Source organism: Haliotis cracherodii, unplaced genomic scaffold, assembly GCF_022045235.1.
Source record: "Haliotis cracherodii isolate W230 unplaced genomic scaffold, xgHalCrac1.p SCAF_8, whole genome shotgun sequence".
Lineage (NCBI taxonomy): Eukaryota > Metazoa > Mollusca > Gastropoda > Lepetellida > Haliotidae > Haliotis > Haliotis cracherodii.
Genome location: NW_027266341.1, coordinates 34,706,393 through 34,850,571, shown reverse-complemented (window position 1 = coordinate 34,850,571; position 144,179 = coordinate 34,706,393). Strand labels below are relative to the sequence as shown.

The 144,179-nt window shown below is 40.0% G+C and overlaps 1 protein-coding gene across 3 annotated transcripts; it reads right to left on the bottom strand.

The window, feature by feature from the left end:
* Positions 1 to 55,338: 55,338 nt before the first annotated feature.
* On the bottom strand, positions 55,339 to 142,287 carry LOC139450057 (cholecystokinin receptor type A-like). Of its 3 annotated transcripts, XM_071231696.1 has the most exons (5): positions 142,175 to 142,287; positions 98,390 to 98,457; positions 81,949 to 82,686; positions 56,436 to 56,819; positions 55,339 to 55,921 (listed from the first exon to the last, which is right to left on the bottom strand). In XM_071231696.1, exons 3-5 carry the CDS (start codon positions 82,337 to 82,339, stop codon positions 55,380 to 55,382), a joined length of 1,317 nt encoding a protein of 438 aa, XP_071087797.1. In that variant the 5' UTR covers positions 82,340 to 82,686; positions 98,390 to 98,457; positions 142,175 to 142,287; the 3' UTR covers positions 55,339 to 55,379. The 3 variants fall into 3 exon arrangements, with proteins under 3 accessions (XP_071087797.1, XP_071087798.1, XP_071087796.1); XM_071231697.1 differs by lacking the exon at positions 98,390 to 98,457; XM_071231695.1 differs by lacking the exons at positions 98,390 to 98,457; positions 142,175 to 142,287 and adding an exon at positions 83,035 to 83,151.
* Positions 142,288 to 144,179: the final 1,892 nt, after the last annotated feature.

The following is a 144,179-nucleotide window of genomic DNA, read 5'->3' as shown; positions in this document are numbered from 1 at the left end:
CATCAAGCTGATACGCCAGGATATAAATGAAATATTCTTCAACGCTGCGTTAAACCAACTCATTCACTCAATGCAATAGCTGCATTCAGATTATTAACTGGTGTCAACTGTTTCACAATTCTAGACGTCGAAATGTCGAGTCAGTGTGTCATGTTCTCACTTGTATTGATTCGCATCATCTCCTCTTGGCGATGTCCGGAGACTGTTTGACAAAATCAGTCTGCAAGCATATATGGTACTGTGGTCTTTGAGGCTCCCCCATGAATATGCTCGGACAAATGGAACCGTTTGTCTGCGTTACTGATACATATGTGCGTCAGACTGTCTCGGTGAACGTCTTTTATTAATAAAGTAAGTACCCATCACTTTAGATTTTGTTTGGGGTCCTGTAATATGTATGTCCGTCAATTATTGCGCGACAATTCTTGTTCTTTCTGCTTTGCATTATATGTTCCAATAATGTTTTGTGTTCACATGTCAAAACAGTACCATTTCTCAGGATGCTACACGTTACATTGTACAGGAATAATTGGTTAGTTTGACTGGTTTGTTGTTTAACGCCGCACTCACCAATATCCCAGCTATATGACAGCGGTCTGTAAATAATCGAGTCTGGACCAGACACTCCGTTTTTAATGTGCTATTTGAGAATATATAAATATACCGTGTTTTTTAGAATTTCGATTCGATTCCTGTAAATTCTTCAAATTCAAAGCTTTACAACCTTTTTGGCTGCATTATTTTCTTCTGTTATGCTCAGAAACCCCAATTTCTGTGAGTGAGTGAATTAGATTTTACACTCATCGGTACTATTGCAGTCACATAGCGATGATAATTGTTTGTTGTTAAACGCCGCACTCAGCAGTATTTCAGCTTTATGACGGCGGTCTGTAAATAATCGAGTCTGGACCAGACAATCCAGTGATTGATATCATGGGCATCGATCCAGGCAATTGGGATATGATGACATGCTACAACCAAGTCAACGAGCCTGGCCACCCGATCCCGTTAGTCGCCTTTTACGACAAGCATAGTCGCCTTTTACGGCAAGCATTGGTTGCTGTAGACCTATTCTACCCCGGGTCTTCACGGGTCGTTTAGGAATAGGGATTATTGTAACCATACATGTGGGATCATCGTTAATAAGTCATCGTTTCCGTTCAACTTAATTATGCTTACTTCTATTGGCAGTCCGCCGTTATTGCGCAGAGTCAGTCGAAGTTTCAATTGGCCTACGATTATTATATTCTACTCAAAATAAGTTAAAGAACACCCACAATTAGAAGGTTGTGTGTTGCAGTAACCTACATCCATGACATATTACCTATAGTCGTATGAAAACATAGGCTGTTCTTTAAATATATTTGAGTAGTATATACAGTCACTGGACATGACATTATCGGTTATAGAGGGCTTTCGTCTACAATAAAACCTGTGTCAATCCCCGTGAATTGAGAATTACACATGTACAATGAAGTTCTGAATAAGAATATTGATTATCTGAATCGTTATAAGACCCCGAAAATGTGTGTTTCCACAGCTGGCAGCAAAGAAACAAATGTTTAAAGTTAGCGTATTTATACAGAAAGTTTGTAACCCTGAATGTAACGTTATAGAGATGTTTTGCAGCAGAGGAATATACTTTAATCAGGCTATAGGACGGAATAATGTGTTGATAATAAACGAGTGTCCTCGGTGTCTTGCATGGAAACAGTACATCCGCCTTGCAGGCAGGTTTTAATCATGGTAATTCCTGTAGTCACATTCGCCAAAGTGATCCTATAAATTCTAAAACAGGTGGAAGCTGTCTGGGTAACGAGGTGCATCAAACTCTTAAATTGCAAAAGTGGCAAGGTGACCTTGTCGTTTATGCTAAGGAAAAGGTTTTGTGTAATTACTATTCTGAAGCAGGTTATAAACGTTTTTAAATCACAGCTAAATCTGACAGCATCCTCGTGCCTCAAACTGGTATTGCAATCCGGATAGTAAACTTTCTTACGTCTTTATAGCTCGATGCATGCCAATCTGGACAATGTTAAGGGATTTCATTCTAGCTGGGCTTCACAGTACCAAAAATGCAAATAATTTATATCTCAACAGTACACAGACATGGTATTATAAGTTGCAGCAGGATCACGAGGAGAACGTGTGGTGCTATGCCACGTGGCCTATATTGACTCGGAAAAAGCGCGAGGCTTTTTGCATTTGCTTCGAAGCGGGGTGTAAGGGATTTATTTTGCCTCTCAGAAATCTGACTTGCTCGTGGCGGGGTATAATGGATTTATTATCCCGCTGAGAAGTGCATTTACCTCCAAGGCAGTATTTGCTCAAGATCACCTCGACCAATCAGATCTCATCGTTCTGACATGAACGTATGTGAACCAATACGATATCATTATTCGGACATGAAGGTATTAAAATATGTTTTTCTACAATATGTGGAATGGACGTTTGACAATGCGATCCGCTTTTTTATATTTAGTCACTAAGTGGCGCGCGTGTACTAGCGGTTACATCAAAGTTACAAACCAACCTCTGAGATGTTGGTCAAAATACTTGAGCATCAGTAACTGACAGATATATGCGAAGGAAATTGCATGTAAGTATCGGAAAAGGTTAACGCAGATGTACATTTTAACTGTTATATGGTGATTATTTGTTTTTAATACTGTATATTAACGCATAAACTGTATTAACCTCAAAATGAATTTAAACATTATATTCTCATGGACTGTCATGTGTGACAGCGTGTATCCAAAATACAATATGTCAGATATTACAGGTACAATTGGAGCGATTGAAAGGCGAAACAGTCCACTCTCCCATTCAAGTTCAATTAACAGTCACCAAGTTGTCAGAGAGCCCCGAGATTGGCACCTGCTGAGGGAAATCAATACAGAAAACGTGTGGTCAGAAGCTACGGACAACCCAGACTACCTAAACACACACTCTGTGTACATTGGGAAATTGTTACATTTCACTTCAAGGAATAATCCAATAAAGCCAGGACAAAACTAGTTTTGTATCCTTGATGGCTTCTTGCCTATTTCTTGCTGGTGACATCGGCTTGTCCTGAATGACACAATAGGTTACGTAGATCAAATGCTGATATGAAATATAATCGTCAACGCCAGAGAATACCCAGTCTCGATTATCTGCCGAAACAGATGCCTTCAGGTTTAAAGGTAAAATAGTGGTGACACATATGTGAATGGATCACTGAAATTTAGGGATGACACCAGGTGATCGCACAAAGCGTAAGCATGTCCTACTCTATCGATGTTAATATCATCCAATGCTATCCAAATTAGAAAACTCATTTGAGTAATTACTTTTTACAGTTTTATTCTTTGTAATATCACCTAAAAGTACTGCCAAACGAATTACTCCTGATAATTCGATTATCATGAATGCAAGCGCAATAGATTTTGGGTTAGTTTTGATAATAATGGGAGGAGTTAAGTCACTTAAAACTGCACATTGTGTATGATGTGCCATCAGACGTCTCAGACCGAAGTAAATATGTAATATTAAAGAAAGCCAATTTGATATTTAATTGTCCCCCGCCGCGCGAATGCGCGAAGCGGGGGACGTTGTTTTCACGACCGTCCGTCCGTACGTCCTACCTGATTGTTGCCGCGATATCTCAAGAACTAAACACTGGATTGTCTTCATATTTGGAACTATGGTGTATACACAGACACCGCAGACACCAGTCGGTTTTGGTGACCTTGACCCCATTTTCAAGGTCACAGCTGGCAAATCTGCTTTTGGAGTTGGAAAACGGTGTTGCCGCAATATCTCAAGAACTAATCGCTGGATTGTCTTCATATTTGGTACTATGGTGTATATATATATGTGAGTGATATTTATGTGAGTGAGTGAGTGAGTGAGTGAGAAAGCGGGTGAGAAAGCGTGTGATCGAGTGAGTGAGTGAGTGAGTGAATTTATGCTTTACGTCACATCGGCAGTATTTCAGCCATATCGTGACGAGAAGTTATACATTATTTATACATATATTTAAACGAAATAAAAACCTGTCACCGATGGACAGTAAGAATACCAGAACATCACACATTATTATCAAAACACACTACACATGATAATACTGATTTTCATTTGATAAACGTTTTGTTACTCACCAACCATCACACGAATGGGTAAAAAGTCTTAACTTTCATCAAATTCTCATTACCAGTTGATATAACATTCGGTCTATGATTTAGAAAGTCATTTTGAGCTTTTGAAATTGAAACACTAATTTGACCGCAGTGATTACCTTCAAAATGGAATTTAAGAATTCAAAAACATATTTAGGAAATGATACTCAATAAACTTAATTGCTATATTTAAAAAGAAATTTCATGATATTTGCATTTACATTCAGGGGTAAAATAAAGATTTAAGTTTATCAGCACAATTAGCCTCCACTGAATTCCAAGAATTGATCAATGGACCAGAGATTATTGCTGACACATGATGTCACTGATTTTTAATGGAGAATATTTTATATAACTTACTTTGGAGAGAGTTAATAAAAACAACAACCGATTTCCATAATAATAAGATGTGTTTGGTTTTTGTTAAACGCCGAACTCGGCAATATTCCAGCTACATGACGGCGGTCTGTAAATAATCACGGAATGGAATAGGTTTTCAGCAACCCATGCATGCCATAAAAGGAGACTATTCACGGACCGCCGTCATATAGCTGGAATATTGCTGAGTGCGACGTTAAACAACAAACAAACAAAATGTATTTCATATTGATGAGCCTGTTGTACAATCGAAACACCGGAAGTTCTTTTTTTTTAATTTCACGTTAGTGCACTTGAACAGATGATCGATCATTCTTTCAATAAGATATGTAACTGCATACCACACCTTGAAGTGACATCAAATTACGACTGCCTGCGTTCCAATAAGCTACACTGACAACGTTTCCCACAAAGCCGCCTCGGCAACGTGTATCGCCGCCAATACACCGCTATCTTGCGGGTTAGTTTGACGGAGCACCTCTTTGCAATTGGGCTGACATGTCTGTACTAGTTTATCTATTTAACAGAAACTTAGAGATGCCTCATGGTAGGCGACTAGGAGAGGGACGACATTAACAGGGAAAACTCTGAGGGAAACACACGATACATGTGACTCATGACTTGGAATGTCATCTTGGTTAATTTTCCTCCCCGTTGCTTTGAGTAGGTGCTTGTTCTATATTTGAACATATAACCAAAATATTACACGTTAGATGCAGACATCGCAACATTGATTTGATGGAACCCTAACTGGATCCCGAATTGACAATCTGAAAAACAAACACCGGAATGAGAAAATGTCATATCCTCTGTTCAATTTTTCAACTTCATCGGACCGCAATTTTACAGAATAAAAAGGCATTAAGTCATTTATATGTCGGTGTTGCCATGGCAATAAAAACACCAAGGGACTTAAAGTGTCAGAATCTATATGTAATGCTTCACCAAATACCAGTTACACAAAAATGTCCCGAGATCATCTTCGTTGAAAGCGGAGTACCCAGTGAGGCCGAATGACGAACTGGAAATCAAATTAAACGCCGTTAGATGAGATTTGAAGATATGTTTTAATCACCAATAGAATGGTACAGCGAATATGAGTTTCAGTTTCATGTTGTTTAACGCAGCACTCAGCAATATCCCAGCTATATGACGGAGGTCTGTGAATAATCGAGTCTGAACCAGACAATCCAGTGATTGACATCATGAACATCGATCCACGCAATTGGGATACGATGACATGCATCAACCAAGTCAGCGAGCCTGACCACCGGATCCCGTTAGTCGCCTGTTTCAACAAGCATAGTCGCCTTTTACGGCAAGCATGGGTTGCTGAAGACCTATTCTATCCTGGGTCTTCACGGTTAACAGCGAATATGAAGTCAATGTGAACACGCACGTAAAATGTCGTTGTTTCTGCTGAAACGGTATCGTTGATATGTCACTCACAAGTGAGTTATGGCTGTATTGTGAACTTCCTTCTATTATTTCCCCCGGTATCCCTGTATCCCTGATCAGTAACCCAAGTCGAAATTAACTTCCCTGGAATACGTAGTACATAAGTCTCTCGAGTCAATTGTCAACATAAGAACATAGCGCCATGCCCTGGGTGATACTAAAGCTGCAGCTGATGGTCTGTGGAGAAGTTCATTCTGCTGCTGTAACCCATAGTGGCGGCAGTGGTTCATGTTTTTGTCTAGATAAATGCTTCCACTGAGTGTTCATGACGACATTATCGTTCTCTTGCCTCTAGCTTATCATATTTTATCGAATTATGGGAGAAAATAGGTGCTTTCTGTCCACAGATTGATTTGCATCTGATAAATGAAGTCCGTAATCCATTCCAATTACAAAATCGATAACATTCGTTCATTTATTGAATTTTCCATTTTGAAAGGATCTTGCCGTTCTAAGCATCGCATGGTTTTCAAGTAGAAAATGTAACGATCCTTTATGGTCTTTAAAGGGCAAATTCACTAAAAATTAAACTAATTTTCTGGCTACATTTGACGATAAAGCTAATCTGTAATTATATAAAAATGCAAAACGAAAAATATATTAGCACATCAAATATTGGAGGATTTATACATTGATTTAATAAATTACTTGGGAAATTCGATATCAGGCATAAAGAAGACCATCGAAAGAACTAGTGTTTGTAGTTATCGGATATGTGATAGTGTATACAGTTGTGTCAGTAACAAAGATAAAATAGAATAGAATGGAATACAGTATATAAAATATATCATAATAAAATATAAAATTATCATTGTGACCGTGTCAGCATGAACGCCTCTCTGGTCTAGTGGATAGAGCGTGGAGAGCGTGGAGAGCGTAAGTTTGGAGGTTGATCCCGGGCTACGTCATATCAAAAGACGTTAAACTATGGTACTTGTTATTACCCTGCCTGGCGCTCGGTATTAAGGGGATAAAACAGGGACTGCCCGGCTTGGAGTCAGTGTACTGTGTATGATGGGGTATTCATGTAAAACTGTGGCATGTCATCTCATAACATGTATGTTAGCACCATAAAACCGGCCTTAGTATGACGAAAAGAGAAAGCTAAAGTAACATTTCTTAAAATGCATACTTTTAAGATACTGCCTTGTCGTCTCGAATATATACATGCATATATTCGTTTGGATGGTCTAAACATGCCTATACGCGCTTGCACATTGACGACCGCCTCCGTGGTCTAGTGGTAGAGCGTCCGCCCGCCGCGTCATACCAAAAGACGATAAAAGATGGTACTTGTTGTTACCCTGTCTGGCGCTCGGCATTAAGGGGCTAAAACAAGGACTGGGTGGCTCGGAGTCAGTATACTGTTTCTGAGTGGGGTATTCATGTTAAACTGCGGCATGGTATCTCAGTGGGCTAGCACTATCAATCGGCATCAGTCCGGACTAGTACACGCAGCCACACACACACACACACACACACACACACACACACACACACACGTGCATGGACGCGACGTTAAACCCAATTCACCCCACCACCTCACACATTGACAGTACATAGAACCAAATTTACAGGCGGTTAGGACGTCAAGTGGAGTAAAAAGTATTCGAGCTATAATCCGACCCACCAGTGGCTTGGCACACTATGCAATATGTTGGAATACTGGTCAGTATGTTTAATGTATCAGCAGTTAAAACCCCTTGCGTAAAAAACCCAAGATGATGCACATAGAGAATACAGATGAATCAAAAGTTAATAATGTTTTTGACTGAATGCTTTGTGGGACTGACATGTGCCCTTCTATCTCGAACCCCCCGTGTTATCACTGAATTCAGTGGTACTGTATTTTCAGTGATTCATTCATATAAAGTTCATGCCTATTTTGCCTTTTAGGCCCAATGGGATATGTTTCGGCTGATAACCGAGACTGAAATGATAATACACTGTTGTCTCGTGACGTGATATGACCCTAGGGCACATGTGAGTTTTATGAACCCCGATGTGTTTGCTCTGGTCGGTAATAAATACATTTAATCACTACCGTATTCGACGTAATAAGCGCCCGCTCTGATAAGCGCCCACGGCGATATTTGCTAATGTATTGGCTAGTGAACAATCCCAATTAGCACCCCTTCGGATTGATCAATGTACATAAGACTTATTTATTCGCGTATAATACGCATCAGTGTGTTATATGCACCTTTAATTATAGGAAATTAAATTCTGGAAAGACATATATGTCGTATATAAACCACGAAATTTATCTTTCAACTCTGTTTTGTCCACCAAAATAATATTCTTATAAGAGCCCCCTATTTCTAATTTTGAGAACGCCCTGGGCGCTTATTACCCAGTAGAATCTGAATGAGCAGATAATCGAGACTCTGGCGCTGACGTCTTGAATCATTGACTATCATGCCTATCTGTGAAATTGTCTCTATGCTTGTTCAGACAGATTGTCTTAAAGTATATGCGCTTATCTATTGAAAACACTGTCCATACTATGTCCAATGATTTTGTTGGTTTAATTTGTTGTGTAAAGCCGCACACATGTACAGCAGTATATACACATGGTAATTAAATAAGCTTTGTTTGTTTGTTACGATGTTACTCAGCAATATTCAAGGTAAACGACTGCGGTCTGTAAATAATCGAGTCTGGACCAGACAATCCAGTGATTGACATCATGAACATCGATCAACGCAATTGGGATACGGTTGGTTGGTTGGTTGGTTGGTTTGTTGTCTTACGCCGCACTCAGCAATATTCCAGCTATATGACGGCGGTCTGTAAATAATCGAGTCTGGACCAGACAATCCAGTGATTAATATCGTGAGCATCCATCCACGCATTTGGGATCGATGACATGTATCAACCAATCAGCAAGCCTGACCACCCTATCCCGTTAGTCGCCTTTTACGACAAGCATAGTCGCCTTTTATGGCAAGCATGGGTTGCTGAAGACCTATTCTGCCTTATTCTACGCATCTTCACGGGTCACTTAAATAAGCACCCTAGCTTTTTGCAACTATATATGTATAACATCATGGTATCATTCTCTTCCAGAAAAAAATCTTTTGACTAACGGAAACACAGATAATGATAACAATGTTCAAATATGTTCATTGCGTGAATAACGTGTGCCGACGGTATTGCAATTGAGTCAAAATGGCAACCACAACAACTATGGACCGGGAAAGATGTATGATCAGTTATAAATGACCATTCCCGTCCGAAAACGTTCATATAGTGATCTCATGAAGACAATATAAATCCTTAAACCCAGTAGCGTGTGTAATCGCCACTAAAAGCGAGTCCATTGTACGATTCCGACTGTATGATGAGCATGTGTCACTTGAGACATCTATTTTGTTATCGATGCGTTAAATTTAGAAATATACTTCTAAAGTCTACCATAATGCATTTTGAAGGCTTTCTGGGGCCTTGAATGTTGTAACCCCCATCGAACAACGTTCAAGCAAGAGTCGTGCGAAGCTCTTTGAAGTCCTCGTGGAAAGAGAATTCTCGATTGTAGCTAATACGTTGTGGAATGTAGACACCAAAAGATGTAACTGCTGGAATATTGCTCGACACAAAGTTGACTATTGGAACGTGGAAGTCATTCCTCTTGTCATAGTCTTGTGGAGTGTTTTTCTCACTCTTTGTCTTTGTTGTTCAACGCCGAATCCAGCTATATGACAGCGGTCTGTAAATAATCGAGTCAGGGCCTGACAACCCAGTGATTAACATCATAAGAATCGATCTACGCAATTGTGATACGATGACAAGCATTAACCAAGTCAGTGAGCCTGGCCACCCGATCCCGTTAGTCCCCTTTAACGCCAAGGGTAGTCGCATCTTAGGGCAAGCATGGGTTGCTGAAGACCTTTAATAATTCTACTCCGGATCTTCACGGGCTGGTGACGTAATGGATAGCATCAGACAACAACTTAGGGCTAGTACAAAATATAATTATAACAATAGTATTACAAATACATTTTGTAAACGATTTCGTTTATTTCACCTTTCGGCATGACCTACAGTGCCAAAATGCAATATTTCACAAATTTCCATTTTCGACATCGATACTTTCCTTAAGTCATTTTCCAACGATTATCTCTTGCGGCTCCTTCAGAAATAGTTTCATGCTTCGCGCTTTTTTCGGTTCTGTAGTTATCCTTAAATTATTATTTTAGACTTTTCCTGTGATTGATGTGCATCTAATACACCCATTATGTAATTATACCTCTAAGATAGTTAACAAATAGTTCAGAAAACAAAGTGCACTTAATGCCTCTTGGATATGGATTTGTATCGGCTGCTTGGCACCCTCAATCTTTTCTGAGGTCAGTTAACTAGCTAAACAATCTCATAAATCACCATTTGATTAGCTAAGTCATGCTACAAGCAACTCAGCGTTCAAACCAATTTCGACAGGACTTCGTCTCTTCTAATTCAACTGAAAACCACCGAATATCAGTAGTGTAATCATACATAATACCATATTAACATGCGTGTATATCATGACATTTAAACCAAGTTAACGCATGTGTTTTCGTCTTGTGTATTTTCATTAGGGACAGCGGGCCAAGGGCAAAAACTAGTCTCTCATATCAATACTGAATCAAAGAAATATCAAGCAGGTGTTAAATCCTTTGGCAGTACTTTCTTCTATTTCTGAAATTGAAAAGAATCTGGGCTCATTGCTATCATATATGAAAAGACAATTAAAAAGCAATCGTAAACAGTAAAATTGTTAGAAAGATTTCATTTCATAAACTAATTTAAATGTTAGTCTCGTGAAAGATGGACACCTCCCGAACGCTCACCTTTTCACGAACTCTGTTATAATCACCACAGATTTATAAACAGGTGCTTGTGATATAGTACAACGGATATCAAATAAATATGGAAATGTTTTTGTCGCTTTTAATTAAACTACAACAGAAATCGTAGTTGTGGTATTGGAACAATTGTTGGGACATGGAGAAAGAAAACTACCTGTTATACTATTTTTGAGATGACTGAGCCTAGGGTTTTGGCAAATAGAGATTTCTGAAATAATATTTTAGGAGTAACTTGGCCATAGAAACATGGCAATCTATGGAATTCGACTTGAGGGATAACTAAGGCTTGTGGTATGTTGACTATTACTTCAAAAATTTTAATGGATGACCAGGTCAATGGAAAATTTGATATCGCAATAGTAATATGGGACATGGATCAACATATCTTCTTTTAATATTACTTCAGGTCATGGGTAACTGGTAATGTGTCAATATTATCCATGAACAAATTTTCATTCAGAATGAGAACATTTATCATTGCATATATATCATACTGAAATGGTACGGGCTAGAACGTCTGAAAACAATACTACACGTACACATTGTTACATAAATTTGCACCAGTTAAAATAGACTTATCACTTTCATCTTGACCTTGACTGGCGTGGAGAAAACGGAAATTTCTGCAATATAATTTTAGGTATATCTCAGAAATGGCAATATATTCATTCATTGAATATAACTTCAGATATTGCAATAAAGTGAGAAAACTAGAATGTTGAAATACTTCTTTAGGGATACGATGGCTGGGCAAAAAGTTCTAAGCCTGACTAACTTTCGACTATGGTCTATCACAAAGTGAACTAGTCAATGTAGTACATTGTTTGAGTAGTTCATTGCAAGAGTATTTGGTTTGTTGAGGCCGCTTGTATATTAGTGACAGCCAGATGAACGTGATGGGGGTCCCAGTGGACACAGACATGGAAAAGAACGAGTATCGAGCAGTCATCAAGGTTTTGACTTTGGAGAAATGTACTCCCCAAGAAATTCATGACCGTACGTCACAAGTGTATGGGGATAATTGGCCTATCTATTCAATTGCCAAACGTTGGACAGCTACGTTTAAGGCTGGAAGAACAAGCCTTGATGATGATCCTAGGTCTGGACGTCCCTCAATGAAGATTCAATCAAGGAGATAGAAAAACTTATACTGTCAGATAGACGTATTACCATTGCTGCACTTGAGGAAGACACAGGCCTAGGTCTAAGCTGTGGATCAATTGGAACTATTATTCATGAACATTTACAGATGAATAAGATATCTGCTCGTTTGGTGCCGAAGTTTCTCAATACTAATCTCAAGGAAAAAAGAACTGACATTGTCAGAGAAAATGTAGAGCTAATTGAGGAGGATTTCGTCAAATAAAAAAAAAAGACTAGTAAGGGGTGCTGAAACATGGGTCTACCAACGTCAACGTCAATCCATAGAATGGCACCATTCCACTTCTCCGGCACCAAAGAAATTCATGTCTTCAAGTTCAGAGAAGAAAGTTATGGCCACTGTAATCTGGGATGCAAGAAGTGTGCTTCTTTTTGATTATTTAGAAAGTCAAAAGACGATGACCGGTGCCTACTATGCTGATTTGCTTCATCGCCTGAGAGATTCAAAGAAAAGCGGCGAGGAATGCTGACTGTTGGAGTTGTACTACTTCATGACAATGCCACTTCTCACACTTCTCGACTTGCAAAGGCCGTTGTGCGACAATGTGGGCCGAAGAGATTCCTCATCCTCCATACTCGCCAGGCCTGGCACCAAGTGATTTCAACCTAAACTGAAAGAACACCTTCGTGGAAAGCGCTATGACGACAACGATGACCTCAAAGTTGCTGTAAATGAGATTTTCAGGGTGGCTTCAGAAAACTTCTTCCTGACTGGAATTGAAAAGCTTCACTATCGATATAAGAAATGAATTAAAAAGCAGGGAGATTATGTTGAAAAATAGAATTAAAAACACTTTTACAATTGTTGGCCTTGTTTGTTAGAATTAGAACTGTTTGACCAGCCCTCACTCACTCACTGCCTCACTCACTCATCAAGAACCATAATACTATTTATTGTAGGGTTATCAGATGTATAATTATCTAACAGAAGACATACACTGCCATTACCCTTGGGTTGCATATTATAAAGAATAGTCTCCTGATAAACTGTTTCTGCCCGACAATGAATATCTGAGCCAAACGTAGGCCCTTCTTAAGTCCTCATATACAGATAAACGACTTTCGTGCCTCAAGTGACTCGATCCCCAAACCAAAAATTGGCTGTTAGTGGTGGTAATCAGAGACTATTAAACAAACGGCCAAGAGATTCACCGACCTAGTATAATTAAATATTGCTTACAGACTCTCTGAGGACATATATGTTATGATAGGATTAAGAGCTCTAAACATAGACCCTATGATGAAAATACCCTCTTCTTGGCTAATATGTTAACTGACAAGACACATGACCTCATTTAGTTGACTGTCCCGCTAGACAAATAGATAGACGTTAGATTGTCCACTTGCTGCGCAGCCTCTGCAGATGATATGATATGGGCTTCATCACCAATCATCTTAGCGTAAATAGCCTCCTAATTTCCTGTACTCTCGCTTTCATCTCGCGCAGTGACGCGCTAGCTGTAATCTCGTTATCATCTCATCATCAAAGACCGAGAAGTGTCTAAGATGGCTGCTTTAATGACTGTAAACAAAGCCTTGGGTGTTATTTCGCTTATTGTGAAACTTTACATTTTGCCCGATGGAAGGTTTGCGTAGTTTTTTTCACAGTTTGAATAACATAAATATTTAAAAAAATTAATTTTAGTCAAGGGAGAGAGTTCTATTATTTATAAGGTAGATTTAGACAGAAACGCCATTTAAGTGAATGCATTCGAGTACAAATCATTGTAATTATTATCACGGTACTTACGGTGGATTGTAATGATGAAACTGAATAGCACTGATAACTGTTACAGATATGTGCATTTGATTTAAGTATTATGCATTTAAAATATTCTGAATCGATTCTACATTCTTTGATGTTACAAGATATCCGAGTGTATCTTCATGTCAAACACAACAACACGCGTCGATAAATATTTATAAGTTGTATTGACGTGTGGTGATATATTTGATATCAAAAGACACGAGGTTGAGATTCCATTGATCATCCAACATTCTTCCAACGTTTTCAGTTTGTAAACAGCGTCTTGAGTGTACAAATTACAGCTCACCAGCTTCAGTGGCAAAATGATTAGTGATGCAATTTGATTATGACGTCATGGTAACCGATGACGCCACAAGGGTCTCAAAAGCATTGTAATGTAATTGCTACTACAAGGAGACATCCCTTGATCTCAGACAAACGCTCTTTTTAGTGGAAGCCAGATTTGGATGATAAATTATGATTCATTCAACGTTTTCATAAGGTAGCGCAGAAAAGACAGATTGGAAGAAGCAAATTTCAGGTATTTGAACAATTGCAGTATATCGTTGTTTGAGATGACAGGGGATGTATGGTCATCACCATAAACGTAAGATATATATGTTATTATGACCATAGTATAACGGCCACAACATCAAATTCGAATTAACGGAAAGTGCATATCCGGAAAGAGTTGAGCACTGATATGTAGCAGGAACATCTCACGGCCAAAACAAGCAAAACCTTCGTCCATTTATTATGAATCTATCCAATTTCTCTCCGGCTATTTTTGGTCATTATCGTCATTTGATGGAGAAGAAATATTGGGGATAAATCATGGCCCAGGGGAAAAGTACTCGGTTCAGACCAGTATATCACTGCAAACTAATAACACTCGCGTGATGGTTTATTAGCCGCAGTTGAATCCAAGGCTTCGAATGCATGGGCAGTTCAATGAGGATAGACGGTTGACAAATATCATTACTAACACAATGACGTCAATCAGGGGCATTTTGTTTTTATGAACCATGTGTCAGTCACCTTGTAGTCATTAGATAATATTGACAGACATTGGGACATAACCATTTGCACGTACATTTATCTGGATGTTTGCTTCATGACGGTAGAGATATGGTGTTAACTAGCCCCAAATCGCGTAATAATAAGATATTAATCGCTTTATGACTGTTATCCACTTAATGAATTGTTTTGACCATATAAAAATGAAACGAATAATAGTTAAAATCGAAAAATGCGGCGTGCCTCTTCAACTGATCCACATTTTGATAAGGGATTTTTTGTACATGTGTATGTTCTTTAGATAGACTCAAGATTACAATTCTTCCATGAAAACCACCTGACTATCAAATTAGCGAACGCTCAATTGTACGTCCAATCTGATTAATACAGATGTTTTGAGGAGAGACGGCCAACGTTGCAAGTTTTATCTCTGTCGAACTCCGCAGCAACACAACCAACGAAGGTCGTACCAAAGAACGTCCTCCATGAAAGAAGCAAATTCCTCTTAAATTAGATTTATTTGTCAAGTCTTTGAAAGGCATTTGGAAGTGAAACACATAAGGAAGAGAATTTATGGATGTCAACTTCTTTATTCTGAAAGTAATTCATCAGGTGAATGATTAAGGAGTAAGTATAAACTCCGAAACGTTGTGGTTCTCTTAGTTGACATCAATAAATGTTCTTCCTTAGGTTAATTAATGTTCAAAGTTTTGACGGATGGATACACCCAACATGATGATATATCCCGAACATGATAAGTCAGGAAACAACACTTTCCCCATTGATGAGGGATCACCTGTTTCCTCTGAAATATTGAAATTAAAGTATCGATTCGGAATAGCTTGGTGTATACTAATAAAAACATTAAGGGCCACCCGAATATGTCATGACAGGTTAATAATAGAAATGGGAAGGAATCCTCTTGTTCTTAACTGATTTTACAAGTATATATGCAAAATTACATTTACCGTAAACTAATCATTGTTTGTACTGTCAGGAAATAACATTATTATGTTCTTTTCAATAAAGCGACAAACCATTCCATGTCCAATAGAAATTGTTTGTACGATTCCGACTACACATGTATATCATGATCATGTGTTTATGAATCACTATCAAATAGTATCGATACCTGGTGCTCGCGATTGTGATGACTATCGAACACATGATACTACTTGTGATAATATATAAAATACAATTATATGTGAGATAATCTGCAAATAGATGATCTGAATCATCACGTGGGTCACATCATACATTCAGTATGACGTCTTCAGACACGGGAGCGGCGGTGTGTCGCGGCAAGGAATCACCAGTACCATTAATCGATGGACAACAGATAGATGTTTAAAGCAGAAGGTTCCCGTCCTTGTTTTCTTGGTTGTGATATCTGAACCCATCCCATCACAGCCATAACGATTTGATGTAATCATTAATCAAATGACAAGATATACAATAGAAGTAATATATTTGAGATTTTTAATTCATGATTAACATCTTCGAAGTTTAAAGTACCGAAGTTGCAAACTTCAGAAAAAATTAAAACAGGCTTTGAGTAAGTGAGTGAGTTAAAATTTAACGTCGCATCGGCATTATTTCAGCCATATAGCGACGAGACCAAGTTAATATATTCACAGTTGATTTTTTACACAAAATGATATGGTATATTCAATTTGAGTTTATGGATAATGTTCTGTGGTCTTTTCTTTCAACTCTTACCAGTAACCAGTTATTCATAACAAGGGGGTTTGAACACATCTAATTGTTTCTGTCAATGCCCGTCAGAGTACAGAAGACGACTAATGTCTCAATTTATGCCCTCAATGACCATTCCGCATGCTCGGGAAGAAATAACTAATACTTGGACATTAAGGATGTAACATTTAATGAACCAACGACAGTATCATTTGTCTGAGGTGGACCTTGGGATTGGTGCCCCTGGCAGCCCGGGGCATCCACTGGCCGCGATAATTAGGATACCCCCGTATTAGTCTTTTAATGAGACAAGAGCTGGTCAGTTTCTATGGAAACTTGTTTTGACCTTTCAACATGACTACTAGGTGTTTTTCATAAGGCAGTATCCGAAGGCGTGAACGTTAGTGGACATTTGTACGTCTAGTATGGTTTCAATGACTGCTCTAGGCACAGATCAGACATCTCTAAGAAGGGTGAAAGGCGATGAGCTTTGACAAGAACCTAGATGAATAGATGGCTCGATATATTAACGCCAAACCCTGACATACATGTTTATGGCAGTCAACATCAGCTATTTTTAAACAATGGACATACTTTCATCCTAACGAAAAGGAAACCACCAAAGGTCAGAGAAGCTCATCCAGAGATGGTTTTTCACTCCGACATGATCCTCTTGTTTCAAATGTCTTCGCCGTAGAATCCGTGTTTAGTCAGACGCAACCAATGCCTTCAAAACAATCATTTAAGCATTTAGAACTACCCCTTTTGTATGGTGGTTGTTTCCAATAACCTGTTTCAATCCATCGCCAATCTGTAATGAATGGGCATCATGATCACAGACCGTGGGACAGAATAAAATGTTGATTTGACTAAATCGATGGCGCCGTTTCCGATGCTAGGAACCCCCCGGTTATGACCCGAACTGTGAAATCAGGCTCGGAGATGGACTTTTCCTTTATGAATTATCACCCCGTGTAAATGTCCCGGCGTCTATCTATCCGGATGTGTGTAACTGTGCAATGTAAGAATCATTACAGCGGATCCATGTGTATCCAGATGCTACAACTTTCTGGTATATATCAGTGAGATTGTTTGTCATACTAAAAACATGGTCATAACGACATTTCGCGTTTTGCGAGGTATGTACTCCACGGTATTTGCGTCTCCATGAAATCGACTTTCTAAAGTAAACAAGAGGATGTAGCTATAGGCGTCTATAATGTGTACTGCAATATAGAAGTACGGTGATAACTCACTGTGACGAACTTACAAAAACCCTTTGGACGATATTGCTCCATATTAGGATGCGTTTCTGTCTGCGGAACCCCAGCCAAAAAAAACATAGTGACTTTATGCCATATTTACCTAGGTTTGAGGATGTGTCCAAATATAAGCATATAGTCCATAAGGTTTTATTTTTTATATTGCTAGATACAGTTTGTATTTATATATTCCGACACAGTGGTGCTGTAATAAAAGATATTTGACAGGTACATTTCCTTCGGTTGCTATATTAAGTTGATTGTGGTATTAGTGATATTATGGAGGTACATACATGTACTTTGTGTTCGGTGTGCAGAGATGCAACTCCTGTCTGTGAAGGTGTGATATTTCTGAGTTTGAATAAATCCGATTGTGATGGTTACTCAGCACCACACCTTTGGGATTTCCTCCAACATTAAAATAACTCTGCGGTATCTGAATAGTGCCCCAACGAGCTTTAAACTCAACTCGCTCACACACTGACGCTGTATGACAATTACCTAAACTCATGACACGAAAATCCATTCCCTGTCTCGAAAGCCAAATACAGCACAAACGCGTTAACGCGTACATATAACGGTTTTTGGTATGAATTATACAATCTTATATTTTGCATACATGTAGGTCTTCAGCAACCCATACTTGCCGTAAGAGGCGACTGTGCTTGTCGTAAAAGGCGACTACCGGGATCGGGTGGTCAGGCTCGCTGACTTGGTTGATACATGTTATCGTATCCCAACTGCGTGGATCGATGTTCATGATATTAATCACTGGATTGTCTGGTTCAGACTCGATTATTTTACAGACCGCCGTCATATAGCTGGCATATCGCTGAGTGCGGCGTTAAACAAACAAACAAACAAACAAATAAAATGTACAAAATACATAAACACGAAGTTGATATGAGATGATTCGAGGAAATGACATTGGAATTCTGAACAACATTATTTTACGACGCAGTGGACAATAATCCAGGCTAGGTCAGTCCAACATCATTTAGTATCTTTGGAATCCATGGACAATTAATTTTGTATTCAGCTGGCTTTGAGATGATGTAGAGGTACCAAAAATGTGATACTTTGGGCCATTTTGGCAAGTCAATTTATCCCAAAAGTAACGATACGTTAACTGATTTGATATAAATTAACTCCCTATGAGAAATGAGAAAGTCAGCATTTCACATGGTATTGTCTTCTCACTAAACTTCAGATGACATTTGCTTTCATCTTACAGGTTTGATTTTTCGCACATTTGTGACCACCTAATTCTAGGTTTAGTCATCCCTTACAACAATCTTAAGAAGTCTATCTTGCGTGGCATTAATTTTAATTGAAGTGTTATAAAAACGAAAAGACACAAAGGTTCATAATGTCATTGAGAGAAACAGATTGGTCTTTAGACTTTTGATAATGTGACACACACACATGTTCTTCGCTGCATTGCTATGATCAATATCTATGTCACACTTAATTTAAATATGTCGTCAGGGTTGGCAGATGCATGACAGATGCGATACTTCAGTATCATATGTGGGTGAATGAGAGGACAGTTTTTCTCCTTCAATCTTCGTTTGGACCAAGTTCCCACTGTGGTACAAGGGTCCTGCATGCAATCTTAACACGGCCTCCTTTTCAATGGGAATAACTCAATCTGTTATTCATTCTTGTTTTAATTCATAATATACTACAGCCATGTTTTACTTGGGAACAACGATACATCTTGTCTTATAATTTCATGCTTTGTTAAATGCCCAAGCATCGCGTATATCACCACTGTGATTGACTGAATCATATCGTATGTACAATGACGATCGATGTGCTTGAACCCAACATACTCATACAAGCCACTCTTCACCCGCCTACACCCTCTACAAGTGGATAACTTATGTCTTTATCACAACTCCTACAATTATTCATATGGTTCTGTTTGGGCTGAGGATGATGCTCTTCGCATTGAAAAGAAGAGGATCGGGACATCTTCGAAGCTCCTAAAACTCTTTCGATCACGTAGACAAAGAATTATAATGAATAAGTATATTGTAGCATAAAAAAGGAGATTAGAAACGTTTAGAGTGGCACGCACGAGACACAGAAAGTCACAAACATGCACGTAGCTCTACCCTTGAGACCTGTTCAGGGCCTTAAGAGATCATAAGGTATGCGGTGGCAATGAGACGAGCGGTAACGAGACAAAGGTTTACGAGTACATTGTATAAACGTATGTCCTTCATAAGTTCATGTACATATCTTTCATGATGAATAACTTGTTGATTCTTACTTGAACCCTGTTGTACTACTTTGACCCTCTTACAACCTACAATTTTATCCAATCAATATTTTGAAGACTGTCACATTCTTCTCAATGGTAATATCACTGATCATAAGGGGCGGTAACTTAGTCGTAGGGTGAGTGGCCTCTGAAGGAATCAATCACAGCATCAATATATGGGATGTACATGACATGTAATGGATAGACTATGTGACGGCGGTGGCGCAGGCGATGTTACTGTAAATGTAGATATCAGAATCACGTGAAATAATTTTTTATGTGAGGGTACTGATATAATGATTGCCTTTTGAGTAGAATCGTGTATGTTTCGGCGGTGAACCGAGACTGATTATTCTCTGGCATTGATGTCTTGAATCATGGACGAATAGAACATGACTATCATGAGTTTTTATCTGTGAAATCGTCTTTGTGCCTGTTTTGACAGATCGTCTTAAAGTGAATCAGTTCTTTTCAGCGTTTTATATTATTTAGTAGGTTGGGCAAATTAAATGCCCAATGATATTGTTCTATTGTTTAACCCCGCAGACATGTACAACATCAAAATATTCCAAAGAATACAAATAACAGCGACATAAAATATTTCCATAATCACAATAAATATTTGGTAAAAACACGAGTCCATTTTACGATTCCGACTTTTTCACAAGCTGGTGTTTATGAATCACTATCGAGTAGTAATGTTACCAAGAGTTCGCGTCAACATCATTTTTATCCTCAACTATATCAACGTTAGAGTATAGTAGTGGAGTGGAGTATAGTAGTGGAGTGGAGTATAGTTGTGGAGTGGAGTATAGTAGTGGAGTGGAGTATAGTAGTGGAGTGGAGTATAGGAGTGGAGTGGAGTATAGTAGTGGAGTGGAGTAAAGTAGTGGAGTGGAGTGGAGTATAGTAGTGGAGTGGAGTATAGTAGTGGAGTGGAGTGGAGTGGAGTGGAGTATAGTAGTGGAGTGGAGTATAGTAGTGGAGTGGAGTATAGTAGTGGAGTGGAGTGGAGTATAGTAGTGGAGTGGAGTATAGTAGTGGAGTGGAGTGGAGTATAGTAGTGGAGTGGAGTATAGTAGTGGAGTGGAGTATAGTAGTGTAGTGGAGTATAGTAGTGGAGTGGAGTATAGTAGTGGAGTGGAGTGGAGTATAGTAGTTGAGTGGAGTATAGTAGTGGAGTGGAGTGGAGTATAGTAGTGGAGTGGAGTATAGTAGTGGAGTGGAGTGGAGTATAGTAGTTGAGTGGAGTATAGTAGTGGAGTGGAGTATAGTAGTGGAGTGGAGTAAAGTAGTTGAGTGGAGTATAGTAGTGGAGTGGAGTGGAGTATAGTAGTGGAGTGGAGTATAGTAGTGGAGTGGAGTGGAGTATAGTAGTGGAGTATAGTAGTGGAGTGGAGCGGAGTATAGTAGTTGAGTGGAGTATAGTAGTGGAGTGGAGTAGAGTATAGTAGTGGAGAGGAGTATAGTAGTGGAGTGGAGTATAGTAGTGGAGTGGAGTATAGAGTTTGTTTCAACGCAGATACTCAAATTAGAGATATGAGGTCTCAAATGTTTACAACTTTGGAAAAAACAAAGGAGGACGAGTACGGTTATGAGAAACATGGGAACATAATCTGGGCGAACTTCATACTATACCCTCCATCATACTAGTAGGATTGCTCACTCACCCACTAATACACCCACGCATACACTCACTTACTGCAAACACTGATTATAAGGAGAATAACTTCACTGAACTTTCGTCAAAATCACTGTCTGATATAATGGGGCTAGTGACGTAATGTTTGTTTGTTTCGTGTTCAACGCCGCACCCAACACTATTCCAACTATATGATGGCTCTCTGTAAAATAATCGAGTCTGGATCAGACATTCCAGTGATTGACATCATGAGCATCGATCTATGCAATTGGGATGCGATGACTTCTTTCAACGTTCAACGAACCGTTCCCGTTAGTCACCTATTACGACAAGCAAAGTCGTCTTTCACGCCAAGCATGGGTTGCCGAAGACCTATTCCACCCTGGATCTTCACGGGTTTATCCTATATTCAGTAGACTTGAGTATTCCTAGGTTCATTAACCTGCATCCCTATATACACGAGTTTGGGTGTTATTATTGGGAGACACGTGGAGACAAGGGTACAGGTTACTGGGAGTTCCGATATCATTAATCGTAATCGAGTATATTCAGTCTCAGTGTTCCCGGAGGCGCTGATACATATAGATGACCTGCTCCACCAACAGACCTGAGTCCCTGAGAACGCTCTCATCAGGCGAGATGTGAATACTTCATTACATGGATGTAATAGAAACTGCATATTCGTTTTGGGCCATGATGTGCTTCCCAAGTAGGCTGAAGGCAGTCGGGAAAGACAATCTTATCCCACTGCTGAAGTAATACTATTTCGTTTAGTTTGATTATTTATTATTTTCTGTTAAGTAAACTGATAGTGTTAAGGATACACATATATCCACATCTAAATATAGTGATGGTAAAAGTGTGAACTACGCGTTTAGGGTGATTGTGGAAGAGCCATCAGGCAGCGTGAACAAAATGTTTTGATATTATCGGTTACTAAGATTAGAGGCAACATATTAAAATGAACAGATGATAATATGATAGCAGTATGTCTTATAATACACGCTATCCAACCAGGAGATGTACATTTGTGATGGCAGTGGGGTAGTAAGGTGGCTAAAACGTCTGCTCAAGCCGAAGACCTGGGTTCGACACCCCAGATGGGTACAATGTGTGAAGCCCATTTCTGGTGATATTGCTGGAATTGCTTGAAAAGTTCCGTAAAATCATACTCACTTACATTTGTGATGTCTAAGTTCATTTTTATATGTTATAATGATTATGGTACCCAGCCAATACAACACGTACGTGACACCTAAACGTCATCACCTTCCTAAATAGCCTTCACTATCTATCCATTTATTCACCCATCATGTAACATAAAACCCGGAAGTGATTAATACCCACTAAATCCTTTAAAACATGTCTCGCAAGGGTCTTGCTGTCCAACTGTTGACAACACATACGGTGGTTCGGCGCCAAATGTGCAGACAACTTGTGAAGGTACAACTTATCAAGTGAAATAAATAACTTGCGATTTAATTTGGTTGAACTTCAAAGGATTACAAAACTTAATGGAAATGCCAAAAGACTTTGTTGTGGCATATGTTGACTTTATAAATGTTTAATTCTCTCGTGACACTTTCAATAGGCATTTCCTGTTAATATTGTCTTTTCGAGGGGGAGCAAGGGAATATCTCGTGCTTTTGTCTTCACTCGATTCCTACTTGCAGTGTGCCTTGGGCATTTCCAACCACTTCCGACTTCAGACATAAACATGCACGTGACAATTTAACCTTTTTGACCCCTCACTTTGAACATGTGGCAATCCTCAACTTCCTTGTAAATGTTTCACCGACGTTTATGTGACCTTGACCTTTACTGTCACTGATTCTATACGTTTGCGGGATATGCTCACCCGTTCGTCGAACATTTGATGTCATCTATAGTGATTCTTATTGAATTCTTGAATCAGATATCGTCATGTTTCTGAGAAACGAAAATCTTTTTTCATACTGGAGACACCATGACGCCGTTATGAAGTCCGTAGCCATTTTCGCGAAAGAATGTCAGGGAAAATTAACGGACACGCTATCAGTTAACATGAAAAGGAGACATTTCATGTCAGTTCCATAAAGGTTTTTCGTCATATAGTCTGCTTGGTCAAGGAAAAGTCTGACTTTTTAATGGAAGTTGAGCCCCGTGATTTAAGATGAAAGTCAATAAACTAACCGCCAGTTGACTCTCCTCAAGGACCAGTAAATGTCCAACACCTTGATAGATGTTAATTTAAAGCACTCACTGAGTCAGAAATGACCACTTAGGTACCTTCAGTGGTGTAGTTTACGCCGTTTACAACACAAAAAGAATTAGATGAATTTATCATTCAAGTAGATATGAGACAACGTGAATGTTTTTTAACACCGCCGTTCGCAGTATTCTAACGATATCACTGGAACCCGTAGATAATGGGCCACGTCAACCAAATGTCGATAGCATGAACAACGGCCAACCCTGTATCGTTATTATTTCACAATACCAATGAACACAACCAATACACATTTTAGTCATCTGCTGCTACTACTACAACTACTACTGCTGCTGCTGCTACTACTACTGCTGCTGCAATTGCTATTAACACTAGTACACAAAGTGTATCTTGTTTTATCTCATTATTATGTTGTTATATTTCGTTTGGAATAGATGCTTTGTGGCCGCTACGAATTTATGGTAAAATACTCATTGACTTGTGCTGATGACGTCGAGAATGCGCCTAGAAGTATCGTCATGGTGAGAGATTTCAGACGATTCGCGATCGAATCTGGCTACCATGGTTATTATTGGCAATTTTCTTTTGACCACCAGTGCCTTATTTCTTACATCTGACGGTTTGGGAACGCGGGGTATGCATGATAACATTGGTGTACATATATGTGTTCTGGCTGATATAAGAACCACATATGTCTAAGAATTACGTAAAATGAAAGTAACAACCTAATTAAGAAACAAAGTTTGCTCAACCCCCATGTGTAGTGTAAAAAAAGTATTTTTTTCCTCTGAACTATTATTGTTAAAGCAAGAGGAAGCTTGCTTCAACCACAATATATGGGGCTTACATTAAGGGAATGGGTCTTTTACGCTGCAGATAGCTATACTCTGTCACATCATGAATTAAATCCGACAAGCAGGTGGTCGATAGTGTCAGTACATGCCTACAGTTTATCATGGAGATCTCACATCCTATTTCGAAACCACTAAACGATCCCCTTTTGAGGGAACAAACTTAAATTTCCTTCTTCCCCGAAAGACGAAACATGACGTATACGTACACTTAGCTGCAAATATAGCGACAAAAACCTTTCCATATTCAAAAGAAATCTTTGCAAAAAGCAGAGTCGCTTTTACGATTCCGACTATATCATGATCATGCGTTTATGAATCACTATCAAATAGTAATGATACCAGGTGTTCGCGAAAAGGTGAGCATATCCTGCCCCACCGGTGGCACATGTCACAAACACATCCAAGGCAAGACACTTGTTCACCTGAAAAAAGAACAACACGGGAACATATGGTGACAGTCAAAATTGGGAATTCAATCGGACGGCATTTTTTTCACTGATGAGTGAAATTTGGAAATGTCCTCCCCGAGTCTACCTTAAACCATTTTGAAAGCTTAACTGAGGCCTCGAATGTTGTAACCTAGATCAAACAACTTGTGAGCAAGAGTCGTATGACGCTCTTTGAAATCTTGGTAGAAAGAGCATGCTCGATTCTATCTCACAAATAGTGAAATTTAAACACCAAAGGCTGGAGCTGTTGGAAAATTGCTCGACATGAAGGGAAAGTTGACTATTGGAAAGTTGAAGTCATCCCTCTTGTCATACAGTCTTGTTGAGAGAATCAACGGTCTCACTTGTCTCCTTTACTTCTAGTTCAGGTGGGTAAATCAGTGGAAGGGAATTGACTATTTGATTGTTATTGAACGTTATCGGATCAATATACACGCACAAGCAGCCAACGTTTTGTCCAAATTCAGTTGTTCAGATTTTGTCACTCTGAGCAGAAATTCAGATTCATAACATGAAGAAACGTTAACAGATCACCTGAAATCTTACATAAATGGCTTATCCCAACGTTCACTTAGATGTTATCAATGAGGAAGTCCAGCATTTCACATATGGTTGTCTCAGTAAACTTCCGATAGCATTTGCTTTTATTTTTTACAAATTGTCCTGAACATTTAAGGATAGATATGTGACTATATACATGGTTACCACGTTAAGTGACAAATGTCCCATGGACCAACGAATATAATTTGTCGAGTGGGGGATTGGTGTACGAAGTTGATATATCAAAAGCACTGACATAATTGAATCTGGTTCTGAGATTGAAAAAAATAAAGCAAATCCTTTGTGACTTGAGAATCCACAGGGTATATATTCCACTTGTCTAATATAATTTCTGTGAATATAAAGAAAAGCCTTCCTTATATATATTATCCTGTATTATTTCTATTAATGACAGAAAGATTGTGATTAATCTTTGAGAAAGTACACATGGTACTAATGTGTGATTTGGGCAGATTTTGTCCTCACTTATCATACTGGTGTTAAATATTGCATCATTTGATATGTGACGTAAACAAAGTTTTTTTGATCAAACAAATAATGCAGTGGTGCTTACATTTAGTGTTCATGTTGTGTGAGTCATTGTTGATGGAAGCAACAACAAACGTTTCATGAAGGGCAGGCAGACTTTGGATGGCAGTTGGATGGGACAGAATTGATTAAATTGTTTATTCCAAGTCTGTGTCCTCTTTTTCAGTATGTACATTCTATCAATGGCAAGATCACACACTGACTTGATCCACTCTGAAAGACATTCAACAGGTTTATCTTCTCTTTTGGACAATGTTTTTGCATACGTTTCGACCACATCCATGATATAAACGTGTGATCCCAATTGGTGGCAGGCTGCTGACGATATTTTGCGCCATAATTGAAAAACTGACAATAATCAATATCACTATGACCAACAGGTTGGTTACAGTATGACGAGTGTTAACAACCAGAAGCAGTTGAATTTACGTGCCAAGTCCACGTTCAGCAATACGTTCCTATAATTGAACAATTTGGATGATATGCTGTAGGAATAGGAAAATGAAACTGTTGGTGGTTTAACGAGATTTAAAATATAGTGGGACACTTAGAGAAAAGGATTTCTGTCTTACAATGTAACTTAAGTTTAAAGCATCAATTCCCCAGTTTGCAAATTTAGAGTCTATCACATGAGATACATTTGGAGAATAGAGGTTGAATATCAAGCTGAAACTTGAGACACTTTTACACCAGCAAAATGGAAATGAGCATAAAAATACCAATGTTGGTTGTGTAAATGGAAAGACAAGTGTTCCACGAGATATTTCAAAGGGGGTTTGGTTACTCGAAAGCTGCCTTGTCCCCTCAATTTCCGAGTTCAAATGAACTGTCTCGTGGTATCGAAGTGCCTCTAATTTGACTGTCGTCCGTGTCGCACGTCCGAAACATTCAACATGGTGCCTTGATATGTGTGGTGGTGCCGTGAAGAACCTGTATTACAGGTCCTTGCATCAAGGTTGTTGTTCAATGGACTTACTCGCGTTCGAGGTGCGTTACTCGTTCACTACACAATAATGTATCTCTACTGCAGACAATACTGGTGTAGGGATCAATCTTGTAAGGCACTCATTCAAGAAGGAATTCCTATCGCCACGTGTTAGATTTTCGAGCAGAATGTTACGGACATTATGTAACGATATAATCATGGAACCGGATAACAAAAAACTACTTTTGTTCATGTTCTATATGATTCTGTACAGGAGACTTGTTTATTGGATTTCGATGTAACTGACAGTTGAGTGGTTTGCATGCATTCCGTTTAATTTACCTGGAAGATTAGGATCCTCGACATGACTCAGCACATTCTATCATTTATCTTAGTTTAATATAATGTTTTACCGAGTGAATAAAAAAGCGATTTATTTAGAACAAGTTTAAAAGAGGATCCATATTGGCCATGTGGCAGCCCATGTGAAAATTCATATCATTTTTTCATTCTTACTTTACTTCATGTCTGGAGTTTTGTGATGAGTGAATAGTGTTGTATGATAGAACTGATGTGTCATTAAGCGTGTCAGTATACTAGTCGGGACAAGAAGAACACAATGTGGCTGAGAACATCAGCAGTACTCAGTGCACGCCACAAGTATAGCAAAGGCAAAAACACCTTAAAGAGGGGCCTGGCTCCACTATCAGGTGCCAAAGTTTTAGGGATATGTCCACACATTGTAAAGCATTACTTCAGACACACTGAGACATTCCTGTATGTATTCAAAACACGAAAGACAAAATAATACTATTTGAGTTTACAGACAATCTGTGTTTTGAGTAATATCAACCAAATCTCTTCAGCAGGAGTCTTTTTAGATTTTTATTCTCATATCTGTGGACATAATGCAGTTCATTGTTGTGATTGGCAGCAAGCTGAAAATAAAATATACGGTTTTGTCGCTTTTATTAAGGCAAAGAGGCTTCAAATCATTTGGGACTATGTGTCAATTTGAGCGGTTCACCCCTACGCGATTTCTGAACTAACTTAAATGTGGTAAAAATAAGTTTTAAACAGGAATATAAAATATGTATTATGCTCGCCAAAAGCTCGCATAATACTTTTGTGACTCCTAGCATATGATGTTTACTCGGCTAATAATCTCTTTATTCTGTTCTAGATTCTCAATGCTGATTGGTCAGTTGAAGCTATATTCCGTCATAGTGCTTCATTTTTTAGAAAAATGCGATATGACGTCACCCATAGCGATTGTTCATGACGTCACAAATTGATTACATTACGCCATCTGAACAATAGGCTGCTTTCAGTGAAGTTTCTCTGTTGACATTTCATACGTTTCTTCTTCATTTTCGCTCTTAAAATGTCAATGAGTTATGTAGAGATTAACCTACTCGAAACTCGGAATTACGGATTATGTGTCCGTTGTGAATGAATGCTGTAAGGACCTCGCCAAGGCTCGTGATCAACACCATTCATTTATCGGGAATCCGCACTTCCTTATATTACATTAAGAAGTTGTACCTGAAGGCTATATCATCCACATGTCACATACACTACCACTCACTGGTTCCAAATACGATAAATAACTCGTGTTAGTTTCAATGGACGTCATACTATTGGTGCATGTCGTAATGATGACGTCATAGAAAAAGTCACAAGTGCCAAGGTATTTCAGAATATGGTTGTTATGAACTCTGTGTGTGTGTGTGTGTGTGTGTGTGTGTGTCAGAATATAGGACTTTTCGAATCACTTTTCCTAAATCATTCCTGCACCAATCGATTTATATGTAGGTACACGAATGACCATAGAAACAGATAACATGTTCCGTAAGAGAAAAAGAGTTTATTTTGTGTACACACAAGAGACAAAAATATTTTCAGGAATTGACTTTAACTCTGTGTAAGTTCACTGGAGTATGAACCAACATAGAGTGAGGGCCAAATTGTATGAACTTACACAAAGTGAAATCCAATTCGTATGGACTTTAATACAAGTATTTTCTATACCGAATGGCGTGTAGGAAAAAAAACAAGTGTATGCATTATCTAATTCCTGCCATAGATAACATCTTTTATGGCTTGGATACGTCAAATAATATTTTAATTATATCAGTATTAGATCAGGCGAGAAATGTATGTTAAGAACTACCTCAGTAATAATCATAGTGACAATGCGTCGTAATACATTTACTTCAAGCACAGGACGTTAAAATGCCGACACGATCATCGTGACAGGGGAGATTTCCGAGGTTGTCAGTGGACCTGTCATCATTGATCAATGATTTCCGATCATTCAAAGGTGATTATGAAATGCGTAGAAAAGATACTGAAGTAAATTCATCAATTGCTGTAAAATGCTGTTGACTGTCACTGTCAGTCTAGGCACGCATCGACAGGATAGTTTGGGTGTGCAGCACTTCATTTCGTACACTAGGATGGGTCGAGGAGAGACTATTAGATCATGGGCATACAGTCAAACTCTGAACAATAATTGCAAAAACACCGAATTCAAGTATGTGAATGGTAAGAAATAACGTTCTTATATTTGTTCGTGCTAGGGAATTCCGGATCGCGGATGTTTCCCAAGGAGGTATGTGGAGGTATAAAATGTTGTCCGTTTTTTATCAGGAAAAAATCTCATATGAACATCAACATGTGACCGGTGACTCTACCAGTAAACAATCATGTACATATAACGTGCGTCCGTTTATAGCGACCCGTGAAGATTCCGGGGTAGAATAGGTTTTCAGCAACCCATACTTGCCGTAAAAGGTGACTATGCTTGTCGTAAAAGGCGACTAACGGGATCGGGTGGTCAGGCTCGCTGACTTGGTTGATGCATGTCATCAATCCCAATTTGTGTGGATCGATGCTCATGATATTAATCACTGGATTGTCTGGTCCAGACTCGATTATTTACAGACCCCCGTCATATAACTGGAATATTGTTGAGTGCGGCGTTAAACAACAAACCAACCAACCAACCAACCAACCAACCGTGTTTAGCAGTCCCAGATTGCCCCGATTATTACCCTTGATCCGCCATGTCGTGTGCTGCTTTCGCCTCACCGGATATACAGTGATGGGCCACTGTATGCAGGGACATAGATGCACTGGTGTCATCAATATACAGTGATAGGCCCTGTATGCAAGGTACCAGTGCGCTGGTGAGTGTCATCAGTAACTAGTGCTGTGGGGATGGTAGAGTCAGTGTCTCCTTCAAGGTTAACATCATGTTTGTTAGCCAACAATTCCAAGGTCATTGGCGCTGTAGCGAAATTATCATAGGTCAATGTCAGTGGGATTTTCTTAACGAAAACAATTGTCGCAGTTATGCATTATTTTGTTATTTACGCAATAGCAACACCCATTTGTTCATTGACACCATGTTATTGTCGCATGGCGGATATAGAATGTACGTATTAGTACAACTAAAAGTGTGCTTTTCACGTTTGTTATTTCACTTACATGAAATCGCTCCAAGTTTAGAATGAAGCTGTTTGAATATTCCGTATAACATGCTTAAATGTGGCGAATAACATGTTTATAACATCAAATGAATTGAAATAGACATGTTATTTGACAGGAAAATCCAAACATTCTAATAATAGATGTCTTAGTCTGAAAATCATTAACTTAGGCGAATGTTATTTCACTCGAATGAAAATCGATTTTTATGATTAATATCTTCAGATAAATGTAACTTTGTGTCCCTAAATATATGATAATATTCTCATTTTACATCCCTCCATTTCAAGTTGTAAGTGAAAGACAACGAATCTGAGCCATGTTGACAATAATGATCCACAATCAGGAAAATTACGAAATACCATTGCCAATAATCATCAGTAAATAATTATTGTATTCATATAACCCGCGTCTAACGTCAGTTATTATATTCCCTAGCTGATGTGGCGAGACCTTGCTTTGCAACATCCATCAACGATCACGTCCATTTGCATAGATCGATGATCATGATGTCATTCATTGGCTTGTAAACAACAAACAAACAAACAAATTAACGATCACTTCTTTATATAATCGATTCTACATCTACAATAATTGCATTGCTCCCTTGTTGAATATAAAACGTGATTAAGTTGTTTAAAAAGCTCTACAACATCCAAGGTCTTAGTGAAGGTTTCTAAAAGTTAGATGGTAGATTTGTGGAGGACAAAACATTTCCAAATTTGTCGCATCAGTGACAAAACTGATGTCTGATACAATGGTACAATCGAGCATGGTCATTCAATGTTGAATTGTTGTTTGATCAGGGATACAACATTCAAGGCCAAAGTAAAGCTTTCACAGGTTTTTATGGTGGACACACAGAGGTCATTTCCAAAGTTGGAGCATCAATGACCAAAATGATGAAACCAATTTTGACTTGAACCATACGTTCCCATGTTTGTTTGGTTGAACAACTGTTTTTGAAGGGTGCCACTAAGGTGGGGGGGTGGGGGTGGGGTTGGGGGTGGGTGGGTGTCGATGGGTGGTGTGTGTGTGTGGAGGGGGGGGGGGGGAGGGGTTGAGGAGGAGGATACACTCACCTTTTCGCGTACACCTGGTGTCATTATTTCCTGATCGGGATTCAAATTTTATTGTTTTGTTTGTTCTTAAACGCCGCAATATTCCAGCTATGTGATGGCGGTCTGTAAAAAATCGAGTCTTGACCAGGCAATCCAGTGATTGACATCATGAGCATCGATCCACGTAATTTGGATACGATGACATGCAGCAACCAAGTCAGCGAGCCTGGCCACCCGATACCGTTAGTCGCCTCTTACGACAAGCATAGTCGCTTATAACGGCAAGCATGGTTGCTGAAGACAAATGGTTTTGTCGCTTTTGTACACATATATTCATCTGCTATTTTAACGAAAAAGCCGCTTGAGGCACACGAACTACCACGCAACGGTAACACGATGTATCGTAATCTTTTAGGTGTGAACCATCATGTCTTTTACCTTGTTTTTTATTGTCCCTTGTATGTAGCCATGAAATCGATTAGATAAGGACCACTGTCTCTGCCAATCTTTAGAGAAACTGTCATAAGCTATAGGCGCATGCAATTGTCAAACTGGTTTTGTACATTGTATCGTATCGTATCTTGGGATCCAAAATAAACCCGTTGAAATAAGATGTATCATGTATTCGTTATACTCTATAGCGAAGTAAAACACTAAAGTTAAATGTGCCTCGAAGCGTGTAAATTTACAGGCTATTTAATAAGATCACCGGTTTTAGATTATATGCTATTACTGTGGAAAATAAACACTATTTCGTATTGCTAAAATAACACATCGTGCAGTTTGAAAATCTTTTCCTTTTCAATACAAACACATTTTTTTTAAAAAGTATTCTCATATTTATTTAATCGAACTAAGCAGTTTTGATGCAAATGTTTTGTGAGCGTACCAAAATTATAAAATAATGTGTTGTAAGTTATAAGTCTTTTCATCGTTTGTTTATCGTAGTTGATGTTTGTTTTGCATTCTGAGGTCGACAGGTTCTAAAGAGCAATGGACTGTTAAATGTTGAATTCTTAAGGTTTGACATCATCTCCTAATGGTAGGATGAAAAGCACCTCGGAACCAGGTATACAAATATCTATTACAACCTCTTAGAATACTTGAATTATGCCCTGCTGCAAATATAAGAGTCTATAGATTGCCGGTGCCAATCACTGTAGGCACAGAAATGCTACAGCTATTGTAGTTGAATGACGGATAATCTCCAGTCGTCTGCGCCAAAGTGGCCTGTAGTTCTTCCTTACACTGTTCATAAAAGAGTTACTTCCCTTTGATAACGAAATCAGTCGATTTTTCTTTCAGAAGGTGCTTTAGATAATGTCATTAAGGGCGCAGATCACTTCAAAGGATATTCGTGCTCGCTAACCTCAGACAGAGACAAAAGAGCCATGATAATGACAGTGAAATGCAGTTCTAAATAACACATTGGCTGTAAGCGTGTTGTGATATGACTAGACGTTCATGATTTGAATGGATGAATCTGAATTGTTACCTTTTCTACCGGTTGTCCTCACTGATTTTCAGTGATCCATTCAACTACGTTTCATCTTTGTTTTGCCTTTTCGCGCGATGGAATCTGTTTCGGGAGATAATGGACACTTGGTATTCTCTGGGGGTGACGTTTTCTCTTTATTGTCCATTGTTATCAAATTCTGAAGAATTGTATGACAAGAAGAACTACAAGATAGCGAGTTATTCCATCAAAAGACTTATGATTAGTTTATTCCACATTGAACTGCTATGTTTGTTTGTTGTTTAACGCAATATTCACTTGGGGTTAAACGGCTGTGTTTACTGTTTGTCATGAATTGTGGATATGTTGGTTTTTGGGCTGGGACGGGTAACTCAGGTACCCGGGTCGGGTGGTACTGAGTTGGACCCGGGTACCCAAAGGACGACCCGGACCCGTGGTTGGTCATGTGATATATTGTTTAATGACAAAAATATCTAGTAATTGTTAGTGATATATAGTTTCGGTAATTGTATTGAGAAATATATTATTTGATTATTCGGAAAGATGATATACTTATTCATAACTCTTGTTCGATTGCTCTAATTGTCGAAAGTAAATAAAATGACCCATTACAACATAACGTCATACACGTATAATATTTATTCATAAACGTCACGCCAGTAGCCTTCGGTACGTTTTTTTCATAATGCTACAGTGTCTAATATGCGCTTTCTTTGCTTTCGACCCGTGAAGATTCCGGGGTAGAATAGGTCTTCAGCAATCAAGGCTTGCCGTAAAAAGTGACTATGCTTGTCTTAAGAGGCGACTAACGGGATCGGGTGGTCAGGCTCACTGACTTGGTTGATGCATGTCATCGATTCCAATTGCGTGGATCGATGCTCATGTTGTCAGTCACTGGATTGTCTGGTCCAGACTCGATTATTTACAGACCACCGTCATAAGGCTGGAATATTGCTGAGTGCGGCGTTTAACAACAAACAAACAAACAAATACAAACTTTGCGTTCCTTGGTGCGAACAACACAGATCCAAAAGTAATGTTTGTTTAAAAAATGACAATTTGAAAATGCCGAGTGACAATCGGTGGAATTGAACCAATATGCTGTTTGCGAGGCGCCTACAATAAATGAATACAGTTTCCCGATATCATGCAAGACCGTTAGCGTGTGGTATCGCCGTGCCCAGGGTGCCGTTGTACAAAGCGATCTTAGGGCTAAGGTCAGCATAACTCTCATATCTTAACATAGACGTAAAACAGTGGTTTTGCTAAGGTTGTTTTGTACAACGGCGACCTAAAAAAAGTACGAAGATCTTACCGCCGGTCAATGACAGAGGGATATCCATGTGAAATGAACCCTCTCATTATATATAGTAGCGTAATGTCTAATATAAACGCTTCTTATAATAACTATGCTGTATGCACTCCATGTCGACGATACATTTCAGGTTGAAAAGGAAGATAAAAAACACACGCTTCGAATAAATTGAAAACGCATGTATTTTTCCCATTCGCCAACCCATAAGTCCACATTGATTTTTCACAAAGAAAATACAAATGGAGCTGGGCACGAAACGAATTATGATGCGAAGTGATTTCAAATGAGGTACTTGCAATATTAATTTACTTGTTGTTTTGTTCTCGTTTCACTAGCTATGTGCTTTTTAAATTTTATAAATTCTGAAAGGCCTTACCTTCTTTGTGAAAACTGTTGGACGACGTTATTTTTTAGATTGAGGTATACGTATCTAGTGATTTCTTCCCAATAGGGCAACGGAGATATACGCAGTGGCCGAACGATCGAATCCAAAAGTGGGCGAGATATTGCGATCGGTATATTGAGAACAGGTACAGATAATGGACGTGCAAAATATGAGAATATGCGGGAAAGACCAAATTTAGCCCCCTGTTAACCAAATGTACCTGGCCGACATTGCCGAGGTTAGATTCTATTAAGGGAGTCATCGTTATTTATTTTTAAAGGCTGTACACCATTTTAACATCCTTAAAGAGGCTGTACATAACATTGATATCTCATATAAGAAATAAACAACTCTTAAATATATCTCAATACTTACAATGCTTTGTCATATCTTTTTACTTTGACAAATATTATAGAATACAGTGATGTAGTCAGTGCAACTATTAAACGTCAACGCCAGAGAATACCCAGTCTCGATTATCTGCCGAAACAGATGCCATTAGGTTTACAGGCAAAATAGTGGTGACAAATATGTGAATGGATCACTGAAATTTAGGGATGACACCAGGTGATCGCACAAAGCGTAAGCATGTCCTACTCTATCGATGTTAATATCATCCAGTGCTATCCAAATTAGAAAACTCATTTGAGTAATTACTTTTTACAGTTTTATTCTTTGTAATATCACCTAAAAGTACTGCCAATCGAATTACTTCTGATAATTCGATTATCATGAATGCAAGCGCAATAGATATTGGGTTAGTTTTGATAATAATGGGAGGAGTTAAGTCACTTAAAAATTGTGTATGATGTGTGGATGTAAAAGGCATAATAACTATATGAATGGATCACTGAATTGAGTGATGACACCAGGTGTCCGCGATAACAATTCACAGAATTCACGGCCTAAAGGATCGGCTACTTCTTCATGTTGTGCCCCCGAACTCTACAGAAGCAATAAATTCACGATTCTCAGAAGTTATTCATTACCCACGCATCGTCTGTGATGGCAAATGTGCTTGGTTGGTTTGCGCTTCTATAATGCTTGCTTGATATCAACATTTTAGGTCTCTACAAACGACTTAATCAAGCTGGGTCTTTTATTCGTGAGACAGATCGACGCATGAAATCAATACAATTACGTTTCCAGGCAAAATGCAGAAGCTTTGAAGGGAGAAATGATAATCTCGTACCGATGCCCGACCTTTAATTTCAAGTTGTCATCCTATTATTTATCTTCACCAGTTGAAATAGAATCCGAGGCAGTTTAAATTGCCTTTATGCCACACTATGATACAAAAGCATGCGTTTTTAGCGTGGAAACACTATTCAAGCTGTCAATGCCAATACTGGGGTTCTTCATGCGATAGGACATGGATTGAGTGTTGTGTTTCACCTTATGCAATTCACCTCTTCGTACGATGGTAATCACACACGACGTGTTTGGAATTGATATTCTGTCCGAAATTCAGAATCCAAGACTACTGATTTACAGTGACACCTGGTTATCTTGAAATCCCGGAACCTCCCCCAAAATGTTATCGATATTCGAGACAAACGTAGTGCTGAAATCATACCAAACTTTCGTTACGGATTATTCAGTAACAAAGTAACATCGACTTGCGCGACTTTTGTGCCGGTCCACTAACAAGCAATAATTACAGCTGTAATTGTTTTCTTTTTTAAAACGACCGCCTCCGTGGTCTAGTGGTAGAGAGTCCGCCACGAGAGCGGAAGGTCCGAGGTTCGATCCCCGATCGCGTCATACCAAATGACGTCAAAAGATAGTATTTGTTTTTACCCTGTCTGGCGCTCGGCATTTAGTGGCTAAAACAAGGACTGGTCGGCTCGGAGTCAGTATACTGTGTCTGAATGGGGTATTTATGTTAAACTGCGGCATGGTATCTCAGTGAGCTAGCCACACAAACACATACACGTACATGCACGTGCACGTCGCTATATAAGTGCAATAATCTTGGACGTTAAACCCCATTTCACCCCACCTCTTCTTTAAACTGATATTTTCCTTAACAAGCGCCGTCTTCATATTTCATTGGTTTTCCTAACTTCCAAAGTCACCCCACTCTAGAATTGTAACGTTACTGGAACAACTCCTTACATGTTACTCGAGATAATAATCATGATTATCCTTGCATTATATCATAAATATTTTTTAATGATGGAAACTTGCTTCTTAAAAGTATTACTGCTTAATGTAGGTTTTTGTGATATTTCTGAAGCATTAGTCTCCAGTTCCCCAACCAGATATATGGAACTGATACAGGAAGCTTAAGGAGACGAGCCGTAGCAGCAATGAGGACAAGAGTCACCACCAATTCCCAGAGAACCACAGCATTGCTCTTAAAACGGCGCGACTACACGCAGCCACTACATAACCGATATCAGTTGAGACTTTAATTGCATCAGTGATGAGGCTGTCTAAGTGTTATATAGATTCCATGATTGCATCTCCAAAGTAAAATATACGAGTGACATATTTATATCCCAACTCAAATGTAGACATACAAATGATGCAGAATTATGTTCTTAATGTAAACGTCAACGCAAGAGAATAATCATTCTCGATTATCTGCCGAAACAGATTACGCCGGACGTAAACGGTAAAGAAGCCGTGGAACGTATCAAAATGAATTACTGGTTACTGGTTGAAGGTTAATGTCCCGCCCTACCGGTGGCAAAGTTGCCCTGACGGCAATAATAATGATGAAGCACTGAGCAACATATCACTAACACATGTAATATGGTGATCAAATTGAGGTCCCAAGTTCACAAACAAGGCAGAATATATGTCGCAGTTATGAAAGAAAAACGTCAGAGAAAATAGGCCGAGTGACCAATAAATATGATGATTATTTACAGGCCCTGGCCCCGCTATTGTTAGTCCCACACCAAAGCGCACAACATATATACGTTCAAAAGTATCAAACAGTTCTAAAACTGTAAATGTATAGAAGCTCCCGTTAAAGAACTAAATGTTCCTCGCTGTCACTCTTCTCGAATGGATTCCAACATCAATATAAGCAATCATGTATGTGTGTGTCAATCGTGAACATGTAACTCAATGGTTTGAATAAGAAGCAGTCCAGATGAACCCGGCAAACCCCCAACAAATTCTTACCTGACTACTTTAAATATTCACAGGGCTTATAAGTATGGCAGTAGCTGTAACAGTAGCTATGTAAGTTGACCATACAGACGCAAATAGTGACTGAGTTTAGTTTAACGCCGTTTTTAACAGTATTCCAGTTATATCGCGGCGTGTCAGCTTAATGTGGGAGGAAAGCCCAAAGTGATGCAGGTCTCAGACGTTAACCACTTCGGTGAAACCCACGAGCACGTTTATGGTGCTGACAAACCTAGAAATATAATCGGAGCGAAGCGGGATTCGAACCCACCAACATAGATTTCTGGCGCCTTAGACGATTGGGCCATCCGTGCCCCCTGCAAATAGAAAGTTGTACTGCAAATGGACGTTGCGTCATATATTTTTATATTCAGCAATTCTCCCCTCAGCTTGTGTTGTGGCGAATTATATCGTAACGTTATATCCGATTGGCAATACATTACAATTACTCGGGAAATCTGAAATAAATGACAAAGGTTGCTGGCGCCACATGCCCTCCTGATGCAATGAATCACGTAGCTCTTAAGGATGCCACAGTGACATACTTTTTCTAATAATATTGGCAATGGCTTATGTCCTCAGTAAAACATGAGGGCCGAAATGGTTGCTGGGGAAATTAAGTGATGATGAACCTCATCAGGTCGGTAAAACAAGACTCCAGCTCTCTGGAACATAAATATCATTGGCGGTCACCCACAACAACTCCCATGAGGTCAGGGCGTCCATCAGGACTTGCACTTTCTACGAACTATTTATTTGTTGGTATGTTGTTATTGTCTGCGTGTTGTTTAACACCGCAGTCAGCAGTATTCCATCTATTATCCCGACGGCCTATAAGCCATGTCCCTTGTGGAATCCAGTTTTGGATGATAAAATAGAAAATTCCTCGTACGTGCTTCTCCAAATCTGAGCATTAAGTAGTTGTTGCGAATCCAGTGTAGATTCGTCTTATAATTTCACCTGATTCTATTGATTATTACTGTCAATTTTGAAACAATATAATGAGGTTTGAAAGAGTAGACAGATGAATGACTTTCCGATAATAAAGTTGGCATCAATTGCGGAAACGGACCAATTCTGACAGCCATAATGTCTGATTCTCAGTAAATAATGAATATGCTGTAGAATACGATCAAATGAAACCATGATTGTGTCTCTGAAATGACATGCTATTCAGTAAAGAACGTGATTATGTTTGTGATGATGGCAGTGGTTGATTATGGGTTCTACACGTTCGTCAATTAGTGTGTTGCCAGTGTCATTGCAGGCTGTGATATACTTGTCTGTGATGTTTGTTTCGTTATGAATAATCAGACAGTATTAGTCTCATCGATGTTGTTGCCCCATTCCCCACTGATGATTGAGTCGCAGTTGTCTTTCAGAAAGGAAGGCAATGGGTAACCTAGTGGTTAAAGTGTTATCTCATAACACTGGGCATCCATTAGCTGTGCAGTGTTGCGCAAGAAAACTATGATCGTGGATTGAATCCTGGCTCGCCCTGATTATGTTTCGAGATCTGTCACCACCATACCCTTTCTCGTGGGTTTCATCAACTTGATAAACTTTCATGGGCTAATAACTTTCGGATTTCTTCTCACGTCAAGCTGCCAGGCCGTAATATAACAATATTGTTACACCAAACTCAACCAGTCACCCACACGGATGAAGCTGACGTAAAACATCATTCACTCGGTCCAAAAAAGAATGATTATATTTTGTTTGTTGTTTAACGCCGTACTCGGCAATATTTCAGCTATATGACGGCGGTCTGTATATGATCGAGTATGGACGTCGTCTGTTCGATATAATGAGCACCGATCTACGTAATTGGGATACGATGACATACATCGAGCTTGACCACCCGATGCCTCGTAAATTCACATGTAAACCTTTGACGTTAAGTGTGTTCAAACTTATATATTGCACATTCTCCGTGTTTAAACAAATGAATCTTTCTGAGATGAAGCCGCTCCTCCTCTGGGATGCATTCAGATGAAGCGGCTATAATATCCCATCTTTGACCATGGATTGCTGGTTCTCCATCCAGATGAGAAGAAGCAGCTGCCGATTGAAAAGATTGTTCCGCCATCTGTCGGATCGTGTCTTGACCCAGACTGGTTAATACCCGGTTCAATGATGAGCATCTACTTAAATACTCTAACTAAATAAAGATGGTATAACCAATTACCCAAAGGATCAACAAATGGAAATATGCCTTTATTGTAAGTGAATCCTGCTGTGTTACAGTCATAGAATACATTCTAGTGGAAGCCAGTACAAACACCATTCTCAATATAATGGATCCTATAAATCATCACCAGAAATTGCTAGATGTTGCACAAATAAAGCTAAACCCCACAGACTCATTACCTCATCGTTGCTGGAATCATCAACAACATGTTCTGGAATGATTTCATTAGTTGACTTGTCATACTGCGTTTACATGTCGGCGTAATTTCAATAGTTGAGCAACGTACCTGCCAGAAGCGTTTATCATATCACTAGATTCACAAGAAGCGTCTATATCTTATATTGCCTTATAACGTCATCATATAACGTCACGATGTGAACGAAACGTAAATAATTGTAATAATGTAATTTTCGAGTTTTGTCAATTAGTTTTAAACCTACTGCATATTTGAGTTGTAATGTGTGAAAAGCGGCCGGTTCGTTTTGGGGGACAGAACAATAATTGATAGCATGAGATCCACGTCGGGGTATGGTGACACAAACATAGCAATGACCTTGCGATAACCTCATCGTCATCTTAGGCGGCAAGTTTTATTATTACCCCGCTTCCTTAGAGGTCAACATGTATTAAAACATGAAAACCAATTAACCCGGAGACAACGCTGTTAACTGTCCGAAAGTTCAACTTATAATTACAATGGAAGGGACATGGTCGCATATTTCATTCGGAACGGACGGGATAAACGTTGTTTCTCTTTTTTCATTTAAACCAAATCGAGGATGGAAAGAGTTGGTCGGGTAACCCACTTGTTTAAGGGCTCACCCGTTACCCGTTACCCGTTACGCCAAAGACGCCAAGTTCGATTCCCGACATGGGTACACTGTGTCATTTCATTTCTTGATGTCCTCTGCTGTTATATGTCTTTATCATATAATGGGGAGGTTTCTCGGTAGGATAAAGCCAACGGATAAAAACGATATCCTTTGGGCTCATATGCGGATAGAGATACAAATATCAAAGGTCAAGTAGGGACTACTTTCAGTGTTGTTGTTGTTTTGCCTATATGTATAAGAAACAGGTTTCAGATGGAACTATATTAACTGCTGTCACTGTCCGACACATATGGTGCGCACATTCCAGGAAAACTTGGTATGTTGAGGTAATGTTTGTGAGAGATGGGAAGAGTGTTTTCGAGCACGGAATTGAAGAATGACATTATATGATAAAGAGGTTATCACGCTCGTGTGTTTGGCGATGGTACATATCCTGTATTAGGAATAAACACTACGTATTTGGCTCGCCAAGGCTCGCTAAATACAATGTGTATTCCTAATACTGGATATTACCATTTACCATCGTTTGATAACCTCTATTGATGTTATTAAAAGCATCATTCCTCCGCTGATCGATAGTCCGTCGGTGGTTTTGCTGTTCCAGTTCGATCATACATATCACGTAACGCAATGATAAAACGTATTTCCTTCTGACAACTGAATATCGGTATTATGCTTCATACTTGAATCACTACTGATTCTGTGATAATGCTGAAATATTGCAAAAAAGCGGCGTAAAACCCGACTCAATCAGAAACACAAGGCCTTTAAGATCCGGGGTAGAATAGGTCTTCAGCAGTCCCAAGGCGATTATGCTTGTAGTTAGAGGCGGCTAACGGGATCTCGTGGTCAGGCTCGTTGACTTGGTTGATGCATGTCATCGATCCCAATTGCGTGGATCGAGGCTAATGATATCAATCACTGGATTGCCTGGTCCAGACTCTATTATTTACAGACCGACGTCTTATGGCTGGAATATTGCTGAGTGCAGCGTTAAACAACAAACAAACAAACAAGGCATAAAGACAATTAAAGGTACCCAAAATATGACACCAATACATTTGCACACCAGTGTTAGCACAGTCACCATAGCCTTGCCTTCATCCACGACAGAATGTTTTTTAAACAAAGGAACTTTACTCTCAGACAGGAAAATGATATGGGAGACATGTAATTCCATTCGCCTATTATATTCATCCATGTGACGACGCCTCTCCGAGTGGCATTAGAGATTGTAGGATGATTCATTGACATTCATTTACAAAAACTATCATCTTAACGGTAATGACCACACGAAGGGCCGTGAACGTGAATTGCTCCACTAAGTGCTGTCACGTATCCATCATTCCGGCGCTGGACATAAGAGTGATTGTGTCTTACCTCGTAGACGATGTCGCCCAGCTGTGGTCACGTTGCTCATCGTATAAGTGGCCCGGGGGTGTTTTGTTTGAAACCTTGTTATTACACACATGGCAAGGTCAAGTCATTTTTGAGGGCTAGCCCTGATCGAGCTTCCATTTCGACCCTTTTGTCTGGTCAGAACCTGTTGTTTCTGTACATCTCGACTAGGCCACAAGAGATGATGGATAACGCCCAGCTTGGCGGAGGACAGATTGAGTGTTGAACCACTGTATCCGGAAGGGAAGCTTCCAGCTAATAAATCTGCCAAAGCCTAACTAATCGGACGCAAATCTGCAGCTTTGCTTACTTGTTTTATTTGTAGAGAAACCGCAGAATGAGCTTGCTTATCTTGTTTGTTTTGCTACTCTCAATTTGTAGCTCTTGATACCCTCATTCCACCAGTGCAGTCAGGTGACCTAGTAGCGCCCACTGTCACCATTTATTGAGTGCAATTAGGTAAACGAGTAGCACAAGTGGCATCATTCCAGTAGTGCAGAGCGATGAAAGAGTAACACCTGGTGTCATAATTACCTCAGTGCAGTTCGGTGAAAGAGTATCCAAATCGGCTTCATTTCATCAGTGAAAACAGGTAAAGGAGTAGTACACTCGTCTTCTTTCATTTAGTGCAGATACGTGAAAGAGTTACCCAACATTCCAGTTGTGAAGAAATATGAAACAGAAGCAAACTCATCATTCAAATAGTGAAGATAGATTAAACAGTAGCAAGATCAGCATTCCAATAGTGAAGACAGATGAAACAATAGACAACTCAGCATTCCAACAGTGAAGACAGATTAAAGAAAAGAAAAAAACCGGCATCCTTCCAACAGTGAAAATAGATGAAACAGTAGCCAACTCGTCATCATTCCAAAAGTGAAGATAGATTAAAGAGAAGAAAACCTCGGCATCATTCCAATAGTGATGATAGATGACACAGTAGCCGACTCATCATTCCAATAGTGAAGACAGATGAAACAGCAGCAAACTCATCATTCCAATAGTGAAGACAGATGAAACAGTAGCAAACTCGTCATTCCAATAGTGAAGACAGAGGAAACAGTAGCAAACTCGTCATCATTCCAACAGTGAATAGATGAAACAGTAGCAAACTCGTCATGATTTCAATAGTGATGATAGATGAGAAAGTACAAGTAGTACAAATGTCATTATTCCCCCACTGCAGATAGGTGCTTTCTTTTTACAAAATCTCCTTCCACATTGCTACACATTTTCTGGTCCGAAGCTTTGGAACCCAAAAAGCAGTTACTCATTGCCAGAGTTTCTGTGATAATGGAATGTATTCTCTCCTTGGAAATGACTACTGAACTGGCAATATGATGTCAGCATATTGTGGATTCTCTGGATCATTGTTGGTGTTGCTGAAGTCACTGACCCTCCACGATTGGGTCGTCTTCAAGGCTCTCCCTGCCACGCTCAAACACTGCTGCCCTCCTCTTTACGCTGGCATAGGGAGGGGCATCCTACCCCAGTGTTGTACTCTGATCTTCAGGGATGGCTTTTGGTGCCAAGCGCTTTTTCTGCAGGTACTTGATCACTGCACCTTCCTCAAGTTTGTCCATTTGCCAAAGTTCACAGACCCAAACTTATGTTACTGACTTGTTACAGTGACACAATTTGCCCAGTTGACACATGTTTTTAGGTAGTGTCCACAACAAAAGATTCCTCCTGTGTTAGACTCAGAACTTTCCAATCAGCCCTCGTACCAATTGCAACCGAAGCGTGCGTTATTGGTCTTTGTTCATGATGCCAACAATATATTGTTCTTTTGGAGGTATTTCGTCAATATTGTCAGATTTTTTAATATCACATTAACATGTTCCACATTAACATATTCCAAGGCATTCCCTCTTCATGTGACCTTTTAAGAAATATTTGGATATCCTCTCAGTTGTAAAATTAACAAATATGACTAAATGCAAACACCATTTCTGTGTGTTTCTACCAAGATACTTTGGTCAGCATAGCTTCTTTTGAACTAAGATATCTGCACTAACTATATACCGATAAATGTGAAGCTATTCGACGTCATATCAAGAGACTGTGTAGTGTCTCCCCTAGGCTTTTACAGTAGTTCTCGGAGACTGTCCCTCTCAATCAAATCAGGCTACATTTCAGATGGTGTGTAGACGTTTTCATTAGCGACATAACCCACGTGAAATTCGAGTAATCATTAACGGCTAGATCAGCATCTTATATCATAAGAAATAGGGTTTCCTGACACACAGGTACACAGCATTGGTTTTGAATAACTTGAATCAACCTTCGAAGTACTGGCAAACAAACAAATGTTTGACTCGGCAAACTTTTTTAGATCTCATGTTGTTCATATGAGTAAAGGTTACATGTCAGAGGACATAAATTAATGTTTAACCGGATCTTATGTTTCTTTGCATCCTGCTGATCCTGTAGCTGATCTTAATTTCCCTTTTGGTGGTGGTTAACAGTTATTAGATATTTCAATCCCCATGTATGTCGGACTGACTGAGAAACTGTACGCCATTATTCCAGAGTCGATGAACTCAAGGGTCACATATGAAACCTTCTAGTATTCGTATAAAAAAAATCTGAAAGTGGCACTTACATTAAGAAACCTTGTTCGTCATTCCTTTCAGAGATCGTTAAGTATTGAAGTTGCTTTAATACTCTAAAATAAAATAAAATGACACCATGAGCATGTGGGAGCATGTCCTGTTTACCTGTATCGCGTATCGTGTGCATAGATCAGGGTTTACCCTTGCAGTTGTTAGGAGGTGTGTGTGTTTGTGTGTGTGTGTGTGTGTGTGTGTGTGTGTGTGTGTGTGTGTGTGTGTGTGTGTGTGTGTGTGTGTGTGTGTGTGTGTGTGTGTGTGTGTTTGTTTACTGACTCGGCCAGTCGTTGTCACTTAACGCCAAGCAGGGTAACATATTTTAATGTCTTTTGGTATGACGCGGTCGGGGAGCGAACGGATGCTCAAACACTAGACCACAGCAGAGGCGGTCCACCCGAGTTTAATTCCAGCCCTTTTGATAATTCCATGTCATAAAATACTCATGCCATTTTCTTATAACGCTGCAAATAAGTCAGTCAGTTTACTCATGGGAATGGTTTAATGCATGAAGTAATCAAAGTAAACAATATACCACTGACTCCCATAATTAGCGACACCACCAAACTCAGGGTGTATTCACCCTTTTCGTATATAACACTTGATGTCATCACTGATGTCATCACACAAGTCATCACTCATGTCAAATGATCTATTTCGATATGTTTCAGCGACTTTTTTATAATTACACACATGCACATATAGGATATAACCTCTCGATTGTTTCTCTTTGATGTATTACCCCCTAACATCAGCGTTAAAAGATTAAATGCCTAGAATACTGTCCCCCGCCCGCTCGATACCGCCGGTGAAAAATCCTCTTTACGAACTCTCATTGGAAATTTTCGTTTGAACATATGGTATCTCTACGTTTGGATAGATTGGTGTGTTTTGATATAATAGTTAGTACAGGTAGTTGCATCGGTAGTAGTTTTTTTCTAAAGCATCACGATTCTAGCCAGGATCTTTACAGGGTTCACACATTGTATCACATCGGATCCTAACGCCCCCGACCTTCTAAGAAACCCAGTTTACAACTATGAAATTATAATTAGCATGTCTTAAAAATATTAATCAGATGTATAGATTTTCCAAACTTTATATGAAAATATCTCGGGTGTCATCATTTGAGTCTGGCTTTGACTCAAAAAGACAACCTTAATTAGCAATTCAAACGTTTCATCCAGATTCCGTCAACAATATGACATTACCGGACCACGTCTTTCAAGTGACTTAGCAATGTCGTTTCTTGTTGTGGATATTCATTTCAAGGACGGTTGTATTACTGAGGCGTACTAATCATATTCTAAATGTTACGCTCTGCACCCAACTAATGAGAGTCTCTCCAGATGCCTTTTTGAACTTGAGTATGGCGCTGAGAGCGAAATTCATTCATGCTCTACTTTCCCCTCTCAAACGTCCCGCTGTGACATAACATTAAACAGTTATTCTTTGGACAATGTTTTTTTCAGTTTAATGAAACCTTCCCGAAACCTTCCCAAACGCACTGGCAAAGTATTTAATGGCATTTTCAAACTAATTGTATTTAAACGTTTGAATTCCCTGTCGTCCTTTGGGCATCCCTTTGAATATCTGGCTGTCCGCAATAGTTAAGTTGAATTTGATTCATCCTTTATAATGTATTTTGATGTCACTGTTGTGTCGAATTTGATGGGACTTGCGTAAATACGTATCAGAGGTGCGACACAACCGAAAATGATTAATAAAAAAGGAATACACAAGGACCAAACTTTTTCTTGGAGACAAGCGTACGTTTGACACAATGGTGTTTAACTGTAATACCATTTAAAAACTATACCGAACAACAAAAGTTTCTGTGACATTGAATAAGATTTACTGCAAAGAAATGTTTTTCACCAAATCTGAAACAATTTCGGTTTGCAACAGATAAAAGACTCCTGTAAGTGTTCAAATGGTTTAATTTACCATACTGACTTCAGAAAATGCGTGATTTGATAAAAATAACATGAACATGCCAAAATATCAATTTACAAATCAATAGGGTGTGTGTCCACCTCTGGTTGCGATGCAAACAACACATCTTCGAATCATGGAATGGACCAGCCGTCGCACAAAATCCTGTGGGATATCTGTCCATATCTGCTGGAGCATGTTTCGAACTTCCTGGAGTGTCTGTGAAACACGTGGTTGACGTCGATCCGTCTCATCCCACATGTGCTCGATTGGTGAGAGATCAGGGGAGCGAGCCGGCCAGGGGATGACATTCACGTTGTTTTGTTTGAGAGAATCCTGAACAAGCCGAGCAAAGGCCAGGGATGCTTCTTGCAGTCACTGTTCCTTGCTGATTGCGATTTCGTAGGTGTGTTGTTCGAATCCAGTTGTCTTGTCGATTATTGGTTACGCGTGGCCTGCCACTCCGAGGATGGTCTCTGACTGCATTCGTCTGTTGCCAACGTTGCCATAAACACCAAATGGTGTTTCTGTGGACGTTAAATTGTCTTGCAACATCACGTAGACTCGATCCTGCTTCAAGCATACCAATGGCTGGCAGACGCTCATTTTCGGACAGGCGTGGCATTTCGTAATTTTGTTGTCTTTCAGAGTGGTTGTTGTCAGCACGGTGCTAAACAATGCATATGGAATCCCGTTAACGCATATGTTTTTATACCCATTTTTGGGAAGTGAAATGCATGGGGCTTGCATAAAAGTGCATGGAGTGCATGCTTTTCTGTAAGCAGTTGCGTTTAAGTGACTTGATTCCATACATGTACTACAATATTGAAAACCAAACTTTACTTGTTTGAAAAATACACTAAAATATTTGTGTCACAGGAACTTTTGTTGTTGAGTATATTTGTATTTAAACTTTTGAATCCCCTGTCTTCTCTTCGACATTCGTTTGAATATGTGTGCTATCCACAATTCTTTTGACGCATTGGCTTCATCCTTAATGTGTAGTTAGTCATTGTTTAGTTTATGTTGAATAAAAGTATTCTCCGAATGGTAGCTGCTCGGCTAAAAAGTGGTCCGAGTTTGGAAATTTGCAGGAAGAGTCCCTTCAGCGAAGTAACTGTCATCGTGGTTGAAGCCAAGACCAAAGTAGTTATGAAGAAGACGTTCTTCGCTTACGTTGTCGACAGACGCTGCCAGACGACTCATCTGACAGTATATGCATACTACTTTTCGTTAATGCTGTAATGGAATCCAGATTAGATGAACGAAAAAGCAACACTTACTTGCATTCCGTTTGAACTACGTTGCGAATCCTAAAAAGGCCGGCGGCTAGATCAATGGCGCTTCCAGTTTGTCATAATTTTGTGCCGACGTCACAAATAATCAACGTCATAATTGACTGTAAAATACGTGAGCTGTTGGGTGAAAAGTTCAAGCACTTCCACGATTTACTATACATAGGCTAACTTGTTCTGCCATTACAACCTTTACTATACATAGGCTAACTTGTTCTGCCATTACAACTTTTACTATACATAGGGTAACTTGTTCTGCCATTACAACCTTTACTATACATAGGCTAACTTGTTCTGCCATTACAACCTTTACTATACATAGGCTAACTTGTTCTGCCATTACAACCTTTACTATACATAGGCTAACTTGTTCTGCCATTACAACCTTTACTATACATAGGCTAACTTGTTCTGCCATTACAACCTTTACTATACATAGGCTAACTTGTTCTGCCATTACAACTTTTACTATACATAGGCTAACTTGTTCTGCCATTACAACCTTTACTATACATAGGCTAACTTGTTCTGCCATTACAACCTTTACTATACACAGGCTAAGTTCTCGGCGAAGTAACAGAATGCTCAATGGACGAATGTTTTGAGTTTGAACTGAGAGAAACTTGAGCGCATATGGAGTCAAGAACATAGGGAATCAGGGCTGGTTTTATGGAGATATTTGTATTCAAGACACAGGAACTTGGAACGGCAGGCAATGAAGCTGTTGTGCGCCGACGCTTCGTCATATTCTGGTCGCGGTGTTTTGCACCATTTGTACTTTTTGACTGAACCGGAGAGCAAGATGGCGAATGTTATCAATGGCCCGCAGGTTGTAATAGCAGGTTTTGTGTATATGGGCAATGTGCATTTGGTTGGCAATTATTCATGCATACATTATCTTGATCTAACATGTCAACGTATGTTCACTTGGACTTAACGGAACTATTTTCTGTTTTGACACACAATGGTTTCATTTGTTTTATGAAAAAATGTGCCCAGAATCGTATGATTTATAAATGTATGGTGTGAAGTGGTATGATACTCAAAGGCTCAACCGGTTATTTGTGTAATGATGTGTTCGATAACGATACCTGCAAAAAAGTTAATGTTAAATTTGAAAACCTTTGAAGAGAAAAACAAAAGAAACAGGAGAACATATATATCCTTACAAGGCGCTATATTACTACAATTCCCGCCAGCATGTTCTCCAAGCGTGTATCAGCAACAGAGAACATGCTACATGTACATCACGCAAAGGCAATTCCCACTGTATTAATAATGTTCAAATTATTTCAAATTTCCAAAAATAACGTTTTGTCAAAATCCAAAGGTAGGTAGCTTGAGAACATAGGGATGTGTTTGAGAAAACATAGTCTTAATTGTTTGCCAGTGAACAGGAATCGCCTCGCCTTTCCGGAGTCCAACATCGGTTCACAAATTTACCATCACCTCTATTACACCTTCATGTCAGAATGATGAGATTGGTTCATGTGATCTTGTTAAAATACCACGTATCCCGCCTTGGAGGGAAATAAATTTCTCAAAGTTAGAATGAATCCCTTATATCCCGCCATGAACAAGACATGCTGCACGTGGATTTCTGAGATAAATCCCTTATGCATGGCCTCGAAGAAAAAGCCGCACGCTTTTTCCGAATCAGTGACATAGCACAAGTTAAACTCAGCTCAATCGAACATCTGTATTCTATCAATTTTGAATTGGTTTTAATTCTATTACAACGTCATAAAAAAAACATGTCGGTAACATAAATTCATTGTAGTAGTATCACACCGACTCGTGGTATAAAACCTAACGCGGGACGCATAAAACCACATGTACCCCTCGAGATACTGCTACATCTCATAGTATGTTCTTCTTAACAGATAACTCGTAAACACATTTTCTTGTGTTTAGATGAACCTCTTTTTGCACAGACCTTGTTGAAACAAACACGTAGCTAAAACACCTACTATATATACAGCGCTAGTTGTGCTGGCACTATTAACTCATCGTACAGCATGGTCTATCTCGAATCAACACACTGGCATGTGGAGATATGCATGTAGTTCTCATGTAACTGCAGCTTTCACCCGTCAGTCTCCTCATGCTATGTTATGTAATGTAAGTGTTGCCATACATCACTCCTACTGAAACTTGTAAAAGTATCAACGACCCTCCTCTTTTCTCCGTGTTCCCGTCTTGTAAACAATGACACGTGTTTATAATCAAGTCGCTCCTAGAACGTTATGTATTTATCTGTCAGCATGTTTTCTTCATCAAGTGTGCAATATTTAAATGTTTTAAACATTTAGACAAGAACACATTTGTCTTCATGGGTAAACATCATGACAAATGGGTTTCACACATTGTTCCGATCTGTGAAGATCCGGGGTAGACTAGGTCTTCAGCAACCCATGCTTGCTGTGAAAGGCGACTATACTTGTCGTAAGAGGCGACTAACGGGATCGGGTGGTCAGGCTCGTTGACTTGGTTGATACATGTCATAGATCTGAATTGTGTGGATCGATGCTCATGATATCAATCACTGGATTATCTGATCCATACTCGATTATTTTACAGACCGCCGTTATGTAGCTGGAATATTGCTGAGTGCGGCGTTAAACAACAAACAAACCAACCAAACAGCATTGTTCCAATAAGGGTAATCGAACCTGGGTTTTCGCTTTAACTACTTGGCTACCCCACCGCCCCTTAAGTGATGGGAGCTCGGAGGCGGGTTCGATTCCCAACATGGATGAAAATTGTGTAACCGATTCATATTAACTATAAAGGCGGTGTTACATCTTATTCATACAATCTCTGTTCAGACCGGCTATAACCACACGTACAAGTCCAGTATAATGATATGGTAATCTAATTTGATATTACATTACACACATCTGTGAGTTGATTCGAGCTATTTAAACGATCCCTTGTTCACGAATGGACAGTTGGTTTTGAGTGAGTGAGTATGATTATGCGCCGCTTTTAGCAATATTCCAGCAATATCACAGCGGGGGACACCAGAAATGGGCTTCACACAATGTTCTCATGTGTATACTCGAACCCGGGCCTTCGGCGTGACAAGCGAACGCTTTAAGCACTCGGCTACCCCCCTGCCCCCAGTTGGTTGTGAATTATGTACTCTGGAAATCAACAGAACATTTTTTTATTTTTGACACTAAATTGAATTATTTCAAATTTTGCCGGAAACGTGTCACCAGCGGGACTCGAACCCGCATGATATAATTTGAGGACGTGTCGACATGAGCTACACATGATATATAGAATGGTGTGATATTAGATCAAAGAAAAAAAACCCCAACAAAACCAGAAGCAAATATGCGCTGCAGTTTCGTTTACCCACGTCAACATGACGTACTAAAACACACAATTGTTTAATACTTATTTAGGGCCCCGAGATCTGTATCATTCTAAAGATGAAGGGAACTTTGCGCATCTGCATCATGATCCTTAACACATTTCTCGTGCAGCACCTAAGGGAATGTCTGTTTATTTTTTTTAATCCTTTTCAAAAAACCTTCTTTTATCTTCTTTATGTGGGGATGTATTTTAATATCGAGAAGGTATGGATGTGTTTTATGTTAGCGGAGATTCTTATTGACGAACAGCCAATTACTCTTATGTTATTAAGAAACAAGACATAGATTGATGTGCAGTTCTTTGCAGTTCAAACATGAAATCATCATTTATTTTCTTTCCATTATTACTTGTACTTTTTTCAATTGGAATACGAGGTTTGGGACTTGTAAATGAGCTAAGTCCGATGTTCATATGTTTATATTGACAACCCATGAGCCTCATTTCAAGTAGTTGTGCAGGAAGAAATATCGAGGCAAATAGCTTCACGTCTAATGGAGTGCAGCGTTAAGTGACATGTGCATATTTTTATATCATTACTCGAACAAACAAGACCAGCCTCCAGGGAGGTTAATTTCCGCGAAAGGATGTTTGTGAATTGTTCTAACCGCCATATATTTCAAATCCTATATTAATCACATTCACAAGTAACACGAGGTCTAGAATATAAAACATCAACACTAGAGAAGATTATCCGCCGGTACAAATTCCAGTGGGCGTGAAAGGGGACATAGAGGTGACAAGTGTATTAATAGACCGCTGAAAATCAGTGATGTCATCTGGTGGTCGCGAAAAGGATTAGCATGTCCCTCTCTACCGGAAGCACTAACCACTCACATACTATGCACAAAAAAGTAAGTGTGTGTTCGTTGCTTGAGGCCGCTGCCTGAAGTCAGTATTGCAAACAAATATCCAACTACATGGAGCTTAATAATCGCCAGTATCCCATGTTTATCGTTAAAGGAAGGTTATATATTCCCATGGTTATACTGCATAGCCCCTGTTGGATGATCACAAGGAGAGTTTTCGTCGGATCTGCATGGCCCACAGATGGTGTTCAATCATGCCCTGACTGCGTGGTCTCAGTGCTTAAACTGGTTAATCTCGTCCAGGTTCGATTGGTGTACAAAACTGTCGTCATATATCTGCACCTTGCGTGAGAAAACATTCCCCGATCTACACTCACTCACATTGGACGGGGGAGGATGCTGGGACGAGTACCCACGCTGAAGTTCCATGTTATGAATTGATTCGAGACTTCATCGTTAACGCGTACTACTGATGTAGTGGATAAAATCAGTTGCTGGATTTTTTGATTACGTTTTACCAAAATCCTGCACCACAAGTGCACAGTGCTCTGTTCTGGCACTCACGGGAGTATACCATGTAACAGTTACCTTTCAACTGTGGTTTTCCTCGCTCGGTTGAATGTTTCCTAGCGTTTTGAGATACACGTTGGAAAATGTTGTACTTGGTACCTAAACCATTTCTCCCTGTTTAACCTATTGTGGCCAGCTGCCTTACTGCTATACCTGTTAGATTACTATTATCACGCCATGTGTGTTGTGCCTCGTTGTTTAACTTTCTGTCTATTTTCTTGCTGTTTAACCTTTTGCAGTTTGTTGATTGCTGTTTAACCCGTTGTAGTCTACTGTATTGCCGTTTAACCCATTGTAGTCAACTGTATTACTGTTTAACCCATTGTAGTCCACTGTATTGCTGTTTAACCCATTGTAGTCCACTGTATTGCTATTTAACCCATTGTAGTCCACTGTATTGCAGATTTACCCATTGTAGTTTACTGTATTGCTGTTTAACCCATTGAAGTCAACTGTATTGCTGTTTAACCCATTGTAGTCTACTGTATTGCTGTTTAACCCATTGTAGTCCACTGTATTGCTGTTTAACCCATTGTAGTCAACTGTATTGCTGTTTAACCCATTGTAGTCCACTGTATTGCAGATTTACCCATTGTAGTCAACTGTATTGCTGTTTAACCCATTGAAGTCAACTGTATTGCTGTTTAACCCATTGAAGTCAACTGTATTGCTGTTTAACCCATTGTAGTCTACTGTATTGCTGTTTAACCCATTGTAGTCCACTGTATTGCTGTTTAACCCATTGTAGTCAACTGTATTGCTGTTTAACCCATTGAAGTCTACTGTTTTGCTGTTTAACCCATTGCAGTCTACTGTATTGTTGTTTAACCCATTGCAGTCTACTGTATTGCTGTTTAACCCATTGCAGTCTACTGTTTTGCTGTTTAACCCATTGCAGTCTACTGTTTTGCTGTTTAACCTATTGTAGTTTACTGTATTGCTGTTTAACCCATTGTAGTCAACTGTATTGTTGTTTAACCTATTGTAGTTTACTGTATTGCTGTTTAACCCATTGTAGTCAACTGTATTGCTGTTTAACCCATTGTAGTTTACTGTATTGCTGTTTAACCCATTGCAGTCTACTGTATTGTTGTTTAACCCATTGTAGTTTACTGTATTGCTGTTTAACCCATTGCAGTCTACTGTATTGCTGTTTAACCCATTGTAGTTTACTGTATTGTTGTTTAACCCATTGTAGTCTACTGTATTGCTGTTTAACCCATTGTAGTCCACTGTATTGCTGTTTAACCCATTGTAGTCAACTGTATTGCTGTTTAACCCATTGAAGTCTACTGTTTTGCTGTTTAACCCATTGCAGTCTACTGTATTGTTGTTTAACCCATTGCAGTCTACTGTATTGCTGTTTAACCCATTGCAGTCTACTGTTTTGCTGTTTAACCCATTGCAGTCTACTGTTTTGCTGTTTAACCTATTGTAGTTTACTGTATTGCTGTTTAACCCATTGTAGTCAACTGTATTGTTGTTTAACCTATTGTAGTTTACTGTATTGCTGTTTAACCCATTGTAGTCAACTGTATTGCTGTTTAACCCATTGTAGTTTACTGTATTGCTGTTTAACCCATTGCAGTCTACTGTATTGTTGTTTAACCCATTGTAGTTTACTGTATTGCTGTTTAACCCATTGCAGTCTACTGTATTGCTGTTTAACCCATTGTAGTTTACTGTATTGCTGTTTAACCCATTGTAGTCTACTGTTTTGCTGTTTAACCCATTGTAGTTTACTGTATTGTTGTTTAACCCATTGTAGTCTACTGTATTGCTGTTTAACCTATTAGAGTACTGTAATAATCGCATGTTCGTGGTGTCCACAAACATTTGCATTCGGCGGACTAAATGCAGAAATAAATAGTGGTTTTAAGAGTTCAGGGCCATTTTTTAAGGGTCTTCGGAATCAGTAAATAGAATCGTAACAATGAACATAAGACGTATTATCGCAAAGACTTGTTATTTGTTTCAGTTTGTAAAAGAATGTCCTCAATCCCCACACTTTTGATCACATTTTGACCAATGGGATGTGTGTGTGGATGTGAATAAAAATGCCTTCTTTTCTGTTTGTTTTGGGGTCTACAAAAATAACTGAGTCGCCAGACTTTCTATACTTACAGCAACAGGTGCTCCATATCAAACTGACATTACACAAACATGATACGAGTTATCTGTGTAACGAACCTTCTTGAGCAAAAACATAACAAGTTATTCCACATTTATCATAAGTATGGCGATACAAACATTTATTACAACAACAAATCCACAGAATACATGTATTTCTTTGTTTGCTCCAAACCCATCGCTACCATTCTACACCTGTCGCCGCCATGAGAACTTTAAGTTTGTTGTGTCGGTGACATGCGCAAGACGTTTTGAATTATGTTTCCCGTTCGACGTCTCACTCAGTAGTCGCACAGATTCTTTAGATCCACAACAACTAAACACTGATACAAATCCCTGGCGGAACCGCTTGTTCATGAAACAGTAAGTGATTGGGTGAATGCAGGACGATAGGTACGCCAACAAGAATATGGTGGACTTGACAGTGAGGCTCACGCTACGTCTCGCACTGAGATAATCCATGACCGTCCACGTGTTCACGAGAAACAGTGGTGTCCAGCAGATGAAGTACTCCAGGACCACAACGCACAACATCTTCATCACTCTTTTCTTGTTCATCAGGATCTTATGGTAGTTCGCCTGCCGGAAGTTGGTCTGGAGAAGAAGTGGGTGAGTTATCTCCCCTGGGCAGCGTGGTTCGGTACGGCGAAGGACAATAGGCGATGGACCGCTGGATGTTGTGGAATGAGGGTCCTTCACTACGTATCGAACTGGTTCCAGTGACTCCCCCTCTGAAATGGAATAGTCAATTACCTTTAGGGACATACAATGACAATCTCTTATTGTCCTTTAGGCCAACAAACCCACAAAACAAATGCATTTACTTATAAAATGAAATAAGATAATGTGATATTTCCATGGAAGTTAAGGACCACATGATCCTTGCAATACTATGGCATGACAATGGCCTATACTAATTTCAAAGAATTGGGTGATCCTTAACATGTTTTTAGTAGTATATGTATTTTTAGTAACATTTCTTGTATACCTATTCGTTTGTTAGCAAGATGTATCGATATTAAGTGTTTGTTTAAAGTCGCAGTCAGCAATATTCACGGTGGCCTGTAAATAGTATAATCCAATGATTGAAGTCATGAGCAATGATCGATGCTAATGATGTCAATCACTGGGTTGTCTGGTCCAGACTTGATTAGTTACAGACCTCCGTCATATAGCTGGAATATTGCGGCGTTAAACAACAAACAAACAAACAAACTCTCTAACTAAAGAAAAGGAATGACTTACCTGGTTTACCCGAAACAGGAGTTGGTGGACCGTGGGAGTTCAAGTCCTTGCCCAGCTCGTAGGCAACTCTGCCATACGAGGTCGCCATTATGATAAGCGGCATCAGTAACAACACAACGTCCAGCAGTCCTGTGTACAACTTCTCCGCCAGTGAGTTATCCCATATCTCCCTACAGGCGAGACTTCCGCTGACGAGGGGGGTGACTTTGTTGTAGCAGGCTATGGGTACCATCAGAATAAACACGACCACCCAGATCCCGCATATGACCTTGTAAGAATGGGAGAGCGTTTGCCAGCGTCGGGAACGTAATGGTTGACATATAGCGTAGAAACGTTCCAGGGAGATTGCCACCAGGGTAAAACAACTCACGCCGACTGACACCGCTGCAAAAAGTAAAATGCATATTAGACAAATGGGATTATTAAATCCGGGCCTGGTGAGCGGAAGGTCGATGGTTCGCGCACCACAGCGTCATACCAAAAGACCTTAAAAGATGGCACTTGTTAACCTGCCTGGCGTTGGGCATGAATGTGTTAGTAGTCAGTACAGTGGAGTGGGATTGATGAACTTTTGCATCATATCTCAGTGGGCACACAAACACACACACACACACACACACACACACACACACACACACACACACACACACATGCAAGGTGCCACAAGGAACGCTGTAGGTTTCGTATATGGTGACGTTCGGTTTCATACCATATTACCAGACTGACAAGTAGCATATGGCCTATTGTTTAGGAAAATTTAAAGGATATAAAAATGAATTTGAGATTTGTAAATAATTCTTTCTTTTCTTTGCCCTTAGTGATAATAAAGACTGTATCTGTAGTTCTTGCCTCATGCTAAAAACAGACATAACAAACACAGGCAAGTGTTGAGATCATACAATAAGCGAAATCACGAATGATACCATGTTCCGCTCCAGTGCACCAGTTATATCACGGTGGGCAGTAACTGATAGCGTCTGGGCATGGAAAACATCGATAGCATTAACAACCATCCACACCTTCGATGTAAAGCATACAATAAACCAGATCACACAATGTACAAGCCAATCATAATTTCAGCAGTTTTCGCGTCATGTGAACCTGTTCTGTCCGGGAATACCGTCGAAGGTCATCTCAAGTAAAATAGACAAAACGCTCCATAATCATGAATAAAATCCACGAAACTACTTCCATAATCATAAGGATTTCCATTGTACGATCCCGACTTTATCATAAACGTGTGTTTATGAATCACTATAAAATAGTGACAATACCAGGTGCTCGCGAAAACGTGAGCGTATCCTGCTCCACTCGTGGCACCCGTCACAAACACATGCAAAGGCGAGGCAATTGTTTATATGAACAAACACGGCAATACCAACACAGAGATTTGCATCGGACAACCTTTTAGTCAACTTTGGAAATGTCCCCGACATGGCTACAGTCACACTTTTTGAAAGCCTAACTAGGGCGTTGAATGCGGATCAAACATTTGTGCAAGAGTTTCATGGTAAGAGCATGCTTGTTTGTACAATAAACTTTGTGAAACGTAGACATAATATACCTGAGCTGCTGGAATATTGCCCAAAATACATAAAGGTTGAAGCCATCCCTCTTATCATACAGCCTTGTGAATAACTTTCAGTCAGTCTGAATAAATATGCACATAACAAATTATGAAACAGATGCTGCTTTTTCGTTGGTCTTTTTTGTTCTTGAAAGATATCAGACCATCGCTATACCAGAAGCTGAAGTTAAACTTCTTAGCCAAGTTCCCCCCGTGTTTTGATATTGCCAATCCCAGCAGAAATGTCTACTATTCGTATGCATAAAGAAACAGCTGCAGACCATCAAGAAGGAGAGCACAATTATATTTGGTGCTCATGCGGGAGCCACCTCTTGCCTATATGTACCCCCAAAACACAGATGCTATCTTTGAAGAAGTCCAGCATTTCGCATATTGTTTTCTCATTTAACCTTAGACGACATTTGCTTTCATTGATGACAAATTGTCCAGAACCGCCGAGGATAGCGATGCAACTATATCAGTGGTCACTTCGTTGAGTTACACATGCCCCATGGATCAATGAATAAAGTTTTTCCTGAGGTTTTGTCGCTGGCTTCGACTTTGTTGGATTCCTCCAAGGACTCTATAAACAATATAGGTTAATTCAAGGATACAAAGCATGTAAATCCGCAAATCTGATATATCAAACAAGAATATTTCCATTGTTTCTTGTCATTTACAGTTTCACATCCTGAAACAGTAAGTTGTATTCAGTACTCGAATGTGTGTCATGTGTACTCTTTCCTGATGTTGATAATGCACAAGGTAGTCTTACACAAACAGAAACAAGGACAACTAAATAACACCTTTCTGATTAATGCATATTCGGGGTTTTTTCATCACAATGATCCGAAACAAAGATCACCGTTCCATAATGATTTTAAGGATATACATGTACGTGTAAATAATGCCATGGCATTCATGTAACATTCAGACAACTATACGGTACGTACTGGGGATTTATTAAACGCAGACATTCCCTGCAGACTGTTCCTTCTTAAGTCGTGCATCCTCCAGGTAGACTCTCGTTACGTGCTGAGAGGCCATAAATTCTACACCCAGTAGTACTGGTATCTGGGTTCTGAGTCTTGGTCTGTCTACGGTACTGAAGCCAATGAGGTACTGGGAGTGTACCGAGTGTGTAATTAATGGCTGTAGTAAGTGCCACTTATACCACCATGTATATATTTTTTACAGACATGATGGTGTCGTCCTCAGTTGGACCCTTGTGCGTGCCACTACACCCATCCTTTATCACTTCACTATGAGCGTACGCCCATTATATCCCTTACAGGGAATATTCGACGCATAAGTTATGATGAAACAGTCCATAATGCACTCGCCGGAATTTGGGTTTTTGTGCAGAAAGTGAGTGAGTAAGTGAGCATGGTTTTACGCCGCTTTTAGCAATAATCCAGCAATATCACGGCGGAAATGGGCTTCACACATTGAAATCATGTCCGGAATCGAACCCGGGTCTTCGGCGTAACGAGCACCGCTTTAACCACAAGGCTACCCGACCGCTCCTTGTGCAGAAAGAAGAAGAAGAAGAAGAAGAAGAAGAAGAAGAAACCGTCAATATGTGATTATGCATCAAAATGTAAATATGAAATGTAGATTATGCAATGAATTTAATTACGATGTCCAACATATGTCAGTGGATGCCAAGCTTTGTCACACACACAGTATCTTAAGTGACATGATGGAGTGGCTCGATATCTTATTACAAGTATTACTTGCTAGAGGTTTTGACACAGGTCCATCCATGGTACGACCCAGAGGGTGTCATGGACAATGAAAATTTTATTTCTTTTGAATAGGTTGATCTTGTCTTGTACTTTTTGATAAGGTCAATGGAATCATTTACATCATTAACTTTTCTGTCCATCTTGACACTAATGTAATGTACACGATTCCGGAAAAGCATGACAAATATGCGGACTTCATTTTCGCAATGTCACGCTTGCATCCCAAGTATTAAGATGTCCGACTCCCCATTGTTCTCGGTGCCTTAGGTTTGATACCTCCCAATCTGTTGACTGACATTGGGAGAGTACCCGGCCGGATTCGCTGCCGGGAATATGACCCTTCTGACAATCTGGGTAATGCAAGAAGACTGCAGTGTTGGGGAGTCTTCACATTCTCCGAAAAGTTCGGAGTGGGTTTGACAAGGCAGCGCTTCCTGGGAGAAGTCCCATTCGCTGTCTGGGCTGTGTGTAGAGGACACTAAGGCCCTGAGCTGATGATGAGCAAGGATCACCCAAACCCTCTGTGCTGCAATTTTAATCTGTAAATAATACTCCAAAGCACTGCATTATTATTAACCCGATTAATGGACCAGTGCGCACACTATTTTCATCTTCATCTGCCTGGGGAGTTCACAACCCAAGCTGCCTGTGAGGCGCTAGAAGGTTAACAGTCACATTAACGTCTCATCCTACCGGGTACCCATTCACTGTTATCAGAGGTTTTCATGCCTCTTTACTCCACATTAACATGAGGTTGAATGTGGGAAAACGGCGGTTGTTCGATAACCCTAAATGTTCAACACAGCTGACATTCCCGTTCTGGAGGCGCTGGTGTAGCCTGGTGGTTAAGTGCTTCCTCGGCACGCCGAAAACACTGTGGGTCATGCCTAATAATGGCCGTATCCCCTTTTCGCCAACACCTCATTCATTTTCAGTGATCCATGCATATAATTTTCACTACTTTTTTCGCCGACCCGTGAATATCCGGGAATAGGTCTTCAGCAACCCATGATCGCCAAAGTCGACTATGCTAGTCGTAAGAGGTGACTAACGGGATCGGGTGGTCAGGTTTGCTGACTTGGTTGATGCATGTCATCGTATCCCAATTGCCTGGATCGATGCTCATAATGTCAATCACTGGATTGTCTGGTCCAGACTCGATTATTTACAGACCGCCGTCAAATAGCTGGAATATTGCCGAGTGCGGCGTTAAACAACAAACAAACCAAACCAAACCAAACTAATTTGCCTTTTATGTCCAATGGAAGCTGTCTCACTGCAAGCACACTGAAATACCATGCCGCAGTTTAACATGAATACCCCACTCAGACACAGTATACTGACTCTGAGCCGACCAGTACGTGTTTTAGCCCATTAATGCCGAGCGCCAGACAGGGTAACAACAAGTACGATCTTTTAACGTCTTTTGGTATGACGCGGCTGCGGATCGAACCCCGGACCTTCCGCTCTCCGGGCGGACGCTCTATCATAAGACCACGGAGGCGTTCTTTACTTAATAAGTTATCCAGTTGGTAAAGTAACTGAATGAGTCCATAAGTTGGGGTAAATGGACTTTAACAGGGAGAAATCACTCAAACATGTCTTGTAAAGTAAACTCGACAACCAGTTCTATGGACCAGATAAACCATTAGTCCTGGTAATGAGCAGTGTAGGTAAAAGTCTGTCACATCCAGGAAATGTGATCAGTGTAAATGCCCCTGGAATATGTAATTTCAGACTCCCCGTGAAAGCTAGACAGGGCATTTTATCAACGACAATACTAATGGAACTGGCTAATGTTATTAAACCATATATCAGGTTACATTTACTTGTATTAAGCATGGTGCGTCTGAAATCATGATTAAGAGTTATTTGTTTACGCATATACGCTGCCTGTGCTTGTAGCCCAGTAATTTACGACTCCGCGTAGCGTTGTGGCAGGATTCACTGCCGGCAGTTCGAATCCCTGATACCTCAAGATCCTCCGTATCCTTAGTTTGTTAGTTCCTTGGTTGTACTCGTCGGTTTAGCGGAACGCCTAAGCCACGCGACAAGTTCGGTTTTCCGCCGACCTTTCATGAGAAACTTGAAATGCTGTTTAATCAACCCATGCGATCTCTCGTATGCCTTCCAACAATCTTACAGTCAAACTACAGCGTAAGTGACTGAGTTGGGAGGGTTTGCATGAGTGAGTTTGTGGCTGGATAGGTGAGTTTGAAAGGGTGCGTGTGTTAGGTTGCTCTTAACACTGTTTCAGTTATCGCAGGGTGGGTGAGATTAATATGAAAGAAATGATAAAAGCGTTGCTTGTCTCAGAAATTTACCACATCGGTGGAGCCCACGAGGTATGGCAATGACAAACCTCAAAACATGGGCGAATCTAGGATTCGAACTAACGATCATAGGTTTCAGGCCAATGGACGCAACCTTTCACGGTGAATTACGTATCTCTAGATGAATGGGCCTCCCGTTTGCCTTACGTGTATTGAAAACGTATACATGTTAAATAATTACATAACCATATATCGACTAAAAATTATAGTTTTACCAAAGTCAAAATATGGAAGAAAAATATCCAAATGAAAATCCTTGTTTAGAAAGTTAGAGACAAGATTTGGCCCAGACTAGAGACAATATGTACATGGACACCTGGGAATATCGCGTTAAATCAGGATGCCAACAAGTAACCTCAAGTGAGTTTGAAGTCGCGCTGACTGTTTAGGACCAGGAAATATTCATTGATTTGTTGCACACAAAAATCGTACGGATTTGATGCATATTGCAAACGGTAATAACCATCTTTTTTATTTTATATGAAGGTATCAGGAGTGTATTCCCAAAAGACCCGGTGGATACAGAGAATACAGAACTATGCAAATTGGGGTAATTTATCAATATGTTTTAAGTGGCATTTATAACAGTATTAAATCCCCGAAGTATGAAACTGGTAGTGACGGGAAATCGAGACATCCGAGAGGGACTTTAAATAGTATTCATTTGCATTCCTACTTATTCATGCGATAACAAATTGAGTAAGTCTAATGCTGCTTTTAGCAATATTACGACATATTCGTACAATGACACAGTAAGTCTAATACTGCTTTTAGCAATATTACGACATATTCGTACAATGACACAGTGAGTAAGTCTAATGCTGCTACTGCTTTTAGCAATTTTACAACGTATTCGTACAATGACACAGTGAGTAGGTCTAATGCTGCTTTAAGCAATATTACGATATATTCGTACAATGATAAGTGGGTATTTCATAAAACCTTTGCCATTTGCTATATTACGACATCTTCGAACAATGACACAGTGAGTATAGTTTAATGCTGCTTTTAGCATAATTCTAGCCATCATTGACCCGATGGAGATGAGTAAGAATACATGTCCCATACGGACAAGAAATCAGTCATCAATAAACGGTATGGTAATCATCAATATCCAGCGTCAGAAACACAAGGTTGCAGTTACGATGCCCTAATGTTAATATCCCTCTTAGGACTCCTTACTGTAACTCCTCCTATTGGTGACCTTCATTTGACGCCCCCATCCTGGTGACCCCTCTTGATGCCCCTCCTGTAAGCCCTTATGTGTCCCCTCTTGATGCCCCTCCTGTAAGCCCTTATGTGTTCCCTCTTGATGCCCCTCCTGTAAGCCCTTATGTGTCCCCTCTTGATGCCCCTCCTGTAAGCCCTTATGTGTCCCCTCTTGATGCCCCTCCTGTAAGCCCTTATGTGCCCCCTATTGATGCCCCTCCTGTAAGCCCTTATGTGTCCCCTCTTGATGCCCCTCCTGTAAGCCCTTATGTGTCCCCTCTTGATGCCCCTCCTGTAAGCCCTTATGTGCCCCCTATTGATGCCCCTCCTGTAAGCCTTTATGTGTTCCCTCTTCATGCCCCTCCTGTGAGCCCTTTTGTGACCCATCTTGATGCCCCTCCTGTAAGCCCTTATGTGTCCCCTCTTGATGCCCCTCCTGTAAGCCCTTATGTGTCCCCTCTTGATGCCCCTCCTGTAAGCCCTTATGTGCCCCCTATTGATGCCCCTCCTGTAAGCCCTTATGTGTTCCCTCTTCATGCCCCTCCTGTGAGCCCTTTTGTGACCCATCTGGATGCCCCTCCTGTAAGCCCTTATGTGCTCCCCTTGATGCCCCTCCTGTAAGCCCTTATGTGTTCCCTCTTGATGCCCCTCCTGTAAGCCCTTATGTGTCCCCTCTTGATGCCCCTTCTTTAAGCCCGTATGTGTCCCCTCTTGATGCCGCTCCTGTAAGCCCTTATCTGTTCCCTCTTGATGCCCCTCCTAGCCCTTATGTGACCCATCTTGATGCCCCTCATGTAAGCTATTATGTGATCACTCTTGATGACCCTTCTGTAAGCCCTTATATGACCCATCTTGATGACCCTCCTGTAAGCTATTATGTGATCCCTCTTGATGACCCTCCTCTGTCATCTCTCAGTGACCCCTGCTGTGGTCCATCTTGATGTCCCTCCTGGAGTCCTTTCTGGTGATCCCTCACGTCGTTCTTAATTGAGACACTTCGTTCTTACAACAGTGCACTTTTTCTTAAAACATATTTAAGCCTTATTGTAAAGTGTAACTCTATGTGTTCAAGGAGTTATCTTAAATGGTTTTGCATTTACACATGTACCTGGAAGCTAACCCATCCCTGTTATCAGAAGTACTTGGTCTTGTTGCTAACATGAAGTGGAAGCTATGTTAAGGAGAGCTTTCGACTAACCCTGGGCACGCGAATATGAATTGCCGAGGCCCGTAGGGTTCTCTCAAGAGTGAACGGTTACAAGTATGTTGACTTCTCTAATTTCAATCCCATCCCTTCCCCTTGGACCACTACTTTGATTATTCTTTTGTGGAAACTATTTTTAAAATTGTGTTGTTGCTGTTGCTCGAGCGCCAAAGTCCGCGTAGAGTTGATCTGCACAAAGCTCTTTACAATTTCGGGGGCCCGTGAACATGTATTCTATCAGTGTCATTTTAAAAATATGCTGACGGGGCGTATTGAACATTTTATCGAAACAAATTGGTCCAGAAAATGCTTTAGAATATAAATAATTATAATTCAGACTATTGAACAGAAGATATTGTCAGTCACCAAAAATACATGGTTTCAAGGTGTTTTTAAGAGTAGAAAATATAAAAAATACCTAAATCTCAGTCCCTCCTCAACCCCAGAGGTCGACTGTCCGTCTGTTACTCCTTAAACCATACGATACGAGTTCGAGCCAAGTTCCTTCTGTCATTTGACGTATGATTTCAAGATAATATAGACATGAATGAATAGCTGTCCATTTAAGTTTGTTTGTTTGTTTGTTGTTTAACGCCGCACTCAGAAATATCCCACCTATATGACGGCCGTCTATAAATAACAGACAGTCCAGTGATTGCAACTGGGTTACGATGACATGCATCAACCAAGTCAGCGAGCCTGACCACACGATCCCGTTAGTCGCCTCTTACGACAATCATAGTTGCTGAAGGGTTGCAGAAGACCTATTCTACCCCGGATCTTCACGGATCGCTGTCCATTCAAAAACATTCAAAACATGTAGTACGTGTAACAATTGAATGGCGTCTCATACCTGAATGAAAAAAGGCGCAACTAAATCACTTGGTCGGATTGTGTGTAAGGTTCCATGGATATATCGGAGCTCTTTGGCCTGTTGTTGACAGATAGTGTCATTTATTACAAAGGCTGGTATGTGAGTGCGATGACCATGACACGTGTGTTTGTGCGTGCGTACATGCAAACGTACATAGTTGTTCCCCTGTACGTGCGTACATGTATGTGAGTGTGCGCGGATCGTAGTCAGGGAGAGGGTTCATCTATCACATACATTTTATAGATCCGATTCTTCCTAAATATATGCACATCACTACCAACCACACAGGGGGAGCTGGTGGCTGATTCTCAACTCGGCGCTGACAAATATTTACCAAACAAGGTTTATTCAATTGAATCAGGTATAATCCATGTTTTCATCAATTCTCATGTGTATTTGTCACATCGAGGATTTCTTTGTGCGGTAATCTCATTTGGCGTAACCTCGAACAGCTGCTGCACTGACCACGTCAACCATCAACCAAGTCAATCGCTCTCAATGTCAGTTGGCATCACAAGTTAAGCACGTCACGTGCGTGGACCAATATGATTGATTATGTGCCACACTGGCGCTCTCGACCTTAATAAAGGTGGCCAAGACCAACTAGGTCACTGAAACAGAACTTTTCATGGTAATGAAATTACACGGACATGTTACTCCAGGGCTCAACCTGTTACAGTCATTCTCCCTCTGGAAATGAGGTTCTTTTAACTGCCACTATTGCGTCTCTACTACTTGGCATCAGAGTAATGTGATCACCCATATCTCATGTTTTGTGAGTCTGAATGCTCCTAAAGGCATTTCTGTACCTTACGGAAATTAAAAAGAATACTCATTTCCATTTTCTTCAGATAATCCATGCCCATTTCTCAGCATGCATGTTCAGATCACATTAACCATTTTAATATGCCCCATGCAAAACATTGAACTGCATCAAGGCTCGTGATGAATTGAATCGTGTCCATATCAGCAACCCTTTCCGGTTAAAAGTGTCACATTGAATCGATTTCCTTTTAGTTTGCTGAAAAATGAATAAACATAAAACAATAGAAAGTTGATCTGACACTCAACAGGTCGAACAGCTATAACCCGTATCAACAGGTATTATCAGTATTAACATCTGCAGAATAACATGTTTGTAATGTCTGTTTTAGCCGCTAGAGAGCCCTTTCGCCTTTAGTGCAGATCAGTACGACGTTTCAGCGGCGTAAAATACATTATTCAATTGTCTTAAAACAGCAAGGATGTCAGATTACACAAGACAATGGATTAATTTTATTAACAAAAAACCTGCGATCAAATCCACCACTCATTATATATATTTATTTATAATTTTTCTTCTGGAAACAATTGGCTAATAGACTCACTGTACCCAAAGGGTAGAAGATGGAACCCCAGCATGTTAAATTTTCATCTTTGGTTTCTGATCTTAAACCTTGTAGTTCAAAGGCGTGTTTTGACATAAAGGGAAAATTGACCATTGGAAAGTTAAAGTCATCCCTTTTGTTAAACAGCTGTGTGGAGAGGTTTTATTTTGTCACTCTTTAATTACATGCACATATCTAAATATTTATTTCTAGGGAAAATCAGGGTAAGAGAATTAGTTGTTTAGCCGTTTTTAAGCGACATCAGTTAAATACAATATTTTGGTCCAAAGTTGAATAACTAACGAGTGAGTGAGTGAGTGAGTGAGTGAGTATGGTTTTACGCCGCGTTTAGAAATATTCCAGCAATATCACGGCGGGGGACACCAGAAATGGGCTTCACACATTGTACCAATGTTGGGAATCGAACGCGGGTCTTCGGCGTGACGAGCGAACGCTTTAACCACTAGGCTACCTGACCGTCCCTAATAACTAACGAAGGTTGTTATTGTCAACAATAGAAGTCACCAGTTATCATATGATCAACAGGTCGGTAGCATTATGATGAGTCTTGGCAGTCACAAGTGGTTACTTAAATTTTTAGGCATCAGTTGATTTGTTTGTAAATTTCAAATTCAAGAACCTGAGAACTTTATTTTATTTGGTGGTTTCTGTTTTTGGTTTGACCAAAATGAAACATTAAGAACTATACACTCTGGTCGATACTGTGGTGTCTTACAGTTTGTAGACCAATCCGTCAGCATAATTGCTGAAGTAAGACACAGTTTAGTCTTGTTCTCACTTAATATAGGCCCGTAGGTTCAGGGGAAAGAATCAACAAACCTTCCAAATGAATGGAATCGTTTGGCCTTTGGTCTTTCTTGTGACCATGGCTGCATTGACGTCTTCACAGTACTGGAAACATACTCAATACATTGACGTTGGCAGTTTGTTGATTTCATTTGTTCGGTTTCGGCGGTATTAATTCTCTTGCATTGACGTTTTGTGTACATTATATTGGTTTGGTTGTTTTCGTTGTGTTTTGGTCTGAGGGCGAAATACTTGATATATTCATACCTGCAAACAAATATTTAGGTTGTGGTAACACATGATTGTGTCGTAATTGTGATAATGCGTGGAGATGAAACAATAGTCCACATTTCTATCACAGCGTTTACAGCAAACCCGAATGGTTCCGATTAGAAAAATGGCAAAATGATAAAGCTGGAGGGCATATCATATTTACCCCGCAACAAATATTCTTCACAGAGAAAAACACGTCTTAAACATGCTGATAATCACTTTAAAAAATGGAATATATATTTTCCACCCATACAGGAATGGATCACTGAAAATCAGTGATGACACCAGGTGTTCTCAAAAAGACTAAATATGCCCTTCCCTACTGGAAGCATCCGCCATTCACACAACTTGCATAAAAAGTAAGTGTTTGCTGCCTGAATCCACACGGGCAAAACTAGGTATTAAGAAAAATAAGAAAACATTTTTTTAATGATTATGCAATCTCTACAACTTCAAAAATACACAAGATATTCAAAATGCGAATATCAGGATTTTAAAACGCAAAATATTGAAGGTATTAAGTAAATTGAAATATAATTTTAACATGTCAATCCGCAATGTTGTATTTGAAAACTACATTATTTGTTGTCCCTTGCATATGCAAATCACGTGAAGACCTTGTTTGCTTAACTATGAGACAGATTGGGTGAAAGAACATATTGAACTTATTTTAACATGAACTGCGTGTCAAGTGACACGAAACAGAACCTTTTAAAGAAAAAAGATCATTGATAAATTCAGAAATCATGTATAATGCGATTGTAATACAAAGGCGATACATCTTGATTGAGTCGTCTTCTAATTGTCAAGGACCCGGGAAGATCCGGGATAGAATAGCTCTTTAGCAACACATGATTGCCGTTACGGTATAAGGCGACTCTGCTTGTCGTAAGAGGCGACTAACGGGATGGGGTGGTCAGGCACGTTGACTTGGTCGATACATGTCATCGATCCCAATTGCGTGGATCGATGCTCATGATATTAATCCCTGGATTGTCTGGTCGATTATTTACAGACCACCGTCATATAGTTTGAATATTGCTGAATGCGGCGTTAAACAACAAACCAACCAATCTAGTTAATCAATATCAAAATGACCGTGAAACGGTCCGCTAGACATGTTCCTGAAGACGGGCAGATATTATGCCGGTACGATGAATTCTACCCCGTAATCACAACGTGAGCAAATGATACAACATAATATGCAAACACCACAACCAAATTATAAATATCAAGAGCGAAAGAGATGACTTGCAACTATATAGTTGCTACCATTCAATATGACCTCCTCTGAATATTCGTGAAGACCAATGTCTTCTAACAAAGGATCAACCATTGAGTGACAGTTGTTGGTTTGAAGATAAATGTCTAGCAGTGATTCAATATACCATAATGATGAATGTGGAAAATGTGTCTAGTCCAATGGCTGGAGTTATTGTCGTCTCCAAAAGAGCTGCCATTTTGATATTGAATGATAAAATTACTCTCATGGCTTACGAAAAGGTGAAAGATTAAATCTGAAAAGCAAGTCTCGAAGCATTTCTTGGATGTGTCAATATGGCATATTCAGGAAGAAATATATGAAAGTCCCGGTAATAAGAAGGCTCACTCCATTAATGCCCTGATTACTGCCTGCCTGAAGGGAGTGTAAATGACTACGTGGTAGATTAAGGAAATAGCTCAGACCATCATATCATGTGCACCTTATGAACACCACCTTTCGAAGAGTTTCTTGTGAAAGAAAGGAAATGTCGACTAAAATGCAAAAGGCGATGTCATGTTGCATACATTAATATATAAAACGTTTTTATCAATATGCTCTATATGTTTTAGATCTAATTCATAGATCGCCTTCACTGATGGGTACGCACTTCTGTGAACACACATGTAACAAATTGTCCTTGAAATGTTACCCTAGCTCTATCTTTATAATGTGCCAAGACAGATATTTGTCGCAATCTATTTCGATCTTAGATTACCCAACGGCTGGCATGAAATTGTTCATTTGTTTCACGCCACATGTCATCGCTTACGGCAGCGTAATAAATAAATTTGGGATCATTTTTCTTATGAAGGATTGTAATGGCCGTTTAGTTGTCGATCACTGAGATGTAAATATGGCGGCTGCAGCAGCATCCCTCGATGTGTGACGTTGCTGATTGGGTAGTTAAACTTTATATTGAGGGATGTTGTTCTTCGCTGCGTTAACATCTTCCAGCTTCATCACCTTGGTTTATATATTATTTATATATTCATATTTCCTTGCCATAAAAATAGTTCCGTGCCATCGGAGTAAGATAGCGTATGATCAGACAGATGACAACTCAAGCATGGGGTGCTTGGGACTTTATTTGTACATTATAGAGTATGATAGAGTATGAACGATTTGAAACATCCCTCTGCCACTTTATACGTGGAAGAATACTACACAAAATAGGGCGAATCAGTCGATATGGTTTTACCTTATCGGAAAGTTCAACGCAGTATACTCCCCAGGGAGCCGACAATGAATAATCGAGTCACACTGATCACCGGGGTTACAATAATACAGCGCTTCAATCATACATGGCTAAACTTATACGCGTTACGATTGGACTATTATTATTATTATTATTATTGTTATTTTGATGTCAATTTTCTGAAAATGTTGTTTATCGCCACTTAACTTGTTTCCAATATGACAATATTAGGACTCTTGACGTCACGATTGAACGACTGTGCAATAGAATGAATGTCTCGTGTTCTCATCGCCTTATCATATGCTTTTAATAAATCATGTCAGGAAGTTCTGTTTTTAAAAATGGTACATACATGCTGCATACATAATTATATGTACATGTGTAATGGTATGTCATTGGTCATATCCATTTACCTCAAATGTCTGAATTTGGCAAATCAATACTGTCAGCTTCGAATGCGGCTCGAATATATGTTAATACACCCGATATCATGCCATTGCATTCAGCATCTTATCACATTCATGCATCACATGGTGTTTCATATTCGCTATGATAAGGACTGAACAATAGGGAACAATAGGGAGTGTAGCATAGGCCTTGCATGCATGATACGGGCGAACAAACAAAGATTAAATGGTAATTTGATGCTGATGTATTCGCGAGTTTTCACAGTTGTGTCTTGAACCTTAAGTTTGCACCATTTCGGCGATTGTTTTCAGCGTTTTCGGTCACATGCAATTTTGAAGTGTATACGTCCTTTTGGCGGGCAGTTATGTGTGTACCCCTATCTTGGAAACGGTGCTGTAAAGTCACACCGAAGGCCAGGGTGTGATTCCCCGCGTGGGTTTAATGTGTGAAGCTTATATCTAGTGTCCCCCGCACTGATATGGCTGGAATATTGGTAAAAGCGGCTTAAACCATATTCAATCCAAGCCGCCGCCGTGATATGGCTGAAATAATCACTCACTGATTATTATCTCTCTCTCTCTCTCTCCCCCCCCCCCTCCTCCTCCCATCCCCCATCTGCAGTCTACGACTGTGATTTTACTTCCCCGAATTAACTCCACGGACGTATAATCTCCCCGGAAGACGTACTTTACAACATACAGTTAACGTTCCTACCTCAGATGTTATATCTAAGTGCGCCCGTACCATCAGTTTGAGCTTTCAGAAATGAGGTCTGCCTTCGCGCATTTATCGTACCGGTCATTGTGAACTATTTACTATACTCAGGACTTTGACATGCCTGGTTATAAATTATTGAAGATTGGAACATGTCAACTTCAACCTGAATGCAGGTTTGACAAATTGGTGGCTGTGGTTCTAACCATCTCGCCATCTCACTTTAATCAGGAATGTCCACTGATGTGTGATCCTTGCTTCTTCAGCGGCTGTTTGGGAGGATGACCTTGACGCTAACAGGCAGTATTACTGCGTCAGGGCTAGATTAACTTAGATTAACAAAATTCTTCGCCAAACTAAACACAATGCAGTGACTTTATGTGCAGTCCAAAACTGAAATGTATGGCGCCAATTTGTCGAAGTTCCAGTCAGGGACTTTGCCATGTAGAGCTATATATAGTCATGCAAATGTTTAAATACCATGACCACTCCTTTATGGCGGGTGGTACAATGGCCGCTCGTGTCATGCCAGGACAAAACTAATGGCTCTGTGATCTTCAGAATAGCCTATGAGAAAATACTATAATTAAATCCGGCAGGATCAATGACGGATATTCCCGCAGGCCATACGTCTTTAATCTGACGTGAGAACCTAACACGGTTCTAAAGTATGAATCATTTAAGCTTCAACGTTGTGACATAATGGGAAAAGGCCGGAAAACAAAGATTAACCCATTTCTTCACATTCATTTTGTACTAGTACGCACCCCTCCCCTTAGGTGATAGCGAGTGTGCGTTTTTGACAATATCATATTTTTAGTTATATCGGGATGTCAGTTCGGTTTACCCAGCTAACACAGCCATGATGCCGACAGATCAGGGTGAATCGGTAATTCGCATTCGTGACCAGCTCGTGTTATTCCGGGACAAGCCGAACAGCAACTCGTGCCCCTCACATGGCCATTTTTGCGACCGGAAGCCATCTTATATAATTAGCGCAAACGGGCATACCTGAAGCAATTAATTGTCAACTAGTTGCGTGATGGTTCACATATATTTCCCCCATATATTATATATATTTCAGATGCAATTTAAAGCACATCTTGACATGCGGAATTATACAGTCTGATTGAACATATTAAACTGTGTCTTGGGTATGTTTTTAGATGCAAGACATATGTAAAATAAAAACAAATACATATTTCTGAGGGATTCTTTGACGAACAACTTGAAATCATACGCGCATTCTGATTGGTTTGTCGTATTTTTGCACATAACAATCATCGGTAGGGGGACAAGTCTTCTTGCAGGTTACAGAAAGGGGCGAGTGGTGACGAATGGTTACGGAAAGGGGCGAGTGGTGACGAATGGGTAATTGGAACCCATGACGAAACTCTTGGTTGGTACCATTTACTCATCGGTAATTACAAGACGATTGGTGTAATCATTGTAACTGTAAGGGTTATTGGATTAACTAAAACCTCTTATTTGTTGAGACTGATACATTCTGATTTGACATAAATAAGGATATAAATAGGCATTGTAAGCAACATCTCCATCGACATCATTATTGCCTCAGTAGTAATTTCAGCTTGTGTAAGTCTATTAACAGTTTCATTAGCTATGAACGGTAGTGCTCATTTGAAGTTAAGTGCGAAAAATTATCTCAAAGGAAATCCTTTGACATTCTTTCCATTCCTTTCCTGTCGACGGAAACTTTTCGAATTTGAACTGTTGAGTGTGTGTGTGTGAGTGAGTGAGCTGGGTTTTATGCCACTTTTAACATTATTCAAGTGATATCACTGTGTGTCAGCTTAATGTGGGAGGAAAGCACGAAGTGATGCAGGTCTCGGACGTCTCGAAACCCACGAGCACAGGTATGGTGCTGACAAACCTAGAAACATAATTTGGGCGAACCGGGATTCGAACCCACAATCATAGGTTTCTGGTGTGCCCAAGGGACGCAACTCTGCACAGCGAATCGCGGCGCCTTAGACGACTGGGCCAACCTGTCCCGGAACGGTTGAGTGTCAGCTGGACCTGACCCAACGCTGGAGATGGTAGCTTCAGTGCCATTAACGTACAGCTGAATGTCACGCAGGTTTCATTATAGAGAGCCCTTTGTTGGAACCGTGGTGGCAATTGTCATGTGAGTGTAATGGTAAAATGCCTGTACGTGCCTTGGGTGGTCATAAAGACGAATGCTGGCATAAAGGAGAAAGAAAATAACAATCAAGGTTTTCACAAAGAAATATGTTTTTTGCATGGAACTTGGAACCTAGCCCATGTGTTGAAACCTATGGCTTCCCTTGGTATTTAAAACCTAATTTGTTTCACTTCCAAGACCTATGTTGTGGATAGATTTACATGTATACTACACTGGCGGGCAGATGCCAAACGGGAATATATCTTTTCAAGATCGAGGTCTTCACTGATGCCTCTTTACTTTGATCAATGTATTGTATTTTGGCGATAGCAGACAGAAGATTGTTCATCCTACACCCAGGCGCTACTGATATCGTCTCGGACATTTACTATTGTCTATCGCGCGCCTAGGGTCGCAGAAGTGATAAACACTTGTTCCACCATTCCAGACATTCGTTAAAAAAAACACGTCAAAAACATTGATCAAATTTACTTTCAACTCTTCAAACTTGAAGAACGTAAAACGTTTTCAATGCAATTACAAACGAAAAGTTTTATCATGTTTAATTCTTTTCGATGTGTCACGTTCTTGTCGAAGCTGTCCTCATTAAATTGTTTTTTTTCATTCTGATAAGCGATAGCTAAGACCTTTCAAATGTATTTTTACATGTCTTTTGAAACGTTGGAACGGCTCCAGGAAGATATCAACGTCAGAAACTGTAGCAATCAGACTGTTTTGTAAGCTAAAATGTGTGCGAAAGTTGCACATGTCTAGCTGACCCGTGAAGATTCCGGGGTAGAATAGGTCTTCAGCAACAAATACTTGTCGTAAAAGGCGACTGTGCTTGTCGTAAAAGGCGACTAACGGGATCGGGTGGTCAGGCTCGCTGACTTGATTGATGCATGTCATCGATCCCCATTGGGTGGATCGATGCTCATGATATTAATCACTGGATTGTCTGGTCCAGACTCGATTATTTACAGACCGCGTCATATAGCTGGAAAATTGCTGAGTGCGGCGTAAAACAACCAAGCAACCAACCAACCAAGAACCAATGTCTAGCTACAAAAATATATAATTGAATACAGACGGTTCGCAAATAATATTAATTGCCAGGGGCGTCATGGTATTTTCTTGCTGCGACACCCTGATAGAGTAAACACAAGAAACGGAACTTCACCTCCAAAGCCTTCGTCACGTGACTTCAAACGCTATTCCTGTTACGTCATTGGGTCTTCAGTGTGAAGTAGAAAGCAGTTAGCTTGAAGCACATCATAAATCCTCGATAACGGGCAAGGCTTCGGAATCTGAGGTTTCAATTCGATGAAATACGGTAATTGCAATACGCGTTCTTATGCTTGAAAGTTCAAACCAATAGCCTAAGAGTAGGAGCGAAAGCAAGCGTATGGGAAGGGACACAGGATGAGGCTTAAAGAAGGTGGCGTACAATAGAACACCCTGAAAAGTCGTATGAAATAATGGAGACGGACGCGGTAGTAATTTAGACGCTCATTGTTGAGCAGCAGCATGAAAGGATGCTGGTTGTGTGTCGGAACAACAACAGTAGGAGATTGAGGGAAAATAATGTTTTACTTAAATGTCAATTATGTGCCCGTCGCAAATGAAGTAACTGACTTTAAAAGTCCAGTTTTCACTCTTGCCGAACTAGGCCGGAATTTCTAGATCTAGGCCTGATCGTAGCGCCAACAGTGGAGATTATGAGTTATGCCCCACCTTTGTCCCCCCTACTGACCAATCAGATTCCACATCTCACATCACTTGCATTTGCCGAACAAAATCGCAGCGCCCAGTGAAGACGATCTCATCGATAATAAAGATCTTTATAGGAGTAAAACGGCTTTTAACTCGCGAAATGCATCAAAGCACTTGAGTACCTTGATTAAAAACATGAGCAGATTTGGAAAATTACTGTCCATCTCTCATATCACTTGCATTTGCTTCAAACAAAATAGCGGCGCCCAGTCAAGACGATATGATCGATAGTCAAGATCTATATTGTAATAACACGGGTCTTACCTCACGATGTGCATCAAATCAATTGAGCACCTTGATCAAAAACATGAGCAGATTTGGAAAATATCTGTCGACGCCCAGTTGATGGTACACATGCCTTGCAAATCCTGCAATCGAACGAATTTGGCACGTCAGTTGCCATGTTGTTCATGGACCGGATGTCGATTTCGTTTCGGGATTTTGATTGACCTTACACAGACTCATTAGTCCAGCCAAATTATAACTCCATAATTCCAGTCTTATTCGGCAAGGGTGGAAACTGGACTTTTAAAGTTTTACTTTCCTTGGAAAGATGATATCAACTGGTATCATATTATGATCCAGTTTGAGAGTTTAGTTTTTGATATGTTTGTCGATTCCCGATATGGGTACAATGTGTGAAGCCCATATCTGGTGTCCCCCGCCGTGATATTGCTTTAAAATTCGCTAAAAGCGGCATAAAACCATACTCACTCATATTAACTTACAGTTTACGCAGGGGTACACTTATCATACTCCAGTATGTTTCTTGTGATTTTAGGAGACTGTGTAGACACAGTGCAGGGGAAATACCAGGACTATACATGGACTTTATATGTTCTATACGGGGTATATACATGGTCTGTACTGTATAGGAGCTATAGTTTGACTACAGATGTTATATACATGGGCTATACATGGTCTATACAATGACTATATATGAGTTAAAGTTGGACTATAGATGTTATATACATGGGCTATACAGGGTCTATACATGGTCTATACAATGACTGTATATGAGCTATAGTTGGACTATAGATGTTATATACATGGGCTATACAGGGTCTATACATGGTCTATACAATGACTATATATGAGCTAAAGTTGGACTATAGATGTTATATACATGGGCTATACAGGGTCTATACATGGTCTATACAATGATTTTATATGAGCTATAGTTGGACTATAGATGTTAAATACATGGGCTATACAGGGTCTATACATGGTCTATACAATGACTATATATGAGCTATAGTTGGACTATAGATGTTTTATACATGGTCTATACAGGGTCTATATGGGTCTAAACATGGGCTATACAGAGATGATACATGAGGTATACAGGGTATATCTATACATGGGATATGCCTGGTCTATACGGGTCTAATATTTGGAATAAACCTTGTCTACAGAGAATCTATATATGCACACTGCGGGGATCATGCGGGAGCTTTACAGGTTCTACGGGGACTAATTAGGGACCATAGGGTGTATACATGGGCTATACTTTGCCTGTGTATGGACTATACAGCGTCTATACGTGAGTGAGCTATTCAGAGACTACAATGGTCTGTAAACAGGAACTATACAGGGTATGTACATGGGCTAAACAGAGGGTAAACAGGATGTATCTATCTATCTGTATGAGATATACAGGGAATATACAGTAACTATACATGGTCTATACATGGTCTACACAGGGTTTATACAGAGACTATACGGGCTCTTTACAAGAAACTAAACATGTCCATTCAGAGTCCGTACACAGATTATCCATAACTATCCATAGGCTTTTGCGGGACTTTACGAAGACAATGAAGGACGTATACAGGAGCTAAGCAGGAACTAAATTTATAAAGTGACCGCACAGGGTATTTGAATAGACTATTCAGGGCTATGCAGAGATTCTGTATTGATTATACAGAGACTGTGAAGGGACAATGAATGAATTACGCATGAACGTACCGGAAATATGTGAAGAATGTAATATGCAGGAAGAATGGAACGATTAGGTTCCAATATTGCAGGGACTATGTACAGGAACGTAGTGTAATGCGATTACATTTTACCCAATTCATATTTCATACTTTTGAATGCATGGTTTTGAAACTTTTGAAAACTGTAACATCCGTCTCAGATTTGCTAAAGTGAAACGTTTAAACCACCAGGGTTGTAAGCAACGGATCTGTAGCATGCTAAGTTTGATACGACCGCCTCCGTGGTCCAGTGGTAGAGCGTCCGCCCGCAGAGCGGAAGGTCCGGGGTTCGATCCCCGGCCGCGTTATACCAAAAGACGTTAAAATATGATACTTGTTGTTACCCTGTCTGGCGCTCGGCATTAAGGGGGCTAAAACAACGACTGGTCGGCTCGGAGTCAGTATACTGTGTCTGAGTGGGGTATTCATGTTAAACTGCGGCATGGTATCTCAGTGAGCTAGCACTATAAATCGGCATCAGTCCGGACTAGTACAAAAGTCACACAAACACACACACGTACATGCACGTCGCTATATAAGTGCAATAATCTTGGACGCGACGTTAAACCCCATTTCACCTCACCTCATCGTGAACCGTACCATGGGTTAGTTTTGAATCCAAGATTTTTTTAAATGCGTTGTGAACCTTATTCCGGTTGGACACGACATAGTTACCGTTTTCGCAAACACCTGGTGTCATCACTGGTGATATATACATATCAATCACCGTACTTTTGTCTCTTACGCCACAATGGAATATATTTCTGTGTATAAACGAGGGTGATTATTAGTGGACGTGAGGAAGGCAATGGCGTTTCAATCAATTTAAGTGCTTGATTTGTTACAAAATGGCCAAACTGGCAACGAAGCGGATATAAACTTCTAACTATGTTTCCGCATGCAAAACTTCGTGTAGTTAATTTACCCTGGGGAAGGATGCCGTCATTGGAAAACGCAATAGCATGGGAAATGATACCAACGCCCTATTCCACCGACTGTAGATGATCACTGGGCTAGTGTCAGGACATACATAAATGTCAAATTCTTGAAGCAACATTGGGACAAAGCCATGCCAATGTAAGCATAACAGACGGACGATTTTCCCCTCTTCCGTCGATGATATCTCTGATGATCCCTTGTATATTTTGTTCATGTAATTTTATAATCAAATCTGTGATTTACCGTTTGAGAAACGGAGACCAATTAAACAATTTAACCAATCATTTCCAAAGAAACAACTCGATAAATTAAATGACATTATTTCTGTTATTCTCAATGCGGATTGTTCTTTGTATGACATTAACTCTTGCGTCTATGCTGCTGCACGAACACTGGAGGATCTACATACAGTTTCCAAAGACATTGAACCACAAAAGGGTAACAAAAAAGAAAAACCGGTTTTACATTAAACTAAATGAAACAAGGAAAGATTGAATTTTGCTTAAAATTCCGCTCCACAAGGCAAACAATGTCAAAACGCCAAAAATGAATTTGGAAAATATTTAAAACAGAATACAAGACAACAAAAGAGTAAATATTAAATCAAATTCTTGGTTCACTAAAGGCAAAGATAAAGGTATATAAGCAGAGAGAAAAGAAAGCGGGACAAGAAAAAATTCATCAAAAAAAACAAATTGTTCAAATCAAATGAAAACAGTTTTACAGTCAACTAAATGCAACCAATAAAACGATGAGAAAAGAGCCACCATGGATTCCAGTGAAAGGTTTTGGAAAAACGTGTGGTCTATACCCGTACACTGTAACTTCGAGGAACCATTGTACACGAAAGAATAAGGTCACCAGTGTTGTGTTTCATTACACCCGATTGCCTGAAAAATATAAAATTAAAAGGTCCAAATCTAATACGGCGCCAGGGCCTGGTGGTATTCGAAACCGGTATTAGAAACTGTTCCCATGTGCCCAAACACCATTACTTCGCTGTTTAAATTCTCTTGTGGATATACAGGATGTTCCGCCTTGGTTGTGAAAAGGTCGCACAATACTTCTCCCAAAGAAACAGTGATTTGACTGATCCCAAAAACTTCCGCCCTATTACTTGTCTGAATACACAGTACAACACAGTACAACACAGGTGTCTTTCAGATCTTGTGTCATTATACTGCGCTGCAAATGACATTATTAACATGGATTAGGAAGGAGCCAGAAAGGGATGCTGGGGTTGCCAGGATCAACTGCTGGTTCAGAAAATTATCTTTGAAGAGGCTAAAATTTACCACTGTAAATTCTCATTGTGATGGACAGACTACAGTAAAGCTTATGATTCTGTACCCAACGAATGGATTTCCAAGTCACTCGAACGCATTGACCTCCCCTAGCGACTACTTGTTTTACAAAACTCTTTAATGAATTGCTGGTCAACTCAACTTGAGATGTATTCGCAGGGGCAGGTGGTGACGTCGGAACCCATTTCTATTGAAAGAGGAATATTTCAGGGCGATTCTTTTAGTCCTTTGCTTTTCTGTTTGTCACTTAATCCTTTAAGATTTTTGCTTAGCAATGAGGAAGGTTATCATCCTGGACCTCCTCAGCACAGATCCCCATCACCCCTCACCTCCTTCACGTGGATGACATTGAAGTTATTGCTAATGGAGGATCCACATTTAACAGATTCTCCTTGTCGAATCCTTTTCTAATACGATCGGCATGTCCTTTGGACGACAAATGCAACATTCTTCATCTGAAACGTGGCAAGGTAGAAGAGGGAGGATCAGTCGGTTTACTTGAGGGAGGAGTTATTTTTACCATGTCGTGGAAGGTCAGGCCTATACTTAGTGATTCAGCTTACGGACAAACTCCATAATGTCCCTATCAAGAGAAAACTTCGGGCAGAATCAAATGCAGACTTTAAACAATCTGGAGTTAAGAGATGAACGCTTGCAATAAAGTTAGAGCCACAAACACTTATGATGTACCCGTCATTTCATATTCATCTGGTGTTGTTGATTGGACGAAACAAGAAATGTAAGGTAATGACACTGTCACCCGAAGAATCATGTCAGACAATAGATCCCATCACCCTCGCTCTTCTCTCAATCACTTATATTTGCCAACCATAATAGGACGGCGCGGTTTGATTAAGGTGGAGAATTATATTGTGCACTTTTGCACACATTTATTTGTCTGATTATCGTCTTGTGAAACATGTCAAGACTCATGATGAAAACACGGCATTCCACAGATTTCTTAAACGTTCCAAGTATGTGGGACATAATCTCAATGTCAGTGATTTCGTTGATGGTTATGTACTGCTGGACGGTACAGAAATGAGTGTCAACCAAGCGAAGTTACATATCAAATCGGCCAAGAGTTTTCAAGGAGAGGCTATCTGAATAATCACTGCATCGAGTTTAAATGCAGTGTGTTGAGAAGATCAGAAACCCCTGACTGGCCTGAAAAGTGAAACAGAAGGCTTTCTGTTAGCTGCACAGGACCAGTCACTTTCAACTCGAAACCGTCAATGTGTGATTTTGCATCAAAATGTAAATATGAAATTTAGATAATGCAATGAATTTAATGAGAAGGACATTGTCAGTGGACGCCCAGCTTTGGCACCAACACAGTATCAGGCTCGATCATTTTAAACTTTTTGACACAGACGTGAATCCATGGTTTGACCCCGAATATGTAGAGAGCGTCATTGAAAATGCTAAATGCAAAATTCTTTGGAATAGTCCCGTATACAGCCTCAGGCCTATCCAGGCAAACAAACCTGACCTTGTTCTTTTTTAAAACTCCAATGAAATCATTTATGTTATTGAATTTTCTAGCCCTTTTGACACTAGTGTGCTTGGCAAGATTGAATAGAAACATGGCAAATATGGGGACCTCGCTTTCGAAATGTTACGCTTGCACATCGAGTACCAAGTTGTCCGACTCCCCATTGTTCTCAGTACCTTAAGTTTGGTACATCCCAATCTGTTGACTGACATTGGGAGAGTACCCGGGTTTGATGCCAGGAATACAGCCCTTCCGATAATTTGGGTAATGCAGAAGGCTACAGTGTTGGGGAGTCTTCACATTTTCCGAAAAAAGATCTGGGTGGGTTCGACTAGGCAACGCTCCCTGGTAGAAGTCCCATTTACTGCCTGGGCTGCGTGTAGAGGGCAAGGGCCCTGAGCTAATGATGACGAGCCCAACAATCCTGACTGTGCCAGGATCACCCAAACGCTCTTTGCTTCATTTCGTTTTTTAATCTTTCTGAGAGTTAACTTTATCTTTGAGAACTTAGAAATTTATACACAAAATTGTCGTCTGGATGCGCACTTGGAAATAATGTACAGAATTGGTAATAAAACGAAAAACACATTAGCTGTTTCCATAGGTTAAGCTAACATCATCAACTGTCATCTGCTATTTAATCTGGAACATATCATGTTTTCATTCAACAGGCTCATAAAATGTTTCAATAAATAGTGATGAAATTCTACATACATCTACAAAAGGTTACTATTTTTTCGAAATTTCTTCCCCACATAACAGGAATATTTTTGAATTTTCTAAAACCTTTTAGTCCTTACAAGAACGATTTCATATGTGATATTTATTGAAATGAAGCAGTTTAAAATAATCCATACATTTGCATATTAAAGTTATTTTTTTTATAATACACTCAAAAAGTGTTCGAGACTTACCTTGGAGGTATCTGATTAGAGCACACATAACGGCTCCAAACACAAAATCCTGCAACAGCAACGGTATCAACGTGAACGGCATGCAGAATACCGCCAGGAGAAGATCACTAATTGCTAAATTCAGCAAGTAGACATTGGTAATGGTCCTCATCTTCTTGTGTTGGAAAAGCGTTAACACCACTAAAGAGTTTCCCACGACTGACAACAGAAAAATCACAGCATATGGTATGCACATTTCTAGTGAAATCCCGCGATGAGGAATTTTAAAATCTACACAGCTGTTAAATCTCGGGTCCGACATTATGAGGGCATTTTCCTCCGCAGAAACGGGTGTCCTTTGTGAAATATTATGACAAAATGCCTCCACATCACAAGCTGTGCAGTTATCCATAGTTATTGCTTGTGTAGTGTGCCTCTGGTAACAATACCTTTCCACAGCAATGCTTTCAGCGCCAAAGCTCCCAAGGAATGAACTACCATATGCAGGCCCACCACCTCCTGCGCTGACTATTTGATATCGATTATTGTCCGTTTAAAGTTGGAAGGTGCGGGTATGAAACTTTCTCTCTGACAGCGTTTTCCTCCGCGCCAGGTCCAGACAACCAATCCTTCCACAAAACACTCAGAAAACACATTTCAAATAGATACCTGTCAAGATGTTTTTCAGTAACATATGACTTCACATGGCGTAACGGTACTTTTCAGATTCTTCATGACTTGAACGTTGGCTCCACCAAGCTGCAAACGAAACCAATAAACGTTTGTTAAAACACTTATGCATGTTACACGTGAACTATGTTTGTAGGAGACTGGAGGAGGGTAGCGGACCACCTAACGTGTGCGAATCCGTGGCAAGATTGACGTAGGTTGTGAAAGTTTTCAATAAAAACAGATGGGTCGTGTTGGTGTTCACGGCTGAGCAGCGAAACCATCACAAAGCGTGTATACATTTCCAGATTATAGCTAATCAAAGAGCCTTCATCAAGAACATCCCCAAGGAGACGATGGATATTGGACATCTCTAAAGGCAGTATTGAGCGTATAATTAGGATATACTGAAGTAGTTATCACGTACATGTACGTTACCTTAGGTCAATATTCTATAGAAGGGGCTGATTTGCAGGAGTCCGTCGTCATTGCTCAAAGCGATCAAGTGCACTCACTGTGGACAGCGAACGTCTTCAAACACTATTGTGAGATTATCACGAAGGCCACCCGGAAATAACAGAAGAATCTGTACATATGTATGATGTATATCATCCCAACAATCTGCCATTGCTTAACTGCTCCGAATGAAATGCACTGTGCATACAGCATCAAAGCTTGCTACAATGGACAATGTATTAACGATTTGTTAAATGTTGGTCGATATTTATGCACACGTAGCATATTTCATTGTGTGTAAATTCGGGGCCCGTTTCACAAATCGGTCTTAGTATTATGAATGTTGTAACGTCCATAATTTACATAGACACGTAACACTAACTTCGCTTTCTAGAACGATATCCTGTCCATGGACTGAGTACATATGTAATAAACGTTCTCAAAACTAATTGTTGATGTTACATAGTCCAGAACTCAAATATTTAGTGTCATCTTCAAACTATGTATTTTAAAGCTGATTCAACAGCCCATTCTTGCCGTAAAAGGCGACTATGCTTGACGTAAGGGGCGACTAACGGGATTGGGTGGTCGGGCTGGCTGGATTGGTTGATGCATGTCATCGATGCTAATTGCATGGATCGATGCTCATGATGTCAGTTACTGGATTGTCTGGTCCAGACACGATTATTTACAGACCGCCGTCATATAGCTGGAATATTGTTTAGTGCGGCGCTAAACAACAAGCAATCAAACAAAATTTTAAAGCTGAGGTTGCTGTGGTGATAGGAACCCGATCATGGAGATTTTGTGGTTTAAGATTATACACATGATCTTTCCAACAAAACAGAAGTAAACGTAACCCAACAACAACAACAACACCGACAATAATAATGCCATATATATGACGCAATAATTCCACAACACTCAAGGACATGCTCAAAGCTCTACCTTATTATTTACCCGTTCAGTAGATCAGTGTGCATTTGATTTTCATTCTCTGTGCATTAATGACGGATTACAATAGCACCCTATGTGTTTACAACCTTTATGGACACGGGTACGGTGCTGAGAGAAAAACATCTAGCGCATCTGGGATCCAAATCAATGGGAACATTTGAAGGAAAGTACACTGCCGGGCAAACTAAAGTATACACTCATGTTTGGTTGTGGCTAAAAATGTAACAAAAAGGGAATGGTTATTCGATGGTGATGTGTTTTATACGGGTGACATCGTTGTGTTTTATACGGGTGACATCGTTGTGTTTTGGATCTTGAAGTGTTGTGGTGACAGTTGTCATCCTAGTGATGTTTTGATAACGCTTAATGCGTTTGGCCAAATAAAGTGTTCAAGTGTATGCTTGGTTTGTCCGTCAGTTAACTGTAGCTCCTTGTTGTGCCGCATCTCTATCGTCTCGCGACAATGAGTCTGGGCCCTGTTCCTCAAAGCGATCTTAACGGTAAGATGATCATAACTCCCATACTTAAACATAGGCTTACGACAGTCGTAGCGCTAAGATCGCTTTGTGGAACGGGTCCCTGATCATGAGAAAGGTGTGTGCCCAGTATCACGACGAGGAGTCACACAGAGTTGCTATGGGGTCTAGTTGGCGCCATGTAGCATTGAATCTAGCGACATCAACATTCAACAATGTGGTGTGGTAGTCGTCAACACAGCTGTTACATTTGTTCGACAAGTTCGCAGCACAATTCAGTCGTGGTGAAAGATCATAAGCCTGCAACGTATTGATTTAACACTACTGATTGTCAACACACCTCGGCCGTAGGCTTATAACTATGCTTCAGTGAGCTTCTATCGTGATGGATACTCCGCCGTACATTATTTTGCATAAACTCAAAGACTGTCACGTAGCCCTATATTTTTTAGTTCGGAACAGCTGGCAGCAAATATATTTTAGGTGTGCCTTACCATAAAGGGATCACGTATGATCGAGTACAACTGTCTTGCTTACGGATGTCATGTGATAATTCAATATGTTTTGTTGTCTTTGGGTTGCGGCTTCATCATACAATGTAGACTTGTTGTCTTGACTTGTTCAAAATGCCTTCAAATATTCTCCCTTGGAAAGTCAGATTGGCCAAGCACAACTTGAAGAATTACCGTCCTTATTAGTAAGCAGAAATCATACTCCGCTATTGGTTTCTACACGCTAGGTTTCTACTTGGACTCATCGGCTCCATAAGTAGACAGTGATGTGAATGAATAGCAACGGTTGAAGGACCTAGGTGTATCTCTATATATGTGACCCAATTTGGTTTTGACGTATGGGGTTACATATATTAACTCAACTTCAATACGTTTTCTAGATGTCAGTCTCTCACCCCTTCCAACGACAGTGAAATCAGTACATAAAGGTTCTTTTAGTCTGAAAGTGGTCACGTTTCGAGCTTTCTGCATACACTTGGTGTCTTCACAGATTTCAGTGCTAAATGCATATAACTGTCTCCGCTGTTTTGCCAATTGCGCAGATTTGCAATCTGTTTCATCGAATAATCAAGACTGATTGTTCGCCGCAATGTTAAGGCCATGACGCAGTCAAGATCATGTTAAGACTACATTACTGTCATCATTGTCTTCTTCTAATCACTTTTACACAAAACATATTCCATCTTGTCATTTTAATGAAGCCATATTATTAGCGCGACAGGAACTGTACGGAAATCCATGCGGGCATAGTGTTACTTATGATAGACTATCCTTTTAGCTTCCTCTGAAGAGCGCCATCGATCTTCCAGGTAACACAGCATGCCCAACGTGCTAGCTACTAAGCTGGTAGGTATATCGGCGGATGCCCATTTGCGATTTTGTATACGTAGTATATCCTAGTTAGGTTTGGAATGTTTCAGTCACCACTCGGAGGTTACGGTGAAACAGTTTTACAACCTGAAACAGTGCGTCCAGATACAATGTGAATGCTTATGGTCAAACAGTTTTTACTATTTCACGATATTGCGTTCGGAAGCAGGGTGAATACTGGATACTGTTTAGTGAAATATATTGTGATGTCGGAAACATTTCGTTCAGTTTCAGTGCTTAGTTCTGTATGGTAAAACTGTCTTTAACATCACTTTCAATTACAATTCACTCCAAAAGAGATCACTTATTATACCCAGTTAGCTATATATAAGGTTTTGTTACTTGTAACCACTTTGTTAACAAAGTCATTACCATCTTTTATCCAAAAAACAATCAAAATGTAATTAATTAACATGAGCGATGTTTTAAAAGAACATTTTCTTCCGCAGTGAAGAACTGTATGTTTGTATCCATAAATATGTAATCATTAATATATCTCAAAAACACACAAATATGGATTAACATTACATGTATAGGAGATACCATTGCATGTGCATAATTTGTACGTGAATACTTTACACCTGCTAATAATATGTAAAGATATCACTCGTAGTTTTCACCACTTACAATCACCGTAAAGCATTATAACTACGTTTATTTGTTGCCTGTAAAAGCTTTTACTTTGTTAATTGAGCAAGAAGGTGCCTGCATTGTATGCTAACGCTTGTAAATCAATACATTCAGAGAACTGACATCGTCTAATTAAGCGCAAATGGGTTTCGCCAAACATTGCACTTTTTCTGTCACTTGAATGGCTTCTTCAAACCGAAAAAGCCACAATGACAAAATAATAGAGTAGCTGTCATAATCACAGACTATACATCAGGTTAGAAATGGCAGCGTGTAATTGACAACATCCTTTCCGGAGAATTATTGTGTAGTTTAGACGAGACGCAAGAATGGATAAATGAGACTCGGATGTTTGGAACTTTTTGCAAAGTAAGTGGTTAATTATTCATAAAGTAACAAATGTATTCCCACATCCGTTTTGTTTAATAGAAACAGATGACAGTGTGTTTCGGGTGGAGGAAAAGCGTTTATTCATCCGAACTTGATACAAAGACGAATGAAACTATATGAACTATCATGCCATCACTCGGATGTTTGAAGTGAAGAGAGTGAAAAGTCATTCAATTTACATTTTACATGTTTGGTGGCATGTATTTTCAAGAGAAAAGTGTCATAATGAAGCAAAAAAAAAAAAATTATACGTTGATTTCAGGTACGAAAATAAAATATATTCCGTGTAATTATATACCTACAGTGACGTCTCCCTATTGTTAGGTCGCGTAGTGGAAAGGCCGCAAAACTGCGGCTAATATCCGTATACAGGGCAATCTGAGAGAATGTCCTCGACTTTCTGACTTCACTGGAGAGTTATATATTACCAACTAATCATAAACATCTTTTTAATATTCATCTACTGCTGATTTTTTACTCAGTCATTCTAAAAGTCAAGATTATTTTACATGATATTTCCATGACATGAATCGCAGGTATTACGTAAAAGTTCATTCTATGTACATAGTAGAGCAGCAGAGTTGGGGTTGGGAGTTGGGTTGGGGGTGGTGGTGATGGGGGAGAAATTGTTTGTTTCTTGCCTTGCCTTGCAAATCCTGCTAAATTGATATTCATGAATGCATGATTTGAAGATTCGTGAATTTCATGATAATGGACAAATGGTGGGTCTAATTGGAATATCTAGTCTTCATTAGGCAGGTGTGCATATTGTGTCCGTGTTGGGACTTGAACTTATAGCACTGGTCTCGTACATTAATAATAACTCGGAAACGGTGTAATCAGTGGCCCCGTCCTCCAACGACGTGAAGCCGTCTTTCATGTGGGTCATAACATGTTGTTGAAATGCTAAAAAGGAATCCCAGCCGCTGCACTAACGTGATAATTATAGAGACAATTTTTAATTCATTGTTAAACTTGATTTTATGTTTAATATTTCTGACTTATGAAGCGATCCAGCAATTTTGGAAAATGGCCGCGACGCGCAGAACATAATTCAATATATTTGTGCACCCTGTTACCGTTACACACACACACACACACACACACACAAACACACACACGCACTCCGTAGAAAGATCCGGGTTAGAATTGGTCTTCAGCAACACATGCTTGTCGTAAGAGACGACTAATGGGATCAAATGGTAGAGCGCGTCGATGCATCCCAATTGCGTAGATAGATGCTCATGATGTCAATCACTGGGACATCTGGTCCATTTTATATCCAGGTCCCCGTTCCACAAAGCGGTCTAGGCACTACAATGATCTTTAGCCTAAGTATTGGAGCTACGATCACCTAAGCGGTAAGATCGCTTTGTGGAACGGAGCACAAGCCGCTTTCATTTTGCTAGAATATTACCGATCCCGGCGTTAAACAATAAAAAAAAAATCCTATTACTCATTTACATGGGACCGCGAAACGTATGGTTCTGGCAAACCAAGCATCAAATAAGGTGGAATTTGGGATTCAAACCCACTTTCAACAGGTCCTTGTAGCTAAGGGACGCAACTTTGTAAAGCAAGTTAGGGCATCTTAGACCACTAAATAATACGAGAGAAAGTAACATAATTCACTCAGAATGGGTCTCATTTTCATCGATATATGAAATAAGCCCATCCAAACATTATTCTGGTACACAATTTGTTCGGATCGATCCATCTGAGCACCTTACGTGGTAGGAGAGACAGATATTTGACATTCGTTCATGCAGCGACGATAATTGCTTAGTGTGGCACGTAAATTAGCTCCCGATCATGGTGGCGCTTAAATCAGGCTCATCAACGATTAACCATGGTTTATCAAGATCTTGTGTTCTGACAAATGACTACCCAAAAAAGTAAACATGGTGTATATTGTTTCACACAAAATGACCTACGGGCATAATTAGAAGTAATTCATCTACTTGTTCCCCGTATTATGCCATGTTTTAAGCGCCATAAATATCATTGATATTTACATGTAAACGAAAAAATAAAACGTCAATGCCAGAGAATAATCAATCTCAATTGTGTGTCGAGACAGATTCCATTGTGCGTGAACGTAAAAGTTGTGGAGACAATTATACAAATGCATCACTGAAAATCTTTGATGGCAACACGTACCAGCGAGAAGGTATGCTTATGCAACCGTTCCTTTACACAAAAACAACCTAACGTTTTTGAAATATATGTATATGTAAGTAATCGCAGTTGTGTGGTCCAAGACAAACACTTGCATTGTTTACACAGTATGAGAAAGTAATAGCCAGTAAAATATTTAGTTAAAAGAGAAATACAACTGGAATCTTGAATTTTCGACAAAGCAAAATTTATGATATGTCCATACCAATTTTGATTTGACATGATTGTGTCATAAAAACGCTGCTATAACCTAACATGCACTGACAACTGTATGTTTTCACACATTTTCTCTGAGATTATGTTTTACTTGAAGTAAGGTAAACGGGAAAACAGCATCCTCACTGCCCCTCCGCCATGGGCACATAAGACGTTTGTTTGATCATATAGTAGTGAATAAACATGGCAAAAGGGAGGGTTAATCCGGAAAGAGAAATTACGGCATCAATTCTTTCACTCAGTCTTGACAAGTATCGCTCAGATGAGCATGTAAAGTGTCAGTCATGTAACTTCGATAGTTTCTGGGAAGACTTGTTGAAAAGTCAATAAAGCCATAAATCTGTACAAAATGGATTTAAGACCGTGAACAGTTACACCAATGGGTAGACATCTTTTAATCGGTCACTAGGTTCCAGTAATTTTCCGATCACGACACAAACACGAGTTCATGGTCTGATATTGTTTTTAACCAATTAAAATGGTCTTTGAGGACATGTGACAAAGACAGGGCAGGCCCGAACACTGTAAAATGATACCGTCAACATTAGGAGAGGAGAGCGCGGTTTGCAGTCGATCGAGTCGAATCCCGATCGCTCTAAGTTCACCCCATTTAGTGACGAGCCTGGCCGGTCTGATCCTGTCCTGTATTGATAGATGGACTGAGGGTAAGTAAAACTAATGTGAGTATAAAGCTAGTGTTGCGTTTCTTTTTATGCAAGTATAAATGCTAATGGGGAGAATTCGGAGAAAGCGTCGTTAGGCTAATCACTCCTTCACTGAGCTGAGCTGATGCTGAAAAGGCGAGTGGCAAAGTCATGGCTTAACTGACCATGATGACCAGGACCGACAATACTTTCAGTAACTGTAGTAGGGTCCCACTTGACACCCGAAAGCAGTTAGGACACATGTGTACTATCCATCTTGTACTATATTGTATGTAATATTTGTAACGAATGACATAGCATCATTCACCACCATTTAAACGATGACTAATATTACGACAAGAGTAGTGCAACAGGTACACTGAAAACCTCCACCATGTTCACGAGTAAGTGAGTGCGTGAGTGGGTGAGTCTGAATAAACAGTTTGTTTATCTCCTTTTTTCCTTATAAAATTATATGTGGTGTTAGCCAAGATATCGAGCGAGACTAAATTGGTCCATTTTTGAATAGGTGTCGATAATAGCCCTTATTACAAAGTATGGTCCAAAACATATATCACTGGCATTGCGGGTCTGGGCACCCCAAGAGGATGATTGTAGGTATACGGTACATCACTATTAAGACGTTATGGCCCTGTCACACTTCAACGTATAGCAGTAAACGTATGGCACGTATGGGAATTTTTTCCAAAACGCCCTCAACGCTGAAACACGCTATGGATAAGTTAGGTGTAAGTTGTATACTTTAAAAGCACGCTGGTTTTCGTTGTAGTACGCCGAGGCTTAAAAACATGTTTGTGCATGCACAAAGTATTCGAACGTATGAATTATACGTTAGGCATACGTTAGAGGTACGCTCTGCATACGTTAACATACGCCAGATATACGTTACCCATACGCTGATGTACGTCGACATAAGTTGGCTGAAGGTATGATAACGTATGCGTAACCTCCTTCTGACGTATGTCTAACGTATACATCCAAAGTATACGGCGTATTAGACATATATCTGACGACAAAATAACTTCTTAAACGTGTTTCTAACGTTTAGCTTGCGTATTTGCACCGTGGCCCCAGCGTTTTGGGGGTGTCTGTATATATTGGGTCCCGGTCAGTACCTCATCATCACTAATTGAGACGTTGTTGGAGACCTCATAAAAGATGGAGGTGAAGGATCATGAGAGGCTGCACCAAGAAGAAATAGCCATTCTCCAACATCAGCATGACATCCTCCAATTGACACTTTACCAGATCTTGCTCGGCCCCTGGCAGGTTTCTTCTTGGGAGGCATCTTGATGATGTTGACAGAGCGAAGACTACTGCTTGAATGAAGTAATTTGATGAATGGGTGTACACTACGAGTTATACTACCGCGGAGCCCGTTTCAGACACCCTTCCTCTACGCTGAGCGCACTAGTCATACGTTAATCATACGCTGGGCATACGCTGGCCATACGTTAAAAACGCCAGACACACCTGGCAATACGCTTTTATATGCTGTCGTAAGTTCTGTTTAAGTCGGTGATACGCTACTAATAAGTTAGACATGCGTTACACATACGGTGAGTGCGGCGTAAAACAACAAACAAACATGTACAGTGAACTCGTTATATATACGTTATGGATACGCTAAATCATGTTTTACAATGAAAGATCGACGTATGACAGCGTACTAACTGTCTTTTACATGCTAGGCGCAAGTTACTCTAAAACGTTGTAGTGTGACATGGCCATCACCGCGCTCATTGTGACGCAAACTCGGATATTGAACAGAGACAGATTTCCAGCTCCCTGTACATGTAGTCCCTAAGAACATGAAATACACTCCCTCATTCTGTTCTGCCGAGCATATATTGCCAGACATACTTTGAATATTGTAAAAACTTTGCATTTTGTAGCCAATAATAATTGTACACATCATTTTTTCACAATCATTACGACACTGATTTAAAAAGAAGGATTTGTTTTTGTCTGGTTTGTTTGCACAACCATCGTCGCGGGAGTGCGGGAGTGCTTTAATGCGGCGCCTGGCGATAAATAGTAACTTATTTTGTGCAAATTGTGTGAATAGTGGGTGCATGCCCTTGCCGTGGGCACCGGGTGTCAGCGCTGGTTTTCGGTGGTCCATTCGTAGGGTTGTCACAGCTGATTTTAGGAACTGGATGTCCCCTTGCGCTTCGGTGAAATTGGGTTTAACGTCGCGTTCAAGAATATTGCACTTCCTGCATACAACGACGTGCATCCATGGCCACGCGCGCGTGTGTGTGTGGTTGCTTGTACTACTAGCCCGGTCTGATGTCGATTATGTAGTGCTAGCCAACTGAGATACCATGCCGCAGTTTGACATGAATACACAGTACACTGACTCTGAAACGACCAGTCCCTTAATGCCGAGTGCCAGACAGGGTAACAACAAGTACCATCTTAAGCGTCTTTTTGGTATTACGCGACCGGGGATCGAAACACGGACCTTTCGCTCTCAGGGCGGACGCTCTATCACTAGACCACGGAGGTGAGCCTTTTGGTTTGTACTTTCAATAAGTGAAAAGATAAGTTTGATCCAGAGGACCAACGCGGCGCAAAGAATTCTGTAGCATACCTACATATTGATGAAAGTACTTTTCTGTCATAAAGCACACAAGCGTAACGCAGAAGATAAAACAAATTGTAATTTGCATGTGGTACCTTAAGAATCAAGAATGAGATTATGACACATTCCAGTTTAAATATTTGTGTGATATAAAAGTAGAGTGAGTGAGTGAGTGAGTATGGTTTTACGCCGCTTTAAGCAATATTCCAGCAACCTCACGGCGGGGACAACAGAAATGGGCTTCACACATTGTACCCATTGTCGGGAATTGAATCCGGGTTTTCGGCGTGACGAGCGAACGCTTTAACCACCAGGTTACCCGACCGCCCCTATAAAAGTAGAAAACAAACATTCACAAAATGGCTTCCTGAAACATTTGCTATTGTTTTAAAGGAACATGGGATATTAAGTTGACAAAATCACAGTGGAATATACATGGATACAGTGATATAGTTATTCAATTTAATATTTTTTCATAATTTATCTTTTCAAAGTAATAGCTACAATGTTGTTATATTATTTTATAATGAAGTAGATCTGAAGAGTCATGCAGAAAATTGAAACCTAACACGTTTAGAGTGCGTTTGTTATTTTTAACCATTAATTGTACTTCTCTTTGAGAGTTATCTCCCTTATAGTAATATGTTTACTGCTGTAGCCGGACACATCAATTATTCACACAGTCAAAAAAGTGCTAATATCTCGCTACACGGAAACTGGGTCAACAATTCCTGCATACCGATATGCTATAGGCCTGTTCCCAAACCTCACGACAGACAGAACCCCTTCACGGAAATGGATCAACGTTTAACAGCAGCGAAGTGTTGTATGGAGAAATAGGTCGGATATAGCTAGACTGGTACCCTTCCCTCCACACCCCAGCTGCTGCCGGCGAGGAACACAAGCGCTCCAGGGCAGATACACCAGTCAAGAACAGGATGTGGCTCCCTGTTCCGATAGCTACCGAATAACATAAACATGTTCAGTGTGATAATTTAAGCAAGGAGTGTTTTAACAAAATATGTTTCATAATTATTTATGTATTTCGTATGTACGCATGTCATTAAACACATGTGAGACAAAGATAGTGTTTCTTTTAAAAGTTTGGTTACATCTTTCCAACGATTACTCATCCTTATGGCCCGTGCCCCCAATGTAGTTTCTCAAACCCATAACTCATAAGGCACGACGCCGTGCAATAACTTCTGTGGTGCTGCGGCCGTCATATGATCACTATCGGAGGTGAATTTCAAACCAAGAGTCGATTGTGCGTAAATGACTGAAAGGCCCCATCAGCAACATAACTCAAAACACCACTTAATCAGGGTCAAACGTGCGAGCCACGGGGCCCGTAGTCTTGATACATTGCCTTATAAAACCGTTTCCACATCAGCAGAAATGTTAGGGAATTATGACGACATTATTAGCCCCTGTCTCACCTGTCAACAATTTTCAACTGAGTTAACTTTGAATTTTTAGTTAACGTCGCAACATTCCAGCTATTTGGCGTCAGCCTGTAAATAATCGTGTTTAGCTCAGACTATCTAGTGATCGACATTGTGAACAACGATCCACGCCTTCGAAGGACCATGACACAGAATCAACCAAGTCACCGAGTCCAACTTTCCGATCCATTAAGTTGGCTCATACAACCAGCATGATTTCGATGGGTAAACAATTCTGACCCGGGATCCCCATGGTGTTTCAAGTCAGTGTTTTCTTTTCTGTCGGGTTCATGTTAGTTGAAAAACACTTTTTTTTTTTTTTTCAGTTTTTTGCTCCACGATATAATACCGCGCATAATTACTTAGTTAAATAGTTGTCATCGGAAATATTAACAGTCACAAAAGCCAGGAGAGGAGTGTAGAGAAAAGCCAATAAAAGCTACCAGGTTCCGTAATGGAAGACAGGGGTGAGGATTCCAAGGAGTGAGTGAGTGAGTTGGGTTTAACGCCGCTTTTAACAGTATTCCAGTTATATCACGGCGTGTCAGCTTATTGTGGGAGGAAAGCCCGAAGTGATGCAGGTCTCAGACGTTTACCACTTCGATAAAACCCACGAGCACGGGTATGGTGCTGACAAACCTAGAAACATAATCGGGGCGAACCAGGATTCGACCCCACAATCATAGGTTTCTGGCTTGTCCAAGGGACGCAACTCTGCACAGCGAATCGCGGCGCCTTAGACGACTGGGCCACCCGTGCCCCCGGATTCCAAGGAACATCTCTTAATTGAATACAGGATGTGCTCGTTTGTTCCTTCCCATCCACGCGGAAACACAATTGAAAAAAAGAATCAGAGTGTGAAAAAATGACATGCAAAAACAACCATAAAAACGCTTGTATCACACTGCGAGTGGACAATCAAATACAGCACTGTTAAGTACAAAAAAAGAGTAAAATGTGAGGAATATCGAATTTTATATTTTTTTCACCGCTGTTTTACCTTTAACGCCCATTGGAATCTATTTCGGCGGATAATCGAGCTTGATTGTTCTCTGGTGTTGACGTCATTAAAATGTGTTTTTTTGTATTATTTATCCTTTTATTTTCAGGCGACGATGCTTGTCGTAAGAGGCGACTAACGGGATCGGGCGGTCAGGCTTGCTGACTTGGATAATGTATGTCATCGCATCCGAATTGCATGGATCGATGTTGCTGATGTCAATCACTGGATTGTCTAGTCCAGACTCGATTATTTACGGACCTCCGTCATATAGCTGGAATATTGCTGAGTGCTGCGTGAAACAACAAAGAAACAGACTACAATATGCAACAGTAACAGTAACATCATTGATTTCATTTCACAATCTATCAACAATAGGCCCTGCTTCAAGGGTCAACTGTCCATAATTCGATCTCAATGCATCGATGAAGGTAAAATAAGCCGTATATAACTTTTTTGACAGGGGGGGGGCGGGGGGCAAATAAAACGGTTTTCTGTATAAAAAAATCCAGGGAGGGCGATATAATGACACATCTAAGTCCGTTGCTGTATATTCTTGGCGTTAATTGCTTGTGTCTCGGCTTGAGTCCTTCACACTGGTGACAGGGTGAGGTGAAATGGGCTTTAACGTCCGTTCAAGATTATTGCAGTTATACAGCGACGTGCATACACGTGTGTGTGTGTGATGCCGATTGTACTAGTCCGGACTGAGCTACCATTCCACGGTCGAACCCCACTCAGAATGATCCCGAGCCTACCAGTCCTTCTTTCATCCCTTTAATGCCGAACGCCAGGCACGGTAACAACAAGTTCCACCTTTCAACGTCTTTTGGTAAAACGACCCGGGCTTGTTTCTTTGGTTTCATAATAGATGTCAAAATCAATAACCATATTGTAACAAATAGTTATCTCCCGGCCGTATAGGGTGACCCGTCCTTCGCTAGATTGCTCAGCCGTGTTACTAGCCGTACGGATTTTTGTTCTTGTTGGTGTTGTTGCTTTAAGTGTTTAAGAGGTCGCCTTCTGTCTTGGCCATTTCGTCTGACCTGCCCGTCACTAGGACTCAGGTGAAAAGTAGAGTATATACATCTATTTGAGTTTTAGTATTGATAAAATTTCTGCTTTTGTATTGATAAGATGTCTATTTTTGTGATGATATGATCTGATTTATTATTTTTAGAAAATGATGGAATTTCTTTGACTGCCCTGTTTATATACGTTTGATAGCTGACCATCTTTCAGATAGAGTTAATTTGGCCTTCGTTATTACATCTCTTGGCTTCAGGGGATCTACGACAGATAGCGGATCTAACTGCAATTCTCATTTTAAATGAACCAGGGCTTGGGTCCTTTCCTGACATTCCAGTGACAAGTGAGCAATGGATTCAGGTTGATTGCAAGATGGGCATACCTTGTCATATTGCATTTTTAGTCGAGTCTGAGGCGTGAGATGGCTACTTCAACTTTCTTTTCATTTTAGTAGGAGTGTGGCTTTTTCGGATTTTGGGTTGAATTTTGTATAACCATCTGCCGATCTCATTTGCTTCCCATTGGACTTGCCTGTGTGGGGCTTTGATTTTTTTCCTACTAGTTGACTGAAGGAAATAGGCTGTATCTCCGATATGTCGAGCGCTAGCTTCGCATTTCCAAGAATGTCAATGTGAGAAGGGATGCAACATCGCCCCACCTGTTTCCCTCGATCCCATAGTTTGTATATAGTTTGAGTTTCTGTCGCCGATGGCGTGTAGGGCACTTAGGTAGTCTGGCACGATGGCTGCCTTGGCTTCCGGCAGTTCAATGTTTGAGTGCATCATAAATTGCCTCCAATTCAGCAGTGGACAATGACTGACCGTCAGGCAGGCGGGCCGAATGTGCTAGGGGTTTGGAGCTATTGATATGGACCCCTTAAACAGCAGTGTTGTTGATAGGACTTGGGATCATTCCTAGGTATACTTTCGGATTTCTCGAATTTGATCAATTTGTCTTTTATAGTGCGACGGGGTATCATACCACAGAAGAGTAAACCCCTATTTATTGCACCATTGATCTACTCTGTCCAGGGCTGACTTGGAGGTATTTTTCAGATTAGTGATATATTTCTCTGCTTTACCCATATTGCTCCGTCGTTACCGAATTTAAACGTTTGGGTAGGAGCTTTCACATGTTTTAAAGGATCAATGATCATGATGTTATACAGGGTTGGGCTTATAATGCTGCCGTGTGGCGTGCTATTGTCTAGTGGCAAAGGATCAGCTTGATTGTTCCCTTTTGTAACTGATAGCAACCTTTCTTGAAGGAAGCGGTCTATGAAATTGCCATGTTCCCTTCGGCAAGGCAGTGTCTGGTTTTATTTCATTTCTAGTCTCAGTATATGATCTAGAGATGAGTGTCTCTTCCTGAAGCCGCTGTGGATCATGTTTGATGTGGTTGCCAGTTTCAAGGTGATTCGTGAGCTTTTTTTTATCCCTTTCCCAATATGAACCAGTGATAATGCGGTTGTGACCAGAAATGGAAACCACTTGCAAGTAAGTGGGACTCCCGAATGTACATCACAGCTGTTTTGACCTTTAGGACAACTATTAATCTTATTTTTCTGCATAATCCACAATTGACAATTTATAACTGAATAACGATAGCCGCCTATACTCGTAATTGTCAAACGGTCTTAGAATGGTTTCAAAAAAGATAAACCAACTGATAGATTGAGGAATTATTAACTCTAGACAATAATCACCAGGCTAAGACATTAAGGCTAAAGCAATAATAGTTATAACATGCGAATATACATGAGCTAGCAGGAATGTAAGTAACTAGTCAGACGTGCAGAGAGACAATGATTAAATAAGCAATCTGTGAGGTCATTATTGTTGACGTATGTATTTATAAGATATGATATGTATATGAATTTACGTTTTTGAAGTTATAGGAACGATAAAACCGAAAAGTTAATCCAAGAGTATCTGAAATAACTGACTTAGTGAGTGAGTTAGTGTTAAGTCCGCTTTGGACATTACGTGAGACATCAAGTGGTATTAGCTTAATATGAGAGGAAGTCGCACAGCGACGCACGTCTTAGACCACTTTGGTAAAACACCGGCACCGGCAAAATGTCTTGGACATTCATCTATTAAACGATAGGCACGGGTGGCCCAGTCGTCTAAGGCGGGCACGTCCTTTGAGCAGGCCTAATTATGAGCTCGAATCCCTGTTCATCCCGATTCTATTTCTAGATTTGTTAACACCAAATTTAGCCGATCTCACGGGTTTCACGAAAGCGGTAAACGTCTGAGACCTGCATCACGTCGGGCTTTCCTCCCATATTAAGCTACACCGTGATATAACTTGAATTGAATATTGTTCAAAGCGGACTTGTCCTCAAATCACTCACTCAAAATATATTTGCTTACTTACCCTCTACTCCGCAAACCCACAACCATGATCCTCAGATGGCGACTGTGGCACTCTGGCCCATGTCATGACTTGAAACAAACCAAGATGAATGTTTCTGATGCAAAACTAGTTTTAATGGTCTCCTTTTAGTTTTGCTTGTTCGTTTGTTTGTTCGTTGTTTACCGCCGCACTCAGGAATGTTCCAGCTATATGACGGCGGTCTCTAAATAATTGTGTCTGGATCAGACAATCCAGTGATTGACATCATGAACATCGACCCACGCAATTGGGATACGATGACATGCATCATCAAAGACAGCGAGCCTGACCATCCGATCTCGTTAGTCGCCTCTTACGACAAGCATTGGTTTCTTAAGACATATTCTATCCCGGATCTTCACGGGTCGGTCTACTTTTAATAGTCAACTTTCCCTGTATGTTGAGCAATGTTCCAGGAGCCCCAGTCTTTGGTGTGTTATATTTCGAAATTTTTGAGATACAATCGAGCTTGCTCTTTCTACTTAGATTTCAAAGAGCGCCATTCGACTCTTGGTCAAAAGTTGTTTTATCAAGGTTAGAACATTCACGGCCCCAGGAAAGCTTTCAAAAAGGGTTATGTTCGGCATGTTAAAGACATTCACAATTTGACGCTTCAGTGACAAAAATAATGCAATTTCCTATTTTGACTTGTAGCATATATTCCCTTGTTTGTTTTCAGATGAACAATTGCATGTGTTTGTGACGCGTGCCACCGGTGGGGCAGGTTACGCTCACCTTTTCGCTAACACCTGGTACATTAACTATTTGATAGTGATCCATTGTCACATGCTCATGATATAGTCGGAATCGTACAATCGACTCAGCTTTTAGCAGAGATTTCTATTGAATATGGAAAGGGTTTTGTAACTTTCATTAACTAACGTCTTCGTACATATGATATAATATCACTTCGTGCAACCGCAAACATTACACAAATTATCCCCAACCATTCCAATTCCAAATTGTCTGGAGACAGGATTATGTGATTTATGTCTTTACGGTTACACAAATGTCTAACTCACCCAGACCAAGAAGCTCGCTAAGCCCAGGTATGATCCATGGGCCAACTGAATAAAGCTTGCACTGGAGAATACGAATTGCGATACATTTAATTCAGTAAGGGTATTCAGTTTGTGATTGTTATCGATCCTACTGATGTACTAGTTACATGGGGTGGGTGGGTGGTGTCTGTCTGTTTTAGTGATTTGATCCTAAAGGGGTTGATTTTATCCTGAAGGAAGTGATTTGATCCAAGGTTAATTTCACTCTTGCGTGTGTCAGTCCTAGGATCAGGTCACTCTTGCGTGTGTCAGTCCTAGGATCAGGTCACTCAAGAGTGTGTCAGTCCTAGGAACAGGTCACTCTGGAGTGTGTCAGTCCTAGGATCAGGTCACTCATGATCAAGAGTGTGTCACTCAAGAGTGATTCTATCCTAGGATCAGGTCACTCAGGAGTGCGTCACTCCTATGATCAGGTCACTCAAGAGTGTGTCAGTCCTAGGATCAGGTCACTCAAGAGTGATTCTATCCTAGGGCAGAATCCGTCTTGTGAGTGAGTGAGTATGGCTTTACGCCCCTTTTAGCAATATTCCAGCAATATCACGGCGGGGGACACCAGAAATGGGTTTCACACATTGTACCCATGTCGGGAATCGAACCCGGGTCTTCGGCGTGACGAGCGAACCCCCAAGGCTACCCGACGCCCCAGAATCAGTCCAGAGTGAACTTTAAGGGGAGTGATTTAATCCTGCCACACAGGGTTTATAGTGCTAGCCCACGTACTTTAGCATGGACAGACGCTCTATCCACTTGACCGGAGGCAGTCTCTCATTGTCCTGACACAGATACTTGACACAATACGTGAATTTTATGGGAAAAGAAAACGCACATCCGTTTACCAATGCAAAAATATTCGTTTTTGCCTCCAGTCTGCACTGCGCGTTTTGCAGTGTAACTTCTTATTAAAGAACAAGGATCTCTGCAGAATGAATCCACCCGCGTCACGTCTTAAAGTTGTATTAATTAATACCTACATTAAACTAACCGACATTTCTTTTTGGGCAAGAAATTTTTTTTATTTCTATATCATTTGACTCAACATAGAGCTATAGTAAATAATCATCATACATGATGACTATTTTCACTGAGATATACATATGTAACGAATTATGACAAATAATATCTTTGATAAACAATTACTTTCTCAATGCCTTTCCACAAAGAAATCGCATAAACAAATTCCAGGACCAGTCAGTAATAACATACGGTAAGCAGAAAAGAGACAGCTTATTTAGCTAAAGACATTCCTTTCATTAGATTAAGTTAATCCTAAATATTCCCCCTTCAACGATAACAAAAATTTATTAACTCATTGCATTTCTCCGTTAGACATAATGGATAATGCAATTCTGAGAGACCATTGGTTTCCTCTCTTAACCAAAGATTTGTGTCGGGATAGGAACCCCTTTCACAACCGCAGACTGTGTATGTTGGCCGGTAAAACACCTCCAGGAACACTAACAAAGGAGTAAATCTTATCTTTATATCTCCAACCAGCCGTAATCAATGGAATCGACAGAGTTGGTCGTTTACCGTTTCATCTCCTGGATAAGAGAGGAATCAAATGCAGTTGATATGTAGGTGATTCTATGACATCTGCAGAGTGAATTCTCCTCGTGTTCACAGTTAGGACTTCCTACTCTCCAGTAGGCATCGCGTGCTTGGTCGATAGTTGCAGCTGTTTCGACACGTTTCGTTCAATACGAGAGTGGAAACTTTACCACACGTAGCTGTTAAGTATCTTCCCTACATTCGCGTAATTACTCTTCAGAGAAAGCATTGCTTAAATAGACACTTCAGCTTCCTAACACATGTGCAGGAACATAAGCAAGAAATCCTGTTCCTGAACACGACGCTGGCAGTGATTTCAATTGCTTTGTCAGAGACTGCAATGGGTCAAGACTGTCAGCGTGAGTTAAGTTGGATGCTACAACTTCGACAGCACAGACATTCATGTTCACAGTGTAAAGAGCACTTGGGGCAGGTGTCTGTTAAATGTGCGAGCATGTTCGTTAGGTTATAAGAGTGCTAGAAATTAAAAGCATTCGGTTAGTCCACGGCTAGTCAAGGACAAGTTCCGTGTAGCAAGGCCTCTTGTCCGGTTGGTCAGCTTAGACTTGCGCAGTATGTGACATTCTTCAGTTCAATGGTTTGACTTGACACCGTACGTTTTTTCTAAAAACATGTCCACATTTCATTTGCCACAAAATATCACAAAACAACAAGACAAGGGCCGGTGGGATAGCCTAGTAGTTAAAGCGTTTGCTCGTCACGCCGAGGACCCGCGTTCGATTCCCCATATTGGTAAATGTGTGAAGCCCATTTATGGTGCCCCCGTGACTTTGCTGGAATATTTACAAAAGCGGCGTAAAACCATCCTCGCGCACTCACCACTTCACAAGCTCCTACTAAACAAGTAAATAAAACTAATGGCTGGATCAATTTCACCCATGCTCTCGATCACAGACCAAATCGCTATGCTTTTGGTTTGTTGTTTAACGCTGCACTCAACAATATTCCAGCTATATGACGGCGGTCTGTATTTAATCGAGTCCGGACCAGACAATCCAGTGATTGATATCATGAGCATCGATCCACGCAATTGGGATCGATGACATGTATCAACGAGCCTGACCACCCGATCCTGTTAGTCGCCTTTTACGACAAGCATAGTCACCGTTTACGGCAAATATGGGTTGCTAAAGACCTATTCTACCCCGGAATTAGGTATTTGCTTGCAACCAGGATGAATCTGGTACAGACGTTCCATGCTACCGTCATCACATTACTGCAGGCATTCAGGACTGACTGACCAGTGAAGATCCGGGGTAGAATAGGTCTTCAGAAACCCATGCTTGCCGTAAACGGTGACTATGCTTGTCGTAAAAGGCGACTAACGGGATCGGCTGGTCAGGCTCGCTGACTTGGTTGATGTATGTCATCGACCCCAATTGCGTGGAGCGATGCACATGATATCAATCACTGGATTGTATGGTCCAGACTCGACTATTTAAGACCGCCGTCATATATCTGGAATATTGCGGCGTTACACACTTACCAACCAACCAGAACTGACGTTAAAGAGTGCCTGTTGCTTTATGACGAATTACCACTTCCACGGCTTCGTAGCAAAGTGTCGATAAAGATGGGTTTCAGGTGATGTTAATGCAACATGCCTTCATCAAGGGTTAACTCTAATGTTCATTGTATAAATAGAAGCAAACCGCAATGTATACTATGTAAATATAAGAATCAAAGCTAGAGAATAAGCACTGTCGATTATCCACCGAAACCGATTCCACTGAGCGTATGCAAAATAGCGATGAAAATGCAATGAATTACTTAAAATCAGTGATGACCCCAGGTGTCCACGAAAGGCGTACGCACGTCCTGCCCTACTGGTCACAGTGAGTGGGTATGGTTTTACGCCGCTTTTAGCAATATTCCAGCAATATCACGCGGGGGACACCAGAAATGGGCTTCACACACTGTACCCATTTCGGGAATCGAACCCGGGTCTTCGGCGTGACGAGCGAATGCTTTAATAACTAGGCTACCCGATCTCCCCCAACCCACACAACAAACCAATACAGCTATCTCGCATTAACAACTGATGTATACAGACCTTAGGAAATTTGGGGCATTAAGACTAAAGCAATAATAGTTATAACATGCGAATATACACGAGCTAGCATCACTGAAAGTAACTAGTCAGACGTGCAGAGAGACAATGATTAAATAAGCAATCTATGAAGTCTCAGAACAACTGATGTATACAGACTTGAGGCAATTTGGGGTTGATCTCAGGTTTGTTCATTTTCCCCAGTATTGGAATATCTTATTTTCATTAATTTCCCCCAAAATACGAATATCCTTTTTCCTGATAATCTTAAAAAACATCGCTACGGCTGAACCTGCAGAAGTGTCGGTGGATCGAGTGGCACTGAAGCAGGACGTCGTATGTTTTGTCTCGAGAGTTAAGGAACTGACTATGTGATATCCTGAAAATTCTTGAACAAAAAAATAATGTCTCAGACCTTTGAAATAAGAGAAATTGCTTGCAACTAAAAGTACATTGTTGCAATGTGCTTTTCTTTAAAAGTTCAGACTCCAAGTTAAAAATAAATCAAAGAAAAACAATATCTGGTTTTGCATTTGAAGCTTAAAGAAAATATCTAATCTCGATACAAAATCCCAACATGGCTGGTACTCAACACAAAATCCTCCCGCTTCACACATAATGAACCGTCCCCCACGGCATTTTGTGCTGATGTACATCCCGTCGTATTAAGTGAACTTGATGGCATATCTATTAAATATAATACTAAATATCCCATGTATATCCGCAGGGATGCATCCGACTTCAGAAACAACCCTATCTTGTTTCATATAATGTAACGTAAAAGTGCATCAAGACATTCTACCCATCGGTTCGAAATGCATGTGACTAATAACATTTAATGATAACAGCCAGTGGGACGTCTGCAGTTGATAAAGGACTCTCTTTTCATGTACGAAAATGTCTCCTCCTATCTCTCATGGGGTAATATCCGAGATGTTTGGCTATCATTTCATGATGGGAATTGTAGATACGAGATGGATATAACTTCAGGAACATCTTAAAAATATCTAGAAAATAAGGGGCACGGGTGGCCCACTCGTCTAAGGCGCCGCGATTCGCTGTGCAGAGTTGCGTCCCTTGGGCACGCCAGAAACCTGTGATTGTGGGTTCCAATCCCGGTTCGCCCCTATTATGATTCTAGGTTTGTCAGCACCATACCCGTGCTCGTGGGTGTCATCGAAGTGGTAAACGTCTGAGACCCGCTTCACTTTGGGCTTTCCTCCCACATTAAGCTAACACGCCGTGATATAACTGGAATACTGTTAAAAAGCGGAGTTTATCCCAGCTCACTCACTAGAAAATACAAGCGACAAAACCTTTTCCCTAGTCATAAGACCTCTCTCTGTTTTATGAAACAGAGTCACACAGTGATGACACCAGGTATTTGCGAACAGGAAACACTTGAAACATGAAAGTGTACAGTTTGAGTTAGAACAGGCTACAGAAATATACATATGCATGAAATGCCTGGAAAATATCTGCAAAGATTTTCGTATTTTTCAATTTGAAGAGTTACACAGCAGTTCATACCCAACATACACGCACATTTGTAGACATGTATTGCTGTCACAAGGAGAACACAAGAGCATGCTTGAGTGCGTGGCTGCATGTACTCGTCCGGACTAATGCCAATTTCATGGTGCTCGCCCTCTGAGATACCATTCCGCAGTTTAACATGATTACCCCACTGAGACACAGTATACTGACGCCGAGCCGACATGTCCTTTTTAGCCCCTTTATGCCGAGCGCGAGGCAGGGTACCATATTTACTGTCTTTTGGTATGACGCGTCCAGGAATCAAATCCCGGACCTTATGCTCTCCCTGCGGACGCTATACCACTAGACCACGGAAGCGGTCTATAAAAATGTGTATCAAATTGCAATAAAATATTAGTCGTCAAGAGAGCCGACATGTTCCATCACCAAGAGGCAATTGTACCGGATCAAGTTGGAGAAGGTTATGAGGATGTTTTCCTTCGATTTGCCTCCTACATGTTGCCCAGACATTTCTAAGATATAAAAAAAACTAGAGTGACGTTTTTTTATACAAGTAATGTCACTTTCTTACCATTAAGGTTTTTGTATGCTTCTTGACAATGGATTTTGGTGTCTTTTAATCAAAGCATCAAACCCCTAGGGTTTTGTATACTCCTAACTCTGTCACATGAACAGAAAAAACAAGCAAAATGGGCGCAATCTAACGGCTAACTTGATTTTATTTCAAGAAAATCACCTGGCGAGTGTTTGATACTTGAAATCATAAAGCAGTTAGTTTAAACAGCAAAGGGGTACTGAATACATACATAATGGCGTTCATGGTGTGATGGGAAGCTGCTTAGTTCTTTGCATGGACACTTTGCTGTCTTTGGTAACAAATTAAACAGAACTTGAGTGGATAGCCAGGTTAGTCAATTATGACATCGTACCAGGACGGCGTAGATCGTTGCTCACAAGATTTATCACTTCTGTGTCTGGCCCAGCATCCATTATTTACATGCCGCCGTCATATATAGCAACAAACATATAAACAAACAAACGAACAAACTCAGTTGAAAACTGTCACCATAATTGCCTTCTGTCTGGGATGAGGCGGAAACAGTTTTATAAGGCGATAAGGTACCAAGACTGATACGTCTTAAACACAAAGAACAGGAAATGCAACTTGCAGAGCGGATTATTTGCATAAATCTAGATCTAGGACTTGTATCATGAAACTAACGTTATTTTGTGTTCTCAAAATTCACCAATCCTTTACCAAAGAAAGTGTATCTACTTTTGCTGTCTTTTTATATATCACAGGCTATCGGGATCCACACCAATATATCTTGACTTCTTCATAAGCGAACACGTACCGAACAAAACAGGTTAATATATTGCCTTTTATGTTTTATTGTCCGACCTCAGAATAACCCGGTAGGAGCTTTCTGTGGATCATTGAAATCCCCAACGAGATGTGGTTGAAAGACTTTAAGACACACCATATCTCAGATTATAACGGACACGATACATGTATTAATTTTAATCTTTGCATCATACATTTTCAAAAGAAAATATCTTGAAGCAACTTGTCGCAAACGTTTGATATGTTATCCTACGATCCAACATGGCATGTACATGTCGCACAGGTATTAATAACACCGCCTGCTTCCTCAAGGGCTGTAGACGTAGTGTGCAACCAGAACAATTGATCATAGTGGATCAAAGCTGGAATAAAGAGTTCAATACGTCCTTCCGACGATATACAAGATACTGTAATAAGATGTTACAGATCGAATAGGAACCAGTGTTCGAGTCTATGTATATTGATGAGATGTCGAAGGCGTTATTTATCAAAGAAAGACAACCAGGCAGACAGACACAGACGCACACAGAGAGATACACACTCACAACAGAGACACACACACAATACACAACACACACACAGATTGACACACGCGCAGACTGACAGGCACACGCACACAAACATACACACAAAAAAGACACGAAGATTGTCACACACGCGAGGATTGACACGCACACAGACAAACACACAGAGCGCAAAGACACACGCACAGATTGGCGTACACAGAACAGAACTATATGTGTATTTATCATAAATCACTCAGTGATGATGTAGAGAACATATATTTTACAGTTAATCAAATACAAATAATATATACACGGGGGAATAAATATAGTACTGAACATATACATCTGTGGGCGGCATACTTACATACATATTGAAGCAAATATGTACATTTCAACTGGAACACATTGGGATAACAATTAACATCCTTAATGAATATACACACATTTGTCATTATAAATACTATCTCACATTTATTTCTGTATGGACAATCCATATTTACAAAACTTTAAAGGTAAAGGCTGATATTGACAATCAATGACATAGGTAAATATGTCTATAGTTGGATATTAACAAAAATAGTTTGGTAATAAAGATTTCCGGAGATCCTGTAATTCCTTACAACATAATACAAAGTGAAATTCATCCCCAATTGCAGTGTTACAAAGAGAGCACAGTCTGTCATTTCTATATTCCATCTTCCATTTTCAATTGCTAGCATGTGATGTGTTGTTCTTAACCGAGTTAGCCAAGTGCGGAGATTGTAGGGGAGTGAAAATAGATATGGTTCTAAAACGAGATCATGTTTGAATAGTAAATAAATATCCACTTTCGAAGAAGTTCTAATAGACATACTCCAATATTGTTTAACCTGGTCCAGTAAAACGAGACTAACTTGTACTTTTACCCAGAATATATTTGGTACAGTTTGTGATTACCATGTACAATACAAACCGGTTTCTTGAGGGATTTCCTTTGCCATATTTATTAGCGGAAAGGAGGCGTTTTCATTGTTATTCGTCATCGACAGCATAATAGAATATTTAGTGTGGGGGAGATGTTTCCTTGTAGAAATTAATTTACACCAGTATGATATTATTCTAATTTTAACTGTTATACTAATTGGATGTCTACCAAGTTCGCCACACACACACTACACAACACAACACAACACAACACACACACACACACACACACACACACACACACACACACACACACACACACACACACACACACACACACACACACACACACACGGGTTCGATTCTCCACATGGATACAATGTGTAAAGACCATTTCTGGTGTCTCCCACTGTAATATAGCTGGCATATTGCTAAAAGGGGCGTAAAACCAAAATCACTCACTCACTCACCCACTCACTCATATCGTGAAAGGTGGGCAGAGTTGCGTGTTTTGCGGGTTCGAATCCTGGTTCGCCCTGGTCGTGTATCTAGGCTCGTCAGCACCATAACTGTGCTCGTAGATTTAATCAAAGAGATACCAGACCTACATCACTTCGAGCTTTCCTCCCACATCAAGCTAAAACTGTAAAATAATTCAAATACTGTTCAAAGTTGGAATATTTAGTTCATAAGTTTCAGCACCAAAGGCCTGGTTAAGTACACGATATATATAACACAGGGCAGACATTCAGAGACAGTTACCAGATGCGACACCTCTCTTGCATGATTTGCGATGCTATCCCGTACGATCACTTACGTGAGGTTTTACCACTTCCTTACTGGCACTCTGACATTGCCTGAGCAGCGGTGCCACCGGTAGATAAGGATCGATCAATCAATCTTTATTCAAGCACTTAATTTGGTTCTATTATGCGTGGTATATATACATGGCCAAGTTTTAATTTATATATAGTATCAATAATTTATCTAGACCGTTTAACAATTGTCGGAATTCAAAAAAAGAAATACATAATTAAAGAAGCATACTGGAATATATAATTTCTCACAGGGGAGTACAATGGACATGCAAATAAAAAGCGATATTGATCATCTACAGCTTGGTTATTACAAATTTAACATAATTGTTCTGACCTTTGAGAAAGATGCACTTACCCTCTTCGCGAACACCTGGTTTCATAATTAATTTTCATAAAGGTTTTATCACTCTTTTGCCGTTTACGCCCAGTGGAATGTATTTCGGCACATGTTCAAGACTGATAATTCACTGACGTTTTGAATTAACCCCATGTCACACACTCTCTTTTATCGCATATTGATGCATTACATATCCATCGGCTCTATACCTCCTTAAACGCCAAAACCTATTGAAGGCAATAGTTATAAGTTACAATAATAACTTCACCCCTGCTAATTTAAGCATAAAACAAGAAACTGTGGACACATATACGTCATCATGATCACTCACAATGAACAGAGCAGTAACGAAACCCAAGTCCCGTCTACTCTATTATCAGCCAAACCGGAAACACCCTCTTTTTCGGGTTAAGGGAACATTATGGAATAAGTTTCCTTGGTTGGACAATCAAATGCCATGGAAACACTGGTAATTTATTTATTTCACGTTATCATTCAAGAAAAAGGGTCTGAAGTAGGTGAGTGAAGATAATCACCGCCTTGGAACAAGTGTATTCCTTATAATCCTCGGGTTTATAGTACGTTTACAACGGACGGTCAATAAAGACTACTTTCCCTCATGAAAGTCACGAGCCAGCAACAGAAGACGTCATCATTTCAAGTTATACTTGTAGATTGTGTTGCTGCTTTTCAAGTTATTCTTGTAGATTGTGTTGCTGACAGACAGAAACCCCGAGACTGAGTAGGTCTAAGAACAATCTTCTAATTTTGGCCGCTGGTGAGATACCGGATCGACCAGACGGGTTAAAATATGAAAAATCAAACACGCGTCCTTTTACTTTCCAAACCAGAAGACTGTCATCGCCACCGATACTTAAAAGGGATCCTTGCAGAAAGTAGTGGTACAAACAAGCAAAAACACCTGTCAGGTAGAATAAGGCTTGTTTACTATTAATTATGAGTTTCCTATTTGGCAGCATTTCTTTTTTCTATTTGCTTTAAATGTTATGCGTGTAACAGAGTCTCCAAATTATGGTATTGACCTTTTACAGAACCATAACTTGTGCAATTAAAAGTCCTACCAGGAAATGTTTTAAACAGTTTACTTTCGGCTACAGTATCTTAAACCAGACAATGATCATTAAAGAGTTTCGAATCATTATCAATATTCTCCTTCTCCCTCTGCCATACTCAAATTACCTCATTAACGTTAGTCAATGTCTGTATGGACACAAACATTGAGTTGTGCTGATACATGATTATGTCGAAACAATGACACAACCCCAAGATAAATATGGTTCAACACAAGTAAAACAGGCCAACTTTAGATATTACTGCACGATGCTATGAAAATATAGACAAATAAAAGCCGTTTGTTGAATCAGCAGTAGATAGTTTATTTCAACAGAATAATGTCCTTCCATCCTCACGCCGCCTTAAACCCTTGGACCTACCTATGGACGAGTGAGTTAGGTATTCGTCACTTTGAACGTGTTATTTCGCGGCAAATCATCTTATTGTGTGATACAAATCGCTCAAAGATAATATAAGGCGAATGAGAAAATGAAACAGTTTCTATGGGCGTCAAAGACAAAATAGCGATGAAAATAATATGAATGGACACCAGGTCTTCGAGTAAAGGGTAATCGTGTCATGCCGAAACATGAAGTCGTCATTAAACAGATTGGTGAAGCTATCAATGATGGGTGTCTTGCTGATGGTCGTGTATCATTATCGGGTCAAATCTGTGATTCCACTACTAAGCAAGCCAACCCAGGCTGTCAAAGGACGTTATTTCTCAATACAGAGCCACCAATGCCACTTCAGTCGCCACGATGTACCGCTAGTGTTTGGTATAAATGGGTTAGGCTTAGAACCCTCGCGATATTTAACACTTCTCGGCGTAGGTTCTACGATCTAAGTAACGGTTTTAGCATCGCCCAAGACAGCAGCAATAAATCGTATGTCGGTCCACATATTCAAGAGCATCTTTCCAAACATACCACACCATCTGAACAAAAGTGTATGTTAAGAGGTGAATAATGTCGGTCGTCGAGAACAGACTACACGCTTACTCACGGAGCACAGTATACAAGACTGTGCTGATTGAAAGGTGCTTAGCAATTACCACTGGGTGTTCTTGAAGACCAGGTCAAGAGGATGTGCAAGCCTCTATTCGTCTGGATATTAGACTATGTCAATACCATGTTGATGCCAAGCCTCTGGAGAGAGGGGACATAGGAACTCAATATTTGTTTTATGGGATTGATTGAGATTAATTTGCACTGGTCCTAGAATCATTAAGGTTAGCTGTACTAACTGGGTTATGAAGACGTTTAATCAAGCCAGTGTCCACATTGACTTACAGACGGTGAATATGGGCGACCCAATGATTGATGGCGTATTTCTTCGGATTAGCTCATATCTCACTCTATCAAACTGGGATTACTAATACAACCAGATACCGAATGAGTGTATTTAGATGTATCTGGTGGTCGAAAGTAAATCACTCGTTCCAGTGTGAGTATTTTGGCTTATATACTTGAAACACGTCTACTTTAACAACGCAATCACCTCGAAATGTATCGGTAAGCTCGAGAGAAGAAGTCTTGCATTCCGTAATTCCCAAATATCGAATAACCCGTTCATCAAATTCGTGATATAACGTTAGCGTGTCCACGTGTTTCATTAAGCCTGAGAGGATTGATGTTAGTTTCAGTAATGAGTTAATCATATCGCCGGTAACGACAGAAAACATATAACCCGTTTATCAAATGCAACATAAACTCCTTGTCTGTACGTTAAGAAGTAAATTTTATTAGTGTGAAATATTATCATGATTTTTAGAGTCATAATATGTTCATCTGTAATGGGAGGCTAGTGGTGAATAACAAGAATGATTGAAAGGATAATCTGTATAATTCGAAACAGTGTTTGAGTTCTTTAAGAAAATAAAAGAGTGACAATATTACAACATGAACTTCATGATATATTGATGATACCAAACACGGACATCACATAAAATGACGTAATGCAAGCAACACAATTCAGAATACAGTGATCTTGGATCACTGGACTTGTTAGACCTATTTGATAGAAATAGTGAGATTTAAAAGATCCAAGTTCATCTCGAATATATTTAGTTATCAGCCCCAACGATCGATTAACCAAAAGATGCAATTTGTTTGAAGTGAGATCACATGTCTTCATTTCTAAAGGTGTCTCAACAACAGATACTATCTGTATCATTCAGAGTACTAGTTTCATTGAAAACCAGTATAAAGAATGTGTGTGTTTGCCTTTATTGATTTTTCAAAACCTTTTTACAAAGGATTATGAATAAAAATGAGATGCTTAACTTTAGAATACTTCTGGTGTCAGGCAAGGTGAAAATCTGTTATCGCGTTTGTCTTTTATTTCCCCACGTGATACGGCATCGTTGAATCAAATCTGATTTTGACAGAGATTTCTGATGAATGTTTTGTGGATTTTATTTATTTAGAAAAAGTTCAACCTGTGATTGCATTAACTTTGAACATATAAAGAAAATATTATTTTCTATTCAAACACTTTAGTGATTCTCTCCACTGATGATACTGTTTCGTTGGGAGATGATCATAAACAATAACAGCGTGTAATGGATTCATTCGCTGATTACTTTGACTTCTTGAAGTTAACGGTACAATAACATTTACAATAATTTCACCCTGCAATGAAACATAACAGAAAATTTGGCTTTCGACGTCAAGAAACTTTTGGTACTGGTGTACTGAAAAATAAAGAAATGGCAAATCGAAGGGTACTTATCCCTCAGTTGGTTCAATCAAATCAAACATATTTCTTGTAGCTGTGATATGTCTTACATACTCGACGTCCCATATTCATTTTTTAAAACCTGTATTGTCTCACATGCAGAAAGTATTATCAAAGATCAATATATACAGGCATTACATAGCGAGTGTGTGTAATTGTTCGAAGGGTAAATATCACAAAATTAAAGAATAGACGTCATTGTTTGAATGTTTCCTCCTTACTTGATGTATAAATTATGCTGTAGAGCCTGGTTAAATAATTATATAACAGGTTTGAGAATTTGAAAACTATGAAATTCTCATTAAATAATAGTCAAATTTCGTTACGTTTAAAAATGTTTATATTTTTCAGATGTAAAACAAAGACTTTCAATTGCTGCTAAACATGACTGCTATGCATGACAACTTAAATACCGCAAATCGTTTTCACAGTTTATCAGTCCTTATAAATCTACAGTACTCCTATGTAAAACGTATACAGTTTGCCGTTTCATTCTCTCTGCTGTTATTTTGAGCAACTGTAGCCGCTATTTTGAAAACGGAGAATATTTCCATTAGTATCTACGATGGGTAAGGTTTAACGCACTTATGCAATATAGCATTCTATTAGAAAACTCAGAACCCAATGTCCATGTAGAAATGAGGATTCATACTAACTTCATGCAATCATTGGGTACCACAGCTGTCTTTCATGTTAACCATTAGATATATACAATCTTTGATTAGAGCAGATTAGAGCTCATTACAATTCAAAGTATAAATGACAATACACTTTGGGAAGAAGATACGACAGAAATCGTTTATAACGAACACGCTTAAAACGAACTGACCTATATAACGAACTTATTTTTTAGTCCCGGCCATTTGTTGTATATATGCTGTATATATGGTGTATATATGCTGTAAACAAGCTTATAACGAACTACGGTTATTACGAACTACAATTAGTGGTCCCTTTGAGTTCGTTATGAAGGTAGTTTACTGTCTTTCAACTTTCCGGGATACAGAGAGCTTGAAAAGTGACGCTTTTCTGTTGCCGACTGTAAAATCATATCTTTTGCTTCACGATGAGCGGTGTGACGTGTGGTATAGAACGAAATCTTGCAAGGTTTCCTTATACTTTTTAGGGGTGCACTGTTCTTGCTTATGAAGTTGCTGTGCATATTTTTATTGCCAGTCATTACCAACTAAAGTATTGATGCAAGGAAAGACAATGTTCCAGCGTGAACTTCGACTCTTGTTGTAAAGGCTATTATCGGTGTTTCCTTAGCACAGATCGACACCCTACTCAAACACTGGCCACCCTTGCCTGTACACTCAGCATCTTCGCTGATGCCACGTGGTTCAGGTCTAATTTCGTCATTATAGAATGGAGATAAACAAGCTGTTTTCAAGGTTGCCTGAATATATAACTAATTTAAACGGTTAAACCTCACTGTGCCCTCACCGTGGGTAATGTTATAAGGACCTAAGGCCTAAGGACCACTGCATTTTCATGATGGTCTGTTTCACAAAAGTGGACATGTGCAGGTGCACTTTCCTCAGAGTATACGGGGCGGTCGGGTAGCCTAGTGGTTAAAGCGTTCGCTCGTCACGCCGAAGACCCGGGTTCGATTCCCGACATGGGTACAATGTGTGAAGCCCATTTCTGGTGTCCCCTGCCGTGATATTGCTGGAATATTGCTAAAACCATAAAACCATACTCACTCACTCAGAGTATACACTGGTCATTGAGTGGCTGATCACATGGGTACCTGAGCGATGAACACGTTTAAGATTATTTTCATTAAAGAAATTCATATGTTGATTGGTAATTAGTAATGAACGATAGGTGTCAGTGTTGCATGTGCGTACATTATTTGTACTCGTCACAAGATAATTGCAAAATGATAAATGTTCAGTTTGTTGCTAACAGGGTTAACTGAACTTAGTTCATAATTGTCATGGGGGCACGGGTGGCCCAGTCTTCGAAGGCGCCGCGATTTGCTGTGCAGAGTTGCGTCTCTTGGGCACGCCAGAAACTTATGAGTGTTGGTTCGAATCCCGGTTGGTTCACCCCGATTATGTTTCTAGGTTTGTCAGCACCATACCCGTGCTCGTGGGTTTCACCGAAGGGGTAAACGTCTGAGACTTGCATCACTTCGGGATTTCCTCCCACATTAAGGTGACACGCCGTGATATAACTGGAATACTGTTAAAGCGGCGTTAAACCAACTCACTCACTTATAATTGTCATAGATCAAGCACCGAAGATACACCACTATACATTGGCGTACATTAAATATGTTAATAGAATCAATAACCATATTCATTTGAAGCCTCACGCTGTTCGTTCTGTTCCCAATTCAACTGAGCGAAGTTTAAGTTTAAGTATCCTAGCTGTTGATTGAAACAAAGTACGTTATAATTTCCTACGTGTTCACTCTTTTCAGTATAAAATGATGACGAATCAATAATTTGATATATTCTATCTTTGCACCGGCTTTAGAGAGTGGACGCCAAATAATATACAAAACCATCTTGATAGTTATAAAAGTCTACATTCAGCATCAATAAACTTCAGAAATGCAAAATCCCTCGATAAAAATGCTTATCCGAGCCTACATCCAAATAACACGGTACTTTTACATGTATCATTTATACAAATAGTAGAACAGCGCCAATAACTTTTAAATTACTAGTTTGATCAACGATTGTATGGAAAACTTATGCCCATCCCTCTATAGTCTAAAGCGGTCATCCATATAATAATAAACGTAATCAATGGCAAATGAAAACAAAGTCTAAACAATAGTAACATCGCATTTGTAACTCTAACAATAGAATATACAGACAGAATAACCTTAACCACAGGGAAATTTAATTAAAATCACATATGTGTGTCCAAAACAATATGCCACCAAGATACAGCGTGTTAGACACGTGTTAATGATCATATGACCAAATGTCAGGAAGATCAGTAACGAAATGAATGATACCTTGTCCTACTTACAAGTATTTCATTAAGTTGTATGTTGACTATAAATAGCTTTATATTACTTCCACTGGGATACTGTGAAAGGTTAAACCATGCAGTGTAAGGGTCGGTACATATTGTCTTCGAATTCAGAATAATTCAATTGTGCCTCGAGAGGGTGTTAAAATGTAATAAGAACACGTTTATCATCTTAAAACTATTTTATGGTAGCACAGTCAAATAAACTGCTACTTTTTTGTGTGATCAAATATGCTTTGTTAACCATTATTACACACTTCTGTGGCATTCATCATTTCGGATGGCATATAAAAGGAATTCTACGATAATCGTCTATTTGCTTATTTGGCAGAGTGTGATTAAGATGTTTGAAATAGTATATGTAAACCAATGCTTATTTAGCACAAATCATAAACCACAGTTGTCTTTAATTTTCACAGTAGACAGAACCCATAAAACGATGTACGTGAGCGTTGATGTGAGCAGGCTTTGAGGGTTGATGCATTTTGAAAACAAGTTCAGTTATATCTGCGATGTCAATTCCAAAGCACGTATGTTCGACCACGTTTTTCAAACACAAGTACGCGAAAAAAAGTCCATTATGTGCTTTGTGTTAGATTAGTCAGTTTAAGACTTAAGTCTATCTGAAATAACATCGTAACGTAAAGCATTCATGTGGAGAGAGCCAAGAACATTCTATGCCAAGAACAGTTCAATATTTTCTTTGTTTTGCATGTTAAATTCTTTGAAGTTTCTTTCATCAAATAGATCACATACACATTAACGAATTGCCAATTGGTTTGAATATCGGACCAACAGTCACACGCATCACACTGCCGGGGTCCCGTCTGTGCAATCAAAATGGTTCGGTTTCCTTGACCTATCAGCTGAATTTATATCATGTCCGTACCATTTTGGAAGAGGGAAATCAGTCTGTTCGCCAAAGACATTCATGTTAACTGTACCATCCTATATTATAAACTGAAGACGTGAAAATCAACAAACTCAATCTGCTTGCATGTCAGTGACAGCTTCGAACGATCGAAGGGCAAGGTCGCCACCGGAATAAGAAAAGACAACCGCGATCCACTCACAGCGTTTTACGCTAGAGATAGGGAATGTTACTGTTCACATTTTGGATGTTTGGGGCCACAAAATCAGAAGTCAAGCACACTTCCACGGAGATGTCGAATGATTGTATCGGAACTGTGAACTTTAAGTGATCTGGTCGTGCTGTCGTGTTCGTTCATACATGAACAACACCTCCCGAAACAGCGCCACAAAATACGCTTCAAAGGGGACACCGTTGGCACAACCGGATCATCCCAAATAAGTCTAGATATCTGTCCAGTTAGTTTAAACAGACTTCATTTCACCACGCTTATCCTTTTACGTTAAACCAAATTGAAAGTTGCGAAAATGGTCGGGTGCGTCACGCTCAAGGGACGCGCTCGATCGGCAGTCGTACATTGTAAATCGATTTATAGATCTAGCTCGATTATGTCTGTAGGAGCTCTATGCATAACTTATATAGAATGCAAACCGAATTTGATGCGTGCGATTATCTTGTTTGGTTTAATAAAGTGTTTGTAAATATCACTCGTGCTCATGAATTTCTTCAGTTCTGCCTTGTAATCGCAAAATGAATGACGGCTCGCGATTTTTTTATGAATGAAAAAAGAAGTCCCGGAGTGACAGAGGTCACGGTTATCCAATCAAAACGAATAAAACAAGGTCAACCTTGTACGACACACGTGTGACGTACGGATTTAGTATCTTACCACCTGTATCTTCACCACGTGGGTAATAATGAAATGTACGTGGAAGTAAAAACATCATCGTCATCTCGAACCCGGATAACCCAAATATATCGTTTAGGACGATATAAAGTTTTGGCCCCGGCATGTTACTCTTATCTAGATAACACATCGCTTGTCTCGAATTACAGATTACTCGACGCTGCCATTCAAAGGCCCCACGAAACCCCATGTAACCCGATTTTATTGAACTACCAAATGTAAAACATGCGAAAATGGGACACTGTGCTCAAATACCTTTGTCCATTAATTTTGTCGAATCCATTGTTCAGCATGCCTTCTTTTGCCTTCAAAAGTATGATTATAGTGCTGGCATCCACAGCAACATTTTAAAGATGGCAAATGATGAAGAAGGAAAATATGTCAGTTTATGTCTATCTGTCTTTATGTGGAAACGCGTATTCCAGTTTTCTCTATCCATGTCGAATCAGAAAGACCCAAACGTATTATTTCACAGGATGACAGAAAACAATTTAGCCCATAATTTCTTCGCCGAGGAATAGAAATATGAAAGTTTTAAGGATTGTTATAAATGTATATTTACTGTCCGTTTAACTAATTTAATTATTATCATGATCATTGATACAAGATAATTACAAGATACCATTTCCTCACGATGAATAAAGTAAAATAAAATTATGATAAATAAAATATTAACCTGGACAATTATGAAAATCATCTTGCATTACAGTAACAATCACTCTTTACGTTGAATAAAGTTTATAAATAAGACGGAATTATTATTGCATGTACATAGAGGTTATCATGCGAGTGTGTTTGGGGATGGTAAATATCCTGCATTAGGAATAAACATTCCTAATACAAGATATTTACCATCCCCAAACACACAAGCGTGATAACCTCTTTATCATTTAATGTCATTCTTTAATTCTGTACTTCAAAATCGCTTTCCCTCTCTCACAAACATTACCGAAACATTGCTAGTTTTCCTGGAATGCGCGCATTAATATCTATTATGTCACAGGGTAAGTGATGTGTCAGTCGGACAGTGACAGTAGCCAATATAGTTCCAACTAAAATCTGATACTTATACAGTGGCGAAGCAACATATACGCAAAACAACAATTTTTTTAATTGCCTTTCGCGGCAATCCATCGGTCTGTCCGCCAGAGTAACTGCCCTTTGTCAAAGGGAAGCTACTCTAACCCTTGTCTATGAATCGTCACGGCCACGGTCAGACGTTGTTGATAGTCGGTCTGTCCTGTCATAACGTTAAGAAGTGTAGTCAGATGTACACACAGCGACAAAACGAAACAAGGTAACAATTCAAATATATTTCGGCTAAATCCAACTATTTTAATTTGTGGAGAAGGTTTCGAGCCGCAGAGGTCTACAAGCAAAGATATGGCTACTGATCCCGCTTGGCTAGGCCTCGTGCCCTCGCAAAATTGTTTCGAAATTTATATCTCCAAAGTTGCCCAAACTTATAAAATGCCATATCTGCGTTACAGTTAGGCACTTATTTTCAGTGTATTAGACTGTTCTTTTGATAATGATAGCAATTATACCTGTAGTTTATCCATATTCCCGATGGTTAATTCTGACTCGATCGCCGAATAACGAGGGCGACGCTATGTTTGTTTATAAACAGTGAAAGTAGTCCCTACTTGACCTTTGATATTTGCATCTCTTTCCGCATATGACCCCAGCGGATATAGTTTTTATCCGTTGGCTTTATCCTGCCGAGAAACCTACCCATTATATGATAAACAAATATATACGCCTTTGTAAAATAAAGTTCAGTGTACACAAAAAGGAAGATCAAAGATTCTATCATGGAAATGTAACCTTGGGTATTCATTAAGCTCTTAGATTTTGTAGGATCTTTATCGTTTTCAATTTTAGAGGATCTTACCTCTTTTTGATTTTAATGTTTCCGGTAGTTGTTGATTCGAAAAATTCTATACAAGCCCATATTTTCAAGGTGATATTCTATCAAGGTGGAATGTTAGTGCGTTTGGATAGATACTTGTCGTCAAATTGTTTTGTTCCATCAACGTGTTTCCTTGGAACTAGCGTTAAAATATTCATGTATTGTCAGCTTGAGGTCACTCATGTGGCATCCGTGTCCGTTTCGAGTCTCAGGTGGTCGAATTCATCCTCAACGTTATTACTCATTTTTCAAATAGTGTGCAACAGGGTGTTGATGAAATTGCTCTGAGGCAGGGAAAGTGAACAACGTTTCTGATTTCAAAGACATTTCACAGCCCTTCTCTTATCGTAATGAATAACTCATGAGGATAAAACTAAATTAAATTCGGTAATACTGTTCTTGACGTTCGGAGGCTTTTAATGTTAACATAAAAATTGTTTGTTTTATTCTTCAGATGATTTTGGTTACAAAATAAGTATCTTACCGCTGAGATACCCACATCAACAACAACGTCTTATTTTCAGAGAAATAATGGATGCCATCTTCAGCAGGATGGATCGATAGTGTATTTCTATGCCCTCGAAACTATTTTGGGATTGTTTAGGAGATGAAAATTTAATTGTCGCAGCGTATCTGCATGTTTTGCACTAAGTCGTATGGCACAATATCAGATTCCTTGATACGGTATGTTTATCACATGATAAAACCCAACACTACCGTCAGAGACCTTGAACATCGAATTCTTGTCATATGATAACTGTCACCAAATTTTCCACGTCGCTGCTTCCTCTCCTTAACAGTTCCTTTTATTAACATGCCTCCCACGCCCAGTTGTCTACCAAAAAATTATATCCATAAGGGTAGACATAGCGAATGCAATAACTTTCTGATATTTTACATATACGTGTAACCGATTCTGGGTGCTGATTGGACAGATGAAGCGATATTATATCACACTGTTTCATTGTTGATAATATGACGTCATCCATTATGGATGATGTCATAGACTGATGACATCTGAACAATTGACTGACTTAATTGACGTTTGTCTGTAGCGTTGACTTTACATACGGTGTTTTTTTATAGACTTCTTTTCTTCAAACGACAATATCAATAAATAACTTACTCGGAAACTCGGAATATCTCTCCAAAGGCCCAGGGCTTCATACATTCATTTATTCGGTGCAGCTAATCCGATATTCCTCGTTGGTTTTATTCTCTTAGAATTCTCTCCACAGTGAGGTTTATCGCGACGGTGGTATTTCCTTGATATATTACACTATCTTAGGGACTTAGGGATGAATATCAATACCCCTATCGCATTGACAGTTGACTTGAAATTATTAGCAGCCATAATCGAATGCCTGTAGTGCTTATATGTGTGAACACATGCGATCAATGGGCTCACTGGCTGATCCAGCAACCGTTCTATTGATTTGGCCCTTTTTCATGTTGGCTAATTTGAAAGGAGATCAATGAAGACCGGTGTACACATAAGGTAATTCCAACTTAAAGGATATGTTATAACTTTCACATTTGTAGCCTACTTTGACAATGACGACCATTTATTCAAAATATGGCCCAATATATTGCGAACAGTCTGCTACCAATTGGGATCACACCTCTAAATCATTATGGACGCTGTTGATGATGGACCTGCTGAATGTCTTTGTGAATGGGTTAAGTCAATGCGTGGTGTTGTCAATGGTAGAATGCACAAACTTGATTAGCATACTGCCGTATCAGAATGATTAGATCTGATTGGTCAACGTGATCTTGATGATACGAGTAACATACTGTGTATCCTGCCTTGGGTGTGTGTGTGTGGGTGGGTGGGGGGTTGGGGGGTGGGGATGGGGTGGGGGGGGGGGGGGGGGTGTACATTCCTGAACGGGTGAATAAATCTCTTATACCCCTACACGAGCAAGTCAGGCTGCATGTAGATTCCTGAGAGGCAGAATAAATCTCTTATACCCCGCTTCCAAGGAAAAAGCCGCTGTATCAATCTTGAATTTGTTTGAGTTATTTTACAATGTCATATTAAAACATTAATTTCGTTGTAGCAGGATCATTCGGGGAACATAGGCTTTTATGCGTCCCTCGGTAGGTTCCGGCTCGTGGTATGAAACCTAACGCCGGAAGCATAAAACCCCATGTGCCCCTCGTGATCGTGCTACAACTTATTCCAGCCTGCTGTCATCCTAAGTCCTTCTGCCCTACATGAAATATGGGAGGTTGTTTCCACTGACAAGGCCTAAAATAACATAACCATTATATGTAACATATAAGCAGCACTTGTTTGATCAAAGAGCTTCGTATAAGTGACACACCAAACAGGAAAACAGCGTTATCACTATCCCCCACCATAGGGCATATTAGAATTTGAAGTGTTTACCTCAATGGTGATATTTTTTCTAAAAGCATGGACTGAAAAGAGGATGCACAAAATCTCTAGCATTTTGAAAGGGAGGGTAACTCAGGACAAAGAAAATCAGTTATGGAATCAACGTTTTACTCAGTTGTGACAAGAATCTCTTATATAAGCATGCAAAGTCTCATACATGTAACGTCGGTAGTTGCTGAGAAAAAAGGATTCGGCCACTATGCACTTAGTGAAATAGCATGGATCAAGGGCCCTTACTTTGGATAAAAAATAATTTGATTTAAACTAAGCTCAGTCTTGACAGATATCTCTTATAAGCATGCAAACGTGCATGTTCACGAAATTTGTTCCCAATGAAGACAGGAAGCACAACAATTAAAAACATGCAGGAAGGAACGTAAGTTTGAAAAAAACCTAATTTACAGCACCAATTTTCGAACTTAGTGTTTACAATCGCCTAATCGGTTCATATTTAGATCTACGTATAAAGATTCAGAGTGACAAAAACTATCCGCAATACTGTTTGACAAGAGGGATGACGTCAACTTTTCAATAGCCAACTTCCCCTTTTATGTGGAACATTATTTCAGCTGCTGCACAACATTCGACCATGCTTTTTCTACGAAAATGTAAAAAAACGTTATGCGCTATACACAAGTTGTTTGATCATGGTTAAAACATTCAGTGTGTTTAATAAGTCTTATGGTAGACACGTGAATGTCATTTACAAATCTGACGCCATCAGTGACAAACATGATGTCTGATGCAATTCCCCATTATATTCCCGTGTTTTTCAATGAACAATTGACTTGTATTTGCGTGTTTTTGTGATGGGCGCATTCGGTGTGGCAGGACTTTACGAAAACTTGGTATTATCGCTAATTGATATTAATTCATTAACACATGCTTTTAACACAGGTCTATACAAATGACGTAAATACGTTTGACACAAACATTGAATTATGGCTTTTAGTAGAGATGTCTTATAATTATTGAAAAATGTTGTCGATTTTATCTATTGTCGATCATTATTATTATTTTTATTGTGATTAGTTTTGCAACAGTTACTATATTTGAAAGTGTTTAAGCTCAGTACACCACTGCTAACTACCACAATCTTTGTTCCACGATCAGCAGTTGTCCACTACTAGTGCTCTTGGGAAGAACAGGGTTGTAGTTACTGCTTCCTGTACGTGTATGTTGCATTGCAATCAGTGAGAGCTGGACGCGGGCCCATCTCGATTCGTTTATTGGAGACTTTCCAAGCGTTGTCAAATAAGTCAATAGATGGACCAGGCGGTACGTCACGTCTTCCCGTCGGGTGGCACGAAGGTCTGAATTCAAAACGTCCAAGCTTGTGAATAATCAGTCGAAACTAATGTCATATGGCGTAAAAGGCAAACATAGTGATGGAACCTTCAGGAATACATCACTATGACACCAGGTGGTCACTAAGAGGGTAACATGTCCTGCTTAACATGAAGCACCCAAAACTCACAAATCTGTCGTTAAATATGTACCGTTTTTCCTCTGTTAGACGCCTGGCCTCCAATACACACCGGCTTCAAATTTACACCGGGTCATGCGATCTGTCCCCAAAATAGAAACCGGATATCTATTAGGCGTCGGATCTCTAATACGGTGATGTATTGGTGATAAACAATGACCGTTTCCTACAAAACTGAAAAGTATCTTTTATATGACTGTAGAATGTGTGAGCGTGGTCAATGGTTTGCGTGAAATTAAAAGACGCCGGTGCATCATATAGAGGAAATACGGTACCAATGGGTAAAATGGTGTGGAAACTGCGGGTAAAGGTCAAAGTGTGAGAGAGCATCGTGCATCATGTTGACGGGTGACGTGTCATGTTCATTAAATTCTTAATAGCTTTCATACCAAGTCTGGAATGACTTAGCAGACCTTTGTGAAGCCTTGATTAAAACGCTTAGTCGTAGTGAATATGGTCTACAAGGTCTGAAGAAGATTGAGACATGAGGCCAGAAGCTGGTAGTACATACTGCCCGACATGAAGCGGATATTCACGAAAGCACAAATTGAAATCGTACAGCTTTGTGAAGAGGCTGCCATTCTAATTACTTTAAGTTTCTGAGCACATATCGCGATTACACACTGACTCTCGTTGGTTTCATTGAATTTCAACTCTAGTGATAGATGAGGTGAAGCAACCCATTTATCCCGCAGAGATAATTAATACAAGCGACAGAACCCTTTCAATAATCACACAAAAATATCTGCAAAAAGTCCATTTAACTTTCTAAAGGTCAATGTTATATCTGAAACTATGTTTTTACCTTGTGATAATAGTGCTGTTTTTGGATATGGCTAAATGCATTTTATTATGTTTATCGGATAATTCGAACAATGTTGCTGAGGACTTTTAGTTAAATGCAGATCGAGTCACATCTGTTCCTACACTTTATAAATAGAAATTAAAAGGGTGCAATACTCCAACAACGTCAAGGTGTTTGATACAAACAATCGATTTTAATGGAGATTTTGTCGCTTTTATTTATTTATTCAAACATGCAAGGAATCGAACCCGGATCTTTGGTTTGACTTATATCGGTTTGAACCCCAGACTACCGAGCTATGCTACTTCACCGCCTATCAGCCACTGATATATGGATACCAGTGTTTGCATGTTACAGCAAAACATGCCACAACCGTGGTTTTGGTGCCGGATGCATGCCGAGTATAATACAATTACAGTTACCTTGTGCGAATGGTTACATTGCGGGAAGAAAATTGCAAACACCTTAATACAATGACTTAATACTGTCAATATTGTATCAGTATCGCGGAGACAGAAGGGTCCTGATATGCATACTAAGGAACAATGAATTAACGAACAAACTGATATTGACACACCGTGAACTGACAAGCAGTTTGATGGATGGCGTGTCTGTGACAGGGGGTACTTCATCACTGTTAAAGCAGACACGATCAATGGTGTTTGTTCATTGTAAGGGCTGGTAGGGGCTGGTAATTCACTTAGAAGGGACATGAACTTGGATCCCATGACCAGGAATATCAATTACAGCTCAAAGTTGGACGGTAACATAATGTTCGATGAAGTCAATACCCGTTTCGTGTATCTGGTTAATGAGCGACTGTTTCGTAGTTTAAATGGAACCAACTGATAATTCATACAATTCCACAGACACTTATAACGTGTGATTATGTGCATAGCGCCAAGTCTTGAAATGCAAGCTGGATCCATTTTATGTGAGGTTCGCACCGTTGACCATCGATCAAATGATTTATTTTGATTTATGGGTTACGATAGATTTTATGAACTTTTCTTTACTTGAGGTCGATTATGATCAATGATTTGTTCAAAATGTTTCTGTTAATGACAGCAGTATCTGTGGTGACAGCTGTATGTAAAACACAGAATGACCTTCAACAGAAATTGATCGAGGAGAGCTTACATCGGGTTTTAGTGAATGAGCGAGTGAATTTTGTTCAACGTCGCTTTGAACAGTATTCCAATTAAATCACGGTGTGTCAGCATAACGTGGAAGAAGGGCATAATGCAGGTTTAATGTTGACCACATTGTTGAAACCCACGAGCACGTATATAGCGTTGACAAATTCGGAAACATAATACACCGGGTCTAACGTCGCGTTCAAGATCATTTTCCTTATATAGCGACGTGCATGCATGTGTGTGTGTGTGTGGCTGCATCTGCTGCCGGATTTATAATGCTAGCCACAGTTTAACATGGATACCCAACACAAACACATTATGCTGACTTATCCCCTTCATGCCGAGGCAGAGCAACAAATACCAATCTTTAACGTCTTTTTGAACGACCCGGAAGGGAATCAAACTCCCACCAACCTTCCGTTCTCTGGGAAGACGCTCCATCTACTAGACCACGGAGTCACAGAAAAGAGTAATACACCTAAAAAGTATGTAGTTTTTCAGGTTATGGATTCGGGAGAAGCTATTAATCGTTCCGTGTTGTCCACGAGTACAAGAACTTAATAAATCAGTTAACTCACATCGAAAAATATATTTTCTATTCTATTGCTGTCAGTGACCTAGTTATCTACGTACAAGGAATAATGAATGTGCTATACTATATTAGGAAACTGCAGTTTATTTGAAGAACTGCTGCCAGATTTGTATGACTATATGCACTTCACCAGGATCCGAAGTCCGGTTTAAATCCCATAATCGAATATGGTGTCTAATTTTAAGGTAACAAACCGCAGTGTTATACAACAATGGCTCTTCTTCCGAAATGAAGTTGAAATACCGTGAACAAAACTTTGAAAACCTTGTAAATCTGGCATTATTTGCTAAACGCATGAGCAATGTTGCTGTCATATTTGTTAAATTGATGTGCGTACGTACGTTACTGTCAAGTATTTCTTCTTCCGCCATATAGCATTTCCAAACTACATATAGTTTACGCTTTGGGCATACTTAGGTGAGGTGAAATGGGGTTTAAGATTCGGGTCCAAGATTACTGCACATATATAACGACGTGTACTTGTACTAGTCCGGACTGATGCCGATCTTACCGATTTTGTCCGAGATACCATGACGAAGTTTAACATAACTACTATAGCGACTCCGAGCTGACCAGTCCTTGTTTTAGCCCCTTAATGCCCAGGGTCAGCTTGAGTGACAACAAGTACCATCTTATAAAGCATTTTTGTATGCAGCGGCCTGGAATCGAACCCCGTACCCCGGACCCCGGGACGCTCTCTGGGCGGACGCTCGACCACTAGACCACGGAGGCGGTCCCGGTATACATAGGCGTGGAGTCAACCACTCGATAAAGGAACTTGTTATTCTTCCCCGCCCTTAAGGCGGGGAAGTATACGGGAAACGTTAATTTTGTAGCATGTATGTCGACATGTTGGTTTTTCAAGCCACGCATTTACGGAAACAAAATATACAAATCATGTGCGTGGAATGTTGATGCTATTCTTTTCCAACAAAATGATATTTAAGAGATACTTCAAAATCCTTAATTGATGCATCTGACCGTTTCTGGTCATTAGCTGACATTGTTAAACCATTCCTGTTTAATCCGATGTCCTTTTTTCCTCAAGGACTAATTTTTGATTTTCACGGTGCATACAAAAGAATAACTGTGCTCCGGAGATCGTAAATAACAGCATTATATAAAGTAAGTTCTGAATATGCACATTCATCAAGGCTGTAGTATTTTTCAACCGTTTAATGGAATTCAATGTACAGCCGTAGCTCTGGTCGCTATCATTTTTTTGTGTCCCATGGCTCAAATCTATTTGGGTCTGTACTGTGTTCCATTGACCTCGATAATCTGTTGGATGAAGGCACAGCTCTCTACAGTCACATAGTTAACACCGAAGGCTATGAGGGGTATTTAGGTCAAAATCAGTTTTATGGCCCCGTCACACGTGCTCCAAATATTGAAGCAGGCTAGGGAAAACAAATTTTATAGAATCATTTCAACAAGCACTATTGATATCCTAGTCACTTTTGGTAAATTTTAATGAAGTTCATATTACATATTTTACGGATTTTGATTCGTATACATTATTTGACTCTCATCAGCGGAATGGTTTGGGTCAGACTGATCCGAATGGACAAGCGGTTTTACTTTTGTTTAGTAGTATGGATGAATTGTTATGTTACATCTTAACAGTATACCAGGCGACTATGCTTGTCGTAAGAGGCGACTAATGGGATCGGGTGGTCAGGCTTTGGTTGATGCATGGCATCAATCCCAATTGCGTGGATCGATGCTCATGATATTAATCACTGGATTTTCAGGTCCAGACTCGATTATTTACAGAACATCGTCATATAGCTGGAATATTGCTGAGTGCGGCGATTAACCAATCAAACATCATCATATGAACTCAAACCAGTAATTGTTACAAGTAGACCACATTCCACAACAGTTACGGACACTGGATAAAAAAACAGTACATAGAAAAAGTAACTCAACTCATCATTACTATTCTTTGAAAGAAAGAAATACAAAAAGTGATCTATTATTTGAGTATGTTCATCTGCCAATGTTGTTGGCAGTTTTGATACTATTGCTTCCATTTCCTTCGATCTATATTTTAAATAAAGACCCAGGTTAGAATAGGTCTTCAGCAACCCATGCTTGCCGTAAGAGGCGACGAACAGGATTGGGTAGTCAGGCTCGCCGATTTGGTCGATGCATAACATCATATTCCAATTGCGTAGTTCGATGCTCTTGGTGTCAATCACTGGATTATCTGGTCCAGACTCATGCCGTCATATGGCTGGAATACAGCTGAGTGCGGCGTTAAACAAGAAACTAATTTTAAATAGACCTACCCTATACAAATGTATCAACTGTATTGCACATACTCAAAATAAGTAATATTTTTTTCCACAACAGCGTTGTGTTATTTGTGGTTAATATAATTATGCTCCTTCATGCCTTTCAGTAACATCATATTTATGCGTTTGTGAGGCATCACATATGGCGGGGAAATTTGATGCTCTGCATCAATGTTTTTTTTGTTATCCTACACATTACATAGTAATGGTACCAGACATCTCCACAGTGCCGATCTATTAAATGGTCAGGGAGGCTGCAGACTGGATGGTATGTTCCGAGAATCCCTTATTCTTCAAGTCGTATATAGTGATCTGTTACAGCTACTTGTCTAGCTCCGTAAATGTGTTAAACACAGGCCAATCTCTCCAACACATCGCATGTCTCAAAACCTGAAAGAAATTACTCATGGTGATCAATTTGATTTCCAAATAGAAAAATACATAACAACTGATGCATATTGCATGATACAATCTTAGATGTTCCAGCAAATAGTGACGTCGATAATGAATACCATCTGTCTGATCATTTTCTTGTACGGCGCCAGCAATTCGATGTAAGCTTTGCGCTTCCGCAACGGAAATCCACGATAACTGGCAATTCAACGACTGCGATGGTGTGTGTAATTGTTTCTCGTAATTGTTTCTATCAGTGCTGTGTTCAGATGTGTTGTGTTTGTGCTTGATGGGGATAGTAGAACTGGGATGACGATCATGCAAACTAGAGAAGCAGAGTTTGCAACTTGGAGCTGTAAACTGCTGAGTTACCTTACGATGTAAGACGAAAGTACAGGATCCTGAATAAAGCAAGTCCAGATTTTGCCCCTGCTTCTCAATCTCCCTTTTAACTGTTGGATATTCAGAAATTATGAGTTAATGAGTGAGTATAGTTTTAACCCGTTTTATCAATAGCAAAGTCGAAAGGGACACCATTGATGGGCTCCACTCTGTACCCATGTGGGGAATCGAACCCGGGTCATCGGCGTGACGAGCGAACACGGTATCCGCTAGGATAACCCACCGCTCCAATTCAGAAATAAACGACGTGAGAATAAACCATGAGGGGCGCAGTGTTTCATTGTACGATAAACAACCACCTCGAGTGGTATATTTCTTACATGAAATATCAACATTGTGCACAGCCTCTTTAAGAATCTAAGTACAAAGTACAACATACGCTTCAAACATATTTACCCGTATTAAATAATGATGACTCCAGATTATACTCCGACCTCGGCGATGTCGGACAAGTCCACTTTACGAACAGGGGGGATATTCTCATAATTTCCACGGCGATTTTATGTCCAATAATGCAAATTACCACATCTCGCCCACTTTCGAATGTGATCGTTCGGCCTCAACGTTTTTGTGTTGCCGAGCTACATCTATGGGGTACAACTCACTGGACACTTCCCTCTCACTTCCAACTAACGTCGTCCAATTCATGACGTTATCAAGTTGCGAGTGTATGTTCGAGTCTCCCGAAATGACGTCATGATAGAACCATGTTTTATCGTGAAATAAACCAAGCTTCGTTCTTCGTTGTTGTTTGCGAATTGCCGTGAAGCCACAGCCACAGTTGTGATCTTATGTCAATATGTATTGTAGGAGTGTAATGACTGAGTCCGTTTTTCACTTTGCAGTGCAAATAACACGAGTTGTCTGCAGCAAGGGGAATGTCAATAAAAGCTCTAGTGCATGTCTGCTTGGCATCGTGAGGCTACCACTTAGATATATACTTCTCTGCAAACTACATGTAGTTCGATACTAGTTTCTGAGAGCGTTTAAACTAGGTCTTCGAAAATGTGAGATGTAACACCCGTCACAAACACATACAAGTCTATTGTTCACCTGAAACATCTGGCACTGTTCAGAATAGAGAATTGCATCAGCCATCGCTTTGGTCACCTTTGCGTCAAATCCAGAAATGTCTCTCTCCCCCCCCCCCCCCCCCCCCCCCCCATCCTTGAAGGTTGTAACCTTGATACAAGCACTTGGGAGCAAGAGTGGCATTTGCTCTTTGAAATGTTCGTTGAAAGAGCGTATTCGATTGGGCCCCAATAGTTGTGAAAAGTAGACACCAAAGGCTGGAACTGATGGTATAGTGCTCAAAGAAAAGGGAAACTTGACTATTGGTAAGTTGAGGTCATCCCTCTTGTCGTGTAGTCTGGTTGATGAGGCCTTAACTTGTACTGACGTACGTTGTTTGTATTGAGTATTGTATTGTATCAGGTAGGGTTTTCCATACTCTGTTTTCCAGTAATCCGAGGATGACCAAACTTCCTGTGATTGTCAATTTGTTTGGGGAATTTTAGAATTTCCTTGCTCAGTCAAAATGTTGAGTCTTAGGTACTAGTTACTTAGATACTTTTTTGTTTGTTGTTTAACGCCGCACTCAGCAATATTCCATCTATATGGCGGCGGTCTGTAAATAATCGATTCTCGATCAGACAAGTGAGACAGCCTAACCACCCGATCCCGTTAGTTGCCTCTTACGACAAGTATAGTCATCTTTTACGGCAAGCATAGGTTGCTGAAGACCTTTTCTACCCCGGATAGTTTGATGTTCTGGCGTTCTCGTCTATTTCATTGTCCAAGTGACTTTCTATAACGATATTCCCTCTGTGTTTGTTAACCCAGCCGAGGTCATTCACTAATTTTAGTGTTGAGGTAATTAACTCAGGGTTAATTGGTCGCATACGAAATAATTAGGTGTCTATGCATATTGTCTGTATCTCGTCAAAGTGTTGTTGTAGTATTGTTATTGTGCTTTCATTTTATTACTATAATACAGTTGCTCAGCTAAGCTGCCTGCGTATTTCCTCTGATTTAATTTACACCCGTGAAGATACGGGATAGAATAGGTCTTCAGCAACCCATGCTTGCCGTATAAGGCGACTATGCTTGTCGTAGAAGGCGACTAGTGGGATCGGGTGGTCAGGCTCGCAAACTTGGTTGATGCATGTCATCGTTCCAAATTGCGTGGATCGATGCTCATGATATTAATCACTGGATTGTCAGGTCCAGACTAGATTATATACAGACCGACGTCATATATCTGGAATATTGCCGAGTGCGGCGTTAAACAACAAACAAACCAACAACCAAAAATCTGATTTAATTAATCAGTGATCTTTGTCAGTGCATTTGAGTCCATTTGATCCTTTATATTGTCATATCTTGATACACTTAGCTGCTGGTATTAAACCTGTGACCCATTACCACGTTTCCATATTACTTTATTCTTGTTTAATGACACTCTTGATCATTTGAGCACAGCTCCGTGACAGGGGACATCAGGGAACTTGAATTATGTTATACAATGACGTCATACCTTTTGTGTCACAATGAGCCATATGACATCATAACAGTGACGTTGGGTATAGAACGAAACCTTTGCAAGACAAGTTTGTATTTCATTAGGGGTGACCATCTAATACTAAGTTATGAAGTTGCCGTATTATACATACTGACATTGTCCGTCATATGTTCGAGTGAAGTATTATGGTGTAAACAAACTGCTTGAGCATATACGAGAACCATATTTTGTTTAAACTCAATCAAAACACTGGTCTCAACCAATGCCGCTTCACTCAATATATTTACTAACACAAAACATTTCACTCTTTATTCAGTCATGGTAGAGTGAATATAAAAGTAATGTGTTTTCAATGTAGAGCTAGATTACTCGGATTCTACAGAAAAAAACGTGTCCGAAAATTCTTTAAAAAAGTCGCTGACTGTCGACAGAAACAAATTGTCTGCCACAAAACATTGTTGCAAGGTGTTTTTAGAAAAACAACAACCTTTAGGCTCATAGTTTAAATTGAAACTAAAATCGGTTTTGCAATTGTAGCAGTAATAAGAAGTTTTGTCTGTGCAGTTATTGATTGTTCAAGCTTTCCAGAAAGTTTGGAGGCAGAATGGTGGTCAACACTATAACACAAATGGCATGAAATGTAACAAACCCAAATTAATACAAAATATTACAATTATATCAAATCCTGACCAATGACACAAAACGAACTTTTCACGTCTCTCTTTACTGAGGCTTTGAATGTTGTAACCTTGATATCAATCACTGGATTGTCTGGACTGGACTCGATAATTTACAGACCACCGTCATATAGATGGAATACTGCTGAGTGCGGCAACAAACAACAAACAAACAACAAGAAACTTAATATCACATAATCCGATTAATCTCATCGATATATTGCTGTTGAAATATATATAATTGCTAATAATCCGTACTCCAATTTGGACACACATTTTTTTGGCATCAACATTACACTCGAACATATCACAACTCTTAATTGCGTTCTCACGAAGCATAACCTTTCTGATGATACTTGCAACGAAGACCAACTATTTTTCACGATTATTCCAGCACTGCCTTCTGGCGGCCTGTTTTCTGTTACACAGTAGTTACCAGGGTTCTTGTACACCAGCTCGTTATCAATGTTACGTGTATCAGTGCTTCCGTCTCTTCCAACAGTTGTAACCCCCGACATAGGTAAGCTTAGCGGCGTCAACCAAAAACCTGAATTCCGCAAAGACCAGCACTTCCATCACCACGACACCGCCCCAATAGCCAATCGTTAATACATCCGGCACAGTTACAATGGATTTCCCTTTGAACTGGCGATGAACCACAGTTATCGCCCAATTAATCCACATGTACATGCATTAATTAACTAACACCATTACTGGTGTGATTTGTTTGAATACGGATAATTCCTAATTATAAACCCTTTTACTATCCGTCCTTCAGGCAGCTTCGATATGGTTTCCTTAATTATTAACGTCATCCATAGACTCACATGGAGAAGATTACCAACTGAGCTTGCAAGTTCCTTGAAGCAAATATATCCGTGAATGTAGTTTGACACATGAACATTGATCTGTATTTGCTGTGCACATTCTTCTTTTACCATATAGCATTTCCAAACTACGTACAGTTGACTGTGTGGGCACACTTAGGTAGGTGAGGTGAGGTGAAATTGGATGTAACGTCGCGTCCAAGATCATTGCACTTATATAGCGACGTGCATGCACGCCTGTGTGTTTGTGTGGCTGCGTGTACTAGTCATTTAGTTCAGTCTGTTGCTGGTTCGGCCAAACCTTTCAAATCAACCTCAAGAACTTATAATACTCTCTTGTCTATAGTGTTGCCTCTTTATGTTTGTAGCCCTATCCATGCAAAGTTGATGATTTCGTTTAACGGCACCGATGATATTCTTATCTTGCTGTGTGTAGACCATATGGTTGCTGACGGAGGGGCAACAAAGTTGATGCCAAAATAGTGGAATTTTCAAAGGCGCCAAAATTTGGCGTCTCCTTGGTATTTTTATGGAAAGGGTTTTGTGACTTTTATTTTTACATGAACCAAGTCGATTTGTCCGCTGGTAATTATTTTGACACAAAGACGTATCATTAGCTTGGTAGCATTTTACTGAAAATGCTGAACAGACAAACGTGCAACTGTTTGGGCCAGACACTAACACTGGCCCCACATTCCTACAGACGGTATTGCTGAAAGAAATGGTTTGGCCTGCAGTCTTCGGGATATCTCCATCTATGTTTGAGATGAAGGAAAAAAAACAAGGATTCATTAAAATATTCAGCAAAGTTTGAGGGCTTTCTCCCCTTGATCTCATTTCAGTTTTTCTTTGGATGGCCCACAAACGTTGGAAACGTGTCCTATTTTCATACCTGATTCTGATTTGGATTTAATTATGTTGGAGAGACACAACAGAAATCATCATCGGGCATCAACATAAATATTTCTATTGTGTCCACCAAAATTTCAATTATGAAAAATTACTCAATCCCTTTAATGAAAGTTGGCTCTATGCAGTCGTTCTTATTAGTAGCGTCCAGTGAAAGTCTTTGGACTCATCTATGTCCAGCAATGTCATATGGATGTTTTGGCAAAGTAAAAGACCTTGACAATCTTTCAAACTAACGAACTATCAACGTCAATATATTGCGTCTGATTCTGGCATGCCAAAGACGTCGCCGCTGCCAGTGACACAGAGGACGAAAAGCATTTACTTGGAAGATTTATTGCCCCTCCTTCAGTAACCACTGGGACTGAACGAAGCCGAAAACAGATCATGATCTGTGGCGCTAAAAGAAATCAGGAACTTTGTCTGATGGAAGGGTCGACAAACAGTCAACATTATCGACTGGAGGTTATAATATTTCTTGAGATTGCTTCGAAAGAATTGGCCAAACCAGAACAGTCTCTACTGAATCAGGAAATACCGAATGTTCCTTAATTTGAAATTTGCAAACAAGGAAATTGACGCTTAAGTTAAGTAACATTCCAAGATATTTCCCTAAATATTGTCCCACAATATTTCAAATTTCAGAAACCACCGATGGTTCATTTTCCTATACGAACACCTTCCTACTTGTTAAACAATATTTGTGTTCATAATAGGTGTAGTCAGTGCGTGATGTTGTCATTGGTAGAAAGCAAAAACTGAAAAAGAGGAATCAAAATTAAAATAGACAGATATGAATGCCCCACATGGAAACATGTAGTGGACCCCACTTACAAGGACTCAAACAGCATAACAATCATATGTAAGCATCACTGCATTAACTACATTAATTGTTTGATGAAACAACTTGCTATAAGTAACATTAGATAATGACACATAAGGCCAGCATGAAAACTGAGGACGAAATCTGCTCAAACGCGTTAGTACTATTAGCATTTGACTTGACTCTGAAGACATGCCTATTCCTGTTCTGTACTGAACGAGATTGCAAAAGAACCCCCCCCCCCCCCCCTTCCGTGCAAATTGAAATGCAAATGCGTTCCCCCATGTCTTGCCCTATAAAAATCCACCCAGATCGTAAAACATTCATTCGTTATTGAAGTGCGACCACATGCCAAGAGTGACAAGAAATCAGCGGCCCCAAGCCCTTGGACGATTACAAGCCTAACAAACCGCCCGGCAAGTAGCCAATGCATTTCAAGTCCACGTAAGGACCATATACAGGCTCCAGCAACGGTACGAGACCACCAACACTACAGATGACCGAACACGTAGTCACCACCAGACGTCAGGATCGTCAGATTGTGCGACAGGATCTTCAAGATCGCTTTGTTACTGCTGCGGAAACCGGTCGACAGACCATGGTGACACACCAGCGTCACACTAGTGCGGACACCGTGGTGTCGGCGATTGACGAGCAGACACCTCCACTGTCACAGGCCACACCGAGGAACCATTCTGAGACCACGTCATCGCCGGGACCGTCTTCATTGGGCAACAGCACCAGCATTGGCGCCACCAGCAGTGGAGAAGAGTCCTCTTCTCAGACGAGAGCCGTTACTGTATCTCAACAGCAGATGGCAGAGGGAGAGGCTGTCGATGCCGTGGGGAACGTTATTCGGATGCTTGTGTGTTAAGAGAGTGTGTTGGTCCGAGCCTCATGGTGTGGGATGGAATTGGTTTTGCAGAGAGGGTCGGTCCTGTGCTCTTCCAGAACATCGGTCCAGGGAGAGGCAATGGTGTCACAGCATCTCGGTGCATTAATCAAGTCATGAGACCACACGCCATACCTCATTTTACACGTCGCCACAATCACGAGTTTCAGCATGATAACGCCCGTGCCCACACTGCAAGAGCAACAGGAGATTTCCTCCAGCAGAGTGGTACCAGAACCATGCAGTGGCCTGCCCTCAGTCCTGATTTAAATCCCATGGAGCACCTGTGGGACGAGATTCAAAGACGGCTGAATGACGTCGGACCAAGGCCGACAACTGCAGCTGAACTGCGTCAGGCGTTCCTCGGATTGTGGGCTCAAGTGCCTGTGGCCTCCATCAACCGCCTCATCCATTCCATGTCTCGACGTTGCCCGGCAGTCATCAATGCACATGGCGGAAGTACGAGATATTGACTTGTGATGCCATTTTCTCAGAGACTAGTGTTGTGTTTCACTTTAAGAACATTTGACACTTTAATTTCAATCTTGATGATCAGTTTTGCCAAGTTTCATCTTTTTAATATGCCTCAAAGTATGTTTACAGTGTTTGGACAAATACGATTTCTCAAATATCTATCCATGCTGATGTTTCTTTTGCGGTTCAGTATATATAGTTACGTCTCTGTCTTCAAACATTCAGAACAATTTACCAAAAATGAAAGCAAATATCATATGAAATGTGAAATGCTGTGTAACACACACACACACACACACATACACACACACACACACACACACACACACACACACACACACACACACACACTCCCTTCCACTGGTTTACCCATCTGAGCTTGGAATATAAGAGACGAGTAACACCTTCTAATAAGTTTCATATTTAGATGTATATAGAAAGATTCAGAGTGACAAAACACTCTAAACAAGAAAATAGCCGCACGACGTGTATGATAAGAGGGGTGGCTTCCAGTAGTAAACTTTCCAGTAGTCCACTTTCTCTTTATGTCGAGCAATGTTCCAGCTGCTCCATTGGAGTCGACATATGCATTTTGCTTCTATCTACAAATGTTACAAAGATCGTCACACAACATCTTGTCTCAAGTTGATTGACCAGGGATTCAATATTCAAGGCATCAGCAAAGCTTTAAAAAGGTGGAGAACATCACTAAACGTGACAAAAGTATATGTGTGTTGCATTTCCCTATGTCTTTTTACCATATGATTTTTAGTTGATTTGCCTTTGGATGTGTTTTGTCACCCTTTCGCAAACACCCGGTGTGCTAGCGATCCTTTAACACATGCTTGTGACATGGTCCGGTTCGTTCAGTGGGCTTGGCTTTTGGCGGAGATTTCTTATGGTTGTGGTAAGGGTTTTGTCGCCTGTTTGTACCGTTTACATCAGCTAGTTTCCGTACTAATCGCTATATTTTCATATCTGTATTGAATCAGTTAAAGAAAAGGTTCGTAGTACCCGATGCTAATCGTCGGTGGCTCTCGTCATGAATAGCTTCGCGAGTTAAAACAACATTTACTCACTCGTATTAGCCGACGAATGAGGGTAGATTGTTAGTGTGTTAAATGACTGATAGTCCCTGACGAAGCAGAGGTTTATCAATGCTATAAATCACTGGTGTTTATACATTCGATGAGTAACAGTTTGCGGTGATACAGACATAATATTACTGATCGTGGATAATCAGTCTCGACTGTCTGCCGACACAGATACCATTAGGCGTAACAGGCAACAATAGTAATGAAAATGATATGAATGGATCACTTAATATCAATGACACCAGGTGTTTGCTAAAAAAGAAGGTAAGCATGCCCTAGCCACCTTCCTCTCACGTAGTTTGCGGGGGCACGGGTGGCCCAGTCGTCTAAGGCGCTGCGATTCGCTGTGCAGAGTTGCGTCCCTTTGGCACGCCAGAAACCTATGATTGTGGGTTCGATTCCCGTTTCGCACCAATTATGTTTCTAGGTTTGTCAGTACCATACCCGTGCTCGTAGGTTTCACCGAAGTGGTAAACGTCTGAGACCTGCATCACTTCGGGCTTTCCTCCCACATTAAGCTGACACGCCGTGATATAACTGGAATAATGTTAAAAGCGGCGTTAAACCCAACTCACCCACTCACGTAGTTTGCGTAAAATAACATTCGTTCAATTTATCACTACAACGATTTATGAGTCACCGATATGTATCAATGTAATACTTCACACAACGCACTCAGGATAACATCCTGTTGACTTCACACGGAATTCTTCGAATGTCTGGATCTATTTATTGGGTGGTTAATCAACAACTGGTGGTCAAGGTGATATACTGGAGACCAAACAAAACGTTGAGAAACTGCAAAACGTGCCTCATGTGGTCGCGTATTGTCCTATTAATAGGAATCTCATCGGAACTATTGGGCAACAGGAGGCAATACTTTCAACTTGTCACTTTTCCAACGTGCATTGAGATTCTTGTTATTAACCGCCGCCTCCGCCTTCCTGTAATTACAAATGCCGTCCAAACCACCATGTTGTCAACAGGCAGAATCCTGAACGTAACGAGCAGCTGTGAGTTCGGATGTTCGACAATAGCTGCTGCTCGTCCTTGTGCAGGGTCCGTTCCATCAAAGTTGTACAACATGCGCCAATGTTGGTCTTGCGAGTCGATGTGGCTTTATTTTAACCGTCACTTATACCTAGTTCATTGATCAACAATTAATACATTGATGCTTATTTACATATAGTGTTATGTTCGGCTTTGCTACTGGGAATGACTCCGAACTTATGTTTTTGTTGTTTGTTTTTTGTTTAACGCCATACTCAGCAATATATATGGCGGTGGTCTGTAAACAATCGAATCTGGGCCAAACAATCCAGTGATTGACATCATGAGCATCGATATACGCAAATAGGATACGGTGACATGCATCAACGAAGTCAGCGGGCCTTACCACTGGATCCCGTTAGTCGCCCCCTACGACACGCATGGATTGATGAAGACCCATTCTAACCCGGAATCTCCACGGGACGAACTTAACATGTAGGCCAGCCAGACTTAGGACGACTGCTGACTGGGTCAGAATGGGTTCCTCCTTTTCAGTTTATGCATTTAATTAATGTGTTTCTAATGACAACTGCCTTTTATTCCTATGAAAAATAATTATATGAAATATGAAATAGCTGTTTTTAAAATCGTTTCTTGTATTTAATGTCTGAGGAATAACGTCTGTTTTAGTTTACAAAGTTGAAAACACATAGTTAAAGACAGACAACGGAATTTAATTATGTACGGACATATTCCATGGCAATATTATTAATAACCTTTGAATTGTTTTTTCTGCTTCTTCGCACCATTTTAACCATCTTCTTGTAACCATCTAAGGAACGCGATGGGCTACCGATGGTGTCTTCGAATCTAACAGAATAAGGACAGTGTCATGATGATATGCCGGTATTTCCAAAAGATACACGGAAGTTCGGAATAAATGTATGTGAAAATAAAGTTGTTTTTAACATTTGTTCCATGTGTATAGTTCAGAATTATGATATTACCGTCTGATGTCTCTGACGAACAAGTAAATCAGATGATATGTTCTAGTTTAAGGCCGGTTTTAACAGTGTTTCGCTTATGGCAAGGCATGTCGGCTTAATGTCGTAAGAAAGCCTGGAGTGATTCCGGTCTTTGACGTTTACCACTTTGGTGAAACCAACGAACACGGGTATATATGGTGATAACGAAATAGAAAAATCATAATCAGGGCGGTCTGGGATTCGAACCAACGACCCTTGTTTACTGATATGTCTAAGGGACGCTGCGAACTTTGACAACTGGGACGCCTGTACACCCTGTAGTTAACCACTGCAAGGACGTGCAGCCCCCAACTGCAAAATCCCCATGCCTTATCATTTCTCTTTTGGTACAGCACATCGCTATTCATACACCAGTATCCATGGCGATCATGAGGCTCCTGCAAACATATTGCAGTGATAAACCCCACTTGTGTGATGAGTGTACACGTGTGGTGGTCTGGGGACAAATATAGGATAGTCTTCCATCATTATTGCCCAAATCGGTCGGTTCTGTCCGACTGAGCTATTTTGCAGCTAATCGCGACGATTAAATACTGAACAAGCACGCTGCATCATTCGTGAATGAGTGTTGGTTTAATGTCAATATCAGCAGAATGTCAGTCATGTCCAAAAATACGAGTGAAAACGGAAATGTCCATAATAAGTCTATACTCACAAGAACTCGTCGAAAAGCTCAGACGCTTCAACAATTCTATATCGTGGGCATATTCTTTCCGAATATCAAATATTGATGACACATGGCGTTTGTAGAAAGGTGAACGTATCCTGCCCAACCGGTGGCACCCGTCACAAATATGAATGATATATTCTAAGAAACTGATATTCTCCCTGTCGAGTGCCCGTAACAATAATAATTAGCCACAATTCTAGTACAGCCGGCAGAGTTGACACTCTTATCAGGAAAAATAGTCTAGACAAGACATTGTTGTATATTTCCGGGAGTAAAACTGTTCAGTGACCTTGGCCTTCCATGACAACAGATACTGTGGAAAGATTCTGTGATAAAGTCTGAATAACCTTGTGTTTTATACTATCCCAGAAAGGGAAAACAGACCGCGTGGCCTCCTGTGGAAATGGCATACATGTGTCTGTATACCCGATGGGATTCCAGATCAGAAAAGAACCACAGCAACCTGCTTGTCGTAAGAGGCGACTAACGGGATCGGGTAGTAAGGTTGGCTGACTTAGTTTAAACATGTCATCGTATCCTAATTGCGTGATCGATGTTCATGATGCCAATCACTAGACTGTCTGGTCCAGACTCGATTATTTACAGACAGCCGACATATAGCTGGAATATTGCTGATTGTGGCATTAAGCAACAAATAAACTAACAAACTTGTGTATGATTGTGACAGAAAGTTATAATGTACCTCAAACATCAACATGTCTCTTATAAGAGTGTCTATATCATAAAGTGAGTGAGTGAGTTGGGTTTAACGCCGCTTTAAACAGTATTATATATATCACGGCGTGTCAAGTTAATGTGTAAGGAAAGCCCGAAGTGATGCAGGTCTCGGATGTTTACCACTCCGGTGAAACCCACGAGCATAGGTATAGTGTTGACAAACCTAGAAACGTAATCGGGGCGAACCGGGATTCAAAACCACAATCATAGGTTTCTGGCGTGCCCAAGGGACGCAACTCTGCACAACGAATCGCTGCACCTTAGACGACTGGGCCACCCGTGCCCCCTATATCATAAAGACGTTCACTTCAGCTACGATAGCCACAAGAACAAAACACAACCAGACAAATGGGAGTTGTGGAGCTTTTAGTGATACATCTAGATAGTCTAGACTATGTTGCTTTTAGTGATACATCTAGATAGTCTAGACTATGTTGATGGTGATACAGGTGATCCGGGTTTTGTCTCGCCTGCAAGAAGTTAACGGGACTATTTCACTGTAACATAGTTATGTTAAATTGTTTGATAGGCATTATTTAGAAGTTGACGGATGACAAGATAGACACAATTTTATGGATAACAACTTTTCACAGTATTAAAGAAGTTGTTAGCCATAAAATTGTGTCTATCTTGTCATAGTTAGGTTGGTACCGAGAATAGACGTAACAAAGGGTATTTAAGATACAATGTATAGTGTGATTGATGCAATGAACGGGGGCACGGGTGGCCCAGTCGTCTGAGGCGCCGCGATTCGCTGTGCAGAGTTGCGTCCCTTGGGCACGCCAGAAACCTATGATTGAGGGTTCGAATCCCGGTTCGCCCCGATTATGTTTCTAGGTTTGTCAGCACCATACCCGTGCTCGTGGGTTTCACCGAAGTGGTAAACGTCTGAGACCTGCATCACTTCGGGCTTTCCTCCCACATTAAGCTGACACGCCATGATGTAACTGGAATAATGTTAAAAGCGGCGTTAAACCCAACTCACTCACTCACTGATGCGACGAACCCATCTGAAAAACGTGGTAATATACAGACGAAATCTGGCAGGAACTACTCTAAGCTCGAATTAGAAATATTGACTAACTGTACCAATAAGTTCAGATTGAGTTTTTGAAAAGAAAAAAGGTCGCAAAGTATTTGAGTTTAAAGTAAAGCTGTTTCTTAAAGTGAATGTACGTTTCAATCATCGACTATTTTTATAAATGACATGATGTGATTAATAGATTATATCCAAAGCTCGTGTGTTTCCGAATGGGAAATGTGAGGTATTAGCAATACAGAATGTGTATTATGCTTGTCAAAGCCAATATCAATGTCTGTTTCTAATATACGACAATTACGATACGGAAACACACAGCTAATAATCTTCATAACAGGCATGAAATAAACGTTACATGAGTGACGTCATCACAACATATGTAAATAAGCTGTCTGGAACCGAGAATACCATTCCGCAAACGCGAATACCATAATTGTGGTAAAATGTGTGCATATCCCCGATACCTCCACAGCGAATGAACATATATCACTCTCGTATACTATTTGATAACAAAACCGATCTGTTATTATTTGGATACGTATGGAGGCTAACATATCATCTGTAAAACGAATGAAATATCACTGCCTGACAAGCTTTAGGTAGTATATGGAAGATCGTACACCTTGGAAATCAAAATGTATAAATAGTTTCATTTATGATTGTTTGGTTCCATTTAACCACAAATATGGTCATGTTTGTTGGGATACAACTGTTACATATTCATAGAGTTTACAACACACACACACGATACACGTTAAGTAGCCATCAAATTGTTTACTAATATATATATATATATTTACGAAACTAGTTATAACAAGCTCTGCGACAGATTTTATTTAGTTGAACTTATCATGTCATGGTGTGGGGACAAAGATAACTCGATGTCAGCACCGAAAGGACCGAACTGAGAACAGAAATATCAATATACTAGCGCATATATCAGTTATATAAGTAAGTTCTCACCTTTCATGGAGCAGGGAAAACCTCTTCATCATCAGTGCTGAGATAACACGACTTTGCCCAGCGTCCGCACTCGACCACGTGCAAGTCAATGACAGACCGTGCTCTCTATCTACCTATGCTATCATCCACTAGAATTGACCAGTAAGCGATGCCATCTACCAATAGCCAAAGTCATTTGGAGGGCTGGGCCAGCGCTGGCAAAGCTATCGGTAGCGGCTTCCCAGTAATGGAATTATCAGACTCGCTTTGCTTCGGCCGTTATCGCGCGTACGTAATTCATGGAATTCTGCTGTTTGTATAGGCAGGGCAATATCTCGTGAAAACTGTCTATCACTTGGATCGTAACGAACCCTCCTCAACCATATCTGTCAATCAAAGTATCCAGTCGAGCAGTAAGCCATCGTTAAAAGAATGCCGCTGGGAGAATTAAGAGAGGCAGGTTCAAATGACTGTCTGCTGAATTAATAATAAACGTCCTTAGTATTGTCTGCAGGACTTGTGTCGTTATGATATTTTAGCTGTTAGCTGTTATGATCATACCAGAGGGGTCCTTCCGGTCATGTGTTGGTCCATCAGAATACCGAATAGCCTATTTCGAAGTTATGTGATAGTATTATTGTCTATGACTTTCTTAGTCCTGGTTCAAGCCAGCCGATAATATGTAGAGCTACCCAATGATACCAGAAGCACTTGTTTACGATCAGAATAAATACATTACCATATTTACACATGTAAACAGCAGTCGGGAGAAATGAATGTACATTGAATGACATTGAACTATGTATCTTCATCTGCAGCCGAGTCAAATGTAAAAAGAATCGTATCTACAGAAACATTGAGGTTTGTCATGTATATAACTACATAAAATAACCCTTCGTTGGTTGAGACAGGCAGATATGACAAGTTGAATATAATTTATAATGAAAGATATTGAATGTCATGCACGTTTGCTGTTGAAGATGAATTGCTGTTGAATGTGTGTGTGTTTGTTTGTGTTTGTGTTTGTGTGTGTGTGTGTGTGTGTGTGTGTGTGTGTGTGTGTGTGTGTGTAAAGAAATTCACACAATACTGACACAACACGAATTGGTCTCCGACTCTAGTGAGACTGCACTGCACACAAGTGAAATTTCTTTATCTATCCTCTACTGTACAAGACTAAAATTGCTTTCTCTTCGTGCGACTGTACACGAATGTAATTTCTTTATATATGTGCTACTATACACGAGTTTTAATTCTTTTGTGGATGCATGCGTGCGTACGTGCCTGCTTGCGTGCGCGTGCTTGCATAATGGGTCAGTGGTTTCATTACTGAATAAACAACAACAGCAGTTGGTTGCCCGAGAAAATCAGTTAAAACCCATTTTGTTTTTCTACTAACTCAGTGTTGCAATGGAACCCTACACAGAGACAATATCTCAGCAGGACATATTACATGCATTACAGCTCCTAGGCCCAAGGTGCAACCAGATCGTGGGGCATGGTCCCCCTTTAAGTAGTGTTGTGGTTATAGTTGTTATGGGTGAAGTGCGTCGAGTGACGGCTGAAGCAGTAAAAGCTTGCAGAAATTGTGCTGTAGATATTCGGCGTTGATAGCTTTGATGCGCAAGACGTTCTTGCAGTTCGGCACTCAGGACGTTCAATTACAGGACTGAGGGAGTTATTTACTTCCCGCTGCGCAGCAATATGCACTGTTGAAACATATTTGCGTAAATGCATGGAATCATGACGTCGTGTAGTTGATTAACGGTCACTGAGCGCATCAACAAAACGTCAGCTTAATCTCCATGAGGGTGGATAACAGGGATATTCGTTCAAGGTCAATCATTTTGTTTTGATCATTCTTTCAAAAATACACATGTGATGTTTTATCTCACGGACTTGTAAAAACTTTAAAAATATTTATTGATAATAACATGTTTTATGTTAACCGATATAATCATTATGATATTTGTTTTCTGTGAAGCTGAAGTTGAAATTAAATAATGACAGATACATGTTTGTTCAA

Bases quoted from the DNA above. Each gene is read 5' to 3' on its own strand.
- LOC139450057 (XM_071231696.1), bottom strand. From the start codon at position 82,339: ATGGATAACTGCACAGCTTGTGATGTGGAGGCATTTTGTCATAATATT. The intron at 56,820-81,948 runs GTAAGTCTCGAA...TACTTTTTGCAG, and splicing joins TCTAATCAGATACCTCCAAG to CGGTGTCAGTCGGCGTGAGT. The intron at 55,922-56,435 runs GTAAGTCATTCC...ATTCCATTTCAG, and splicing joins TCCTGTTTCGGGTAAACCAG to AGGGGGAGTCACTGGAACCA.